Below are 140124 nucleotides of genomic sequence, written 5' to 3'. Positions count from 1 at the left end.
TAACCCGTAGGCGTGTGGCGATTGCCAGAATTCAAATTACGAACAGTGTTACCAACTAAAGTTCACGAAAATGCCAGCGACCCCGAACGGGCGGAAACTTCCGGCATTTATGGGGCGTCAGGATTGCATTCCGGTGTGGAGCCCAGCTGCAGGCAATCCTGACAGAGCCCCCCCTCCAAGGGCTACGTCCTCGGAGCCCCAACAGTACCATCAGTGGAGGCGGCGGGGCGGACGGCGGCAACCACAGGGCTCCTGCCCTGCTGTATCCTCCCCTTGGAGGACCCGGTCCCTCGGGCTGGCTCCCCGGCGTGGTCAGGCGTGGCGGCCCCGGTCCCTCGGGCTGGCTCCCCGGCGTGGTCAGGCGTGGCGGCCCCGGTCCCTCGGGCTGGCTCCCCGGCGTGGTCAGGCGTGGCGGCCCCGGTCCCTCGGGCTGGCTCCTTCTCGTCGCCCGCCAGTGCTTGGTCTTCTTGCCCCGGATCCTGACTGGCGCTGGATGTGGTGGAGGGGCAGAGTTCGATCCCTGGCTCAGGCTCTGGCCGATCAAACTCCGCCCTCAGTCTCTGCTGGAAGTCCCGAAAACTCCTGTCGGTCTCTCCCTGCTGCCAGGCAGCGTCGCTGGAGATGGTGGTGGGCGTGTGGCGTGGGGGGTGGTGGACGTCTTCTCCAGCGGGGGCGCTGGTGATGCGCTGCCGTTCAGCTGGGGAATGTCCGAGCAGAGGGAAGGCGGGTCGGCGACTGGAACTGGGAGGGCATCTTCCCTGTGAGGCAGTTCCGACAGTGCAGTTGCTGGTTGGCGACCTCCTGTCGCCCTGTTCCACCAGCTTACGCCCGCATCGCTGTCCTCCTCCTCACTGTTGTCGCACCTCTGGGACTGACGTGGGTTTCCACGGACCTCGCAACGGACGGGCACGATGGGCGGAGCCATCCCGGCACCGACTGCCCAATCGGCGTCATCCTCGTGTTGGTCCGTGTCGACCTCATACCCTCGGAAGTCACGTGGATCTTCACGGATGTCGCGACAATCTCGGACGCGCGCGCTGGGTGGAGCCATCCCGGCCCCGACTGCCCAACGAAAATCCACGTCATTGTCGCTTTCGTCATCCGTGTCCTCCCACCTGTGACTCCGAGGGTCGTCCACCCTGCGGACATCCTGGACCCAGGGTGCGATCAACTCCCAGGGACAGTACTCTGGCCATTCGGGCTTGAGGCTGCCCATCCCCTCGCTGGAGGGACGCCGCCGTTGTTGTCGCTTCTCACCCCCCTGGAAGTGACGTGGGTCCCCACGGACCTTGCGACGATCGCAGACTGGCGCGATGGGCGGAGCCCAACTCTCGTCTCCCGTGCTCTCGTCGTCGTCCGTGTCGTCCCAGTCCACGGGGAGCCTTGCCAGCAGAGCGCAGAGTTCTTGGCTCGACATGCCGAAGATCGTGGGGGTCGCATCTTCTGCGCTCGCTGCCCACGTCACTTCCTCGCTGCTGCCGACGCCAACGTCCTCGCTCCGCCCACTCACCCGCCGACGTTGTCGCTTCCGGGTTTCGCGGAGTTTCCCGGGGGTGACGTCATCACGCGGCGCCGCGTACCACGGCTTCTCGGGGAGAAAACGCTCCACCAGAACGGGCGGCGCGTCTCTCCCCTGCCGTCCGCGTTCGCCGCGCCGCGCTGCGTCCTTCGCGGCGTTTCTTCTCCTCTGTTTTTTACCTCTGCGCTTTTGGGGGGGTTCGCTGGCATTCTGTCACGTCTACGGACTTACGGGGGAAGGAAGCGCAGAGGTCTGACATACTGGGAAGGGGTCTTTATTAACAAATAAACAATAAAGAAACACAAATAAAGACTGGCGCGGTGGCCGAAAACGATTTAACTTAAATAAGGAACTAAAACTAACCCGTAGGCGTGTGGCGATTGCCAGAACTCAAATTACGAACAGTGTTACCAACTAAAGTTCACGAAAATGCCAGCGACCCCGAACGGGCGGAAACTTCCGGCATTTATGGGGCGTCAGGATTGCATTCCGGTGTGGAGCCCAGCTGCAGGCAATCCTGACATAAAAGATCGTAAACCATAGTACAGATCATTCTTGAGTCATGAAAAGGGAGGAGTTTTCCCCAACAGGAATCTCTTGCCAGTAACATTTATTGTCGGATTTCTTTTGAGTCTTCATAAATAGATAGCTACCAAAAAAAGGCTGAATATTGAGTCACATGGTATGAATGACTTTATAATATGAGAGGAACTCACATCAGAGCAAGTACCCTGTTGAAAGCATCTGACGCTGACGCGACACATGAAATTAAACCAATTAAATATTTAACTGATTAGTGAGTCAGTTTGTGTATAATACTACATGATCCAATGTAACTTGTGTATGACACAGGTCTATATATTCTATATTTCTAACTACACCCGACAATAAAAATAGAGACATGTTTTTCATGACGTTAATCTTGTTCTGCATTTAAATAATTGTTAAATCTTATTTTTGGTCAAAAATATACTATAATGTAACTAAGGGGTGAGAACCAGCAGTGTATAAATAACAGTTAGGGTGGAAAGATAGGGAACAAACATTTAATTTATCATGACTTAGAGAGTAAAATCATAGTTTGGCTATATTTGGCAATATATTTTAGTCTTATGATATGTCATCCTGCTTGTTTTCATTTTTTATTAATATTGAAAATTATGCAATCATGGATGAGAATTCTCAATTGCTTTAAAAAGTGCTTTGACAAAATGAATCTAAGATAGCCTAAGGCTTGACCTTTCTTACATAAAATAACATATACCATTTGACATATTTACAGATCACTTTGTTTAATAAATACAGAGAAAAGGAATGAAGAATAACCTTTCAGAAATTCTGGAGTAACTGTGCCCAGCATACCAATGTATTATCTGAAAGGGGAGTTTCCAGCCTTCATTTTGTGTCCATGGTTAAAAGTAGATAACTACTCAGTGACTGAGCTGTTCCGACCTCAAGGGGAAGTTCATGTCTTCTTGTACCTTCAGCAGTGGAGGGACCAGGCAGGCAGTACTGGAGGTGCAGTGCGAGGTATAATGAGGGCTGGGAGGTAGGATGGTGCTACTCCATGTTTGGCTTTGTAGGCCAGCATCAGTATTTTGAATCTGATGGCGGTGGGGCAGCTACCGGGAGCCAGTGGAGGGAGGGGTGGTGTGGGAGAATTTGGGAAGATTGAAGACCAGTCTTGCTGCTGCATTCTGTGTTAGTTGTAGAAACCAGATGGCAGTCAGAGGTAGACCAGCTAGAAGGGAGTTACAGTAATCCAGTCGTGAGATTACTAGGGACGGAACCAGTATCTGAGTGGCCTGTGTTGACAGATAAGGGTAGGATAGCAAGGTAGGGCCTGAAACTAAACTTAAAGCAGATGCATAAATACAGAAATACAAATAACACTGTTCATGAATGAAAACAAGGGTTAGTATCAAGGGGCGGGGAAGGATGAACGCAAACACATTACTCACAATCACAGGATTTAATCATAAATAATCAGAGTATGGGGATCCTCACACATGCAAAAAACATAAATACTCCATACAGGGTAAAATATGAATGACCAAAGTGGAAAAAGTACAGAAAAAATTAACTTAAGCCAAAATCATGCAAAAGAATGCAAAACTGTGAAATGTTCAATAATTCCTTTTGAAAAAATGTGCTTTTTGTTGTTTCTATAGCAATCTCTTCAGCACTGCTCTCCCATGTTGGATGTGTGCTTCAAGGGTAGGTGAACAGATGAGCACGTCATCCAGGTAGGACACCCTCTGTCCAAGCATGTCACGCAGTGTGTTGTTAAAAATCTGCTGGAGGACGGTGGGTGCACAGACCAAATGGAATGACGAGGCTCTCAAAGTGGCCATTGGGAGTGATGAAGGTAGTCTTCCACTTGTGTCCCTCTCGGGTGTGGATGACATTATAAGCGAGCGGGGGGGGGCATCGAGGGCAGTGTTGGTGAGGGGCAGAGGTGTCCGGATTTTGATTGTGATTTTATTGAGCCCACGGTAGTCGGTGCAAGGCCTTAACCCACCATCCTTCTGAGAGATGAAGAAGAACCCTGCTGCAGCCGATGAGGTGGAAGTTTGGATGGTTCTGAAGGGCCTCTGCCACGAACTGCTCCATGGCCATGTGCTCTACTTTGGCCAGTGAATAGACTTGTTACAGTAGGTTACTGTATTGATTTTTTTCTATTTTGTTTTACAGCAATGGAAAATCTGTGTTTACAATACAACACTACAGTAAATTCTAAGATCCCGGTGTTCTTGAAGGTGATCAATAGTGTCCCTTGCTTCTGACAGAAGGACAACTTATCATCTGGCATATAGCACAGTGTGTGTCTACCATGGATGCTGTTGACCTGGCTTCTAAATAGTGACCGCTGCCTATCTCAGGTGAGGTCCATGCAGGTTCCTTTGAACTTTGATCCAGCGTCATTGTGGTCCTCTGTTTTGCCTTTAGTGAGGATGAAATCTTCTTGAGCCGGCGTCTCAGGAGTTTATGGTCCCTGCTGGAGCTTCTGACAGCTTCATTTAAAGCCTGGATTGATTGCTTCATTTTTTCATGATTGCTTCATTGCATTATTTGTGGTATGAATGCCTGGTTTTAGCTCATTGACACTTGAAGTAAGGGTGCAAAACCTCTTCCTCTGCCCCTGAACAGGGGAGTTGATCACTGGTGGGGCACAATACTGCCGTTCCACTAGGGTAGGTGGCGTCCCTTCAACACTCCCAAGCTTTGGTACATCCTCCATGCTACGTTCACTGAAGAGCTTGCAGAGTTCAATACCATTTTTCACCACTAGAATGGACTAGATCACATTAGATTTTAAATATGTGTGTAAAGTTTATTTCCCCTCCTCTTCTGCTGAAAGTCTATAAACCCTTGTTTGTCTCTGATTGCCGAGCTCATCAGTCTGCAGAGTTAATTCATGGCTGAAATAATCATACATTTGGTTTCTGTCTCAGATGAGGTGTCTTTAAAGATACCAGAGACAAAGATGAAACATAAGATCAACTGATTTTGAGCAATCAGATAATTTTTTTCCACCCTTTTTCCTTTGGATGAAGGCTACATGGCTATCAATATTAACTTGTGAATGCATGTAAAGAGAAACACATATTAAACAGGAGACGTTTCATAGGAGTTACACCTCTTCTACAACCTGCAAACCTATTTCAGTTGTAGTCAGATGACAAAGTGATCATTAAATCAAGGAATTGGCAACCAACATGAAGATGTGTCCTTACAGACTAGCAGGGCTGGCCCATGGCATAGGCAAATGATAAGGGCTGCAACATCCAAGGGGGTGCAACAAACGGTGGAAGAAAAAACATTCCACTATTCTTAAAAATAGTTGGTATTAATGTGTCTTAATGTGAAAAAAACAAACCATCATGAATTTGAAATAAGTGCCTGGAACCCTGTTAAGGCCAGCAGAACAAGGCTGCAACGTTTATGTGGACCGTGCAACTCATGTGTGTAGTTGTTTTCAGTTACAGCGTTACTATTAACGCTGCATTATCTGTTCTGCTTAATCCTATACTTGATCTGATCTATTGTGGGTGTGGGCAATTTGTTGGCCAGCATCATGACAAAATACTTTATGAAGGTGACTATGTATAATCATATTTTACACAGGGAACCAACAGAATCCTGAAACAATGGTGGTTTGTGATAGGGGCAACATGCGTCGTACGAATGAGGATGGCATCATGGTAATTGGCATAATTTTTTTTCTGCATGCACGGTTTTCAATTGCCCAATTGAAGGGAGTAGGGATTCTTTGGAGTTGGGGGCCACTGACCAACTGAAGTCATATAATCAAGGTGGAGATGGTTCTCGCCCAGGGCACTAGACAGGCTAGGATCACACCTTGCCTGAAACATCAACCTGGTTGTTACAGTTACAGTTTTACAGAGCTACTTAATCATTAGTCACCCCACCCATTCGTGATACAGAAGAACACTGCTCCCCGGGCGCTTGTCATGGCTGCACACTGCTCACCAAGGGTGATGATTAAATGCAGAAGACACATTTCACTGTGTTCACCGTGTGCTGTGCTGCAGTGTTTCACAATGACAATCACTTCACTTTCACTACTTCACTTCCTGCCCTCCACCTGAATTTCGCACCTTGGCATGACGTCATGTAAAATCAACCTTAGGTTGGAAAATGACAAAGTGATAAACTAATGTGTGGCGCCATCTGGTGGGATAGCAGATCCTTACATTTCCCTATTAAAAGTGGCTCAGAATGATTGTTTGACAATATTTTTAATTATAACCAAACGTGACAATTCCCCTTTAATTGGCATGGCTCGGTGTGATAGTGTGCGCACGTATTACTCATGTAAGGTGAGTTTATTTGTGTGGCTGCTTGTGTCCCTGTGTCCACACAGTCAGCATGCCCTTAATGTATCATCAGATGATTTCGTAGGCATCAAATCACCCAGGTGTTTGTGAACTGCGGCTCCTAACACTATACGGCCCCCCTCCAGCAGTGAGACCAGCTGCTGCAAGTGGAGGCAGCAGATTGGGTCACTTACGCGGTGTGTGGGACTGATGCGGATGGCTCACTGGCTGCATTGTGCAATCTGTCTTCCCAGAAGACTGTGGGTAGGGGCACAAACCCCGGCCTCAGAAAACATGTTGGTCAGTGTGTAAGTTTGTAATTTAAACCTACGCCACCTGAATATATAACCAAATAGTGTATGAACACATAATCTGTATGGATATGCTCTACCACTATGAGCCAGTGTTCTGTGGTCCGTTGTGATGAAGATTATTGCAAATTATGGTCTTTCATATTCTTCTCACACAATCTGTTAAAAAAATTTCACTCAAAAGGAAAACGTGCAAATGCTCATTTTGACGAGAATCAGTTTTATATTAGGGACGAGGAGAATGACTTGATAGATGGGTATTTTCTCAAAAGGAGACAGCGAGCAGATTGTGTTTAATTCCCTGAGAATGAGATCTGCCCAGGCCAGCATGTTGCCAGGTCTGTGTGACAAAAAACAACACCAACATTTATTTCTTCTATAGCCCAAAATCACATTTCTTATATAGCCCAAAATCACAGTATGTCTCAATGGGCTTACTACGTGACCACTGAAAACCAGCACAATGGCCAATAAAAATAGATTCCCTTTTTCTTGAACAGTTGAGGCATGGGCTCCACTAGACTTCGAATTCTATCACCAAGGCATCAGTAGCACGTCCTTCATGTCCTGTAATTATTGGGGTGGGTGATCGGATTGAGATCAAGAGAATTTGGAGGTCATGTTTACATTTTTGCAGTGTGGCAGAGTACATAATCCTGCTGAAGGAGGACACCGCCATTCGGGAATACCGTTTACATAAAGGGGTGAACTTGGTCAGCAACAATGTTTGGGTGGATGGTTGCTGTCAATGTTACGTCAATATGAATGCTGGACTCAGGAGCTGCAGTTTTGCAGAAGCCATTCATCCAGCCATCACATTTTAGTCATATTCTCAAAGTTTCTCAAATCCTTGGCCATTGGGCATTTTCCTACTTCCAACAACAAATAACAAAAGGATCACTTGCTACTTAGCATCACGTACTTAGGTTGTCATAATGTTATGGCTTATGTGGGTGTATTTCCCACCCAAACCTGTGCACCCATATAAGATAAAGAATACCAGTTCATCCCTTCAACTAGTTAAACAAATTCTAAGATCAAAAGTAGCACAGTTTTGTCATATCTGGCAACACTGCCCTCTCCTGGCACTTATCCATTTGCGTGCGTCACGGCACGCATGCCGGAGCCACTCTGCTTATGATGCAAATAACTAAGGCCATTCAGTCCCAGGGTCCATATCATTTATGCACTTTTTCATTCTACAAACAGGATTTTTAAGATTCAACCCAGTACCCCCCAACAATGACACGCGATTCTGAGAGTGCTGACAGCCGCACGATGAATTTAAATCATGTCTCTTCTTTTAAAGAGGAGCCCATAAACGCACACGCACAAACTCATGGAAATTCAGGTTGTTTAATTACCTTGATGGGAAAAAGCACAGCGTGATTCTCCACATTAAAAAGTCTGTCATTTATTTGGCAAGTATAAGTATCTTCGTCTTCCTCTTCCTCCGCTTATCCGGGTCGCGGGGGCAGCATCCCAAGTAGGGAATCCCAGACGTCCCTCTCCCCAGCCACCTCCACCAGCTCCTCCAACAGGACCACAAGGCGTTCCCAGACTGGACTGGAGATAAGGATGACCTTAACAAAAGGCCATCCACCCCATACTCCTGGAGCGCCCCAGATAGGGTGTCCCTGGGGACATGTTCATAAGCCTACTCCAAATCCACAAAAAAACTTGTGGATTGGTTGGGCAAGCTCCCATGCCCCCTCAATCACCCTAGCAAGGGTAAAGAGTTGGTCCACAGTTCCACGGCCAGGATGACAACCACTGAAAACCATCTGAGATTCAACTATCGACCGGACCCTCCTCTCCAGTACCTTGGAGTAGACCTTTCCAGGGAGGCTGAGGAGTGTGATCCCCCTATAGTTGGAACACACCCTCTGGTCCCCCTTCTTAAAAACAAGGACCACAACCCCAGTCTGCCACTTCACCAGAAGTGCCCCAATGTCCATGCAATGTTGTAGAGACCTGTCAACCATGACAGCCCTACAACATCATAGCCATGATATACCCAGGACGGATTTCATCCACCCCTGGGGCTTCTGCACCTGAGATTGGACGGTCCATACCCAGGTATCCCAGCTCTGGTTCCTCCTCGGAATGCATGTTGGTGGGATTGAGGAGCTCATCAAAGTCTTCCTTCCACCCCCTGACTATAGCCCCATTCGACGTCAGTAGCTCCCCATCCCCACTGTAAACAGTTAGAGCGAGTTGCTGCCTTCCTCTCCTGAGGCATCAGATGGTTTGCCAGAACCTCTGTGGAGCCGATCGGTACTCTTTCTCCATGGTCTTACCTAACTCCTCCCATGCCCGAGATTTTGCCTCGGCAACTGCCACTGCTGTGCCCTGCTTGGCCATCCGATACCTGTCTGCTGCTTCTGGAGACCCACAGACCAGCCATGCCCTGTAATCCTCCTTCTTCAGCCTGACGGCTCCCCTAACCCCTGGTGCCCACCAGCGGGTACGGGGGTTACTGCCACGACTGGCACCAGCCACCTTGTGACCACTGTTAGCAACAGCCACCTCAACAATCGCAGAGCAGAACAAGGTCCATTCGGACTCAATGTTCCCCACTGCTCTCTGGATGCAGTCAAAGCTCTGCCAGAGGTGGGATTTAAAGACCATCTTGAAAGGTTCTTCTGCAAGGCATTCCCAGCAGACCCTCACTATATGTTTGGGTCTGCCAGGTCTACGTGGCATCTTCCCCTGCCATCTGATCCAACTCACCCCCAGGAGGTGATCAGTTGACAGCTCCGATCCTCTCTTCACTCGACTGTCCAAAACATATGGCCACAGGTCAGATGATACGACTACAAAGTCAATCATCGATCTGCGATCTAGGCTGCCCTTTGTACCAAGTGTACCGGTGAGCATCCTTATGTTCGAACATGATGTTCGTTATGGACAAACTGCGGCTTGCACAGAAGTCCAATAATGAAACACCACTCAAGTTCAGATCTGGCGGGCCCCTCCAGGTCATGCTGTCATTGACTACATAAGCGTTGAGGTCCCCCAGCAGGACAATGAACCCCAGGCCTGGCTCCAGGGTGGGACCCTGATAACCCTCTGGGCCTGGTACTCGGACTCTTTGTTGTTCCTTCCATTAAAGATCTTCTGAACTGTTCTTTGTCTCACCATTTACCTAAGACCAATTTGTCATGGGAGACCCTACCAGGGATACCAAGCCCCAGACAACATAGCTCCTAGGATCTTCAGGGCTCTGAAACTCCTCCGCCACGATAAGGTGACGGTTCAACTATGTTAAAAAAAGAAGATAAAAACGCCCCTTAAGTCCTTGAAATCTGTATATGAAATTTTTAGCTGTGTCTGTATTTTCATGTGTTATTAATATGTTTGTGGAGAGAGGATAACACCTGGTTGATCTGGTATATGGGGATATGTTTACAGTGAGAATTACTACAGAAAAAAAAACCTGTCATATCCTACATTTCATTTAATCGCTTGCATTGAGACGTCAAAAGATACTCTGGCAGCCGCACTAGCCTTCTTCTCTTTGTAGGGTGGCCACCCAACATCCAGCCATATAAAAAAAAACCAGAAATATGAGCAGACATATGCCGACAGCCGCGTTAAAATCCCCCTGCAACTCTCTGCCAGGTTGGTAATTGCTCTTTTTATGGTGGTAATTATTCCCTCTGAGGTGCGCACGGTTGCACAATACAATTATGCACGGGCCACGCTCTCCCAGAGGCGGGTGGAGGATTTTTGTGCGACACACCTATGTTTGCATGTCAGATGAGTGGAGAAAAATATGACAAAGCACGGCGGTGTCTTTCTCTCATCTGTAAGTAGTAAATGAGCCAACGGAAGGAATAGCAGCACCAGGAGTGACATATGACCTGTTTGGTGCACTGGGTGAACAGTCCACCAACCCTCAACAGACACAAACACACACATAAACATAATAATATTAAGAATTGTACAAGGACATATTATATTATATACAACCTGTTGTCAGAACCACGCAAAATTTAACCAGATAAACATATTCAGGGCATTGACCCATTATTTTTGCACTTCAGTATCAACACCCATCTAACCTGAGGATCATCACAATGTAAAATAACTATATACGAATAGCTTATCAATGCATTACACTCTGTGTTTAAATACTTTTTTACACAAAGACATTCTTAACCAAACTTGGCATGCAATGCATGCTGCAAACATGGGGAATAAGAGCATGCCTTGTTTATGGAAGTCTAATATGTCAAAAAGAAACGTTTATATGAGGATATTCATCTGTTAACATCAACATGTTGATTTATTAACACGTCTTTTATTATTTCATGTCATCATGTGTCAGTTTAAATATGTTCAGCTTTTTTAACGGCTTTGCCTAGCCAACATGAAGTTCGTCCACAAACTTCCCTTTCTAGTTCCTGTTATAATTTACTGATAAAATTCTGATGATGAACTGCAGCATCCATTATACACTTGTTAGCATTTTAATATCAGGCTAAATATGTCTTCTCGTCATCACTAATAACCAATAATGTCGTGTACAAACATTCATGTCAAACATTATGTGTACAATGTCTAACTGTACAAAGTGATTTATTGTTCATTTTCTACTGGTCATTTCATACAATTAGAGAAGAGAGAGAAGACATTTTTGAGAGAAGAGGATTTCTGACCCAGCGGCGAAAATGATGAGCATCAAGTATTTCACCTTTGCAGGGGATAGTGTGGCAGGAGACATCTTTACTAACGACACCAGCCAGGAACTGAACTGGTAGGTGTCCTCCTGGTCCCACCTCTCTTCTCTCAATTGGCATTTAAAGCTACGGACGCCGAAATGGCACATCCTGGGGAAATCTCATTGTGGCACCAGATCAAAGTGGCTTTAATTCCAAGGCTGAATTTCAGAAAGAGATTTCAGATACAAAATTAGTGGACCACTAAGACCAACAGTATATAAAAGCAAAAAAAAATTATTCTCCCTTACTGTCAGCGTTTAGAACAGAACTCATCTGAGATGTGCTTTCTCCCCTAGAATCGTGTGGAGATCCAGGAGGTAGAGCCGGAGGTGCTGAAAGGGATGATTCATCTACTCCAGCAAAGCACCCAACCTAGAGGACATGGCCGCCAAGCTCTTAGAAGCAGCAGACATGGTAGCTAATGCTCACACACACACTATTATCCCCAGCACACACTCACTTAGCAGGACGTCAGATGCTCTTTTTCTCTCCCCAGGTACCTCCTGGAGTGGTACCTTCTCTCTGTAGAGAATGCTGCTGAGATTCTCATCATTGGTGACCTCTACCTGACCCTGGTGCTGAATGAAGAGGCCATCAGCTTCATCAACAGTCGAGTGAAGCTTCCATAGCTGACTTACTGTGTTTTGTTTCCTAGTTTCAGAAGATAGATGTTACAACGTTATAAGCAAGATGTTTTAATAAGCAAGATGTTTAGATGTTCTTTTAGCCATTCTTCACGCATTATGAGGACTTCCAGAAAGACCATCCTAAACTCACGGGAGAGCTCTATTGCTCCATGGTTTCTGCTATAGCACAACCAGCAAAATTATTTCGTTAATTAATTCCCCTTTTTAATGTTTTAATTCATAATTAGTTTCATATTTAGTCAGCATAGTCTGAAGAGAATCACTCACAGACATGTCATCTTCACCCAGCCCTTTCTCTCTCTCAGGATTTACTGTATGGTGTGAAGGCCACATGTGAGGGTCCGGCCACATGTGAGGGTCTGCTTTTTGGAGCCACTGCATTACGCATTTTTAAACATTAGTAGTAGTAGTAGCATTGGATATCATCTTAAATAATATTTAATATATTGCTTAATAATGGTAGATTTTACCAGACCAGTTCCATAGTTCATTATCTTTTTCTACCTATAGTAACATAGTAAATCTATATTTAGAACGATTACAATGATAATTTAATTTATAGTTAATCAATTCTTATTTTAATTAGTGATTTAGTTAATAAGCAGTGACGACCAGAAGAGAATGGTTCCCTTTGTTGGTTCCTCTCAAGGTTTCTTCCTGGCTTTACTCAGGGACTTTTTCATGAATCACCGTTGCCTTGTGCTTGTTGCAACTTTAAATATTTCCAATGTACATACAGTAGTTAAAAGAGCTTTATTGAATTGATATATAAATTTCATTTTTGCCAGAAGTCACTTCATACAGCGTAGATTGTACCACTGAAGGACCTTACAATCATTGCAGTTGTACTCCAGACTGGATAGAGCTGACATAATATCATCTTCCCATATAGAAAACAATCCTGGACACACCAAGACACCACCATGGGCTAGTCTACATGCCCTGTACATGCCACATTTAACACCAAGAAGCTGGTACAAAAGCAGTTGTGGCTAAATGTGGCTACTATGCTCACATGGGAATACAGTTATTCAGATAGAATCCAGAATATAGGTCAGACGTTTCACTATTTAAAAACATCACAGAACAGTAACAATGCGTCTTTCACTTGTTTGAAACATTTGCTGCCGTCAAGTTTCAGTACATTCAGTACACCTCATTATTTTCATTTCATTATAGTTATGATTTTACAGTCTCAATCAATTCTAAAACTTCTTTTAATAATCTATCTATCTATCTATCGATCTATCGATCGATAGATAGATCAATTTTCAACCATTTGTCATGTTGTAGTCTTATGCTAAAATTATGCAAATTAACTGTTCCTCGTGAATCTACACTCAGTGACTTGTAATAACAGCACAAACAATCTTGTAGACCAACACTCAGACCATTGTTGTAGTACTTAGAAGAAGCATCTTTTGGAGCTAAAACATGAGTGTTCTTGGGAAGCTGGATTTGGGAATTTTCTGCCACTCTTCTGTGCAAGTCCTCCCCATCTCTGAACGTGTGTGTACAGACCTTTTCTGGTCTTTCCAGAGGTGTTCAGTTGGGTTTAAGTCAGGACTCTGAAGGACATTCACCGAATCAAATGTCCATTCCTGTTTAGAGGTCATCGTCATGTTGGAAGGTGAACCTTCAGCCCGGCCTGTGGTCCTGAGCAGGTCCTTTGTGGTTGTCACCGAGTGAGCCGTGACGCTCCCAGAGTACGCAGGTGGCTTTCTGCCGACATGATTACATCTTGGCTGCTTGTCACTGTTAGGGTGTCACGTCCAGGAATTTTTGGGTATGTGGGGTATACCATCACTGGGGGGGTGTTTGAAGGTTTTGGTGTAGATTGTTACTGTTTTTGTGTGTTTATCATATGCTTGTAAGTATTTTGGGGTGCGTGTTTTGTGTTTTCTGTGTTTATGGGTGGTTTATGACATTGAAGGTATTTTTTTTGTTGAGTGTTGCTTCAATCCAGGAGGAGGGACGACAGGTGGGGTCACCCTGTTTTAGGCCCAATGGGTCATCGAGCCAGGGCAGCTGAGACCGGAGAGAGACGAAAACTCATCACTGCTCAGTATTGGTGCAGGAGCAGGTTGGGTTAGCCTGCCCAAATCAATGTTTCATGTGTTGTGTTTTCTGTCATTTTTCATGTTTGACTTATTTTTAGAACATTTTTTTTCACCTGTACATATTTGCATATTTTTCTATATCACTTATGGCATGAGGAAGAGACCTTCCATTTATGGGTTATGGAGGCCATTGTGCTCCACAGCCGAACATTTTTGTAGCCTTGTCCCAATCCTCTTCAGGCAGTACCTTCAGCCTCATGGCTTAGTTTGTGCTCTTATATGCAGTGTGAGCTGTGAGACCTTTTATAAATCACGTCCAATCAATTTCTCTTAACACCGCTGGACTCCATTCAAAGCGTACAACCTTCGAAAAGATGACTGAGAGAAATGGACGTCACCTGGGTTAAAAAAGTGATATTTCAGTTTTTCATTTTTACAGAATTCAGTGTGGGTGCTGTCACATATGGGGTTTTGAGTGTAAGCACGACTGTATAGTATATTGAATGCCAATACTTTCCAGTCCATTACACCAGCATGACTTTCATTGCATTATTGATCTGTCAGTGGCTTATATCCAGAGATGACCGTGATGGGCCACGTTGTTGAAACTCAATAGCCATTCATCATATAGTCATAAAACTAACATTACTTTCTAATCCTAACAGTCAACTCAATCAGTTAGTTTTCCTGCAACTGGATGCACATTAAAGCACATCTCTCAAAAAAGGCCTCACAGTCTTAATACATTTCCTTTAGGCATGTTGGAAACAAATGTTTACAACAATGCTCAAAAATAAAATACGATACAATTAAACAAAGATATTGTGGGTTCACATCTGGTGTGAAACGCACCTTTGTTCATCACAACTTATTGTTTAAACAATGAATTAATAACAATCTATAAACCACATACAACTCTGTACAGAGATATGAGGTGACAAAGAACAAATCCTTTGTGACTTTTTTCAGATATCTGTACTAACATTTACTAAGTATGAGCCAGTGCTTCAATTTTTACTATAGTAAATGTCTTGGTGTGAAGCCATTGCAACCTTGACAAGCTTTTCATTTATCAGACAACTTTAAATGAATTTGTCTTAGGTTTAGGTTTGTACAGTGATCCATTTTACTTAAAAACACTGGTTACTAGATTACCTTTTACAGGACACAAGAACTTCACTCTTAGATGTATTTCCCTGTAAATGTTGACCCGGGGTCACTGTGCCACTTTAATTCCCGGTGGAAATTTTCACCTGTTTTACCTCAGTGTTTACATGGCAACCAGGGCAGTCATTTCCACAGATGAGTGTAATTGTGTGGAAACGGAGCAACACCCAGGCAGTGCTGAAATAACACAGCACAGGGCTGAACCGGCCCCCTGGCTGGCAGCCTTGACCCCCACAGTTGGCCATCAGAATGCAGATTGATTCTAATTGGCAAAGGCTTGCGCTGAAGTCACAGATAATTTAGTGACACTGTCGCTGAAACAGAACTAGCTACTGTGTAATAATCATCTATCAAACCTACATGCCTTTCATTTAAATAAACTAAAGGGACAAAGTTTGAAACTATACTGAAACCATTAATAACTCTAATTAACTTATTTGTAAGTAAAGTTATTTTGAGGTTGTATCAGCATATGTTGTGTGTGTGTGTGTTACGTGTGCATAACTCTGTCGGCCTGTTCTCTTTGATGGGTGATGTCATTAGTCACAGCGGCTCTCTCTCATTAGGCAGCTTCACAAAGGCCAGCCCCTCTTCGGTGGCCCATGGAGAGTGACAGGCCAATTAGAGTGCTGAACAGTGACACGGATGGAACAGTGATTACAGCTTGGAGGAGAGGTTGTCTCACGAAGACACATAAAACACATGAGGCTGTCACCAGTGCTGCGGGAAGAACTTTGCAAGTTTATTTTCGTACACAGATAACCACCGCAAAAAAACAGCAAGGGGCGGGGCAATGAAAAGCATAGACACCAGAATAATAATATACTCAATACACTCACACAAGGCTTCTTCTCAGACGGGTGTGAAAGTTGAGGTAGATATAAATCTAACATGGAGAAAAGTGAAGTGATTGTCACATGTGATACACAGCAGCACAGCACACGGTGCACATAGTGAAATTTGTCCTCTGCATTTAACCCATCACCCTGAGTGAACAGCGGGCATTCATGACAGGCGCCCAGGGAGCAGTGTGTGGGGACGGTGCTTTGCTCAGTGGCGGATCGTGATTCGAACCAGCAACCTTCTGATTACAGGTCCGCTTCCTTAACCACTAGGCCACCACTGCCCCAAGGGCATGGGCATGAACAAAGGTGTCAGGTTTTAAAGGAAAAGGGCAACCTTTTACTAGCTTGCACAGTAAATATAATGGAAATAGATAGTATATGAAGACTATATGAATTATTTGTAAGATGGGACGTCAAAGGAGCAGGGCCTTTCTACGCTTTTGTTTTGCATAGCGGCCGTCTGTAAGAAGAGATGTAGCGGAGCCATGACATTCCTGTGCCTTTGTTGTGCATGAAGATTCAACACCTCCATTTACATGTCTTTTGTCGGACGGCATTGCAACATTTGCCGGTCCTCCCCCGGGCCAAACGTGTGAGGTGTCGGCCGTCGGGACTGCCCAGTTTCTTTGTCTTCCCCAGATGGGAGGTACCGGGGGTGTGACGTCAGAAACAACAGGTTCTGATTGGTCTGTGACAGCTTCCTGTACACCTGGGGTATAAAGATCTGTTCACATATGGTGAAGGGACTTCACTTTCTTTCCAAGCTGCCTTTCCATCGAAACCGGATTTTCCCATTTTCGAGTCTGCTTTATCTTTTCATTTTTCTCATGGCTTTTCTCTCTCTCTTTACTCTTTCTTCTCATTTTTGTTTTCCCTGTAACATTGGTACCTTTTTACATACAATATTCACATGTAACTGCAATAATAATTTACCGGTGTTAATAAATTAGAAACTGTTCATTTTTTAACCTCTATTGTGCCATGCCTCTTTCTGCCAGGTAACATCAAGTTGGAGTGGTTTGAATACAGTTCTTTTGTGTGGAGGGAGAGAATTTTTTGCTCTGTTCTCCCCACTTTTTACATATTCTTCTCAGCACAGCCATAGAATCACAATGACTGGTTTTGACCTGACTGACATCACAATATGACTCACGCACACATACAGTGTTTGTTTGTGTGTGTGTGTGTGTGTGTGTGTGTGTGAATGAGAGATGGGAAAGCTTTGTATTTGTGTCAGGTTTTGGGCAGGAAATGGAGCAAAAATTGCTGCCCTCTAATGATCTTGCTGACTGCTTTTTGTGTGCTAAGATCTGCAAAATGGCTGATAAGTGAATGTATTCCACAAAGATGAAAAACAGAGAAAGTTATCTTTCTCTGTGTTTGTTAAATCTGATTAACTGACCATGAATTCAAAGGCGGAGTTGGAATCTGGATGAAATTGTACCTGATTCTACATAAAGACAAATTTTCATTATATATATATTCATATATTGGAATGGAAAGGTTGTGCATCCAGATCTTGACCTAAAATGCTTTTGCTATGTAACTTTGTGCGTGCTATGTTCTTTCGAGCTAACCGAAAAAGCTCATTTTTATCAATCAAGATGTTAAACTACTTGTAATCTAATAGCACAACATATTACTTTCCTGTTGGGAGTTTGTAACCTTTAGGGAATTGTCACGTGGGTTGGACATGGAGAGGAAGGAGGACACATACACACGATGTCACAGGACAGGGGTTTAATACATAATACACAGGACAGGGGAAACATCACCACACAATGACCTGACGGCAAACAGACCTGAACAGGATAGTTTTATACAATGATACACAGGTGATAACAATCAGGGAACATTGCACAGGACGAACATGAAACTCCGGACCTGGAGTAACCCCTGCCGGACCGGATCATGACAGGAATAGATAATAAGTACGATATGCAAAAATTACAGTGGATCTTAATAATCCCAGAACAAAGGTGTCAGTGAACCCTCGCATTCTACTTTTATAGCTGACATTATTCTGGCTCGAAGGATTTACTTTGGTGGCCTAGCAGGTTTGTCTGCTGTGCTGCAGTGTTTCACAATGACAATCACTTCACATTTACTATTTCCAGAAGAGGAACTGTGTCATTCTGTCTGGTTCATTCTGAACCTATTTCTAATCCTCCTACCTAACATCTACAGTCAAAAGTCCAGCCTCCATCTTCTCCTGTCTTTCTCTGTTTCCCTCTGTCCTGTCATGGCTGCCCACTGCTTACTAGGATGATGGGTTAAATGCAGAGGGTTACAAATTTCACTGTGTGCACCGTGTGCTGTGCTGCTGTGTATCACAAGCGGCAATCACTTCACTTTCACTTGCCACTCTGCAGAGGAGATATAATTTGCATGTTCCTAGATACGTCCGTGCATCTCTGTTGCTAGCCTCCGTTGCTAGGCCAGCAACCCCGATATCCAATAGACGTCCATTTTGAAACCATGCTGCCCAGCATCACCCACTCACTCACTGAATCATCACTCCATAACCACTGAGTCCAGACCAGGGTCGTGGCCTCCAGACCTCATCCATCACTTGGGGTTGGTGCAAAAGAACAATTCGTACACTCAGACCTACGAGGTCACCTGTCCAGAAAGTGTGCCAGGAAACACATCACTAGTCCAGATTCTCTTTTTGAATAGCAACATTTTGCTTAACTGAAGGGTTCCTGGAAATTCCACTAATGGGAATCTAGTCCTGTTTTTGGAGGACAGATAACTGTGGGATCAGGCCATACGGATGAATAGAAGCCACCACAATGTTCGCGGTGTGTTTCCCCTTTGTCGTGACATGAAAATCCACTCAGAGGCTGGGACGCAGTCACCACTCCTTTCAGGCATTTTAAGGTGAGGGCTGGAGTTAAACGACTCGCCGTCTGCCGGCGTGGTTCAGCTCGCTTCTCTTTCACGTGGGCCAACAAAAGCGAGAGAGTGAGAACGGGAGAGAGAGAAAATGAGAGACCCGCCGAGTCACTGGCCTTTCTCCACGCTCATCATTGTGTTTCAGAAGCGACGGTTCACTGCCTTTCGATAATAAAACTCTGAAAGAAAGAGGAACATCATTTTCTGCCGTCAGTTCCACCCTCTCCTCGCTGACCTCGACAAGAACGGAGGGAGAGTAAGCAGACATGGGAAATCTAAATCTCACACGGGAGTGTGGCAGATTCCAATCGAGTAAAAGGCGCATTGCACCTTGGGAAGCCTCTTCTGGCCTGAGCATTCGGGGGGAGACGAACCATCCAAACATCTGAGTAATCATTTAATAGGTGGATGCAGTTAATATATAGCAGCGCATTTACTCTCGGATAGTTATGTTTAGTCACACAACATTAGCCTGGGGGGGACGGGGGACATTGTGTGTACACAACACGTCCACTAACACAAATGGAGTGACAGGAAACCGATAGCAGCCTCATGATTCTCATGATTCACAAAGTTCACAGAGCGTACAGCCATCCCTCTCCATCTCTCTCTCCTTCTCTCGCTCTCTCTTTCTTCCTTTGCCTCGATATGTGACAAATGTGACAAACGTGACTGGCTGGGTATAGAAGAGTAGTGACAGAAAAGCCACAGAGAGGTGAGCTAGATTTGTACACTCTGCGTGTGTTAAACTGGGACAAGTGTGTGTGTGTGTGTGTGTGTGTGTGTGTGTGTGTGCGTGTGTATACGTGCGTGTGTGTGCATGAGTGTGTGTGTGTGTGTGTGTGTGTGTGCGTGCATGTGTGCATGTATGTGAGTGTGTGTGTGTGCATGTGCGTGAGTGTGCGTGTGTGTGTGTGTTTGTGTGCGTGAGTGTGTGTGTCTGCGTGTGTGTGTGTGTGCGTGAGTGTGTGTGCGTGTGTGTCTGCGTGTGTGTTTGTGTGCATGAGTGTGTGTGCGTGAGTGTGTGTGTGTCTGCGTGTGTGTTTGTGTGCGTGAGTGTGTGTGTCTGCGTGTGTGTTTGTGTGCGTGAGTGTGTGTGCATGCGTGTGTGTTTGTGTGCGTGTGTGTGCATGTGTGCGTGTGTGTGTGTGCATGTGTGTGTGTGCGTGCGTGTGCATGTGTGTGTGTGCGTGTGTGTGTGCATGGACAGCAGCCTGATAGGTGTACGAGCTGAGGAGAGAGGCCCTTAGCGCGAGCGCGTCCAGCGTTGTAATCGGTTGTGAGAAGTGCCACCGAGCTCAGCCAATCACAGCCGTTCCAGGAGACCCCACCAGCTTAGAACACTTACACCCCGTCTGCTGCACGATCACTGGAAAGAAAGGGAGAATAGAGAAGGATCATTGACAAAAGAAAAAGGGGCAAAAAGACACAGCAAGATAAAGAGTGAAGTGAGGAGAAGAAAGAGAAGAAACGAGTGTATACAGATGGGAAAATAAAATGGATTTTGTGGAGAAAGCCGGCGAGTGACCTTGAAGTATGAACAGGGGCCGAGCGCCTTTTCCTTTTAACATTTCTTTTGAATATTCCCTGTTTCTCTCTTCGCTCTCTGAACCTTGTACTCTCCGCTTTTTTTGTGTGTTCTTGTATGTCATTTACTCAAAAGCTGACGGACAGCACCCTATTTTACATCCATTATTCTGTCTGGTCAGTTTTTTCTTCCCTTCCCTCTTATATAAAAGCACAAAAGTCCCTTTTCCGCTGCCTACACATGGTACATTATCGCTAGAAACCTGTAGGCAGGAGAGGTGGAAAAGTGACAGTGGTTCTCCTGGTCCGTTCCTTCCTGCGTAACAGCCCACACACTCTGTAGGCGCAGATTATAAGTCCTACAAGGCGCTGCTCCATAATGGTTTTCTCAAGCAGGGCTTACAAGAGAAGATCTGCCATTATTACCGTGAACCCAGGACCTGCGAAGGTTTGGAGAATGTCTGAGGCAGGGGCTGTTGAGACATTCACAACTGATTCAAGGGCATAAACTTTGGGGGATTTGCAGGATTAAACAGAAACAGGAAAGGACTGCTAATTGTTACCTGTATCTTAAAATCCCAACCCAACCAGCCCTTTTTGTTGCTGTGTCATTAATTGAGTCGCCCACATTATCATTTTTTATTTTATGCTTAAGGTTATTGGTCTCACAGCCCTCACATCCTCATTCTGGACTATTTAACACCACTCCCCCACTGCGTGTTGCCAGGTATGTTTTGCACACAGCAAAATGCAAAAAAGCTCTCATAAGTATTCAGCGGCCGTGACTACTTGTAATACCTGGACTGGGCTCTACTTGATAAGCAATTGAAAAATGGGTGGGTGGTAGTAGCCTAGCGGGTTACACACAGAGTTGGGGAGTAACGGAATACATGTACCGGCGGTTACGTATTTAGAATACAAAATATGAGTAACTGTATTTCGTTACAGTTTCCGTTTCAATGAGTGATAATCAGAATACAGTTACTTTGTTGAAATAAATGATCTCGGCGTGCGCAAAAGCCATCTGCCCGTTCCAGAGCAAGCACAAGTGTGCGTAATAGTGCGCGTAACACTGCGCATAATAGTGCCAAACGTTTCCGCAAGTACAGTAGGAGTGCGAGGAATAATTCATTCATGCATTTTTATAATCATTCGATTATAGTTTCGAGTTTCGATTCTGCGTGTGTGTGTGTGTGTGTGTGTGTGTGTGTGTGTGTGTGTGTGTGTGTGTGTGTGTGTGTGTGTGTGTGTTTTTTTTTACCGGTTGCTGTGATGTGGAGTTTCACTCTTAAGTCAACAGGGAGCAGCAACGTGCTTTGGGCTGTAAAATGTGTTGCCAGATATGTGCCATCTGTCCAAGAGGCTCATCTCCTCAACGCAGAACCTTCTAATGATACCAGCACCCCTGGACATGCCTCAGTGGGAAATGAGCCAGAAGATGATGACAACAACTTCTTCAGTTTTCAGAGTCCACAGGTGACCTGTTCTACAGCGGAGGATGAGGTACAGAGGTATCTTCAAGATTCAGATAAGACATTGGCCTCATTAAATGCATATCCAGTGATCAGAGCCCTCTTCTTAAAATACAATACGACTCTGCCGCCAAGTGCTCCTGTCGAACGTCTCTTTAGCCACGGAGGACTTGTTTTCACCCCACACCGTAACCGCTTTGAACAGGTGCTCTTGCTGCATTACAACCGCCTTTACTGGAACAGATGTAGGTGGGTTGCTGAAAATATCTTGGTATTGTTCACTGATAAGGCTTGTAACCTCATTCTTTTCTAAACTTAGTGTTTGTTTTTTTGCAAGCATTAGAAAAGCAGCACCTCATACGTTTATGGTACTTGTTAGCCAATTATTGGATTTTTGGGGGGGATTTAAGTTTTTCAACCAAACAGTTCAACACTGACACCTTATATGGTTCTTGTTGCATACGTTTGTTAAATGGCCATGAAGTAATGTTGCTGGGTTGTATTAAAACATATATTGTCTTGTGTTTAAAATTATATCTGGTGGCAAGGTTAAGTGCATTTTGTCATTGTCACATCAAGTTTGAATATCTGATTTGTATTGAAGGATCTTTAGTATTTCGAAATTATTTGTGGAAAAATAATATTGACAGTAAATGCCAAAAGAGTATATTTGTAATTTTTGAGAATTGTTTTAAGTATTACCTTTTTTGTCCTAATCAGGAAGAGGGTAATTGAAAATGCTGGGTTTTTTTCCTGGTGCAAGGCTACTTTTTATTTTAACTAAGTGATGGAATATGTTGGTGACCATAACAGAAAATACTTTTCAATGGCATATTTTATGTTTGTAAAATACTCTTCCACTTTTCAGCTTTATAAATAAAGAAATGGTTAAGAAAAAACAGGGCTTTTTTATTATCTGTGATTGCTACATTCATGTAGTTGTAAAAAGCATGACAATATATTAAGTAATCCAAAGTATTCAGTATATGTTACTCACATTGAGTAACTTAACGGAATACGTTACAAAATAAATTTTGGGACATGTATTCTGTAATCTGTAGTGGAATACATTTTAAAACTAACCTTCCCAAGACTGGTAACACACTCGCCTATGAACCAGAAGACACAGGTTCAAATCTCACTTACTACCATTGTGTCCCTGAGCAAGACACTTAACCCTAAATTGCTCCAGGGGGGGGAATGTCCCTGTAACTATTGTAATACTCCCTTATTGTAAGTCGCGCTGGATAAGGGCATCTGATAAATGCTGGAAATGGAAATGTAAAAATGGAAATTTGGCAACACTGACAGCAAAATCCCGTTTATGCATGGAGTACCCCTTAATATAAGTGAACATGCACAAAATTCCACGTGAATTAATATTAATTAAGCAAAACTATGGAATTAACTGCGCTAATTTGCTGCTTTCCTCACTGCCACTTAAACTTGACTGTGTGTGAATAAATTGGGTGAATGAGTATTGGGAAAGGCCATTAGTTGCGCTCAACAGATTTCACTTGTTCCAAGAACCAGCTTCAATTTTGGTCCAGCTTGAAAACCACGTTGCCAGATCCTGATGCGGTACTCTTTTTCTACAGCACAATTATTTTAATAGTACTTAATTTGTGTTCTGTATTTTTTATGGATGGACAACTGAAAGGAAAAAGGTCTGTATTTGTAGGCTGTTGCTGGAACGACAGCCCAATGGCAATATCTACAAATGTGTAAATGTCTAAAAATCAATTGTCTGGTGGATTCTATAATCAATTCATTGTTCTGTCTGCCTTCTCATTAAATGCATTAAGTTCTTAGTAGTGTTGTCACTTTACAGTGCAGTGGTGGCCTACCGAGCAAGGACTGGACCTGAAAAGGTTGCGGGTTCAAATCCCGAACTGTCAAGGTGTCACTGAGGTCCCCTTGATCAAGGTACCGTCCCCACATGCTGCTCCCCCGGGTGCCTTTCATGGCAGACCACTGCTCCCTCGAGGAATATGTTGAGTGTAGGTGACACATTTCACTTTGTGCACCGCGTGCTGTGTTCTGGTGTGTCACATGACACCAAGATCAGCTGCCAAGGGTTACTGCCGAAGCCATCAGTGCAGGGATATCTTTTAGAAAAGAACAACAGCCAATAAAGTCATTTTAAATGTGGGCGACACCATCGCTGTGACTACATTTCTGCCTGACATGGTTTTTGTTGGACGAGGATGTGCTGTATCTTTTTCAGATGTCTAAATGTCTACAGTAGCCACCCTTCTAGACAAATAGATATGATTTTTAAGTACTCAAAATATGTTGCTAACTGGTATTTTATTATTGGTTTAGGTTGATGCTCAAGGACTGAGCCAACAAATGAACCATAAAATAATCAAATACATCTACAATAAACACAAACACACACACACACACAAAGTAATATAAAAAACAAGTGCAATGGAATGGAAGGATATACGTGTGTTCAGAGGTAATGAATGAAGTGCCATTATGAATCAGGTGAGTCACTTTAAATAGGACAAGGACAATTCAGGTCAGGTCTATAGATAATGAGATGATGCAATTCAAGGACACAATGGTAACCGGACTTTACAAAGGTCAATCTCACAGATTTGCTTAGACATAATAACCTGTAAATACTAAACACACACACACACATACACATATATATATATATTCAAACGCCACTTACTACCATCATGTCCCTGAGCAAGACACTTAACCTTGAGTGTCTCCAGGGGGGGACTGTCCCTGTAACTACTGATTGTAAGTCGCTCTGGATAAGGGCGTCTGATAAATGCCGTAGGTAGGTAGGCGCTCAAATACCAGGGCTGCATTTCCAGATATTTCCCTGAAGGTTTGAGGATTCAAGTTTTCTCATTGACTGAACATTGTTCATAACTTTTCTCGCTTAAGAAAATTGTAGCACTGCATGTTATGAAATAAAAAAAACACATAATTTCCACAACCATGTAAACAGACAGTTTCCACGCACAGAATGAGTGCCCAGTCCAGTTCACATCATATTCAAATTAAGATTTGTTTTGCCGCTCAACTACCAGATTCTTAAGAGTAATAATACAAATGACTTCAGATGCTTTTTGAAAATCAAGCCAAGGAGTACACCGGTGGGTGAAAGTAAAGCCTGTTTACACTGACAGGAAGTTCACATGCATATGAGTTTCCATGCAGGCCTTGTAACTTATATGCTCCCTCTTACCAGGTACCAGCGGTTTATCATCTGATTAACTGAGACTGGAGGCAAAGGGACAGGCTGAATCCCTGGACTCTTCCGCAATATTGCTTGATTTCGAGTCTCTCTGTGTGGGTGAGAGAAATGTGCTGGTTTGCCGGTGTCGCTGAACTGTGGAGGGAAGATAGCCTGTGGGCAAGGCTCTGGTGGGGACCTTTCAAATCCCATTGCGTCGCCTCCCTCTCCCCTCCCTAGCCCTGCTATCAGAGCAGATAACATGCTCGAGGAAAGGTTACCATGCAACCTGACATTTCTGTTGAAACTGAATAAGTCCGGACTCCTTAACTCCCCATTTGTCTCTTTTGTGCGAGTGGGCAAACAAATGGTGCGTTTGCACATGTCTGCATGTGTCCTGCTTGCACATCTGCATGAGAAGGTTGGAGCGTGAACAAGTCCCGGAGTGAGAAAGTTAAAAGGCTGATGTAATGTACAGTGTGCTACTTATTTGAGAGTGGAGTCCTTGGTGTTTTCCACGTTGAAAGTGCATTTTACAGCAGGTCTCAGCAGTGGAAAGGATAGAGATAGCGGCCTAACAGAAAACGAAATATCCTTTCGAGGGGCTATGAGTTAATTAAAAGGAGAAAAAAAGTCTTGAGCTGAATCTTCAAGAATGAAATGAGAGGAATGATAAGAACGGTGGAGCAGCACATTACAGTAAATGGATAACAGAAATAATTTTTTTAAAGTATTGGAAAAAATATGGAAATGAGAGTATGAAAGTTATCTTGTAGTCTTCAGAGTGCATGTGGATAAAGCCGATTGGGTTTAGATTCAGGGTTGATCTTCATATTTCAACTAATACATAGTAATGTGATTAGAGGGTCCACTTCTCTAGATTCCGAATTGCTTTTACTTTCTTTCTCCAACACTTCCTCATGCCTCTTGTCTTGTATTTTACATCCTTTCTATTGTCTGTGTGTGTGTGTGTGTGTGTGTGTGTATGATTGCTGGAAATAGAAAAGCCAGATAGAGACAGATATTCTAAATATTCATAGTGCTCTTGTCCATGAAATATGCAAAAATACCGAAAATTAAGCAGCAAATGCAGTCAACAAAATATGTGTAGTTACTACCAACAGAAAACCATTTTCTGTCCTCATCATCATTTGCTTTTCCAGTAAATCAGCAGTCCTTTACAAGTCATCTCTTCTGAATTCATTATCAAAAACACAATAAGAGGACAGTAACCATGGTGTCATTCCCATTCGCTTTCAATGGCACCAGGCAGCCACCACGTCACCCAGCACCCAGCTTCAGACACGAAATATTCATTTTTTTCCCCTGGCATCCAATTTATGAGCCAAATTTGCAAAGAGAGCAAAATGATTATTCAGAGTGAGTAGGAGAAAATGAAAAATGGATTAAAAAATAATTAATTACCAAACTGAAGCTAGAGTTTGAAAAAGAACCATCGGCTGGGGCTAAATGGTTTTTATCAAGCTATTTGATTTGCAATGTATTCACATGTACATTGAATGTACATTACAAAAAAAACAGTATTCAATACAAATAAGATGAAAATAGGGAGCAGTCACTATTATTAGGCTTGTCAAAAGAAACCTGTTAACCACTGCATTTAATTCATGAATATTTAATGTAATTAACACACCTGTGTTTCGTTAACTATCTGTGTGGGGTCTGACCTATGACCCTAATACAAAATTCCTCCTTCCAAAGCCAAACCGAGTCAGAGAGTGAAGGAGTTTTATTGCCAGTTCAGATGATGCATCTCTTGTGTGCGCATTTACGTTATTTTCAAATGAAAACAAATCCCATGCTTAAGCATAGAATCAGTACACATTAATCATGCTTAATTAATTGCAAAATGTGCTATTAATAATAACGTTTTTTGCATATTTTAACCATTACGTTTTTGTTTGTGTTCATATTTGTCTAGTTATTCATTTCATGTGTTTTATAAGGTAGTGTCCCTACTTAATGCACAAAACAATAACATAAATCCATTCCATTCGGTGCTACACTGTTGAGAGGACAGCGTCTTTGTGAGGAATTGATTGGCCGTTGCCAAGAGGAGATGGCTCTTTGTGAGCAATTGATTGGTCATCACTAAAAGGCGAGGCCTTCTGCTGATGATTGACTGATGGCCATCCAGGGAGAAAATTACTGTGGCAAATCAGACACTGCCATTGTGTTCCTTCAGTCAGGCCCATTGGTGTGTGTGTGTGTGTGTATGTTTGTGAGGCGAGGTCTGGGCTGCCATAGCCTCCTATTTTCTGAGTTATAATGGGCTTTGGCGGAAGGAGAGAGGCTGCCCATCGCAGGATAAGTCACATGTGACAGTCTGTCAGGTCACCTCTCATCAGGAGCATTACAGCCAAGACAGCAAATCTTGAGATCCTCATCCCCCTCCACCACACACACACACACACAACAGTCAATTGTGGCATCTCAGCTAAAGATAGCGGACATTCTGAAGTTTGTTGAGTGTTTCACTGGCCTGAACTAGAGAACGTCTGTACATACACCCTCGCACACATTCACACAAACCTACATGATCATGTGGTGATGCTGGACTACAAAGTGAGTACAATGGCATCAAAGTCATCAGCCATATGCTTGGCAGTGTCCCTTCTGAAGAAAATTTTATTAAAAAAAATATTCAGAGCAACTTACAATCAGTAGTTCCAGGGACAGTCCCCCAGGAGACACTCAAGTGTGTCTTGCTCAGGGACACAATGATAGTAATTGGGGTTTGAAACTGTGACTTTTGGTTCATAGGCGGGTGTGAAATCATGTCAAATATTTAAATCTACCATGTGATATCGTATTAGGGATAATTTAGTTATAATTTACAGTTTAAGCACTCTGGAACGATGATTTAAGTCAAATACATGCACCCTACAAATCTCCTTCAGTGAATCCACAATATCTCACACCCTTACACTGGGTGGGGTGAGTCAACAAAATGGATAGGTGGCGGTCAGGAATGGCCATATAAAATGACTGCGTCAAAAGTTGGACACGCCTATATGGAGACTAATTAAGTATGTTATATTATACTCATGAATGTATAGATGATCATTAGTATTCAGCATAGAAACTCTTTCAGGGCTGTTTGAAAACCATGCCTGTTGTCTAACAGAAATGCTGTAACCACAGCAAACATTCCCTGCTTATCTGCGTATGGATTAATAATCAATGGATCATGAATTCCGGCAGTTAAGGACTGTGATGTGGGTGGTAGTAGCCTAGTGGGAAACACCATGGTTCAAATCCCACTTACTACAATTGTGTCCCTGAGCAAGACACTTAACCCTGTGTCTCCAAGGGGGATGGGGGTGTCCCTGTAACTACTGATTGTAAGTCGCTCTGGAAAGGGGCGTCTGATAAATGCCGTAAATGATAATACATGTGAATTGACGTGTATGTAAGTGGGTGTTCACGGTCGAAATGTCCCATTTGAAGACATCCTGGATGTCTTGTAGCTGCAGATGCAGGCTGCAGTTTTTGGTCCACACTCCTCTGAAGGACACTGAGCACGACAAACCGTTCATTAGTCCGCAAAAGAGCGAGACCGCGGAGCCATACCATCTTAACCAGGCAGTGGGGGGAACAGAGCAGACGATGAGAACATGAGGGTGTAGAGGGAAGCGGGAGCGGGGCGAGGCCCACGAGAATCGATGGGGAGGGGATGGCAGACCAGAGGAACGCGACAGATAAAAGTGCAAGAGGAATTTTTCGGCTGTCCACTATCACTGCTTCCACTCGTGGCTTATCTCTCCACCGACAAGGCTGGGTCAATCCAATTGGTCCTCAAGTAGAGAGAGTGAGACATAACAGACCTAATCTCTTCGGTTAGCTTTAATTTAGGCTGGAAAACATTCCTTGTTGAAGAAGGAGAAACAGAAACAACCCAGCATACATTATCAGATGGTTTAGCTGAAAACCATGCAGGAACTCACATATCAGAAGTATTTAAGCATCTCATGATACCATATCGATGTATTGACCACGATAAAATACAGTTGATTCTGATAAACGTCATATTTTGCAGGACAGTTATCTACAATACAATCATGATATATTTGTAACAGAAGAAAATGTTTAAACTTTGCAGCTATCTGGTGTAAAATGGTGTTAAATATTAATATATCAATAAACCATATTCAGTATTTCAGTAATCTATCACCAAACTTAGAATTACAATGTCTTGCCTAATCATTATTTTTGACTCATCCCTATCCATTATCTGTTCAGTCAACTGGCAGCTGCTTTTATCTGGAAGGATGGAATTATTAGGCTCCTGGAGCAGAGAACAGGTTGGATACTGTTCAGCCAGTCTTTTAAGGCCACGGTGTAGTAACACAGTTTGCCCTTTCAGTTGGCGCATTTACTTTTACACTATGACACTGGAATTTCAATGTGGCGTCCCCATGAAGACGAGCGTGTCAAAGTGACTTTTCACAGGAACGTCGCTGCTGCCACCTTCAGTGCTTTATACGAAATTAGCACTCGTCCTTGAAGAAACCGCCCTTCCCGCTGTCCCATGCATGTACTTTTACTGCCATCTAGTGACCACAGCCACCAGAGCACAGCGCACAGACACGGCCCGAGGTAACAGCGCAGCTAAACGCATTTACAGTCAAACATATAACAATCACTGTGAATTTTGTGGAAGAAAGCGATTCGAAGGTTTAATGTTTTATACGGAATTATTGTTGAGTCTGGTTCTGGATTCACAATAAAGAATATTCATTTTTAAATGCACCAGTTGGATCCTTATCCTGTATATTCATGCATTTGTATGTTTCATAACCGAACAGCAGGTTTGGCTTTGATCGGGCCACCTCTGAATTATTTATTATATGGTATAATTATTAGTGTATCAACTGAGAATAAGTGTTTTGGTTTGAGATGAAATGGCTTCTGCACCACATGGTAAAAGTCAAGTACTTGACCGAGATTTGAATGGCTGTATAAAAGGTTCAGGCCTTTAGTCTGACCGAGCAGTCGGTCCCTGACCAGCCGGCGAAACACTGGCACTTGTAGGACAGCAGGTCGGCTGCGCTGTCCTTGAAAGGGCCAGGCTTCTCCTGGGCGACGAACAGGGGGTCGCTGGGCGTGGCTCCTGGTCTCTCGGCTCGGGGGGAGATCGTCCAGGCTGCAGGGTCGAGGTGAAGGTGGGCTCCAGACGAGGCGTCTTTCCTCTGACAGCGTCCATGGGAGGAGCACATGTTGCGGCTGCAGACCTGCGCGGCCGTGGTCACGTTCACCACGTACGGGCCCAGGGTCTTGTCTACGTAGTCCTTCACCGCTTCGCACGAAGCCTGCGAAAGGAAACACGGACGTTATTTGATAGAAGCTATAGAAACCAGTCCGTTCTTTTCTCTTCTGCACTTCTTACACACAAACACCGACGTCCTTCCGTCCACTAGGAGAGGACGTCTTCAGCTTCTGGATGTCGGCGTAGCCGTAAGAGAAACCTGCGGCGTTGGCTGTTACGGTATAAGCCGATGGCTTAAGCAGGGGAAGTGGTCGCCTGACGGGTAAGGACACGGACCCGTAATCGAAAGTTAGCCTTGGCCACCGCCAAGGTGCCACTGAGCAAAGCACCGTCCCCACACGCCGCTCCCCGGGCGCCTGTCATGGTGCCCACTGCTCACCAAGGGTGATGGGATAAAAACAGAGGACACACTTTGTTGTGTGATCGTGTCCTGAGCTGCAGCGTTTCACAACGACAGTCACTTAAAGGGTGTTTTAGAATTAAAATCATCTAGACTCTTCTCCGTCTTGGCCCTTCGGTGGTGGAATGAACTTCCCCTCGAGGTCAGAACAGCTCAGTCACTGAGCACCTTCACACGGCAGCTCAAGACCTTCCTCTTTAGAGAAGATTTAGATGAACTTGTAACATTCTTATTGTCTGACTTCTGTGTAGAAACTACAACAGAGTGAATAAAAAGATTGTATTCATAGTTGGGGTCCCAGTGAACCGGAACTGATCACTTCATCCATGGTTGTAAGTCGCTCTGGATAAGGGCGTCTGCCAAACGCCTTAAATGTAAATGTAAAATGATTAACGATTTACCTCGCCAGGCAGGATACCCCGAGGTCGGTGTACCTTAGACATGGCGTAGTTGGCATCGCCCCACAGCACCACTCCAGCAGCTCCTAACGCGGCGCTCTCCCCGATGGTGTTAATCAGCTCCTCCTGTAAAGGAGCACGGCAGGAATGCAGCTCTGTCACCGCAGCCGCGGGCCCAAACATCTCAAAACTTCATTTTCAGGTTTGAACCTGCACCGACCTCTGAGAGAAACTCCAGCGTGAAGGTGTAGACGATGCGGGCATAGGGCAGCACCGCGGGAGGCGTGGCGGTGACCTGCTCGCGAACTCTCATGGCCTCCTGCACCCTGTGCCTGGTGTAGAGGAGGACGTCCTGCTGACGGCCCCTGAGCGAAAGGTCCAAGTAGATCTGAGGGTAGAGCGCCGAGCTGGCGTTCCACAGCCACCGCAGCTGGTCGTTCCGCCGGACCTCCAGCTCGGGGCACGCCCCTGTGTAGTTGACCGAGGTTTTGCCCGGGTTGTTGTAGCAGTCGGGGAAGCCGTAGAAGCCCCACATCCCCCCGGGCCTCTTGGCGAGGGCCAGACGCAGGGTCTCCTCCATGAACGCTCGGCCCGCCTGCTCGAACCGCGCCCGGGCTTCCTTCAACACCTTCTGGGGGTTCCAGTCGGGGTGCTGGGCCCGCACCAGCGCCTCGGACCCTTGCCAGTACACGTGTTTGCTGTCCCAGTTGCGGTCCCAGAGGGGCCGCCAGCTCTCCCAGTCAATGACGGCCAGGCCCTGGAAGAGGGCGTCCGGGATGTAGTAGCTGAGGTCCTTCTCAGCAGCCCACAGGTGCTTTTGGAGGCTGGCGTTTTGGGGGACCCCGCCGTTGATGGCCACGCCCTGGGAAGTGTAGTAGGGATAGAGGCCCAAGTGGCTTTCGTAGAAGATGGTGACGTTGTCTCCCGCGAACGTCTGGTTGTCATTGACCACGATGTCGAACATGCTGAGGTCCAGGTCCACGCCATAGCGGCTTTTGCACAGATTTGTTGGCGCGTTCCAGGCGGCGAGGAAGGGGAAGTCAGAGGCCGAGGGGAACGCGGCGTCGTCCCACCTAAACGGAGAGGAACAAGCAGAAAAGACAAGAAGCAGCAGGGGCGGAGCCGCCAGGAAGTGCCCCATACCTGCAGGGGGAAGTGGGTGGATTTAATCTAAATGGAAATGAGGCGAGACGTCCAGGTCTCCTACAGAAATTCATGTCTATTATTCTACCGATATAATAAATGTGTCACAGAACAGAAATTAAATGACTGATGCGGTTTCCACACGCACCACAGCTAAGCTTCTAGTTGTGGTGCGAGATTACTATCAATATGCAAATCGAAATGATCACCACTTGAACGCAGAGCTGCAGAACTCTCCGTGACGTCAGCTGCGTATCATCTGCTACACCGAAACGCCGACGACTCACCCGTCATGCTTTTCGGCAGGTTTTCGGACCTGTCGGTGTCCTCGCAGGGCACCAGAGGACCGGCGCTCCGACGCGGAAACAACTCGTGATGCAGAAGGCGGAAGAGAATCGGCACAGAGGGGCGGAGTCTGGACTTTGGGGCGTGTACTAACGCAACACGTCCACGCCCCCGAGATACGAATTTGTGCTTTTACAAGTAAAGTGAAGTGATTGTCACTTGTGATACACAGCAGCAGAGCACACTGTGCACACAGTGAAATTTGTCCTCTGCATTTAACCCATCACCCTGAGGGGAGGGACGTTCGGGGACCCACATGTGTTGGTACATTAGTTCCAGGCAGCGTCCGTGGTCCATGTCGGTCCTGGGTCACATTAAGCTGGTCTTGTCTGTGTGCCAGTGCCATGGAGGTCAGTAGTGGGGCAACAGTACATACATTATTACCAGTGAAGTGACTATATGGTGATCTGGTTATAATGGCGCCTGGCAGTGGGGGGAAATATTGTAAGGCCCAGTGATGTATAGGTGGGGGACCGGACCACTGCCAAACTCACCACTTGTCACACTGGATAAATGGTTGAAGAATGAGCTTGATCCATGGAGGCTGGTCACTGACAGCCTGGCTCCAGATACCTTTAGAGGTCTGGTGGTGCACTACTAGGTTATAATGTTACGACTGATTATTATATCTGTTTAGAAACGTGTTAAAACTCCTTCTTTAAGTCGCCAATTTACGGAACCAAGCAAAAACAGAAATAAACGTTTTCTAACGCTGGCACCACAAAATAATTTAGAATGTTCAGACATTAAACCTAAAACAACATATGAAGTTTACATTACATTTACATTTAAGGCGTTTGGCAGACGCCCTTATCCAGAGCAACTTACAACGTGCTCTCATGTTACCATGTTACCAAGTGATCAGTTCCGGTTCACTAGGACCCCCCAACTATGAATACAATCTTATTATTCACTCTGTTGTAGATTCTATACAGAAGTCAGACAATAAGAAGGTTACAAGTTCATCTAAATCTTCTCTAAAGAGGAAGGTCTTGAGCTGCCGTTTGAAAATACTCAGTGACTGTGATGTTCTGACCTCAAGGGGAAGTACATTCCACCACCAATTATAATAAAAAATTGACATAGTGACTCATATCTTACTGTAGCTGATGGCTAATGAATCCCATCTTATTGTTTAAAAGCTATAGTTACACTGAATTAACTATAATGATTAGTTGCGGACCGCTTTTGCTGTAATTAGTGACTCTCTTTGATGTGGTTTCTCCAGGAATAGGCTTTTAAACCTTCATGCTACAAAAAGTTTAGTTCCATTCCATAAAAATCACACACTATTTTGTCATAACATTACAACAACCTTTACCTTTTTTTGTGCATTGGATTTTGAAAATGAACCAGGGACATGTTGCATGTCATTATATTTTAACGCTAAAATGAAAAATGTTTGTTAACTGTACTGCAAGCCTGTGAGAAAACTTACTGAAGGCAAACACGGCACCGCCATGACCTGAACACATTGGATATTTTTTTGAAAGAACAGACTGGAGCTTTAATGTATGCAAAAAGCACTCTGGTTTCTGCCATACAGAAAGAACACGACTGTGAACTTCATGAAAATAAAGTCCAGTGTACGGTAACAACAGTCATAGTTTCTCTCTCTGAACAGTATCAAGCTAAACACACACACACACTATGTCCTTCATAGAAAGCTAGTTCAAAAGCAAGGATTAAACAGTGAAAACGGAGTTCAAAAATAACCTTTTAATTTGGGAAGCAATTAGCGTTTCAGTGCACATATTTGAACCGTTTCATTAACTTATCCTCAAAACACATACAGGCCCACGCCCACAGTCACTCGGAAAACACACTGTGCTGAACCTGTGGGGACCGTGGAAAAAACCCACCCCGACATGACAGTCCTGGCGGCTGAAACTGGAGGGAAAATGTATGGGCGTGTTATTTGACCACCACCCTGGTCACGTAACAATCAGAAGACAACTGCGTATCTTCTGTCTGGCCTTGTTGACGCAAAAGCTGAACATAAGCTGATAAAGGGAAGGTTCTGTGACCTTATGACGGGCGCCACCGTCCGAAGTTCCCCCCCACGCACGGTGAATCAAACTTGGATAATCAATTTGCAGCTCCCCAGACGGGAAACGGTTGAGAGTATTTCGCATTAGAGGCCGACTCACCTCGCCAGCGCCCTCAGCAGGCTGAAGAAGCATATTTTTGAATAATTCTGCCTACTTGACCAGATGACCTCTGCTAACTGTAACTGCGACCAGCAGAAGCGGCAGTGTCGGCCACGCCCGCCACGCTCCCAGGGTGGGCGCGGCCCCACGTTGGTGCGCCGGGTCGCTTTGCGCACAGCCGTCGCCCAGGAACCCGCTGAAGCACTGGCACCTGAAGTCCTGCGCCCAGTCCTCGTCCCCGTCCCTCGCGCCCTCCCCCACGGCCTCCACCCTCAGGCGGCCCGCCCGGTCCGCCGCTATTCGCCGGGCGAGGGGGCTGAGGTGCAGGTAGGCGTCGGCGTCGGCGCGCCTGCGGAGGCATCGCCCGTTGGAGCCGCACAGGGCCCGGCTGCAGTGCTCGGCGGCCGTGGTCACGTTCAGCAGGTAGCGTCCCAGGGGACCCGACACGTACTGGTTCATGCTGGCGCAGCTCTCCTGAAAACACACGGCGAGAGGTGAGTGGAACGGAGGGGACCGTGGTGGGGACCGTGGTGGGGACCGGTCCGCGCGTCCTCTTACTCTGCTGGCCGCGTAGCTGTCGTCCCCCCACAGTATTACACCGGCAGCTCCCAGGGCCACGCTCTCTCCGATGGTGGCAACCAGGTCGTCCTGGAGGGATCACACATGGCATCCAGGGTTAAGTTGGCATGGAGGTGTTGACAAGTACTAGGCTAGCATTCTTCCTGAGCGCAGCTGAAAGCCCCCCCACGCAGGAAAAGGCTGCGGCTAAAGATAAGGGGTGACGCCTGGGGTTAAAGGGCATGGAACCAAAGAAGCACACGCATACATGAATCTTTTCCATGGACTTTTTCCATGAGAAAATGCTTCCATGTGACATTTAGTAATAGTCAATATTGAATACAATTAACAAGCATGTTTGTGAATGTTTTCCAGGGATTGGATGCCATGAACTACTTTCACGGAAGTGGTCCACAACTTCAAACACACACGGATCGTGGAATGTATTCTAACGTAGCCGAGTTGTAAAGTAACATCCTGCAGACCATATTACTTCAGTTTCCCCGCTGTGGCTTCCTGTCCGTTTTAAGACTTTATTGTTGAACACTGAACACATGAACACTGAAAAAACACATCTTAGGGGGTGGTACTTACACACCCGTCTAAGAACCACAAGACCACAAAGTGACAGGTTCAGACCCCACTTACTACCATCGTGTCCCTGAGTGTCTCCAGGTGGGACTGTCCCTGTAAATACTGACTGTCTGATCAATCATCTGATTATAATAAACTGGTCTTGTGTTTTATAGATTTTTTGTCAATTCTTTTATTGTTCTGTCCTTTTTTAAGTTATTGTGCTCACACAACACTTGATAAAATGAAATGAAAATAAATCATCTAGCTACAGACAGGAGACAGGTTATGCTCAGTAGAAGACATTATTTGTAGGTGGTAGTGTCCTAGTGGGTAACACACTCGCCTATGAACCAGAAGACCCAGGTTCAAATCCCACTTACTACCATTGTGTCCCTGAGCAAGACACTTAAGTGAAGTGAAGTGATTGTCACATGTGATACACAGCAGCACAGCACACGGTGCACACAGTGAAATTTGTTCTCTGTGTTTAACCCATCACCCTGAGTGAGCAGTGGGCAGCCATGACAGGCGCCCGGGGAGCAGTGTGTGGGGACGGTGCTTTGCTCAGTGGCACCTTGGCAGATCGGGATTCGAACTGATTACGGGGCCGCTTCCTTAACCGCTAGGTCACCACTGCCCCACCACTTAAAGCTGAGTGTCTCCACGGGGGGACTACTGATTGTAAATCGCACTGGATAAGGGCGTCTGATAAATGCTGTAAATGTAAATGTATTTCTAATAGCATCCATTTATGATACAAGCAGCAGCACGTTCTACAAAACCTTGTGAGGTTTGCTGCTCTGGTTATCTCTTATTTAAAAAACCCTCAACAACATCTACTGAGGGATAAAAAAAAAAACAGTTGGCCCACAATTTGAAATCTGTGTGAAACAGGAACTGAAGCAACCCTATTTATTTATTTAATCTTGAACCAGGAAGTTCCAAAGAGTTTTTACAAACGGAGTCATGAGCAAAAACGCCACGGAAAACCAGACGCGACACATGGATAAGGTAACCTTGTGAGGATACGTGCTGATCTTTTAAAAACAATTTTATATTTTAAACTTCCACACCCCTCTTTATTTGCCACTAATTCAGACAGAACAGTTTAGCACATTTTTTTTACCGCCGATCACTGCAAATGTAAGTTCACGAAAGAAGTGTTGGGTAGTTAACTGGATCTTGAAGATGAAAAACCAACTACCCGCTCCGTATGGGTGCACTTATTGCTCTCGCCCAGGGTGGTAGTAGCCTAGTGGGTAACACACTCGCCTATGAAGCAGAAGACCCAGGTTCAAACCCCACTTACTACCATATTGTCCCTGAGCAAGACACTTAACCCTGAGTGTCTCCAGGGGGGGGACTGTCCCTGTAACTACTGATTGTAAGTCGCTCTGGATAAGGGCGTCTGATAAATGCTGTAAATGTAAAACGAACTTTAATGCTGTTATTAAATTGGAGGAGCCTGACGCCAGCTCCACGTTCAGACGAGCCGGCTTTTCTCACCTCCGAGAGCACCTGCAGCTCCTTGGTGTAGGTGGGACTCGCGCAGACAAACACCGGGCGGGCCAGCCCCTCCCCGGCAGAGGCCAGGCGCATCCCCTCCTTCACGCGGTTGCGGGTGTACAGCCGGGCGAAGGGCGTGGAGCGAAGGACCGGGTCCAGGTAGATGGAGGGGAAGAGGGCGGAGCTCTCCAGCCAGAGCCACCTCAGCTGCTCGTTGCGGGCCACCTCCACGTCCGGGCAGCGGCCCGTGTAGTTCTCCAGGCTGTTGCGGTAGTTGTGGTTGTAGCAGTCGGGGAACAGGTAGAAGCCCCACAGTTGCTCGGGGCGAAGGCTCTTGGCCAGCCTCAGCGTCTCCAGCATGAGTTTGCGGCCGGACAGTTCAAACTCCTGATGAGCCACCTTAGACACTTGGTTCTGGGGCCATGTGGGGTTCTTCTGCGCCACCAGTTCTCTGGACTGGTTCCGGTACACATCTTTGGTGTCCCAGTTGCGGCTCCATAGCGGTCGCCACTCCTCCCAGTCAATGATGGCAAGTCCCATGGCATTTGGCTGAATGTAACGCTTCACCCTTTCAAGGACTTCCTCCAGATGTCGAGAGAGACTCACCGATTGGGGGAGACCATTGTTGACCAATGTGCCGTCTCTCGCAATGTGAGGGTACAGACCCAGGTCCTTATGGAAGACAGTCAGATGGGGTTTTGGGTTTTCATTAGGCGATGCCATCAGAAGGAACTGCTCTAGCTGAAGGTGAACGCCATGACGGGTGTCACAGTCCTTTGTAGGAGCGTTCCAAGCCAGGAGCAAAGGTTTGTGGGGGTAAAGCGGCCATTTTGTAGGCTTCGGGTCACCGGGACTTGCGAAGCTGGGCCACACCAATGAAAGAAGGAGCAAGCAGACTCTCCATTTGTTGGCGGGCCAGCGGGCCATGGCCGGCGCCTTGATGTCACAGCACAGACGTCAGTATCTGCTATACAACACAGGGACAGGACATCACAGCTCTTCAACAGAGACGTTGCAATGTACAGTCGAAGCATATTAGACATTGCCCAACTTATTTATGATTAAGCTGTAATGATGTTATAAAATACACAGTGTAAGTGTGCTCGCTTTCAGGAGACTTTTCACTTTAACTTCACATTGAAAGTCAAATTTGAATCCATTTGTGCTCACAATAAATCACTTTTTAGGTTCATTTTAAATCACACCCATGTCAGAGTAATGAATGATATTCTATTAGACGACTGGTGTGACAAGAGTGACATTTTTTCAAAGTAATGAGGACATTACAACATGATAAGAGTACACTAGAGCCGTATATTTTAGTACATATTCAGTAAAATCAAATGAAATACTTGTCATTAAGTGAACGATTAATTTTTCTGGGCTAATATTTTAACACATTCTGCACACACGAAAAAAGAAGGTAAATTATTTCACGTCTGGAAAGTTGGTGTAAATAACGTTATTATTATATTTGAAGTAAGTTGAGATCCTACCTCTCCCAGGAGCCCGGAGAGAGTTGAGGGGACACCGAGCGAGCCATCGCGCCGCAGGCTGGCCGGAGAGTCCGCTGCGACCCGCTCCGGCGGCGGCGGCCTGTTCCATTCGCTCCGGACGGGGGGGGGCGGACCGACCCACCCCGCGATCGCGACGCGCCTTCTGGCGAATTCTCGGGGAGAGCCGGTAAAAGTGTGGTTTGTAACGCGCAGGACGCGTGAAAGTGTTCGTGATTGCAAGTATTCGTGAGAGTTTAGGACGTGGAAAGGAAGTGTTGCTTCCTCGCGCCCCGGATCGCGGGGCTTCTAACTTTGTCCAAGAAGTTTTACTGCCAAGATTGCATAGAGCTTAATTATAGAGTGCAGATGAAAACCGCAGCTTAGATATAGAGGCTGTGGAAGGAGCAGGTTGCAGCTGGGCCATGTGCAGTTTAACTGTTGGAGGAAATAAATACATTTAAAAAATCATCTTCTATATGAATTCCACAATATATTACAATATAAATTCGGTTCTGGACTGGAGTCCTTGGATCGAGCCCTTGGGGGCTGCAAATAGCAACATATAAAGTGCAAGCTAAATACTACGACCCTCATGCACAGTGCAAGTTCGCCACCAGGGACAGGGATTGTCCCTCATGCACCAGGGCCCTGTGGGGACCGGGACAATCCCTCATGCACAATGCAAGGTGGCCACCAGGGCCCTGTGGGGACAGGGATTGTCCCTCATGCACCAGGGCCCTATGGGGAATGGGATTGTCCCTCGTGCACAATGCAATGTGGCCACCAGGGCCCAGTGGGGACAGGGATTGTCCCTGGCATATGGAGCACAAGCTGGCAGTTTTTCCCAACGAAGAAGTTGAATAGCAGGGCACTGAGTCGATCATCATGTTCTTCTTAACACATGGCTGCCCACTGCTCACCAAGGGTGATGGTTAAAAGCAGAGGACACATTTCGTTGTGTCACCGTGTGCTGTGCTGCAGCGTTTCACAATGACAATCACTTCAAATTCACTGTATCCAAGGAATGTCTTACTAGTACACAGACCAAGATGGTAGATGATGTTCTAATGATATAATTTATTTTAATCATACTTTTCATAAAAGCACAACTGATAATTCGTACGTCAAAAGCATTTTCTCCACCGGGTCTTTTTGGGGTTGCTGAGTCAGACGAACGGACGGGCAGAGCGCAAAGATTGGGGAGAATTTGGCTTCCTTCCACCCTGCATCCTGTTCAGCGTGAACCCCGGTCTTTACATCATCATTCCCTCGGTCCCGCCCTGTCCAGGAAGCTTAAACAATGTAGGGGAACTAATGGAGCACACGCCCCACACACCCTTTTATCACTACCTGTGCTTCCTACACCCCACCCCAGAAACATGAGGTCATTTTTGCATTCCTTTCCAAGTGTGCAACTTCAAAGATTGAAGAACAAATGACTTAATTAATTAATGTAATTCAAATAAACAACTTGGTAGCTGAAGCAATAAATACTTCAGAAAGTGCAAATTGTCTGTGCTTTTCCGTTGCTTAACATTAGTGGGAAAACTAAGTCATCCTCCCTACGAGAGGATGACGAACGCCTTTGAACAAGGACTGAATGCTGGACCTTCCAATTATTATTTCAGGCGGTTCTTCTGCATGATGTTATGAACCTGCTTTCTCCAACAGTCTGAAGAACTGGCTCCGCCACCATCTTGGTGCAAGAATTCCAGGCAGGGTGGCATCCTGTAAGTGCACAGATGGGGGGCTTCCTGTTCCAGAGGCGGATGGGTGTGAGCCAGAACTCCCACATCCATAAAACTTCCGGCATGGACCCCGGTGTAGACTTCAAGAGCCCAGCTCAGCCCAGCCTACCTACCACTTGTAACATCGCAACCCCTGGCTGCTACTGTCCAAGTCACCAAGCGTTTCCAGCAATGTGCTTTTAATCACTTATACTGGCATGCTGAAAATTCCGAGTGCCGCGTGATAGAAGGACAGAGAAGACGTTAACCTCTGATCTTTTAACTCTTTCAACAGAGGGGAACCCCAGACCTTTGTGCTTTACTCACATTCCAAATGTCAGCAGCCTCACTAACAGCACTTCCCAGTTGTGCTATTAGAGATTTTTCTTCAACGTTTTTTTTCGATCATATTTTAATCAAAATTTCAATGATCTTCAAAAACTATTATTGTTTGAAACTGGTCAAAATGATGTTCCTACAAAGTAAATATACATTCATACATAAAGAACCTTAATGAAGTTCTTATAAGGCATATTTATTTCAAATGAAATTGTATGCTTAAACATACCACTGTTATGTTACTGGATTTTTTTTGTTCTACAATGAAAGATAATAGTCACCGTGATCCTTAGTCGCATAGTTGATACTGAAGGAACAGCACGTCAGCGGTCTTGCCGTTAAAAATAAAAAACGAAATAATGTATACTGCAACATATAACATCAAATAAATTAATCGTTTGAATAACTTGCTTTACACATTTATGCAGACCACTCATAAACGTGGTCTGGCAAACCACTTTATTCAAGTATGTCCAACTCCATCATTTACATCAGAGGATAACTACTGTAGGCCTAGGTTCAGACCAAAGACAGAGACAGACTTTGATATGTTCATATTTCAACAAGACCATGCTGCGTTTGGTTGACAAACAGAGTGATGCAGCTAACATACCATCTCAGACTCAAAACACAGTTTTCTTCAAGGTAAGAGAAGTTCAATCTACAGTTCCTCCAGTGCATTAACCAGTATACCTGGTTCTCTACACATCCCCGCACGAAGGACAGCACTCGGCCAAATCCTTTGCTGTGCGGGTGGTCCCCCAAGCCACGTATGCCATTCTCTTGTCCTCTCAGAGGAACACGGGGGGTTAAAGTGAAATATCTGAGGATTTCTAGGACGCTCAAAGGGGAGAGTAAGAGAAGGTGGTGGAGAGAGGTGCTGCACTTGTGAGTGATCCGTCTCCCAGAACTCACTAGGCCCACGTGAGTTACATTTCACAAAGAACAACAGGGAGGTCAAAGTGCAAGCGTGGATGGTCCAGCCTCACAATTCCCTATTAAGGGCAGAGATAAGAAGAGCCAGATTTAAGATATAAAGTCAACCATTTTCCAAAGAGAAACAAAAACACACATAAACACACAATTTAAAAAATATATGCCTAAAAAGTGGTGGTGTCTTAAATTGAGGTGAGTAAGTTGGTCTTAAAAAAGCAGGGTAGAGTAATATTTGGGTGAATGTGTATTATTCCTAAACAAATGTAAACTTGCCTGAGGAATAAGGTTCTTCTGTATCCTTTTCAGCTTAGCACGCTTACGGCCATTTTTCGTCACAACAGTTTCCTCATAGAACTCATGGGCCAAGTCACCATCTTCATCATAATACAGGGAACTGTAACACAAATACACATAAAAGTTAACCAATTTCTGAGCATTCAATTAAACACAAACACAATTAAACAAAATTGGTTTAAATATTAAGCATTAAACATGCAAAGAGACTGAAAAAAAAAATCTGAAGAATGTGAATATGTACAGTGAAATACTGCCCAATCTGAACATTTTCTGGTTGCAAAATCTTGCTCAGTGCACCTTTAAAAGTTCCCTGACATGAACGTTTTTTTTTTGCTTTCACATCTTAGTCTCCTAATTATGCAGCCAGAATAGTACTTTTCAATTTACACCTGTAACGAGAAGTTTGCTTGCATTGAAACTACAGAAAATATGAGTTGAACAGAAATATGAGTCAAGTGATCTGAATGTGAAAAATTAATGTTTATTTATTTATTTATTTATTTTACAAAGGTTGAATGGTTTTCAAATACAAAACCCGTAAGAGCATATCTTAAAACTGCATTCAGGAATCCAAGCCACCGTGCAAACACAACCCTGCGAGCGCAAACTCAGACTTGCGCACACAAATCATTTTGGCACTAACTTGCCTAGCGCTGGCAGAAGAATATTTCTTGCATATCCACCAATCAGATTAATTCATTTTCTAGCCAATCACAAAGCTGCAGGTCAGGTAAACAATCAATCCTGCCAGAAAGCACCAGAGCACAACATTATGGCAAGATGGCGAGTAGTCAGAACGGGCCGGTGGTGGTCGATGGAGTTCCTGTGTTAGGGGAGGGGTGGGAAATTCTCTGGGCGGAAAAAGCATGAGAAACAGGAGGTAACTTTTCCCCTTGTTATGTCATAAAGAGAAAAATTCCAGATATGACTGTCTGAGCTGCCACTCTCTGAACAGTGAAGCAGGATTGCTAAAGCACTCTTTACACCTATCGCCATTTCTAGCCACTGCAGGACCATAGACAGGCTGGGGCAACTCGTATTAATGTTAAATCATCTCACAAAATGAGTTTTTTATGATAGGGGAACTTTAAAAAATGTACATGCAAACGACTGACAACTCACATACTTACGCATACTTAAAAAACCACATGCATTACATTTACTGCTTTATACATAAAAATAGGTGCGGTGTAGAGCCCACCTTCTCCTTGTGAAAATGAGCCTGGTGGGGCCCTTGGCCCCTCGGAGCCGTGCTACACACTGTTCATTGCCTTCACTGCCAGGGTCACCGCTGGCACCCGAGCCTGAGAAGGGCCACACGCCTTTGGCTTTGGATCCACTCCCGCCCATGTTTACAGACTAAGCATCATTGTGAGCTTTTGTTCTGGAGGTAAAAGATGCTCGGGGCATGTGTCAGTCGTTTTCTGGAACTGGGAGAAAAGTGGAAGAAAACAAGTCATAAAAGCGAAAACCACGGCGGTGGTTGTGCATGTGGCGGCTGAGGTCGGGCAGCGCCCAAAATTAGAAAATGGAACGAACATTGGCCGCTTTCTGGGCTTCTCTGGTTACGATAAAGGTCAGATGTCGAGGTTTTACACAGACGCTCGGTAGATTCAAATATATTCCGCCATTTACTTACTACGGTACAATGTCTGTTCTTCTTTTTTAAAGCGTAGGCATTACAGGGTGAAAAATAACACCGAAAACTGCAATGCCAGCAGTGCAGGAAAAGAGAATTATTAGCTCGTTAGCCGGCTAGCGCATAATTAGCATTTCCAGCACAGGCAGGCTAGCTCTGTTTACATTGCGTCCAAATCACTCGCAAAAAGCGGTTGACGCGCAACGCCGGTCCACTCACGTTTTATTCTTATCATTCCTCACCACGAATTGGTGGCTTTGTTAAGAAAAGACGTGCCGTTTTGGCGTCATTTTTTGGGAACACAGGAGCGCCCAGGCAGGTGAACTCCTTTATTCCCCCCCCCGGCTGGCTCATGAAGGTGATCTGCGCATAACGTCTGGTTAATGATGCTCCTGAGCGCTGCCGGATTGTTGGGCAACGTTAACCATGCGCAGCGAATGCGCAGACCCCGCCGTTCTCGTGTGCATGCGTTCTGCCCGATACGGCGCGCTGGTCTAAAGCTGAGCTCGTAATCTCGCTGGACCGTTTACCTCGTAAAGAAAGAGAATATACTGTTTCACACTATCAAAAATACGATCAAAGATCATGCCACTTGTAATTAATTCAGTTTTTACATTTCGCACCGCTAAGGTCATAAAAACGACACATGAACAAATGTAAATTATTTTAATGACTTGATATTCCTTGACAGAGTTTGTAATGATCACAATGAAAACAAAATCTCACTATAAGCTGGATTTCAGAAATCTGAAAATTCTGAAAAAAAAATCTGAAAAGTAAGCGTTAAATAGACTTTCTTGAACTTAAAAGCAGACTGAAAAATGTTTCATTTAAAATCCTAGAATAACGCAACGTACATGTGTTTTTAGCCCAGTTGTTAGGATATTCAGACAGCTGCCAATTCTTTATGTGTTTGATGTGAATGGATTTCCTGATATTAATGTAGGAGGAATGTTAGATTACTGGTCAAGGCACCTCTGTTTAGGGTCAACCCTTGGCATTCATAGTGCTGATGTGAAATGGTCACAGACATTTGCACATGGAAAAAAATAAAAATAAAGTGAATGATGGAGTGGATGGAAAAGACCCACATCATCACTGCAAGTCCAACTGGAAGCAGTCAGTTGTTGGTCCGGTTCCTCACACTCGCACAGACTCAAGCTCTCAGCATTGCAAGGCACATCCATTATTGTCCTCTCTCTCTGCCCAACACGCATCCTTTCACTCTAATCAGGCACAACTCATTCTCACCAGGTCTGAGGCACATCTGGCTTTGCACGTTCTCTCTACTCTCGTTCACACACTCATTCCCTCGTGGACCCTCTCATTTAAGAGAGGATGATGTTGTGGGGAAGTCGGGGTCTTCTTTGGATCCTGTAGCGGCAGGGGCCGTCTAGCGGCCACACGTCAGAAGTGCAGGACATCCCGCATTAGTAGTGAGGCGAAGTTACGGCCTCAGCCTGGTTTGGAGCTGGATAGGGCTTCCTGGATTCGCTCCCGAGCCCGAGCGTAACGCTGCAATAGCTGCTTCATGTGCTCTTCCTCCTCTCGCTTCAGGATGCGCAGGAAATTCTGGAGCTCAGGGAGGGAGAAGGCGTCCCACTGCAAGCAAACAACCCAGCAGCAGTTCTTAATTCAGCAGCTTCCTTCAAAAGCTGAAAGGAGGTTATTAAACAGTCAACATGACGATGACTATGATTAGCCTATATTCATTACACGTAAAGTGACATATGGTTGATTACAGCTGGGCACAAATCCCCGGGCGCCTGTCATGGCTGCCCGCTGCTCACTCAGGGTGATTGTTAAATGCAGAGGACAAATTTCACTGTGTGCAGTGCTGCTGTGTATCACGTGTGACAATAACTTCACTTTCAAATAATAATATTATTATTATAACACTAGCCTATCTATGTTTTTTTGAAGTGCATCTTATTTTATGCCCCTGTCAGCCACCTGCGCACCGCCCTGTTTGTTCTGTGTTTTTCCCTAGGTGACCAGCAGGGGACAGCTTTACAGGAGCAGTGCTCTAGATGCTAGCGCGGTCCGGACCATGTGATGCTGCCCGGCTCTGGCTCCTTTGTTGGGAAGTGCTGGCTCTCCTCGCTCGGGGAAGTGATCTTTTTTTTTTACAATTTCTGTGTGTATGCTTGAAAATAAATAACTGTTGAACTGACTTCCATGTCAATTCTCCTTGTTTATATTAAAGGTCCCCTATTATGAAAGTTATACTTTAGGCATCGTGAGTTCTGAAGTGGCAAGAGTGCTTTGGCCATTCTGCTTCAGCGTTCACAAACCACAATATTTGCGGCAGACAGGAAGTTGGTTCTTCAGAGTCTCGTGTGACAGAACTAAAGGAATGACCAACTTTACACCTGTCACCATTTCTAGCCACTGCAGGACCATAGACAGGCTAGGGGGAACTCGCATTAATGTTAAATAATCATACCAAGTGAAATTTTCTTTAATAATGAATCTGTCTGAAGTGCAATATGCCATTGGTTCTCTGCATGTTGTGTGAGGATAATTGAGTGTTTGTGTGTGAGTGAATTGAGACTTACGTTGACCTCGCCCGTCTCATTCTCCTTCAGCACCAGGCTGAGGACTTTCTCATTGGGTCCAGCACAGAGACGCAGCTGGAGGGGCCGCTCATCATCAGAGAGCTTGCGCAAGTACACTACAAAACAAAGATAAAATATTCTATGACATTATACAGTACATGAATGAAGAAAAATCAAGAGATTCATTTTTACCCGAAATCACAGGAAAACAGCAGTAATATCTCTTTCTTACCCTGGTCGTGCCTTTCGCTGCGCTCAAACAGGGCAAATTTGCCCGGGTTGTCCAGGACAGTGAACTTCTTCAGCAGGGCCTCGATGACCTCCCGTGCCCGGGTTCGGGAGCTGATGTGCAGGTGCTTGGCGGTGTCCTTAGGGAGGTAGAAGGAAGTGCGGCGCTTCACGGTCGTCCCAGCCGGCCGCCGCCCCGCCTGACCTTCCTTCCTGGGTGGAGGAACGGACACTGGGCGGACCAGCTTCAGGTGGACTTTGATGAAGCCAGTGTACGAGCCATCTTTGTTCTAGGCAGATCATTTAGATATTGTGGCGTAATCAGATGCAGACGATATAATGATAAACTCGTATCAGAAAACAACAACTAGTCTGTTGATATTTGTCAGATAATTTATTAAAATATTCATCTTGGTACATAATAAATGATGGTGCTGGCAGAATGAATTGTACAAATCCGATGGTCTGGGGGGTGACCTCTTTGTGTATATGTGCTCTCACCAACGCCATGAAGAGATTGCTGTTGATCTGAGCGTTGTACTCCTTCACTTTCTTCTGGATGTCTGCGGGAGAAAGCTCCTGCTTTCCCAATTCTGCCGGCTCATCCTGTGGAAAGAGTAAAGCCATCAGCTGTGGCGGCAGAGGACACACGATCTTATTTAAATATGAGCACTTACCATTCTGTAAGCAACACTGGTTAAATTAAGCTTATTAATGTAAGAATTGATGTAAGAATTAAAATACTGCAGATATGTGTCGGTATTAGGCGATATTTTTGTTATATCACAATATTATGTTTGAAGATTGAAATACTCTTACTGCAATAATGCTTTTTATTTAGTCACAGACAACGCATTTAATACGTTTTCCAAACATTTATCAAACAGATTTCTATAAATTACAAGGCAAAAATGATTCATCTGAGAGGACAAGACCGAAAATATGTCTCTTAAATTAAAATGAAATTACAAAACCCCACAGCCCACCAATGACCACCAATCAACTTCCTTTACCTCAGATGAAGCAAACCACAGAAGACAACCTCTTCTCATCAACTTGAAGTAATATTATACAGCATACAGCATGACTGTTAATAATTATTGATTAGGCAAATGCAGAATTTTCTAAAAAATGAACTTCTTGATAGTGGTAAAATAGAATCCATTACACTAACCAACTCGTAATTATGACATTAAATTTTATATATGTATATCATGAACTTTGACACAGCCACCACCATGTCAACATCCCAAAAAAAAAAAAAAAAAAACATGAAATGGAAGAACTGAAATCAGCATACAACCAAACAGGACTTTCCAGTTCCATGGTAGACTGAGCAACTGGTGGCGATTAATCACTCGCCTACTAATGAGCGGAACATTCCGGGGGAAGAGTTTCCAACAACAGCTGAGATGACAACTGAGATGACAACTGCCTGACGTCCCCATGAAGACTGTTTCTGTACGATAAAATGTGAGGGAATACATACACCTTACAGTGTGAAATATAATAATAATAATAATTAGTGTAAGAAACACGTGTATAATGATTTTATTAATAAGAATTAATAACTTAATAAGAACCTTTACAGCATGATCTAAAAATATATACAACTTTAACCTTTTTGCATACACCAACATGCACATAGTGGTGTCTTCTTTTAACTTAAATCGTATCATGGTGTCATGAAGCATGTTATGGAACCTATGTGCTTCAGAAGCCTGACTTAGCTGGTTTAATTTCAGCTATGTGTTCTTCCTCTGACTCTGCAGAATTTTCCAGCTTCCGGCTCCAACCCCCAGTCTGGGAATTCTAGCTGCTGTTGGACCCCTGTTGCATCAGCCTCCACACTCCCTACTCACTGGAGCGACCCCGGAACGCTGATGTCAACGGCGGCCAATCACAGGCCCGGATCCTCCTGGACGTGAAGGCGGGCGGCGCGTGGTAAGCTGCTTCTGCTGTCGGTCACGCCCCGGATGGCTTCAGGGACACATTCCTCACCGCAGTAGTCATCTGTTAAAAACAGTGTCGAGTTTCTCCTCCTACGTCCGCTTCTGAGGAAGAGAGGATCTCTTGTTCCGTTTCACCCCTCAGGAAAAGGGTGCCGCTCTTCGGTCAAAACTCAGGTTTTAATGCCAGAAGAAATCACACCCAAACGTTGGGAATTATTATTTCCTGGGACAAGTGATGAGTTTTATTGGCCCGGCCATAAAACTAAGCTGCCCGGCTATCATTGACCGCAGATCAATAACCAATAAGCCTAACAGCATTCCAGCTAAATAATCAATGAGCTTTTTAGACAGAGCATGTGGAAGTGGAAGGTGAACGGAACCGGTCCTGCAGGTTCTCTCGGCATAATATGCTGATGTTTCACATGCTCTGGAACGGAATCTCCTCTTTCTGATCGGGTTGGTCACTGCGGACAGAACCACCTCAATCACGTCTAGACGGTGAACGTTTTCATTTACGCCATTTATTTACTCCAGAGCGACTTACAGTCAGTGGTGACAGGGACAGTCCCCCAGGAGACACTCGCTCAGGGACACGATGGTAGCGAGTGGGGTTTGAACCTGGGTCTTCTGGTTCACTCCCACCCTCCTGTATCCGTCTAGTTGTGAATTGGTGTAGTGTAATATGAAAAAGCTGGACATTTTGAAACCTGCCCTGGAGGAGAAGTCCAACAGGATGTCCTCACTATTCACCATTGTTCTACTGGAAGGTTCACCAGAGTCAAGCCACAAGACACCGGACCACAGAGACGAGTGAAGCAGGGAAGTGAGGTTGTAGCTGTTGAAGGGTAAGAATAAACCTGCCCAGACCCCCCTCACCTTCGCCGGCTCCCTCACCGCCTGCCCCTTCTCCTTGCCGGGTTGGCGGACGAAGGACGTCCGCGCGGTGTAGTACTGCTCGAACTCCGAGTCGGAGCCTTCGTCGCTGCAGTAGCCGCTGCTGGCGGAGCTGCCCCATGTCTTCTCGAAGGACGGGGTCTGGTCGCTCATCGTTCTGTCCTGTCTCCACGCCGCTCCTCGCTCCCTGCTCGGTTCCGACAGGATGTGATTCCCACCCGGCCGTTGAGATTGGAAAGTACACAAGGCGGCCGAGCCGCGCTGTGATTGGCCGAACCGCAGCGAGAGGAAGTTCCAGCGCGGCACTACTGACGCAGGGCGACGTCCAGGTTGCCAGATCGGGTACAAATGCGCGATGTCGAAATACAGATTCAGTAATGTGTCGTATCGTGTAATAAAATGGAATCAAGGCAACACATCAGTACCACATTCTTCTGTAAACTGAACAGCACACACGCTCAGCCACATTAAACGAAAAGAATTTACCAGCACTGCCACTGCCTAAACAAATATAAATATCCCACCATCGTCTGGTTTTACTGTGAAAAAACTGCAATTTTTTACATGCCATAATTCCAACACATCAGCAAAATCCTGGAGGAACTGATTTATCACCTATAACATTATGTGTATTTAAAAAAACAAATAATGTAAATTTTGGGCTTTGTGTACTATGTGAATTTGCATTTTGCAGTATTGAGCTACTACTATCTGTGATTATGAGTCATGGTTTAAAAAGCAATGATTAAACAGTAAAATGAAGGAGTGAAATAAAATATTCCACGTTTCATGTCATAGTCAAAGAATTTAGTTAATGACATCCATCAATGTCAAATAAACAGATTAAAGGGACATACAATATATCCGACAATACTTTCAAGCGGTGAGGACCTAAATTGATTTAGAATCTGAACTCTCTGAATACACACTTACCCATTCACCCAAGCCGTAATGGAAGAACATCATTCTGTGAGTGACATTCGGTTTACAATTGCTTTTACAGTGGATCCGGAAAGTGTACATATCCCTGTTAAATGCGTTGTAAGAAATATGCTTGCAACCCAGAGTCCAAAAATATGGAGAATACAGGAAATTGCTGTCACAACCAATCCTTTCCAGAAATTCATGCAGCTCCTTCAGTATTGCTGTAGATCCCTGGGCAGCTTCCCTGTCCAGTTTTTGTCTCAAATTTATCCTTTATTTTTGGACCCTGCTAAGCAACCTGCTTTTTTGTGTGCTAAGCAACCTGTTTTTTTAATGGAATTGTACAGGTCACATTAAATGAGGATTTATTGTGCTCTTATTGTTTAGATCACAAAAACATGGAATTTTAACAGGGATGAGTAGACTTTTATAGCCACTATATGTTTCTTTTTTTTTTTATAAAAAAATGAAATGAAAATATTTCTTTTACCACATTGGTGTCTGTTTCAGTGGTGTCTTCTACAGGTACAGTCAAATGCTCCACCAAAGTCCCCCGATCCAAACTGCAATCCAGTTTTATTAGACCCCGACATCGGTAGTGACAAGTGAATTTGCAGTCTGTCAGAAGAAAAATGTAGAGATGATATATAAAATGCATCCTGAGTAAAAAATAAATGATGTACTCATGTGATACCTAGACAGAAGCTATTGTAGTTAAGAGAAAGAAACCGTTTTGTATATTGCTCGTGTGAGGGTGCTAAATTTCCCTTTGTATGCTAATGAACCTGAAGGGCTGATGGTGGCACATGATTGTTTTAAAAAGTTTTTCAAAGGGTTGTAAAGGATTTTAACATTACTTTTAATGGAAGGCCAATTAACTCAGCCACTAGGGATGCACATGACAGGCCGGGTAAATGTTGCATCAGGTAGGGCATAAAACATAAAACCAGACCAGTTGATTTGATGTGTCGACCCCTAACAGCCGAAGGAAGAAGAATTTGTTAATGGAAAGCCAACAAGTTTTTTCCCAAACTCCCTTATCCTCCATTTCCTCAACTATAACAGAATTGGTAACTGTAACGATATTACAGATTAAGTTAAGGAAGCGGCCCCATAATCAGTAGGGTGGTAGTAGCCTAGTTGGTAACACACTCGCCTATGAGTGTGTTACCCTCATAACCTAAGTTGCTCCGGGGGGACTGCAACTACTGATTGTAAATCGCTCTGGATAAGGGCTGTAAATGTAAATGTAAATGTAAATCAGAAGGTTGTCGGTTTGAATTCCAACCTGCCAATGTGCCACTGAGGTGCCACTGAGCAAAGAACCGACCCCACACGCTGCTCACCATGGGTGATGGTTAAAAGCAGAGGACACATTTCGTTGTGTCACCGTCTGCTGTGTTGTAGTGTATCACGGTAAATTAGTTGTCAAATGTTAGGACACTTGATGCTACGTGATCTATAGTATAGAAAGAGACAGAAAAATAAACTAGTGATGTGTTTAGTATTAGTGGTCTAGTGGGTAAGACACTCACCTATGAACCAGAAGTCTCCAGGGGGGGACTGTCCCTGTAACTACTGATTTTAAGTCACTCTGGATAAAGGGCGTCTGGTAAATTCCGTAAATGTAAATTTTTGGCTCGGAAGTGTATAGTTTGACCTATAAGCCTAGTAAAAAACTAAGTATAATTCAGGCATACATACATAATAAACAAGAGCCAGATATAATGGAACATAATGACTGTTTTATAATAAGGCCAGTATCTTCCGTTAAATAACAAACTAAGTAAAACCATCTGCCCCAAACATAATTCAAAGACGTAATCCATACCAGCAGCGCTAACAATGGAATTCCGAAGACTTAAGCAAAATTTGAGATGTGCACAAAGTAAAGCAAACAGCAACGGGGCGTGGGTTCCCCGGAGCATGCGTGTACGTGGGTGGGCAAGAGTGAGAAAGGAAGGAAGTACATTTGTAGACACAGGAGTGTGCTGACAGGAAACCCGCTGATCTTACAGAAAGTAACTTATGTAAATGTGTTATAGCGCTTCACCCGCCTCCTGCAGCACACACACAGTTTCCTGAAAACAAAGGGGTTGTAGAGGAAACAGACACTGTCTTGCGTGATTTCATATCAAATAGCATTTTTTTTTGCAGTTGAGAGCTTGTATTTTGTCAACTGCAGAAATGTGTAGTATTATAACAAAAAGCATAAAAAGTGTTTAATGGATTTTGTTGTATTAGAAATAAGATACTGTAATTACCTGTACATAAGTACCATTATGCTGTTGTCCACTTAAATGTTCTGTAGATAATGCAGTTTGTGTTTGGTATAGACATATCATGTCATTTAAAACACAAAGAACATTTATGCACATTATGCATAAATTTTGCACATTCTTTGACAAAACATGTATATAACAAAAAAAATGTACTTAACTAACTTTTTATTAATTGAGTTGAAATCATCACAGTCAAGTTAAAAAGTTTTGTCACCTCTGTCAGCACTCATGATGTCAACTCCATCAGATCTTACAGAGATCACCGTTTAATTTTTTTTTACGATGAATAGCATTTTTATTTTTATTTCTTAGTGTTCTCTTAAAGCTGTTGAACATTTTCAGCTAAAATTCGCATTTACTTTTGTTTTAGAAATAATTATAATAGTATGTTTTACACCAGTAATGTTCATATACATAAGTATGTTTTATCATCAGAGAAGTTATGCATTCTTGTCTGGGACAATGGTGTTTACCGATCCAGGGCACGTTTTCACCAAAGGGGAAGGACATGTCCCGTCCCAACTCTATCCATACCTATGTGGTTTGAAATGGTAGTTATAGACACTTTATAACACTCGTGGACAGCTCAGTTCTGCATGCAGCTCAGCAAGAACTATGGCATAAATAGCTCCTGTATTTTAATGATATGGGACGATCCCTGTTCCATCATTCAGAGTACTTTCAGGGCTCCCGGTTCCCAGCCATACGACTGCAAGCTTTTAGCTGTGCCCGAGGACAGCTTCAGTACAGCTATGCCCATGAAGTTCTAATTAAAGGCCATTCAAGATGGATGAATAGCTGTTTCCATGAATACTGGCCACTTCACAAAAAGCCCATTCAGTCCTGCTGGGTCTCCCAGCAGCGACAGCTAATAAATATTAAATGGGATGATCATAGCATGCTGCCTCTCAACAATACACTACATTAATTCTATATAACCACAAATACTGAATATTCATCTCAAGGTTTATAACTTGTGTGTACAACATTAATGTCCATGCGCAAATGTTTGTTGAGACTGAACCAAAGTCACAATTCAGACCTCATTTTCATGTAAAATCATACAGTTACAATCCACTCATAAATCAAATATTTAGCATTCAACAGCATTAAATACAAGGAGGACCATTATGGTTGGTCGGCGTCCCTCCACCCATCTCATCTCCGTCCCAGTAAACCAGTACCCGTTCACTGTCAGAACATATATACACACACATGTGGTTTTAGAGCTGCTTCAATGCTTTGTTCCTATTGGTCAAATTTGAAGCATATTTAACTGCCAATAATTTCATATTTATATTGATTTGGAGTGCATTTCTTTTTTCTTTTTCTGTCATTACTTTACTTTGTAATGGTAGGCACCAACTTTAAGCCTTTAGTGGTGGCTTTCGGTGGCAGGACACAGTGATCTGAAAACATCCCAATTCCATGATTTCCTGTGCACCATCATTTATAAACAAAACAAGATGAAACTAAATTTGTAACCATGAATCTTTCAAGTAATTGTAATTTAATTTAAAAACCTTTCCTTCAGCAACTGTAATGGATTACAATAAAAAAAAATGTAATTAAATTATGTAATGTTTTTACATTTAACTCGTTACTCCTCAACACCGGTCACACAATTACATGAATATGTATTAGAAAATCTCCTGATACTGTTATTAAAACCCTGACAATGTTAATTCAGAAACTGTAGAAATATAGTTAATTTTCCCCATTTATTACTATGCCTGACTGTAGCTGCAGCAGGACGTAACCAGTGTTGTCTGGCAGTGTTGTTAAAGAGAAGATTTATTATTATGATTTATGATTAGATGCAGATAAATATTCAGTAGATAAATATAAAATCTGTATTACTGATATGAACGTGAAGTGGTTGTCCTCTGCTTTTAACCATCACCCCTGGAGAGCAGTGGGCAGCCATGAAAGGGAAAGAGGAGCAGAGTGTGGGGTCGGTACTTTGCTCAGTGGCACCTTGGCGTCCGGGACTCGAACCCACAACCTCCTGATTACGGGTTTGCTTCCTTACCCGCTAGGCCTCCACTGTCATCATACTGCTACTGTCTGCGTACATGTGGGTTATACTCACTGACACAGCGCAGGCTCTGCTTGTAAAGACCCCAGATGAAGTCCCCGCACAGGTCGCACCACGTGGGCTGGGTGTGGCTACAGGGTTGGAAGTCGTGGCCTTCTCCCGCCTCCTCCACCATCCGAGGGTCCGACGTGTTCTCATCCAGCAGGCGGATGATCCGAACCCTGTTGATCAGCTCCGGGACCCTGCCGGGGCTCAGGCGCACAGCGTTGACCCTCTCCAGCCGAGGGGTCAGCGGAGGTGGCGGCAGGGTCAGCTCCTTCAGCTCGATCAGCTCGCCCACTGACATGGCTCTGGCCCCAGACCTTCACACCTTCACAGCATCTGCTGCCCCTCTCCCGAAGAAGCATGTAGCTGAGGTCACAGCCCCGGGGTGCGCACAGGAAACTGCAGCGGCTGCGTTAATACGCTGATATAACGGGTCTGTGAACCTCTGCAGCGGCGCGAAACACGAGATTGCGGGGAAAAGAGAGAGGAGTCTTCACCTGAAACGATCGGCAGGGAACTTCCAGCCCCGCCGGTCCGGGTGTGAAAAAGCGAGCGCGGAGCCAGGACACGTGACCGCGTCATCGTACCGCGGAGATCCGGCGCCGATCCTGCCGGAGGACCTGGAGAAGACCGACATAACGGTCCCGACCTCCTCCTCGGGACGCTCCAGGAAGGAGAGCCTCCAGCAGACCCCTCCCCTGCCGTCTCAGCCTCCAGTGCAACTGGAAAGCGCCACGTCTAGCACGTACGTTAAAACTGGCTATAAAATCAAGTGTAGTAGCTTATAGAACCAGAAGACCACAAATTTCCAGGTTCAGACCCCACTTTACTGCCATCGTGTCCCCGGGCAAGACACTTAACCCTGAGTGTCTCCAGGGGGGACTGTCCCCGTAACTACTGACTGAAAGGCGCTAGATGCTGTAAATGCAAATGCTTGTTCATTCACGCCATTTGCACAAAGCAGACCTTTTGCATGGTGTTGACGCTTATAACGTACAGTACAGGCCAAAAGTTTGGACACCTTCTCATTCAACGTGTTTTCTTATTTTCATGACCGTTTACGTTGGTAGATTCTCACTGAAGGCATCAAAACTATGAATGAACACATGTGGAGTTATGTACTTAACAAAAAGTGGAGACCTGACCTCCACAGTCACCGGACCTGAACCCAGTCCAGATGGTTTGGGGTGAGCTGGACCAACAAGTGCTAAACACCTCTGGGAACTCCTTCAAGACTGTTGGAGAAGCATTTCTGGTGACGACCTCTTGAAGCTCATCGAGAGAATGCCAAGAGTGTGCAAAGCAGTAACCAGAGCAAAGAAACTAGAATATAAAACATGTTTTCAGTTATTTCACCTTTTTTTTAAAGTACATAACTCCACATGTGTTCATTCATAGTTTTGATCCCTTCAGTGAGAATCTACCAATGTAAATGGTCATGAAAATAAAGAAAACACATTGAATGAGAAGGTGTGTCTAAACCTTTGGCCTGTACTGTAAGTTTTATTTTAAGGCACACATGGAGACTGTCATGCAAAGTTGACTTGAGAGACCACAGTTTCGCTCATGCAAAGAACCATTTCAGAATTGTTTAAGCGATTAAACATGTCTATAATATACAATATCTACCAAAAGTGAGTCCACCACTCACATTTTTGTACATATTTTATTGCATCACTCCTTAAGACAAGATTGAAGATATTACACATTGATACAAGGTAAAGTAGTCAGTGTACAGCTTTAAAAAGTGAGTGTTTCACCTTTGTGAGATAAGTAGTTGCATGAACACTGTATTAGACATGGGATGGATGGTTTCACTGGTTTTATTAGTTTTCCGCCACACTGGTATAACATCACAGCTGTCAAAACGCCTGTAGTTGGAAGTGAAACATTTGGTGGAAACACACTGTGCTCAGTAACGCTGGTCTTGGGTCCGTTTTTCACAAATCTAGCGGGAAAAGGAGAAGAAAAACGTTCTGAAATGCCATTCCCAGTCCAGCTGAGCACACTACTGGTCAGAGTTCAGATGGCTCCCATTGCACTGACTGTGCACTTTGACCACAGGCATTCATGTCCTTCTCCATGGCAGCCGAGTCTCCCAGGCATTCATTTCCCATCCTTCCTGAGTTTCTCTGTGGACTTGGCCACGAGCTGGCACACCACCTTATGTTTAGGCCAGTTCTTCACCTGGCACTCTCTGAGGTCACAGGAACAGAGAAGTGGGGAATATTAAACAATATTAAGTTCATTCATCCATTTAGATGCACTTTTCTCTGTGAATCTTTGCTGAAATACAGAATAGTCTCCTAATCTGGACGGGATGTAGACTTGCCTCTTGCAGTACCACTCGCTCTGGCAATGGGAACAGCGCTTTGTGGCTTCGGCTCCACAGGAAGCACACTTTGGCTTCTCAGAGATGAGATTTTCCAGGATATTTAGGTTGTATAACTGAGACAGCCTGAGTTGCAAAAAAAATTTTTTAATTACATTTTAAATGTACTTCAAATTTACATTAAAATGGCCGTGGCCTATATAGGAGCAACTCACAGATGAGCTGAGCTCCTCACCCTGTCAAATAGAGTAACTCCAGCAACCCCATGAAGAAACCTCTATTTCTGTCATAATTCATCAGGTGAGGACAGGGGCATTGACAGGTTCATTCAGAGCCTGGTATTTACACTATAATCGTCAGTGTGGTCAGCCTGTATTTGAGGTGATTGAGCGTGAACGTTGCGAATTGTCTGTGAAAATCTGTTCACTCTCGATCTTTTCCTTTGTTTGTTCAGTAGTCTGTTCCAACTTGTGAAAAGGTGCAGCGTGAGCTAAGCTGAAGTGGAAAATGGAAATTCCCCTCTTCTTTCGGTCAACTGATAACCGCACGGAGGCACTTCCCCATCTGAGAAGTGAAGTGATTGTCACTTGTGATACACAGCAGCACAGCACACGGTGCACACAGTGAAATATGTCCTCTGCATTTAACCCATCACCTGAGTGAGCAGTGGGTAGCCATGACAGGCACCTGGGGAGCAGTGTGTGGGGGTGGTGCTTTGCTCAGTGACACCTTGGCGGATCAGGATGCGAACCGGCAACCTTCTGATTACGGGGCCGCTTCCTTAACCGCTAGGCCACCACTGCCCCATGTTATCTGCTTATCCATGCAGCGACAAAGTGTGTCACAAATTGTGGTGGTGTGCAACTGGAGATGCGTATCCGTCTCACCTGCCTGCCTGTTCTCTCAGCTCGCTGTCTGAGGGGTTGAAGGTGTTCTTCACCTGATGTTTGGCAATGGCCTGCCACTTGCCTGCATTCTCCTCCATGATGCTGTTACATATTTCCGGCATCTGGTGGTAAGACGTCCAAACTGGTGAGTGAACGTCACCATGTGTGTGTACGTGTGTATTTGTGTGTGGTCCATACCTGCTCCAAGATTAGGTCCTTTTTTGGGGGGGCAGGGTCCGTAACCGCCAGGTGGCCGAGGAAGCGGCGAAGGTCCTCCAGATTGGGAAGCTGGTCAATGAGGACATCGTTTAGAAATCCTCTGAGCTGTGGAGTCAAACACAACCAGCCAACATAAAACCCTTGGACACTCCTCACCATGTTACCTGTATTTGAAAATGAATATATAAAAAAGTGAGTGATGGAGAGGGATCCGGCCTCGACAAAAGCACCGTACCCACACACTGCTCCCTGGGCGCCTGTCATGGCTGCCCACTGCCCACCAAGGGTGATGGTTGAAAGCAGAGGACACATTTCACCGTCAATGACAAGCACTTCACTTCACGTTCAAATTGTACTGTTGTAGCATTGTTGTAAAAATTTGCGGGAAACAAGTCTAAGCGAGTAAAAAGTGGTCAACCAGTGGTTTTCAGTTCAAGTCTTCGCTAACTCTTAACTCGGCATTTGAATGTATACAGCAAAGAAAGAATTTCCTTGCACAGAAATGTAAATGTTTTCCGTACACATGACAATAAACACTCTGAATGTTTAGTTCCATAATAAACTGCAGTATGTGCCTCATGCCCTTTCTCATCCATGACAATACAGTAGACTAGGATGCAGAACACAGCTGTGCAATTAAAAGTCACACAGGTTCTACTTAGGATTTGTGCATAAATGTCCATAATGTGACACCAGGGGTCACCAGCCCTGGTCCTGGAGGACACTTGTCCGGCATATTTTTGTGTTTAACTGACTCAACCTCTGAACTCGTCCTCACCCAGTTCTTGAGTTGAACGAGGTTTGCCCACTGCTCACCAAGGGTGATGGTTAAAAGCAGAGGACACGTTTCGTTGGGTCACCAATTTTAGCTATCCTTCGGTCTTTTATTAACTCGATGCAGGTCAAGAATTTGACTATTTCGAAACATAGGACCATGGGAGGTGGCTTCTGACAAAGATGTTCATAACATGTTGCCAACCGAAACAATAATGACTGCAGTAATTAACCAATCAAGGGCTCGTTTAAATCCAAGTAAATCCAGCTGTATTATTATTTTTAGGCTTATCATTTCATGGTGACATTTGTAATTTCACGTTAACTATTACCTTTCACGTTAACTATTACCACGTGAACTATTACCTATGTTGATTAATCTCTCAAGTCATTTCTACATCTTCTCTTAAAGATTAAATGAGACCCTCCTGTGTGGATATGTTCTACCTTTAAGAGCTGGTTCTTGTTGAAGTTGTTGAAATCATATTTCCCCTGGCATTCAGGCCTCAGCAGCAGGTTCAAGAGGGTGATCCACACCTGCCCATCCTGTTTGCTCATCTTCAGCTGGTCTTCAGGAGGAACCTCCCTCCACTTTCCATCCATGTACTTCTCAAGCCTGTCTACAGAGGGAGAACGCTCCTGAAACAAGAGCATCTAAAACAGGGAGAATATAGAACCTCTTCCTAAACTGATCTAATATTGGGTGGTAGTGGCCTAGCGGGTAACACACTTGCATATGAACCAGAAGATCCGGTTCAAACCCCATTTACTGTAACTATTGTCTGTGAGTCGCTGTGAATACGGTATTGTATGACCAAACCACCGTACGAACTTCACTCTCTCTTTTGCACCTCTACACAACCCCAGTGCACTTCTGCATTACACTGATGCACGACATCATGTTTTGTTACGTGCGTTATGTCGGCTCCAGGGACTGTGCTCCACCAACTGCACCAGCACGCAGGGGAGGTTATGGGTGCGCAGGAGTCTACTGAGCACGCTCAGACCCAAGCTGTGGGAGAAATAAGCATTACGACCATCACAATGTCTCAAACCCGCACAGAAACTGAGCCCAGACACTATAAACAGAGCTGAAAGTGACTGCTCCTCTGTGAATCGAATGTTAGGTTATTCTCAGCATGAGAACCCAGGGCAATAATCTAGTTCTGGCATGCTTTGTCACATTGGGTAGTGCATGACTACAATTCATGATTAGTGGTTAAGGCTACTTTATTTGTGGACTGATGCTCTGATAGATACATTTACACAGATAGAATCAAATAGTCATTATTGTTTTATACAGTGGCATTAGGATTGGGTAGAATTACCAAGCAGAAAACATTGTGCAGTTGTGTTCTGCACATATTTCTGTACAAAGCATAAGCATAGAAAATGTTTTAATGTTATTGGATTTGTCAGCTCCACTCTAGGCCCTGCTTTCCATTCATTTGCAAAGATAGAATGCAGTGTTAATATAAAACCTCTCCACGTGGTCCGTGATGTAGCGCAACACAGACAAGGCCTTAAGGGCAATCTCCAACTCCAGCTCATCCCTTTGCTTCTGAAGGCCCTGAAGGGGGAAACAGCAGAACGATGGTCAGAGTTGCTTACTGATGGAATCCTGGTACTGTTCGTCATCAGCTCCCACACGGGCCCCTTACCTGTACAGTGGTGATATCTGGGCCCGTAATGCTTTCTTCGGAAGGTTGCTGGCCGTGTGCCGTCTTCCCTATTAGAAGGGTAAGTTTACGGTGGCAGTAGTCCACCAGGTCCACAACTGCATCCTCTGCAGCTTCACAGGAGTCCTGCAAGTGAAGCCCATACGCTTGCTAGGTAAATCCAGTCAGCTCCTGTCTCAGGGGTTCATATCCTCAATTTTCTGAATTCTTAAGATCTGGATCTGATCAGACTTTCAACATCGCTAATGTACAGATGGGATGATGGAATCATTTCATGAATGCATAGATGTACTCACTTTATGATACATTATAGTCTCCAGAAGGTTCATGATTGTGGCTTCATGGTAAATCTAATTGAAAGAATGAAAAAACTGCTGTAAATTCTGTTTTGTAGAGCAGCGAGATTCGCGATGGGTAAATGTTACTGTGAAGGAACTCACCACCATGTACAAAGCAGTACTGCTCTTTGGATTGAAGTCTTGAAGTTTACAAAAAATTGAGAATATCTTCTGTTTCCAAATTTCAACAGAAATCATGCTGTGGACCAGAGTGGGAATCTGGAGGGCAAACAAGAGTTTTATTAAATACAAGAACTAAAGAAGTTGAATGAGGTCTGTAAGTGATGTGATTGTCGTTGTGAAGCACAGCACACGATGACACAACGAAATGTGTCCGCTGCTTTTAACCATCACCCTTAGTGAGCAGTGTCAGTCAAGAAATGCGCACTGAGTTTTTTTTGTTGCTCAGTGGCACCTTGGCGGATCGGGATTTGAACCGGCAACCTTTGAACCGGCAACCTAGGCCACCACTAGCCCCTTATAAATGAACAGAATAAGTACCATTCATATTTTTTATTAATCAGTGAAGCTTGGAACTTGGAACTGGAACTGCTGATAAGGTTCTAATCTACATGCAGACCCCAGAGTAATTTACAACATGAACCATGTCTGGACTGGAGTTCTGGCCAATTTGATGTCTTTTTAATGCACCATGTCTTTTTAATGCACTATATAAAAAACAAAACATGGACATTTCTAAAAGACCCGTAACTTTTGAATATAAAAACGATCTGTTACAGCCCACTGGTGTTCAGTTCTCTGACCTTTCCCAGTGAAACCAGCAGCTCCTTGACAAACTCATCCCGGTTGGAACTGGCATCCAGTACAGCTTGCATGTTGAGTTTCTCGATATGCTCATGCTGATGAAACCACCTGTACATGCCAGCACACCGGAATGATTGTTAGCATTTGCGACAAAGTCAAAATCTTTTTCAGAACAAAGATCTGAAAAAAACAAAGTAAAGAAGCAAGCCTCTGTAACAGGGAATTCATCCGTTATTTCAAACAAATGATCTTTTACCAGATAACAAGTCCATCCCTCGCTGGGTTGGATATGAATATTGTTACAACCCCGGCCCTTACTGCTCACGTGTACAAATATGAAATCTGACCCAAAGGAAGAAAGGTCTATGTGTGTCTGCTTATTGAATCTAATCAACAATTTGTCGTCATAAATCGTTTTCTGGTAACAAATGCCCATAAATTATAATAATTGTTATCTTTTTAATTAGCAATAAGCTACACTGAACTGTCAACAAATACTGCAGCAGCTAATTCAGTCAAGGGCCTTTTATTTATTTATTTCCCCCCCCCCAAATTACTAGGCCTTGCTGGGCCTACAAAGTTCACCGTATAACTGTGTGAAAGGTCGGAGAATGCAAAAGCATTGTATTGTATATATCAGAAATATATACAATAGGGGTGTTGGAAAATATCAGCATGTTTTACGTGGTGATATATCCAGGTTTTTGTATAGAAATGTAGTCCACCAGGTGGTGCTGTCGAGCGTTGTCCAGCAGAGATGAGACTCGGTCTGCGACTACAACCTCCCCTCCTGTAGATGGCGCTGTACAGCTGTTACTGCCTTGCATTTCAGGCAGAGTTAAAATCGCAAAAATGCATCTTATATTTCAGCTGTTTTTACAGTTTCAGTTAAATGTAGAATATTGCAATATTTACGTTATGACAATATATCATGATATAATCGTATCGTGACATACCTATAAACAACCTTACAGGCGGGGAAGACCAGGCACAACTGGAACACAACTACACCTTGAAACACTTGAAATAACCTGTCAGTGCAGGAATCCTTATCTCAGCACAATGCATATTAGTGTCCTCTTTGTTTAATAAAATAATCAAACGGGAGCTTTGGTTGTATTTTACCTTTGCAGAGAAATTGTTTGTCCCCAGCACTTGTTCTCGGGTTTGAAAATGTGGCCTTTTAATGGCTTTTGTTGACTGGTGTTGTGGTATTAGATTAGATTAGATTAGATTCAACTTTATTGTCATTACACATGTACAAGTACAGGGCAACGAAATGTAGTTTAGGTCTAACCAGAAGTGCAATAAGCAGCAAGTGCAGGATACAGTTCAAATAAGTTAAGTTATATATATATACATAAAGTGATATGTGCTATACATAAGGTGATATGTGCAGTACAAAGTGATATGTGCAGTACAAAGTGATATGTGCAGTGCAGTGATTATCAAGAGTGAATGGGGGGGGGCAGAGGAGTTCAGCAAGGAAACAGCTCTGGGAAAAAAGCTGTTCCTAAGTCTGCTGGTTCTTGTCCGTGGTAGCCTGAACCGTCTGCCTGAAGGCAGGAGAGAGAACAGTTCGTGGGCCGGGTGGGAGGAGTCCTTAAGAATACTGTGAGCTCGACGCAGACAGTGCTTCCTCTGGATTTCCTCAATGGATGGAAGTGGAGTCCCTGTGATGCGCTGGGCAGTTTTCACCACCCGCTGCATCGCCTTACGCTCAGCAACAGTGCAGCTTCCATACCACACTGTGAGACAGCTGGTAAGGATGCTCTCTATTGTAGAGCGGTAAAAGTTCAACAGGATGGTATTGGGTAGCTGGTTCTTTTTTAATGTTCTCAAGAAGAAGAGGCGCTGGTGAGCCTTCTTGACCAGGCTGGAGGTGTTAATGCTCCAGGACAGGTCCTCTGAGATGTGGGTCCCCAGGAACTTGAAGGATGTAACAGGCTGCACAGTCATCCCATTGATGTGGATGGGATCATGCGAGCCTCTTCTCTCCCTCCTGAAGTCCACAATGAGCTCCTTGGTCTTGGTGGTGTTTAAAAGAAGGTTATTTTCTGTGCACCAAGTGGCCAGATGCTGGACCTCCTCCCTGTAGGCAGTCTCATCGTTGTTGTCGATGAGACCTATCACCGTGGTGTCATCTGCAAACTTAATAACGGAGTTTGATCCATACATAGGTCGGCAGTCATGGGTGAAGAGGGAGTAGAGGAAGGGGCTCAGCACACAGCCCTGTGGTACACCAGTGTTGAGCGTGACAGTAGTGGAGCGGATGTGGCCTGACCTTACATGCTGTGGTCTGCTGGTCAGAAAGTCCATAATCCAGTTGCAAAGTGAGGTGTTGATGTCCAGGGCTCTAAGTTTAGAGATTAGCTTAGAGGGGATGACAGTGTTAAATGCTGAGCTGAAATCAACAAACAGCATCCGTGCATATGTGTTTTGCTTGTCCAGGTGTGTGAGTACAGAGTGCAGCGCTATGGAGACTGCATCCTCTGTGCTCCTATTGCTACGGTACGCAAACTGGTGTGGGTCCAGAGTTGGTGGGAGGAAGTCCCTCAGATGTGCCAGGACTAACCGCTCGAAGCACTTCATGATTATGGGTGTGAGTGCTACAGGGCGGTAGTCATTCAGGCATGTTGGACTAGAATGTTTCGGCACTGGTACAATGGAGGTGGATTTGAGGCATGTTGGAACAGCTGCTTGGGCGAGAGACATGTTAAAAATGTCCGTGAATACGCCAGCGAGCTGCTCTGCACATGCTCTAAGTACGCGCCCCGGGATGCCGTCTGGTCCAGCAGCCCTGCGCGCGTTTATCCGACTCAGTGCAGTGCAAACATCTGAGGAGGTGAGTATGATGGGCGAGTGGTCGGTAGATGAGGGGATCTTGACAGCAGGTTGCTTGTTGTCTCTTTCAAAGCGAGCATAAAAGTCGTTGAGCTCATTCAGAAAGAGGACATCTGTGGTTGTGGGGGCTGAGTTGCTGGGTTTATAGTCTGTAATGGCCTGAATGCCCTGCCACAAGCGTCGAGGATCAGCATTGGAGAAGTATTCCTCTAGCTTTAGTTTGTAGCAGTGCTTGGCCTTTTTGATGCCCCTCTTCAGGTTCGCCCTGGAAATGCTGTAGGCCTGTGCATCACCCGATCTGAAGGCATTGTTGCGTGCCTTCAGCAGGAGACGCACCTCCTTGTTCATCCAAGGCTTCTGATTAGGGTATGTGGTGATCTGTTTCTGAGTAGCATAGCATAGAAGCATAGAAGCAGTGAAAATGCCTCGAAAATGCCTGCATTCTATTAGCATAGAAGCAGTGAAAATGCCTCGTTTGGTGTAGTAGTAAAAACGAAAGACGTGTCTGTTCTACACGAGTAATCTGTCACCACTAATATTTTAGCATTGACGTATTGTAAATAAACCAGGTGACCGCAGGTTACTAAAAAAATAGCTGTGACAGATTACTTCGATTTTGTAATAGTTGTAGATCAGCCCAGTGAAGTAACTTAGCCCGTGTTTGCATGTGCGCACCGACCTGGCGGAGCCGACCTCCTTCAGAGGAAACTTCTCCAGAGCCTGGATGAAACCCTCCGCCTCTTGGAATAAGATCACGTTCTCCATCGACAAACTCAATTTCCGACCGAATAAAGTTGCGATCGATGCGATCAGCGCGCACGCCGTGTTGATCAACTTTGGTCGTCACGGTAACCACCGTGCGCGGGGGGTGATGGGAAACGCCTGCATAGGAACAATTTGATCTGGCTGTTTATTTGTGCCGCCACGTGGTGGCGCCGTGACCTCACACCTCAATCCGGGATATGGATGACAAGTATTGATTTATGATTGTGCAAAAGCCACATACAAAGTGAAAGTGGAGTGATTGTCAATGTGAAACACTGCAGCACAGCACACGGTGACACAACAAAATGTGTCCTCTGCTTTTAACCATCACCCTTGGTGAGCAGTTGGCAGCTATGGTAGGTGCCCGGGGAGCAGTATGTGGGGACGGTGCTTTGCTTAGTGACACCTCAATGGCACCTTGGCAGATCTGGATTCGAACCAGCAACCTTCTGATTACGGGGCGGCTTCCTTAACCACTAGGCCAAAACCACTGGCCAAAGGATAAAAGTGCTACTAAAAATGGTATCTTTAAAATGCTGTTACCAAATTCACCTGTAACAAAATACGGTTTAATAGATGATGGAAACTGAGGCAGATTTCACTGGTGGGACAAATAAAACCCATAGACAGTTTATTTATATTATTTCTCACCAACAAAACCGCACATTTGTATCTGAAACGTTCACTACATTTGCACTGAAGCCTGTGTGAATTCATGGGATCACACAGAGCTGAGAAAAGATTAGGCTTTATCGGGCATGAAGTAACAGTCGTCCTCGGTCCCCCTGTCTGAGCCGGGCCGGGCCGTCCCTGCTGCGGGAACTGCAGATCGTGCCGCTCGGCAGGGGGTTGAATCCAGCACTCGCGCCTGCTGTGGTGCCGTAGTGTCGCCGGGACCTCATTTCCAGCAGATGATGATGTTCGGGTCATTTTCAAGCCGTTCGTCCAGCTCCCTGTAGCTCATTCCTGTGGTGGTCGGCAGGGAAAGTTTGCAGTTAATTACACTCAAATGAACATGCATCGAATTCAACCAGCCCTCCAACTCACCGGTTTTGCAGCAGATCTCATCATAACTGTGGCAGCCTGTATAAAGCCGTGGTGGCCTGCTGCGCTCGTCGCGGACAACTTTTACGGGATACTTCTGCAGCCGACGAATGAGACCCTTCATCAGGCCGAATTGGATTAACTTCCTAATAGGAACACAGTGTTACTACAATCTGACACAGGCAGAAACACGTGACGTGTCTCACTTATTTCACAATGGAATTCAATTACGATTAGCCATTAGGAGGACTTGACACCTAAATAAAACGCACTGGTGCATTCGGTGTTGATTGGCCAAATCCTGATGGGAGGACTTCTCACCTCTGCTCCACAGTAGACAACTGCCTGCTTTACGGTGATTAAATGAAGACTGTTGTAAGCACATGTTTAGGTTTTCCGAGGCCTCTGACACATAAATTGTAGTTTTCACTCCATTCATTTAGACAGGGGGCGGGGTTTGTGGGGTTTGTGAGCCCAAAGTAACCCAAGTGTCCAAGGTAACTGCTACCCAAAAGGCAGGAGAGAATAAGAAGACTTGCCTCTCAGGAACATGGGTATTGTATTTAAGGCCTTTCCCTTGATTCATGTGGTTTCAATATACCTATGTAAAGTGACTACACATTTAATTCCTAGAGGTACACACACAGACACACAATGCTTCACACACCTTTCATCAACCCGCTGTAGTTGCTGTGAATACCGGGAGCAAAGGTCTCGCACCGTGGTTCCAGGGGTAAGACCGCAGTACAGCTGGAACACATCTCTGAGACTAGCCCTTTGTCCTAATTAATAAAAGATAATATATATATATATATATATATATACACACACACACACACACACACACACACACACACACACACACACACACACACACACATACACAATTCCTATATTGGCTGGAAAAATTCAAGCACATTGTCCATTTACCTGCTTTAGTCACATAATGCAGACACTCTTCCTGAATGCCCTTGTCGTCTATGAGGTTCTGGACTTTAGGTGTTGCACAATAAACATTGGAGTACTGAAGAAATGCAGAGTATAATGTGAAAAGGCTGGATTCAGATGGATTATTATCAATTCTGTACATTCATTGTTAATATTACCTGAAATATTGATACAAGGGTCACAACTTCATAATACCTGAATAAAATAAAAAATGATAATGGAAAAAACTATTAAAAATACCCCTCATCATTAACACTTTACATTTTTTCTTGTTGGAAAAAAAATATGTGCATTTACTTCAATAGAAAAAAATTGTATTTCAACCCATGTCTACTGATGCACTTTGCACTAAATTATACAAAAACAAGGACATTTTTAAAATTCCCCTAAACTTCTGAAAGGTAGTTCATTGGCCTAAACAGCAGTTAGCATCATACATATAAAACAAAATACTCACAACAAGTTCTGAACAGCTATTCGCACCAAATTCAACTCCACGTCCGCCTCAGCTGAGATCTTCTGAATGTGTCGAAAACCATCGATGTAAGGCAGGATCTATGGTACAATTTGCTGAGGTCATTCCTCAGGTCTTTTATATGCATAATCCTCCCAGTCATAAGGTGCCCTCATACCTGCTGTGTGGTTAAGTCCCACTGGGACTTGATGAAGTGATCTTTGCTCTGTGTGAAGACTGGAACATCGTACTCCTGCACAATCATAGGATCCTTCCGCAACTCGATCAGCTTCAGGTGAATTGTGTTGGACTTGTCTGCAGGAAAACAAAGAAAAGAACAAATCGAGAGTGAAATGTTACAACTGTGCCTCTGGCTGTTGATCTACCTGGAGAACAATCAGTACAAACTAACGTGTTTGTTGATGTTAAATGCCTTAGACTGAGCCACCCCCCCCCCCCAACTAGGTGTACACACACACACACACACACACACACATCACAGGAGGGACACACACCAATAGGCAGAGTGCAGGCTCCAGTGGTGTTGAGTTCTTCCAGCAGGGTGGACATGATGGGTAAGAGCTTCTGTTTGCTCTCCTCATTCGAAATGAAGCCGCTCTCTAGCTGTAGGGGTAGGTGTGGCAATTAAACAACACATATGAACATCAATATCAAGACATTGATATAAGACAAGACTATTTCAGTATATTTCATTATATGCAACTGTATTAATCCAATATGTATCATTCTATTCATGTATTATTTTTTTGTTCTGTTGTTCTACATAAATTCAGATTGATTGAATAAAAAGTAAAAAAAATGTAATAAAATCACATTGACTGAATACCTTGTAATTTAGAATAAACTTATTTATCATTGCATGAGAAGCAGTGACAAAGCCATTAATCTTAATTAAATTAATCCAAAACTACATTCATGTTCACGGCATTATCACAGTGAATCAAATGATGCCAAGGCCAATTGGTCCACCGGTCAATATTCAGCAGCACTATGATGAACCACGAGGCAACTAGACCCTCTGGGATGTGTAGACCTTCACCTCCAGTGTGGTCAGGTATCCTGACAGCTTCTTTACCAGAGGTTCCAGAGCACAGGTCTTCGTGCTGGAGTCGCACACCAGGCCAAGGTTAAAGAGCAGAGCATTGCGACTGTACTTCTTGTGCTCAATGCACACAGGGCATCCAATGAGTTTCTTATCCAGGGCCGTGCTGCACCAACCACAGCAAACATAAAACCATGTGACGTGTAGTCGTTGAGTGACAGGAAGAGCAGTCATCCCCACAAACCCCACCTGAGATGATCGCTGCAGGTATATGCAGTGGGTACAAAAGTATTCAGAGCCCCTTAAAATGTTCACTCTTTGCTATATTGCAGCAATTTGCAGAACAAAATTAAAGTTTGTTTCCTCATTAATGTACACACAGCACCCCATATTTCAGCAAATGGCTGCAATATAACAATTTAAGGGTGCCTGAATACATTCCGTACCCACTGTACACTGTGATCCCCACAAAGCAACCCCAATACAGTACAGTACAGGCCAAAAGTTTGGACACACCTTCTCATTCAATGTGTTTTCTTTATTGTCATGACCTTTTACATTGGTAGATTCTCACTGAAGGCATCAAAACTATGAATGAACACGTGGAAAAAGGCGAAATAACTGAAAACATGTTTTATATTCTAGTTTCTTTGCTCTGATTACTGCTTTGCACACTCTTGGCATTCTCTCGAAGAGTTTCAAGAGGTCGTCACCTGAAATGCTTTTCCAACAGTCTTGAAGGAGTTCCCAGAGGTGTTTAGCACTTGTTGGGGTCCAGCTCACCCCAAACCATCTGGATTGGGTTCAGGTCCGGTGACTGTGGAGGCCACGTCTCTACTTTTTGTTAAGTACATAACTCCATTCATTCATAGTTTTGATGCCTTCAGTGAGAATCTACCAATGTAAATGATCACATTGAATGAGAAGGTGTGTCCAAACTTATGGCCTGTACTGTACACTGTGATGACAGGAAAGAGCAGTGATCCCCACAACGCCACCCCGAGATCATGGCTGCGGCTACATACACTGTGATGAGCTTGTTCTGCAGCTCTGGTTTGGTGATGATGTAGACCTGCACCGTGTCGAACAGCTCCCTGGAAATATACTCTTCCGGAACCTGCGCGGCGAGGAATTCAGCTGAACAATTCGCCGCATTTATAAGCGCACAACTTTAAAACGGACCTTTACAAACAGGAAACGTTTCTGAAAAACAATGCTGTTTAGAGTCATCGTCACGCCAGCGGGCTGACATAAGTTTCCGTTTATATGCGCACCTACCTGGTATGTAATTTTTGGACCCAGCGTCGGATGAAATTCGCTGAAAAATATGCACTCAATTCGACTGTGGGCGTCCATGATTGTTTTTGTTTTGTTTGTTTGTTTGTTTCACGTCCTGTGACGTCTTCGCTACGCTGCGTCGTTGCAGCGTCCGCCTCAGAGCGAAGTGCTGCCACCTAGAGGCCAACAAACCTGTAGAAATAAAAGTCTTATTAGAACGTTTCGTGTCAATGTCGCAAAGCACAACGTTTTTTTTCAATCCGGGCACCACAGATTTGGACAGATAGTCAGATCTCTATCTTTGTCGCTTTTCCTCAGAATCTTTTTAGTGTCATTGAGCCGGTTGTGTAATTTAAGGTCGCCTGTAGGCTGGTATTGTTTTAAATCGAAGTATTAGAAGTTGTTGTTTTACGACTTAATAAGCTTCATTATTTTCAAACTGTTTTGTGATTGGACCACGGCTTTTATTTTGACATGACCCGGATGTGGTGAGCACACACGTGCATGCAGTGCTGCCGTTCAAAATAAAGGATATTTACACGGCATCCCTGTTTTATGATGTTATTTCGTCCGAACGCCATACTGCCGTTCATTTACCCGAAAAACACAGGTGTATCGCGACAGGTTAGTGCTTTGTTTCTGCATTCAGAAAGCCATTGGATGTCGTTTGGGTTTCTGTGTTTTGTGTCCTTGCTTCATACTGAAGTGAATTGTGACCTCTGACCTTTGTCCCAGACGGCTAAACAGTAAAGCAAATGCTTTGGGGTGTGATACGGATACACTCTACTGCAATGCCTACTTATGAAATGCATTTGTGGCATGCATGTGAAAAAACAGCTTTTTCTTTAGCAATATTTCTGCGCTGTCAATATTTTTGAGACCGAGAATAGAACATTTTGGTGGCCAATTAATTTTGAATCATGAGTAAAAGTAATAGTGTTCTAGGAAATGCTCAAAAGCTTTCAAAGATATGCTGGATTCTTACTAACTGGCTTTGCAAGCTGGTGAAAGCCTAATCAGTTTGGAGTGTTTTATACCTCTGTGCATTAAATTTTTTTGAGCCACCAGGTCAACCACTCGAATTTCCATAATCAGCTGTTCTTATTTCCCTCTGTAGGTGTTGACATGTGCAGCACGTGGTGTTGGAGGTTCAGGACTCACGGTGCAGCAGGCTGTGATGAAATGGCAGGAGGATTTTCAAGTTTCCGGGGTTGCTGAACCTGAGCTCTCAAGCCAGTACATTGTTGCTCATGTTCTGGGTCTGAAAACCGTAAGCCGCAGGTTTTAAAAGGATCTCATCTGTCACAAATTCCGCTCATTTTATGCTGTTGGTTTGAAAATGAAGAAGTGTTTTTTTTTTTAGTTTCAATGAAATGCTCTCTGGCTTCACAGCTGGACAGTCTTGGCAGGAGAAGCTTAGTCCAAATTCTATCTGACAGGCAAACCCAGAGGATTTGGGAGTTGTGTACTCAGCGCATTACAAGGTAACAGAGCCTTTGCTGTGACATTCTTATATTTAACTTGGTCATGTCCATTTCTTCTGATCATCCTTGAGATGGTTCTACACAGATCACAGTGGCCTTCCTAGATCTGGCCGTCCAGCCAAACCGAGCCGGCAGAGGTTGCCTAGCGGTTAAGGAAGCGGCCTTGTAATCAGAATCAGAATCAGAATCAAATCCAGATCCGCCAAGGTGACACTGAAGTGCCACTGAGTAAGCACCGTCCCCACACACTGCTCCCGGGTGCCTGTCATGGCTGCCCACTACTCACCAAGGGTGATGGTTAAAAGCAGAGGACACATTTTGTTGTGTCACCATGTGCTGCGCTGCAGTGTTATCACAGTGACAATCACTTTCAAAGGTCAACAATCACTGCAGCCCTCCAGCAGTCGGTGATTTATGAGGAAAGTCAATGCAAGCCTGCATGGAGTTTGCTAAAAACACCTGAAGGACTCCAAGATGGTGAGAATTAAGATTCTCTGGTCTGATGAGACCAAGATAGAATTTTTTGACCTTAACTGTAAGTGGTATGTGAAGTGAAGCATCATGCTGTTGGGTGTTTTGCAGCTGCAGGGACAGGACGACTGGTTGCAATCAAGGGAAAGATGAATGCAGCCAAGTACAGGGAGATCCTGGACAAAACCTCCTTCAGGACCTTAGACTGGGATGAAGGTTGACCAATTTCCCTAAGCACACAGTTAAAATAATGAATCAACTATGTGACTGTTCATGAATTGCCCAGCCAGAGTCCTGACTTAAACCCAATTGAGCATCTCTGTAGAGACCAAAAATGACTGTCCACCAGTGCTTGTTTCTGAGCAAGTGTCTCCAGGGGGGACTATCCCTGTAACTACTGAGTTGCTCTGGAAAAGGGCACCTGACAAATGCCATAAATGTCAATTTTGCTAAAGTTGTGATACAATTTTAGAAACACTAAACAGAGACACCAACCCAAAATCCAAAAGGATCTTGGGTATGGTGTGTCAAACAAGAACACTAGGTGTGAATGCCCAGAGATGTCCAAGCATCCATTTTCCATCTTTCTGTTGAAATGTGTTTGAGGGGAGTGGTTCTGATTGGAAATTATGGCTCTGTTTTGTGCCAGTGAGACAAAATCTGTGATATTTCAGTGGTTGCTATCTCTTATCTGAGGTACCCAAGGGAGTTTTTTTGTTCTTTTAGCTTCAGAGGAGCTTCTATCTTACAGTTACAAACCACTCATTATACCATTACCTTTATGTGGGTGGGATGGAACCAACAGATGGAAAATTTCAACCTCATTGTAACATGTGCCTGGACAGCCTTGAAAACTCTGGCTAATGAGACGTGAATGAACTGAGCCCGAGTTCCTCACCAAATTCCCCATAGACGCATGAAGGCCACTGGTGTGATGTTCTAATGTTTTGGGATGTTGCGGTTTCTCCTCCTCCTGCCCTGCTGGGGTTTGGATATGTGCTTGATAAGCTTCCAAGAGGACATGTGTGTCATCCAGTGATTAGCTGAACAGTCATGACATTGCCAGTCATGAATTTAGAGAAATCCGACTAATGACCTAGTCAGTCACTCGGTTCACTCTTTAGAACAATTTAGTTTTCTGAAGTTTGTAGCTGTGACCACATCCTTACGATCGTAGGTACAAAGGCTCTCTGTCCCATGATAGGGGATGACATTGTTGCCCTCTGTAAAGAACCCCCCCCCCCCCCCGACTTCAACTGTGTGCTGCCTGCATCTGATCTGATGACATAAGACATTAGATAGAATAATTATTTTACAGATTTCAGGATAACTATCAGAATACACTGCCATGTACAGGACCGTAGTTAAAAACTATGAATCCGCCCTTATCTGTCAACCCAGGCCACCCAACTACTGGTTCAGTCCTTAGTAATCTCATGACTGGATTACTGTAACTCCCTTCTAGCTGGTCTACCTCTATGTTCCATCCGACCTCTACAACTCATACAGAATGCAGCAGCACGACTGATCTTCAATCGTCCCAAGTTCTCCCACACCACCCCTCTGCTACGTTCCCTCCACTGGCTCCCAGTAGCTGCACGCATCAGGTTCAAAATACTGATGCTGCCCTACAAAGCCAAACATGGAGTAGCACCATCCTACCTCACAGCCCTTATTATACCTCGCACCGCACCTCCAGTACTGCTTGCCTGGTCCCTCCAACGCTGAAGGTAAAAGGAAGACATTCATCTAGACTCTTCTCCGTCTTGGCTCCTCGGTGGTGGAGGAACCCTCGAGGTCAGAACATCACAGTCACTGAGTAATTTCAAACTGCAGCTCAAGACCTTCCTCTTTAGAGAATATTTAGATGAACTTGTAACCTTCTTATTGTCTGACTTCTGTATAGAAACTAAAACAGAGTGAATAAAAAGATTGTATTCATAGTTGGGGGGTCCTAATGAACCGGAATTGATCACTTCATCGATGGTAACTTGTAAGCATGTTGTAAGTCGCTCTGGATAAGGGCATCTGCCAAATGCTGTAAATGTAAAAAAAACTTGAACATGACTGATTTTTGAAAATGAATATCTGCATGAATTTAGAGAGGGCCATCATGAGGAAATATGCTTCAATTGTACAACAAGGAGGAATGGCACTTATACTGGATGTAAAAAGTGTACACATCCATCTTAAAATGGCGCAATAAATTTGACAAGTTAATTGAAAACAACCCCAAATCATGATAATGCAATCTCCATTCTTCACCATGGGTGTGGCGTTTTTTTTTTGTAATGCAAAGCTTTATTTTTGCACCAGATGTTCCTTCTGAGACCTTTATAACCTTGATTTCATCAGACTATAACACATTTTCCCACATGCTTTTGGGAGACTTTTTTGGGGGGGAGGATACTTGCCAGACCTGGATGTTTTTATTTGAAACCATTTCTTTGCAACCATTCCACATTGTCCATATATGTGTAGAATATGTGAAATTATTGTTATATGTAATACTTAACCAGTACTTTCCAGAAATTCCTGCAGCTTCTTCAGTGTTGCTGTGGGTCCCTTGGTAGCCTCACTGACTATTTTTCATCTTGTCTTTTGTCCTGTATTTTCTCCACTTTTTAATGACTGCCTTCATTGTGTTTGGATGGTACAAGCCAGTGCTGTTGAAATTGTTTGGTGCACCTGACTGATACCTTTCAACAATGACATCTCTTTGATGCTTTGTGAGCGCTCTGTGAACCTTGGCTTTTGCTGCAGCCACAACGGAATAAATGTCTGAACAGCCATCTCTTTAATTGATTTCTGGTGTGTACCCAATAAGACTGAATGCTGTAATTAAATCTAAAGGTTTAAGGGTGCTGATATGTTCGTCTTTCAATTGCACAGGTTCTAGGTCACATTAAATCATTTATTGTGGTCTAATTTTTACATCACAAAATCCTGGCCTTTAAACAAGGATATGTATTACTTTTTATATCCACTTTATATAACTTCATTCTTGTCAACTGACCTGTCCTTTTAGAATGTACCATGTGGCCTTTGGAAATCCAGGACAGGGTCAACAGAAAACAACTGAGATCTACAGTAGATATGATTTGATCATGGCCATCTCAAATGTCACAGGTCTACCTCTGAGAACTGACAATAAAAATTATCAATGGAACATGAAGCATGGAACTAAAGCATTTCACTGCATATCATACCGCGTATTTTTATGTATATGACAAATAAAATTTGAATATTAAAATGGCTAAAACGGCTAAATGTTGTTGATTATGTGAACATGATCTAATATATTGATACCTGTGTAACATATTTTGTTCTTTTTGTAATGCACCCATGGCAGTTGCTCTGTGTATGTCTTGCTGCAGGAAACCTGTGCAGTATGTGATTGAGGAATGGGATTTTAGAGACCTGACTTTAAAGATGAGACCCCCAGTCTTCATACCTCGGCCTGAGACTGAGGTGTGGTCAAATAATATCAATCTTAAACAAAAATGTGACTGAAGGGAGATCCATACATGACTGTGTATTTATGTGCAATAGGAGTTGGTTAGGCTCGTGCTGGATGACCTCCAGAAGCAGGGTGTGGGAGATGGACTACGCTTCCTGGAAGTTGGCTGTGGCTCTGGAGCCATTTCCCTCAGTTTGCTGCACAGCATGCCACAGGTACAGAGCCTGAATTAATGGACCATACTTTGATGCTTATATTTACTGCACAGAATGTGAGTCTCCAGTATCAGGCCATATCCCACAATATTACTTTATATAGCTCTATTATAATGGCCTGGCAAAATGAAGCGCTGATAACACAAAAACTACAGATCCCATTATGCAGTGTGCTTCGGTGACTTTGAAGCACGGAAAAAGAATTTTGAGCTCCTTTATTCGATGTCGACGTGGTAACTGCTCCTGTACAGATTCAGCTGCAGTTTAAAGATCAACGCAATGTTTTTGTGTGTTCTCAGCGCTTCATATCGCTGGGCCATGATGATGAATCTATATGAAGGGATCTTGCAGGATGTGGGCAAGTTTGACACCCCTGCACTAAAACATCCATAAAAAAAAAACATCCACGCTCACCTTTACTGTGCAGTCTTTCAACACCTTTTGGTTGCTGGATACACTTGAGTGGAAAGATTGGAAGGACACCAGGAGAGTCTGAGCCACTAGCACTGATGCCCTGTTAATATCTGCTTTCAGACTCTTCCAACCAGGAAATAGCAATAGAATACAGCTATAAGCTATAAGTACACTTGACCTCTTTCTGTCCCTCAGCTCAGGGGTGTTGCCCTGGATCAAAGTCAAGAAGCTGTTGACCTCACCAAAGAGAATGCACACAGGTAACAAGTGCAGTGTAGCAGTTAAAGACCTTTTCGTCAATGTTGATGTGTGCAATAACATTGTGATATATATCATAGACTGGGCCTTAGTGACAGACTGGAAGTACTTCACTTGGATCTCATTAAAGGTAAAAGGACAGAAATGAAGTGTAAAGGGGGAGAAACATGGCCTTCAAAGTAGGTCTCAAACTTTTATTGTATTTCGGAATGAGGAATTGGCTTTTAATTCTGCCATTTTTTTAATGATTGTGTCTCAATATGTAAGAGGAATGGGGAAACCTCCCTGTACATGTACGATTGAGAATGATTGACAATTTCACAGAATCCAGTTTAAAAGCAGGCCACCTCTGTTCCTTGAATGTTATCTACCCTGTTAAACAACCAATTTGCGATGAAAATCCTGAATTATTGATCACCAACAGTGTTATTGAGTGCATTGTGGTGGTCTCAGGTGACTCAACATGACCAGTTTTTTTTAAACAGGCGTGAATGGGACTGTGAAGACTGTTTGTGGTCCTGTGTTTTTAAGATGAAGACCTAGTTCTGAGGAGATGTGCTCCTGTTCAGCTGTTGGTCAGCAATCCACCTTACCTGTTCACTGAGGACATGAATGCACTTGCGCCTGAAGTCTACAGGTGGCCAAGCACTACTAAACACACACACACACACACACACACTTTCACCAGACCAAAACAATTGAAATATTCTGCACAAATATGGCACAATTAATTTTGTTTTGTTGTTACATAAGCTTAGGGTGGCCTGGTGGTTAAGGAAGCAGCCCCTTAATCAGAAGGTTGCCACTGAGCAAAGCACCGTCCCCACACACTGCTCCCCGGGCGCCTGTCATGGCTGCCCACTGCTCACAAAGAGTGATGGTTGAAAGCAGTGGACACATTTCACTGTGTGCATCATGTGCTGTGCTGTGTATCACAACAACAATCACTTCACTTTCACTTCTCTTTCTACACAAAACTACAGAAAAATAATTTCCCCTACTGGCAGGTTTGAGGACCATGCTGCTCTGGACGGGGGACAGGAGGGCATGTGTGTCATAGACCAGATTTTAACTTTGGCATCAGAACTTCTATCAGAACAAGGGTAAGGATTTTTCATGTTTGGTCTGTCCCTCAGCACTGAATTCTCTTTGTACCTTCTCTGCGCACCGAACTCTGACAGGATTTAAATAGAACATCCTATCCCGCTAAGTCACATTCCCAGCAGCTCCTAATTACTTAAGCGAATTCAGAGCAGACACCAGACCTTGCTGGCCATGCTGTTTCTGCGAATTCGGTTCCAGTGCTGTTTTCCCTGATTGCAGGACTCTCTTGTAACAGGAGACATCTTTTTTTCTATTTATTTAAGCAGATTTTCCTTTGAAATAATTGATCTGAAACTCGAATGGATTCACTTGAAGAAGAATGTCCCATGATATTTTTGGAAAACTTGGAAGTCCTGGTAGGGGAGGGGAATTCCATAGTTAAATATTTAAAGTTCTGAGTAAAGAGCAATTACTGACTCATCTCTGGAGTTCACCCGAAAAGGACAGATCCCGTGTCAGTGAAGATACCATCACGATGGTATGTAAATAAGGGTAACGCCATGAAAACCAAAGAATTTCATGGAAAATAGGGTGAGCCTTGTAAATGACTTCACACTTTATGTAGTGGCACAATTTAATACATGGGAGATTATAATTTTTAAAAATAGCACTGTGATGTAGGAAAATAGATACTTGATTCTGCCCAGAGCGAATTGGAAGAAAAACCCTCTCTGCAGAATATACCAGTAAAAGATGAATATGAAAATACAAGAAAGAAATAGAAGAACTAATGGAACTGCAAGAAAGGCTTCTACTCGCAGCAGCACCAGAAGTCAGTGTCAGTTTTATACTGCATATTTTTTGTGATTAATATAATAAAGAAAAATAATAAAGAAGAATAATCCTATTGCTTTAGGTATGTCTGTATCTGTTTGGGAGAAATAATGTTTCGTGCTCGCTAATATAAATGTAAGATGTTTATTGCCATCTCACCATATACTAGTACACAGAGAGACGAGATTGTGGAGCTTCAGGGATTCACAGAAAAACACGACAAAGGACATTGTGCACCGACCCATAATATAGTGCAGGTAGAGACAAACTAGACATGCCAGGCAGACAAGTTGCAGCAATATGATACTATATCAGTTATATATTTAGTATATATAGTGTATATAATATGATAATAGTAGTAATACTGATATCATATGATAACCTGATGAATATGATAATACAGCAGCACAGTGTGAGGTGGTGAGAGATTTATTAAAGTGCATGGCGCAGTACTGTTAGGTTCTGTAGATTATGTAAGGTATGTGTTTGGGGTGATGTGGATGATTCTGGGACAGCCTGGGGGTAAAAGCTGTTCTTCAACCTCTGATGCTGCAGTATGTTCTTCTGGATGGCAGGAGTGTGAAAATGTGAGGGGTCCTGCACGATGCTGCAGGCCTTGCAGATGCCATGTTTGTGGAATGTGTCCATATAATGTGAAAAGAATGTTACTTTTTTTTATTCCCTTTTGTGTTTTGTGCTTTTAGTCACGTGTACCTAGAGGTGGAGCCTCGGCATCCCCCGATCATCCGGAACAGGCTTCAACAGAGGATTATGGGATTGGAATATGTGGTGACCCATTATGATATTTCAAACAGGTCAGGACCATACACTCATGTTCATTCATACACACTTGATATATGTGTCGGATTACGTAAACTCACTGAGCCAAATACATCGTTGCTGTTACGTCTCTCGATGCCGTTTGTAGGCCAAGATTCTGCGTTCTCCAAAGGCGTTGATCGAAGAGATTTGGACTCGGAAGGGTTAAGGGAACAGCAACTTTTACCCCACCACTAGAGACCCTAATATTCCAGAACTGACGTGGAACGTTTGATAGTGCTGCTGAGAAGCCCCGCCCCTGTGCTCAAATCTGCCGTCTTTCTGTTGTTAAGCCGTGTACATTTGGCCGTACGCCTCCCTTATCTCCTTTTGTTGTGATCGTATACTCTGCGTGTCGGTAACATGTGGATTTGGTTAATTTTGTGTGTGTGTGTGTCAGAGAGCAGTAGGCTGAAGGTAATTACTGTGGCTGGTTTTCTCGGAACTCGGGTTCTCGGTACAGTGCCCCGCTTGCGCGCGCTCCCAGGAAGCGCGGCACTGGTTCCGTGAACCACCTGGCACTCTGCCCTTACAGCACAGGCACATAAACAGTGCGTATGATAGATTCAGATTACACCTCTTTTACTACGACCCATACGAACAAAGGAAACTACTCAGTTTGCACACGCATGTTCTACAGAAATGGGGGGAACTTCGATTCTTGCACACATTCACTAATAAATTCTCTCATTAAAGCAAAACACCATATTTGCTTTTTTTTTTGGCTGTTGTAATCCTGTACCCTTGACAGAGGAAACTGGCAAATTCCAGATTTTTGCCAGGGTCTGTGTCCAGGGCCCATGTGCCCACACATTTCCAGCACATCACAAAAAAAAAAAAAAAGTATTACATTTCTAAATTAAAAATGTAAATAATTTTTGCTGCATGATGGCTACTGTTGGATTTAAATTTATCCGCCAAGGAACTGAATGTCCAGTCACAATGCTATATTTGTATTGCCCTTGTAATTGATGCCATCTATTAAAAAAAAAAAAAAAAAAGTTCAATAAACTACACTACTTTGGTCCATACACACCGGAAAATGCACGTTTTTTGGTTGTCATGATAATGTCATAAAAGTAGCAGGACTTCCAGTTATTCACGTTGTAAATTTTATTAGAAAATAAATGATTTACCATAAATATTTACAAATGTCCACATGATAGTAATAAAAAAAGAACTAAAAAAAATCTGCAAAAGTAGAAACAATTTAACTTTGTGAGGGGTATGGAAAAAAAACAAAAAAACCCAACCGTGTGTGTGTGTGTGTGTGTGTGTGTGTGTGATCGAGTGCACCCCCAGTAACATGTTGGCTGCGTGTCCTCCGGTGGCCCCAGTGCGGTCAGCTCGGGGACCGGTATTCAATCCCGCCGGTTAGGCCTAAATAAATAAATAAATAAATAAAAGCCCGTGTCCGTGGAGAAGACCCCGAATGTCGAGGCGCCTCTCCGTGCGCGTTTCCTACGTGGTGGGTAGCGGTCACAGTTGGAAGGGGTACTCCTTCAGGAAGTCCAGCAGCGGGTGAGGGAGGGGCAGCAGGGACGTGCTGCTCGTGTGCCTGTGGATGGTGAGGCGCGTGAGGTGCTGGAGGCTGGGGAACGCCTGGGCCCGGCGGAGCGGCTGCCTCAGCTTCAGCAGAACGCCGTTGTCTTGGGGGTCGGGCAGCGGCAGGACGGGCTTCTTGGCTTTGCCGCTCTCTGGTTTTGAGGCGGACTCCCCCCCTGGAATTCCGCCACTCTCCGCACCCCCAGGGACCGAGCCCACGTAGTGCTGCACCAGGCTGGGAATGTCGGGGAAAGACCGCAGTCGGGGGTGGGCCGGGGTGGTGGAATCTAGACGGAAGCGGCCGTAGCTGTACTCGATGCGCACGTTGGTGGGGCCGCGCGGCGTCCTCACTGACAGGGTTAGCATGTACAGGGGATGGCTGCTGTCCCGCACCAGAAATGTGCCATCTGGCACGTCCTGGAGCACACCATGGGCTTCACTGGCTGTGATGGCGCCCCAGTACCAACCTGAGGGGGGATGGGGAATGAAATCCGATCAGTGACCCCAGCATTCATCTTCTAATGCAAACCAAGTGAATTTATGGCACATTTAATACATTTACAGCTTTTGGCAGACGCTCTTATCCCCAGCAATTTAATATCCATTTTTAAAATGAGAACGCGCCTACCTGAGATGTCGAGGTAGCAGAAGTTGCTGATGAGAGCCCGCAGTCCAGCCGACGCGTCCCACAGCTGGGGGGGACCCAGCGGGACCCCCGGACTCGGCGCTTCTGGAAGGATTGCCCTGGGACTAGAGATTAGAACACATTTGAAATCTCTACTTCTCGGAATGAGAGACGATGAAGGCCAAACGTTGAAACCAGTGCTCTGGCATCTACATTACGCGCCAGACCCACTTCCAGAGATTACTGGTGAGAACTTTAATATGGGGAGTTTATTTTAATACCATGACTCAGTTTAATTAACTAATTTTTTATTTTTATTTTTTAAAGACAATGGTGTAAACAGACATGATTAAACATGAAGTCACGTGATCACCAGTACTTTCAAGTGAGTATTGGAAGTAATGCTGCAGGAAATACAGAATTAATAAATACGTTAAATAAAAATTAATTAAAAAAAAACTTACCCTTGAGCGCAAAGGATCATTGTGTGGAAAAGGGACGTATCCTGCGTGGAAAAGGGACGCGTCAAGTCTCCGTACGAACGCCGGAGCTAAAGTGGCGGCCGTCTCTGTCGCGGACTGTCCCGGTCTCCCGTGCCGTGGCACCCGGTCGCTGTGTCTGGAACTGTGGGGCTTTGGCTTCGTGAAGTCGCCCAAAATTCCGAGAAGCGCTTTCTCCGAATCTGTGACGACACTGGGGCGAGGCCCGGGTACCGGGGGACACGGACACACGCACACGCACACGCCCGGCGATTCCGTACGATATGCTCGATTCGCACTGTCGTCCAGGAAAGCGGCGCACGTCTCACGAACTCGTTCCCGACTCCACGCTCACGCCACGACTCAAGCCGAGTCGACATCGCGCCGCGACCTTTCCAAGTACTTTCCTGGAAAGCCGGACGTCGGCGGCCAATCAGAGGCCCGCTCCTCGGCGGCCCCGCCCACTCTCCGCGGAAACCGGCCTGTGGTTATTTGTGTCAGGTGAGCTGGCGGAATACTCGGCATCGCTCTTCGGCTATTTCCGGAAAACGCACAAAAGCTGCTCGGATTCACGCTCTTTCCGTTTTAACACCAAACAAGCAGCCCGAAGCAGAGCACGAATCCCCGCTTTCAGCCGAGATGAAGACAGAACCTGCATTTCATAACTATAAAAAGCATCCATAGAAAGTTACTACAGGAATTAGAGCAAAGGATTTAAGTTCCACGTAACACTTTCTGAGTATGAAAAAGCAGGCCAGTCAGAGCACTAGAGGATCCTGATAAAAATGTAATTAAGTAAAAGTTTCTTTACTTTGGTTTAAATTCTACTCGAGTTAAATTAAAAGTACCCATCTAAAAATCTACCTGTGTAAAAGTAAAAATGATTTTAAACTTACTTTGAGTAAAAGTTACTTTTGTATAGTTCTTTTTATTCGGTGGTATAACTATGTACAAACTGTGTTCAGACGACACACAGTTGGCCACAAAAGAACCAAATTCTGAACTGTATGGTTGTCTTTAGTTACAAATGAGCACACTGCCTGCGTATATAAGAAATGAAATAAAGCAGAATACCACAGTATTAGACTGCAAAGCTCTTGTTCAGTTTGGCCAGTGTAATGTATGGAATACACAGGCAAAGAGCATATACAGTGCATCCGGAAAGTATTCACAGCGCATCACTTTTTCCACGTTTTGTTATGTTACAGCCTTATTCCAAAATGGATGATTTTTTCCCCCTCAGAATTCTATATACAACACCCCATAATGACAATGTGAAAAAAAGTTTACATGAGGTTTTAGCAGATTTATTAAAAATAAAAAAACTGAGAAAGCTCATGTATATAAGCATTCACAGCCTTTACCACAGAGATCAAAAGTGCCTGATGATCCTTGAGATGTTTCTGCAGTTTAACTGGAGTCCACCAGTGGAAAAAACAGTTGATTTGACCTGATTTGGAAAGACACACACCGTCTATATGAGGTCCCACAGTTGACAGTTCATGTCCAAGCACAAACCAAGCATGTAGTCAAAGGAACTGACTTTCTCCCAGATACACTGTTGCTATGGTTTGACTGGCTAGGCCTTTTCTTTTTGGCTGGTAATCGGCTCTAGGACATAGCGCTTGTTTCACAGTGAGGCGCTGCTCTCCGCAGTCTGAGAAATATGTTTTAATGTTTTTTTTTCCTCAACATAGTGAAGTAAAATACTTGGGTTAAAATGTACCTGAGTAAAAGTAAAATTACCTACTTCCAAACAAATTACTCACAAAAACCGTGAGTGAATGCAATTTGTTACTTTCCACCTCTGTGTATAACACACACATTCTAGCCAAACCTTTCTAAGTGTTTCATATGGCAGTCTTTGGTGGTAAATGGTAAACACGAGTGTACATTCATGTTTAATTTTAGAGCATAGAGAAGTGGACATCTTGTAAATGTAAAATATGAAAGCTTTTATGATCTTTACCCAGCCCAAATGTTGCCCGGTCTGATAAGTCTTGATTTAAGCGGCATCGTTCAGATGGTGGTGTGGAGTTGCTGGTGTTGTCCTTGTTCAGCCGTTATCCATTTTTGGGCTGTGTTAGGCCACCTTGTCAAACTGAGGCAGTTCTGAGAACAAAAGGGGGTCCAACCTGGTACAAGATAAAGTGGCCAGTGAGCGGTAATATCAGGGGGTGCTGATGTTCCTCAATCTAGTGCTAAAAGCATCTGGGGACCAGCTGTGTGAAGTGTCATGGGGAACATGGGTGATGCAGAAGTTTATGCAGACACTATAAAACTTGCTAAAATTTCTATGCTTTTCTCCAAATAGTTAATCGTGTGTTCCATCTCTCGTGTAGAACATTGTTCTGAGGGATCCCAGTAGATTATATGGCATATTTAAAAAATATTGATCAGCTATCAATCAAAAGGGGACAGAAGTTAATGCATAGGAGGTCTCGTGGGCAGGCTGTTTTTGGGACCATGTACCATGACATTAGTAAATCAGAACTGTTTACCTGATCAGTAAGATTCATTCTTCTACATTTTTGGAAAGAATGTGCATTCAGAATGGATTCACAGTGTTGAATTTTTTTTCTCAGTTCATAATATTATTGTAATGATATCCATCAGTTTTATCCATCTTTTTAATGAAGATACTGTAGTTTGTGGAAAGCAGATCTGCTATAGCTTCCAAAGAAAACATTACATGACCTACTTTTTTTTTTTACATTTTACAAATGCACATTGTATTATTCAAGTCTCTTCAAGTAAACACCACATTCCCAGAATTGAGCTCAAGAGTTAACAAGACTGTGAAGGGGACACCCAACAACAGGGAAGAGTAAACAGATTTGTAGAAGCGAACCTGGAACTATCCGGAACTTCTGCCGAATTCAAACGACGCAGCTATGCAGAGATTCCTACAGCAATATAATCTACAATATTGGGGAATTTCTACCAGATGGTTAACACGGTAGTCAATTCAGTTAATCCAAACTAGTATTATCCTGTTTAGTTATGTTTATGTGTTGCCCTTAAATGACCAAATAAAATAACACAACATGGTGGTGTTATTAAAAAATATACATGTTTGGTTCATTGTTCATTAATAACTAAAAATATTCGAACTTTTATTCATCCACAGCAAGATGTTAAATAAAAATGTATATTTAAAGGGCATTCACACAGCACAAAGACGGAAGATTTTATTTTGGGAAGTCTTTGTCTTGTTATCCGTTACAGGTTGACAACATGAGTAAGATTCCAAAAAAGGAGGAGTTAAACCTGAGATACCAGTGCACTCCGATAGGTCTACGGTAAAAGAAACAGCACAGCTCTCTCCACAGCACAACATTAAAACGTGAATAAAACACGGGAACTAATGCCCTTCTGTGTCTCCCTCCGTTTCTAATATGTCCTCTCCCCCAAATCCCGGCTGCATTGCTCGGTGTTTCATCTTATGCCACGCAAGTCAGTCACTTGGTCTGTATGCTTCTGTCTGTAAGTGTGTGTGTGTGTGTGTGTGTGTGTGTGTAAGCTATGCACAGCAATTCATTGAACTCCTTCAGTTTGAGAAAAAGCATTACAAGATTGTTACGGATATGTTTTGTGGATGTGAATTCGTGAAAGGTGTTTAACTCAGGAATTCAACATTTCTGTAAATGTTGTAGACTGGAAAAAAAAAAAAAAGCACAAAAATGCACCAAAAAAAAAAAAACGTGAACAGAAGCAAGAGTAAAAACAACATTATAAATATCTGGAGGAATAATTTCTTCCTCTCTCCTCCTTTGTTGCCACAGTGGAACCGTCTCCACCAGGCTTCAGGTAGGGGAGCGTTGATGGTGCAGACGCAAGCCAGCGATGTGGCCAGAGGCGGCTGTTCCTCCTCGCACTGCTCCCTAGCTGTTCTCGCCATTCTCTCCTCCTCCACCTCGGATGAGGCGCTTGTTGCCCCTCTTGCCGGCTGGGCCGCGGGGTTTGGCGAAGGCCTGCTTGTGAGCGTGCTGCTTTGGGTGAACCTCCTCGTACAGAAACTCCTCTGTCAGTTCATCACCGCTGTCGATTTCCATCTGGACAGAGGAAGACTTCCTCTTTACATTTACAGTATTCGGCAGATGCTCTTATCATTGAAATCCCTCATTTGGTTCACTAGGACCCTGACTGTATTCACCATACACTCACGTCTAGGCAAAAAAGCCGCTCCGAGTAGATGGCGGAAAATATGACATTTTTTACGAGCACATTGTTCAGATGTTAGTTGCGGGGTTGACTTATATTTGGGGCAATACACTCATTTTCTTCCTGGAAAAAAAGCAGCATTCCAATACGTACGGTAAATTGCATAGTGCAAATAATTGCTTCTTTAAACATTATTGACAAGATGTTCAGACCTCTCCATGGCTACAGTAACACAACTTCAACAACTACACACAACTTTTAACACATCATAACTTTCTTTTTCTCCCTTATTACATCAATATTGTGATGTTGCAACTATAAATATATTTTTGCACCTTAAAAATGTTACGGGACACAATTAGCTATATAAAATCCCATAATATATATATATATATATATATATATATATATATATATATATATATATATATATATATATATATATATATATATATATATATATATATATATATATATATATATATATATATATATATATATATATATATATATATATATATATATATATAGGGAGTGCAGAATTATTAGGCAAATGAGTATTTTGTCCACATCATCCTCTTCATGCATGTTGTCTTACTCCAAGCTGTATAGGCTCGAAAGCCTACTACCAATTAAGCATATTAGGTGATGTGCATCTCTGTAATGAGAAGGGGTGTGGTCTAATGACATCAACACCCTATATCAGGTGTGCATAATTATTAGGCAACTTCCTTTCCTTTGGCAAAATGGGTCAAAAGAAGGACTTGATAGGCTCAGAAAAGTAAAATATAGTGAGATATCTTGCAGAGGAATGCAGCACTCTTAAAATTGCAAAGCTTCTGAAGCGTGATCACCGAACAATCAAGCATTTCATTCAAAATAGTCAACAGGGTCGCAAGAAGCGTGTGGAAAAACCAAGGCGCAAAATAACTGCCCATGAACTGAGAAAAGTCAAGCGTGCAGCTGCCAAGATGCCACTTGCCACCAGTTTGGCCATATTTCAGAGCTGCAACATCACTGGATTTCCCAAAAGCACAAAGTGTGCAATACTCAGAGACATGGCCAAGGTAAGAAAGGCTGAAAGACGACCACCACTGAACAAGACACACAAGCTGAAACATCAAGACTGGGCCAAGAAATATCTCAAGACTGATTTTTCTGTGGAGGTGGAGTACTGGTTTGGGCTGGTATCATCAAAGATGAGCTTGTGGGGCCTTTTCGGGTTGAGGATGGAGTCAAGCTCAACTCCCAGTCCTACTGCCAGTTTCTGGAAGACACCTTCTTCAAGCAGTGGTACAGGAAGAAGTCTGCATCCTTCAAGAAAAACATGCTTTTCATGCAGGACAATGTTCCATCACATGCGTCCAAGTACTCCACAGCGTGGCTGGCAAGAAAGGGTATAAAAGAAGAAAAACTAATGACATGGCCTCCTTGTTCACCTGATCTCAACCCCATTGAGAACCTGTGGTCCATCATCAAATGTGAGATATACAAGGAGGGAAAACAGTACACCTCTCTGAACAGTGTCTGGGAGGCTGTGGTTGCTGCTGCACGCAACGTTGATGGTGAACAGATCAAAACACTGACAGAATCCATGGATGGCAGGCTTTTGAGTGTCCTTGCAAAGAAAGGTGGCTATATTGGTCGCTGATTTGTTTTTGTTTTGTTTTTGAATGTCAGAAATGTATATTTGTGAATGTGGAGATGTTATATTGGTTTCACTGGTAAAAATAAATAATTGAAATGGGTATATATTTGTTTTTTGTTAAGTTGCCTAATAATTATGCACAGTAATAGTCACCTGCACACACAGATATCCCCCTAAAATAGCTAAAAATAAAAGCAAACTAAAAACTACTTCCAAAAACATTCAGCTTTGATATTAATGAGTTTTTTGGGTTCATTGAGAACATGGTTGTTGTTCAATAATAAAGTTATTCCTCAAAAATACAACTTGCCTAATAATTCTGCACTCCCTGTATATATATATATATTAGAAGTGAATTATAACAGACCTTTTTGGCAACCTCTAGGTGGTAATCTCTCTCCACCTCCTCCAGGAGTCGACTCTTGCAGCTGGAGTACAGCATCCGCTCCTTAATACTGCAGCTGTAGCCCGGCATGGAATAAATGAAAACTGAAGAAAAAAAGTAAAAAAAAAAAGAGTGAAAATTGCTTACAGTCAAATGGTAAATAACTATTATTAAATTAAATGATCACACCCACCCACAGACTCGATGTAGTCGCCTTTGTATGAGTGCTTGAAGAGGAAGAAGTGGTAGCGGGGCGTATCCGTGGGGATTCGGCGAGGAAGGTCACGCGTCTCCGTGGCGTTGGTGTGGACAAGCTCGATTGTCTCTTTCTCAGTGTCCAATCTCTGCAGCCATACATAATCTTACAATAAAAGCACGGTCGCTTGATATTTGGCAAAGTTTTATTGAATGGGAAATTCTTGATTGGGGATAAAATGTTTTTAAAAAGAGAGTTCCTTTGTATGTTGCTGTGTAATGATTATCGTTTCTGTGCGTATGAAGCACAGAGGCACTGTTTTACATGTGTACACATCTTCTGGAGGTTTGAGGCCTAAAAAAGTGCTCTGTTATGCGGTAACACCATCTAGTGGTGGGGAATTTTATTTTGTCACCGATTCAAGAACCAGTTGAATTCAATTCATAACACAACTTTTGCTGGTTTAAAGGGATCCAGGGAACACACCTTCCTTCATGTTGAAGCAAATATGATATTATATTCGTTCATTTGCACAAATTGCTCACACAAGACTATATGCGATAGAAACTTTTGACATTTGAAAGTACGTGTCTCACCAGCTGTATGTAGTTGATGTGTCTCTCTGAGAGCTGCTGCAGGGCTCGCTTGGCTGCCTGCTGCAGAGGGAAGGCTAGGCCCTGCACTGACTGAGGTTTACTCTCCACACTCATCTCAGCCTTCACCTGCAGCAGGGGACCAATGCAAAGTGTGAACCGGGGACATGCACACATCAGCAGGTGGGGACATGCATGCAGCAGAAAGGTCACACTCAGTTTAAAAAACATGTGTACACAAAGAGCTGAGGAAACACAGATGTGTATGTACACACATGCACATTCAGTTTATGCATTCTGAGAATGGAGACTACAAAGACACATTTGTCCACACACACACACACACACATACATACACTCTAACTTGATGTTTTAAATACAGGGAGTGCAGAATTATTTGGCAAATGAGTATTTTGTCCACATCATCCTCTTCATGCATGTTGTCTTACTCCAAGCTGTATAGGCTCGAAAGCCTACTACCAATTAAGCATATTAGGTGATGTGCATCTCTGTAATGAGAAGGGGTGTGGTCTAATGACATCAACACCCTATATCAGGTGTGCATAATTATTAGGCAACTTTCTTTCCTTTGGCAAAATGGGTCAAAAGAAGGACTTGACAGGCTCAGAAAAGTAAAAAATAGTGAGATATCTTGCAGAGTGATGCAGCACTCTTAAAATTGCAAAGCTTCTGAAGCGTGATCATCAAACAATCAAGCATTTCATTCAAAATAGTCAACAGGGTCGCAAGAAGCGTGTGGAAAAACCAAGGCGCAAAATAACTGCCCATGAACTGAGAAAAGTCAAGCGTGCAGCTGCCAAGATGCCACTTGCCACCAGTTTGGCCATATTTCAGAGCTGCAACATCACTGGAGTGCCCAAAAGCACAAGGTGTGCAATACTCAGAGACATGGCCAAGGTAAGAAAGGCTGAAAGACGACCACCACTGAACACACACAAGCTGAAACGTCAAGACTGGGCCAAGAAATATCTCTGATTTTTCTAAGGTTTTATGGACTGATGAAATGAGAGTGAGTCTTGATGGGCCAGATGGATGGGCCTGTGGCTGGATTGGTAAAGGCCAGAGAGCTCCAGTCCGACTCAGACGCCAGCAAGGTGGAGGTGGAGTACTGGTTTGGGCTGGTATCATCAAAGATGAGCTTGTGGGGCCTTTTCGGGTTGAGGATGGAGTCAAGCTCAACTCCCAGTCCTACTGCCAGTTTCTGGAAGGCACCTTCAAGCAGTGGTACAGGAAGAAGTCTGCATCCTTCAAGAAAAACATGATTTTCATGCAGGACAATGCTCCATCACACGCGTCCAAGTACTCCACAGCGTGGCTGGCAAGAAAGGGTATAAAAGAAGAAAAACGAATGACATGGCCTCCTTGTTCATCATCAAATGTGAGATTTACAAGGAGGGAAAACATTACACCTCTCTGAACAGTGTCTGGGAGGCTGTGGTTGCTGCTGCACGCAATGTTGATGGTGAACAGATCAAAACACTGACAGAATCCATGGATGGCAGTCTTTTGAGTGTCCTTGCAAAGAAAGATGGCTATATTGGTCGCTGATTTGTTTTTGAATGTCAGAAATGTATATTTGTGAATGTGGAGATGTTATATTGGTTTCACTGGTAAAAATAAATAATTGAAATGGGTATAAATTAGTTTTTTGTTAAGTTGCCTAATAATTATGCACAGTAATAGTCACCTGCACACACAGATATCCCCCTAAAATAGCTAAAAATAAAAACAAACTAAAAACTACTTCCAAAAACATTCAGCTTTGATTTTTTTTTTTTTGGGTTAATTGAGAACATGGTGGTTGTTCAATAATAAAGTTATTCCTCAAAAATACAACTTGCCTAATAATTCTGCACTCCCTGGAATGGTGCCTTGAATTTGAATTGAATTTCAACCATAGATTATTAGGCTGGTGAAATAAACAATTACAACCTGCCATGTTTCCATTGTATTATACATTTTATTGTTTTGCATTTATATTGTCTGATCATTCTAAGTAAAAGTGTCCTAACAGAGATGTAAGCATGGGACAGGCAAAGGGTCCTATCAACTTCTACACATGGACACGCATGCAGTGTGTTACAGAGTCACCTAGAATCGGAAAACTGGGATATTTTAAAAGCATATTTTGTTTTGTCTCGTTCACTTCTGCTATATTCTGTCTGAACCAGATGATAACAAATCCCATGACATTTGATGCTGAGGTAAAGCGTGTCCATGTATTTTCAGCAAAAACACAAGCTCTTATGCAGCAGGCTCAGTTTCTGGCATCTAGCTGAACGCAGGAGCTTGCGTGAGATCGAAGGTGCGGCCAGTTAACGTACCTGCTTTACTTTTCCCTGGGAAGGCAGGGCGAAAAATGTCAGTGGTGAGAAATGTTCACACACACACACACACACACACACACACACACACACACTGGCTGAATGAATGAATGAATGAATGACTGGGGTGGGGAGTGGTCCCTGTCTGACCTCTGTGATTTTAATCCGCTGCAGCTCCTGTTCTGCAGCCGTGAGGGGAGCAGGACCAGAGCAGGAAGACACATATCTCTGGTAGCCTTGCAGGCTGATGTCCTCCTGCGAGAACCCAAGGTCAGCAAAGTCCACAAGAACCGGGACATTCACAGAGCCATTAAAAAGCATTAAGAAGTGCATTACAGAAATTAGCTTTCAAATATCTGTACCAGCACGGTGCCAAATATTTCATCCTTAATGTGTCCACCTCCAAACTCCTTCTTTACTGTAGCACGAGTGGCAGCATAAAGCATCTTTAGCCTGACCTGCATGAAAGACCAAAAAAAGAAAATATATAAAAGATTTTTTTTCACTCATGCTTTGGTATACCTGACAATTTTTACACAAACCTCTGGTTTTAGAAGCTATGTGTTAGGATTTACTGGTAGAGATTCGACCTAATTGAAAATTGATTATTACACAATTGATCCAGCATAATGGGTCACACCTACCGCAGATTGATCTGGCGACCATGAGATGAAGATCCATTCAAAGCCCTGGGCGCTCTGGGAGTCGAGGCGGTACATGATGTAGCAGGGCTCTTGGTCGTTCAGCAGCGGCAGCAGGTAATGGTCATAGTCCCGGTCCCAGGTCTGGGACGATTCTCTGTACGCCCCCAGCACCAGCTGCTCTGAAGATCACAGGACATCTCATGTCACACAGCCATATAGTGCAGGAAAATCACAGACCAGGGTCTCCTCACACCCAAAAACAAAACCCCATCCACATTCAGAAGCTCACCTGCATTGTGGTGATTCTTACCAGAACCCACAGGGATGAAGATGCATTTTTCCCCTCCAGTTTTCTCAAGTTCAGATCTGTCACATTTGTCACGTCATGGGCATCTATCATGAAATTATTACTATCTTACACATCTATCCACTTCCACTCATGCTAGTGGATCCAAGAGATAAGCGAACGGAGACTGGGGGTCACTGCAAGGCACACACACACACACACACACACACACACACACACACACCTACTGACAATTCAGAGTCACCAATTAACCTAATGTGCATGCGGCAAGAGGAAACCTGACAAACCACCCGCCACCGTGTGACCCTTAGCGACTCAAATCCCTTCTCTACACTGCAGAGATCATTCCACACACACACACACACACACACACACACACACACACACACACGCACGTGCAAAAAACAATTATGTTCCTACGCTCTTTTATTAGTGTGTCGTTAAAATCGCTCATCTTTCACCTCTTAATCCTTTGCCCTGCATCCTCCTCGTCTTTCTCTCCCCATCTCTCTGTCAACGCTCAGCTTAAATAACATCCCTGTCTGTGACTGAGCACCCATTAACTATTCATCAGAACATCCCTCTGTCCTGTCCCATCTATAGATGTCAATTATCTCCTACTTTTTTACTTCTGCTGTCTGTCTACCGCTCAGAAATGAAATCTTAGTCTCGAAATAACCATACTGTTTACATACAGGGTGGTAGTAGCCTAGCGGGTAACACACTTTGCCTATGAACCAGAAGACCCAGGTTCAAATCCCACTTACTACCATTGTGTCCCTGAGCAAGACACTTAACCCTAAGTTACTCCAGGGGGGGACTGTCCCTGTAACTACTGATTGTAAGTCGCTCTGGATAAATGTCATCTGATAAATGCCATAATTGTAAATGTAAACATATATCTTAAGCCTGCTATGAACAGGCGTGCGAATGGACGTCTTCATACAACACACGTCAGGCCTGATGTTCACTCCAGACATCTGGAGCTGCTGTTTGTGCTAGACTGGGGTCTACTGTGCTCACATGCCGCTCTCGCGTTTGATGGACGAATCTGACGAGGATCTGATGTCCCTCCAGGAACAACATCAATACCGCTTGGGGTTAAGGGTCACGGTAGGCCTGGACAGTATCACAAGCGTGAGGATATGCGATCATGCGCTAATGAAGTGACCCTGAATAACCCTGTCCCAAGCCGTAGCACCAGTGAGAGCTGGAGGGACGACAGGAACTCTGATTTTGCAGAAGAAAGGACAAGGTCATTTATTTTTAAAGGTGGCAGCTATGACTTTGAAGAAACTCACGGTGTCCAAACGACTGCCCATCAAACACACAAACACACACGCAAGTCCTAATGCCCTTGGAGGGGGGGTTCTTCAACATCTTTTGCAGCAGTTGCTATTCTGAGCTTCCAGAACATTCCAGCTATCAGCACAGACACATAGTTTCCATCAGTCATTCTCACGCGCTCCGTCACAAAACACACACACATACACAAACAAAAACGATACACGAAGTGCAAATTTTCTCAATTACGCCCCTCAGCTTGGAATTCTGGGATCTCTGGGAACTGATACCACTGCGTCATGCTCGGAAACCCGACCCGCGTCATTGTTTACAAAGAACAGTCTGCCGCTCAGGATGCCTGACTACAGACCTGCGGTCATGTCCGGTGACGACCAATCAGACTACAGACAAGCATGTGACATCGTGTCCAGCCAATCAAAGTGCTACAGTCAGTGACACTTGCTACCCCTTCCAAATAAGTCCAGACAGCTCCAGACAAGTAAGAGATGGTTTGAGAAACTGTCTGGAAACACTTCCAAGTGAGAGTCTAAGAAAAGTACATCAGCCAAACATAGTTGAGACAACTTTGGCCAATAAAATGGCGTGTTGCCTTGAAAGACGCTGAGAAAGACAAGGGCCTACAGGTTTACCTGAAATGTAATAACGTGGATTTGTTTCATGTCGTTTAATATCTTTGGAAAATGAAGGGGTATGCGATTAGTACCAGACCTCTAATGAAACGTTCCATGGTGAACACATTGTGTTTTGAGCGGTGGGGTAGTATGGAGAGCTGGGCTCGTGCTGAGCCGGTATGAGGTCAACCCTCCAGGCGGGATGACGAGCCTAATGCCTGAATTTACTCTGTAATGGGGTCATGTCACCCGATGGAAGCATCACATTTCAGTCGACATCAAGCACTGCACAAACACACAAATGAACCCACACTCATGCCACCATGATGTACCAACAGACTTGTGAGTCATATGATGAAGAAACACCAGCTGTTTCACAATGGACGGCAGGTTAGGAAATCTGTTTATGTGCAGAACCATTCAAACGTCACGTGGCTTTTGTATGTCCTACATGACAATAAAACATCTGATGTTCAATAAAGATACCAGCAGGACTCAAATTGCTAATGACTCATTTACTAAAGCACATTTTAAAGCAAATTTCATGCTGACATGTTAAGTTGCCATAACTAATGTCCAGTTCCAGATTTTGATAAACCTTCTGAAAAGGCTAAATTAAAAACTTATTTGCTATTTATCCATTGAAATAGGATATGTACATCATATGTACATCATACTTTCACAGTGTAATTACAGTTTAATGCAGATTTCCTGATGTCTTTCACGGTGTTACCAGCCATTGAGGCCTGTCAGCCCCCATCCCTTCCTGAGGTCCCAGGAGCCTGTTGATCACTCACCGTCCCGGATCAGCACCTGGATGAGTCGGACACCGCCGCTCCTCGCCTTGGCCATGAATTCCTTCAGCTCCGCAGTCACCACCAGGACCAGAAACATGGTTGTTCAGCTTCAGTGTGCTTCCTGTCACCGCTTGTCCCGTAACCAGCTAAATGCAAAGCTCTCCTGGAGAGAGCGAACGAGGAGACACTGGGCTACACAGACACTGTCTGCTGCAGAGGAGACACCAGGATGGACTCAGGTGAAGAGAGAGACAGCAGAGGACTGCGCGCAAAAACGTGGCCGGGGGGCTCCGGCAGGCTGAACAAGGAAGAGCGTGATGATCGGAGAGTGAGAGATTTCTCTCTCAGAGCGCATGTGAGAGACTGACTGCATGTCAGGGAGAGAGAGGGGGTCCTATAACTAGGACAGGATCGTATGTGCCTGCTGAAGGAACCCGATCCCTCGTGCCCCAAATTTAGCCGCTACTGACTACAGCCTGGCCTCGGGTAACAGCACCTTACTGAGGCAGTAACATGTTAGCTTTCTTACAAAAGTTGCCTAAAAGTTTTGAGAATGACACAAATACTGTTTTTTTCCCCAATTTTTGCTGCTTCCGTATTTATTATTACTCCAGAATGTTCAGAGATCAGATGAATTGCAAATTGTCATATGTGCAAAGTACGGCGTACAGAGCACAATGAAATTCTTACTTGAAAACCCTCCCTCGCAGACAGAACATAGGACATGATACACAGAAGACATAGAAGACAAAGTGGTGCAGCAGCAATAAATAATAGTCACAGGCTAAGTTGCACAATGTGAATGTGAATAATGTAAAGTGTCAGTGCATAACGTGAAGTAAGTTGCATGCAGTAAAGAGTAAGGTGACAACGCAGTATACGTGTTCCAGTTTTACACACTGTGTGAAGAATAGATGTGTTGCACATAGAGAGAGAACCACGGTTACTGTGTGAAGCCCGATGGCACTGGGGTAGAAACTGTTCCTGAATCGTGTTGTGCGGGTGTGAATTGTCCCGAGTCTCTTGCCTGATGGCAGGAAAGTAAAAAGGGACAGTGCAGGGCGGTTTGGGTTTTTCGGGATGCTCTTAGTTTTCCTGAGACAGTGCGTGGTGTAAATGTCCGTCATTGCTGGGAGTGGTGTGCCTGCGATCCTCTGAGCTGTTTTCACCACCCTCTGCAGAGCTTTATTGTCCTATTGTACCGAGACGCAACACTCCCCATGAGGATGGACTCCACAGCGCACCTGTTAAAGCTGGTGGACACAGAGGTGGACACCCCAGCCTTCTTTTATCTGATGAGGAAGTGAAGTTGCTGGTGACCGCTGCTGTGTGTTCTGTGTGTTATCAAAAGGGTTTCTTTTGATAACACAAGTGAGAGTGTTGATGACCACAAGTCTGGAGATCATTCTGTCATGCTGATTGAGTTAGAGTAGCATACTGCATGCTTGAAAAGCATTCTTTAAAAGCACCCCCCGTAAAGGTTGGTGCTCTGTTGCGACCCAGCTCCATCACCGTTGGCAGGGGCAACCACAGGGCTCTGGTACTGCCACTGGTGGTATTCCCTGGCACCACAGGACACGGACCCGCTGGCTGGCCCCCTGATGGCGTCTGGCATGGCTGTGGCACTGGCCCTCCAGCAACCTGCACACAAGAACCAAGGCCGAACCTTCCGGGCACGTGCAGCCCATGCCCGTCCTTGTAGACGCTTTCTGCGTCTCTCCCTGTCTTAGACCGGTGGCCCCTGCCACTGGACGCCCCTTCTGCTGTCGTCAGCGTCGTGCAGGAAGGTGATCCCGGACCGCCCGCGGACTGATCACCAACCTGCAGGGCCCTACCCTCAGCCGACGTGCAGGTCCTGCTCCTGCACGCCCCTACTGTCAGTGTGGGGGCTTTGCTTGACTCAGCCCCTTTTGAGTCCGCTGGTACATTCCCACCCCCTTCAGTTGGGTGAGGAGCTGCAGGTGGTGGTGGATGTGCGTGAGAGGGTGGTGGCAACCACTGACGGCTCTACAGACATGCCCAAAGATGGTTGAGGGTGTTTGCGTGGAGCTGGAACAGGTGGCAGCTGGGAAAGGTGGTGGACATTCTCTGCAGTGGGGCGGGACGTCGTTTCGGCGCTGCTGTCCTGCTGGGGAACATCCGGTTGGAAGTGTTGTGTGTGAACAGACATATCCTCTGGCAGCACAGTTGCTGGTAGACGACTACCCATCGCCCTATCCTCCTAGCTTGCCCGTGTCGTCGTCTTCCTTCGCCTCGCTGTCAGTCTCTCTGACTCCCGTTGTGGGGGATGGCGAAGATCTCCCAATGGGTCAGGACATGCATGGTGGGAGGTGCATACCCTGCGCCATCTGCCCACCACTCAGCCTTGTTGTCGCTGCCTTCTTCTTCTGCATCGTCCCAGTTAGTGTGAGCGTTCCACTGGATGATGCAGAGGTCACGATACGTCAGGACGGGCAAGTTGAGAGGTGCACAAGCCTCCCACCATTCTGCTTCTTCATCACTGATGACATCTTCTTCTGACTCGCTCACAAACTGGCACACTTCCGAGTTTCGTTGATATCAGGGGGTTGCTGCTTTGCCACAGTGCGTCTCGCTTCAGACGGGTGACATCCATGTTGCATGGATTGGACAGCTGAGAACTGGGATAAAATCTTTTTCTCTGAAAAGCTCCTCTGAAAAGCTTTCTCTGATGAAAAAATGACTGTCTGGTGAGTGCTACCATCAGTCCTGTCTCTTGCCAACAGTAAAGCATCCTGAGATCATTAATGTGTCGTTCTGCTTCTCATCCAAGGAGGTGGGCTCACTCACAATTTAGCCTCAGAACACAGCCATGAATAAAGAATGGGACCAAAACATTCTCCAACAGCACCCTCCCAACCGTGCAAGAACAGTTTGGTGAAGAAAAATGCCTTTTCCAGCATGATGGAGCACCATGCCGTAAGGCCAAATAACTAAGTAGCTCAGGGAACAAAACGTTGAATTTTTGGGTCCATGGCCAGGAAACTTCCCCAGACCTTAATCCAACTGAGAAATCAACGGAGCAAGTAAATGTTCAATTAAATTCATTCATGCTGCACAGATAGTATGTATGCCTCGGATGACAGTGTTGGTGGCCTAAATTAGTTTTCCAGAGTGTGGATTAGGGCTACGCCCCCCTAATCCACCATGCCGCCCGATTCCACACTCAAGAAAACTCAAAGAATCCAGCTTTCCCAGGTTTGCACGAATTCTGTTTACAAACCCGGCCAGACCTTGTGTGTGTGTAGTTTGCATGCTCCCCATGTTTTGGTGCGGGTTTCCTCTTGGTTCTCCGGTTTCTTCCCAGTGTGTGAGTGGCTGGCAATGGGCTGGTGGGGACGTTTGGGGAGGTTTGGATTATCATATGACATTGCATTCATGGTCAACAGGTGTCATCTCCAACTGAGCTTTGAGAGATTTTGGACCATAAAAATATGAACAAATATAATTTAAAAGGAACTGACATAGACTGTAATAACTAAGGCTACCAAAACTTGATTTATTAATGTGATTTATTATGGTTCTATTGTTCTACTACTAGCTTTTCAATAGAGCTCTTGCTTAACTAATTAGGGTGGTAGTAGTGTCTATGAACCAGAAGACCCAGGATCAAACCCCACTTACTACCATTGTGTCCCTGAGCAAGACACTGAACCCTGAGTGTCCCCAGGGGGACTGTCCCTGTAACTACTGACTGGAAATGTAAATGACCAACATTTTTGGCTTGACTGAAATAATCAAGGCGTTGGGCGAATGATGACCCATTGCTTGATTGGACACAAATTAGGCTTGATTTTCTACAACAATGAAAGCTCCTGACATGACCACTTATTCTAAGAACATCCTGAGGTTTAGACTTCTTCATATATTGTCTGTCAATTTAGTATAAATTGACTTATTTTTCCAATAGGCACAGGAAAAAACTACATGTGACAATGAGCAAGCAAACGCTTGACCTCTATTTACTGAAAGCATGTACATAATTTAATTTCTCTCATGTTGTATTACCAGCTACAGGATTTCCTATTCATCCTTAATGATGGGTAAGAGCATGACATCACTAAAATTTAATGGTCTGTGGAGTGTTGAGGCTAATGTGTAATTTTGTGTGTGAGTGACACAATAATAAAGGTTCTCAGAATTAATAATTTGTTACAGGACCAGTGAGCCAGCACTTCCGATGCACAAGGCAATGATTTACCTGCTCCTCTGAGGTTATTGTGGCCAAACCAGCTACTTGATTTCATTTGTGGTTCAAAAATTTATTTATAATTCTACAATTACAATATATTATATTTATTAAACTACTGATAAATCAAATAACCTGAGTGATTATGTTAATCATGGATTTTGAAGATTTAAGCACACAAGACACTAATATCATTGACAAAAAGAGACAAAAGAACAAGAAATATATGTTTTACATTTTTATTCTAAACATGTTCAAATAAGCAGCAAATTGAGATCTCTCAAGTTACTGACAAAAACATATCAAAAAGTTTAAGTATATAAGTATAAAAAGAACATATCTTCTAATGAATGTATTTACAATTCACAAAGCCTCCTCCAGCATTAAACCCAAGGATGACGTTTCAGGGATCCTGTCTCTCCATGAAGACAGGGGAATGTCTCCTCACAATCTTTCAATCATCAATTGTAGGCAGCCAGAATGCCTGTTGAGAGAAAGTTACAGTAATTTATTCACAATGATAAATTCATAAGTTAACAGACAATAACCACATCATTTAATTCATTCACATGCTTTTCAGTTTAAAATCACGTCATATTCAGCTGTAACAACATTTCAAAATGCAATTGACTAGTTAGTAATAAAATTTGTGAAGGGCAATGATAATCAGTCATGGATATAGCTAATGTGCACCGCAATACAAACCAAAGTGTTCAAAGGATGATGCCGTAATGCGAATCTCACCATATTGGAACAGGCACTGGCAAAGGTCATGAATTTGGGGTTGAACTGTAGGCAGGTGACTGGGCCAGTGTGTTTTCCATCCAGGACTGCTACTTTCATTCCACTTTCAGCATTCCAGACATGGATCTTCCCATCCTCAGAGCCTTGACAACATTTAGCTAGGTTGAAGTGAGGGTTTTTGAAGGGTTAGGGGTTGGTTAAAATAATCTGGCCACAACTCACCTATCATTATAAACTGAGAGTCGGGTGTAAAGGAAGCCTCCAGGACCACACCCTTGCTGTTGTTGTAACCCTTAGCAAGATAAAATAGCATAACAATTATCATAACTGCTGTAATTACAATAACTTTTTAACGAATATGGTAAGCCGATATTTTACCCCAAAAGAGTGCAAGACAGCACCCTTAAATGCATCAAGCAGCCTTAGGGTGCCCCCATTGGTGGAGACGAGGATCAGCTTTCCATCGTTGCTGAACTTCAAGCCGGTCCACTCGCAAGCACGATCATACTGCAGTTTGAATGTGGCGAAAGGACCCTGCACACAAGAGAGGACATGGGACGTCAGTGATGTCCTCACCCCTCCAAAAACTGCATGGAAATGATTCATTTCAGGACCAAGAAACATGGACCATCTTGTGTGCCTCTTGTGGACACAGCAGGTACGCGGCTATGAATCAAACTATTGAAAAAATTTCATAAGCATCAACACATCAAGAGACCGTCCCACCTTGTCAAAAGAGCGCAAGTCGTACAGCTTGACCATTTCAGAGTTCACTCCTGCAGCAAAGATTAACCCCTCGGGGTCAAAAGAACACACTGGCTTGCCCTGCAGATGCATCAGGCCCTGAAAGCAAGAGAACATTTAAAATAAAATTTAAAAATTTCCCCGCTGTCCTATTACAAACATCTTCAAATGAAATATAATTACAAGTCACATTTGGGTGTGATCGGTCTGTTTTTCTCTCTTATCAGTCTAGTTGAGACCTTCACAATCTACATTTGAATACTCACCTGACAGTTTGGAGAGCGGAGGTCCCACAGACGAATAGTCTTGTCCAACGAGCCAGAGATGAAAGTGTCATCCACTGGTGACATGGAAAGTGCCACCACCCTATGGGGAAAATTGACATTGTTGGTATTATACACACATACTACTCTGTGGCGGTTATAGATTCCAAGATGAAGGCAATTTTGAAGAATCCAAAAATATTTAGTATTTGTCATATTGGGAGAAATTGAAGTATGTTTGATTAACAAACTGTTGCCTGTTTTCTTTTTACCTTCAGGGCTGCTTTGTTCACTATTGTTTTTCATTAAAAGCCGCTTAATGAAACGCTGATGAACATGAGTGGATAATAAAGTGTTCAGTATACATGTTCAGGACTGTCGGAAACTAATGTCTAATTTAAGGTGGTGGAGAGAAACCAAGAGTGTAAAATGCTTCCATCATAGCATAAGCTCCCTGATATGGTGAGATGCAAACCCATTAACTTTTTACTTTGTTAATTACATAACCTTGTGTGTGTTATTTCATAGTCCTGCATCGTCAGTTCTGTTCTATAATGTGAAAAATTAAAGACCCATAAGTGAGTATGTGCTTCCAAACATTTGACTGGTTATGTGTGTGTGTGTGTATGTATACATGCTAGCCTGTTTCCAGTTAGATCTTTGCACTCACCTTTTATTGTGCCCAGGGAAGTATCGAATGTACTTGTTATCATGGAGGGAGAGGTATCGTATTGTGTCTGCATTAACAAAATACCATTACAAACAAAGACAAAAGGCAAAATATCTCTGAATCACATAACCAGTGTGCCCCTTCAAAATTAGGCATGCAATGGAAGATGAGCAGCGGATCCAGGTGGGTTGTGATGGTATGGCTCCACAATGGGCAAGGCAGTGGCATGTACAGTTAGCTCCTATAAAGGGTAGAATCACAGACCCTCAAACTGTACAAACAACTACCTCAGGCCAGGGTGGGCGTGGATCGACGCGAGAGCAACAGAAACAACCAACCACTTCACTTCAGAACTCTTCACGAGTGATAGGACCTCTGTCGCTGATAGGACGGCTTGCCCATTTACGTACCATCAATTTTGTTGGAGCTGTAGACTACAGTGTTGGCAGCATGTGTGTATCTTATGAGGTCCACTCCATACTTCTTACTGTAAAGGGTACGCTTGGGTCTGGGACACAGAAAGAAAATAAAAAGGTGCGTTAAATCCAACTACTGACAACCAGTAATATTTAACACTACCTTCTGCAAAATGGGGCAATGCTAAAAAGGACACCTGGGCACCTTGCAAGACTTCTAGGTTTATAAAAATATACACGTAGATTCCCTCTCTACAATATGAGACTGATTCGCCACCCAGACACTGTTTCAGTCCCTAGTAATCTCACGACTGGATTACTGTAACTCCCTTCTAGCTGGTCTTCCTCCGAGTGCCACTACCAATAATACAGAATGCAGCTGCACCTTCCCGATCTCTCCCACACCGCCCCACTGCTACGCTCCCTCCACTGGCTCCCAGTAGCTGCCCCACTGCAATCAGACTCAAAATTCTTATGCTGGCCTACAAAACCAAACATGGGGTTTCACCATCCTACCTCACAGCCCTTATTATACCTCACACTGCACCTCCAGTACTGCCCGCCTGGTCCCTCCACCGCTGAGGGGACGAGGAAGACCTTTGTCTAGACAATCATCTATGTGGTGGAATGAACTTCCCCTCGAGGTCATGACACAGTCGTTAAGTATCTTCAAACAGCAGCTGAAGACCTTCCTCTTTAGAGAATACCAACGTTCTTATAGTCTGACTTTTATTCTAGAAAAAGCTACAGCAGAATGAATAAACTGTGTTCATGGTTTGAGTCCTAATGTACCGATTACATGATTGATTTTAACATGTCGCTCTGGATAAATGCCATAAATGTAAAGAAGGGAGGCGTGGCAGGTGAAAGGAAGCGACCACCAGCAGTACAACAATACAACCAGGTACAGTCAGAAGCTCCCAACCAGTCTCTGGACGGTGCACAACGCAGTAAATGGGCCAGATAACGAGAACAGAGCATCCGGCGAAGCTAACGACTTAGCATTTTGTCCGACCAGGGAAAAGCCCCATCACGGCGCTCATCCAGCTGTATTAAACACACGGACGGACGCGGGACCGTACACGTCCCGGCCGCCCAACAGCTACACGCGTCTCACTTTCCCTCCTGGCAGTCGTAGAGCACGATGGAGTCGTCGTCGCTGCTGGAGATCACCGTCTCCCCGTTCGAACTGAAGTCGAAGCAGTTGATCTTGTCCGAGTTCTCCCGGAACACCTTCGCGACTCTGAAGCTCCGCAGCACATTGTCCGTGAGCTTCATGGCCTTCTGTGCCTGGTCGCGGGGCGCAGGCGTCCCGGCTCCTTACACCGCAAATATATAGCAGCGAGGGGGTGGGAAAAGGCGCCGGACAACCGTATATGCGCGTATTTTAAAATATATTTCTATATTCCGCCGACGTCCCGTTTCCGCGCGTAGCGCTGCTAATGGAGGCGCCGCACCGGAACTTCCGCCTCCAGCTTTCTTCTTCTTCTTCCTCTACCCTGTTAGAACCTGCGAGTGTTCTTCGCAGCGCCCCCACCTGCCGTGCGCGTCGTGCCCCCAAAATTCCCCAGCTACGGGGAATAAAAATATTATAATAACATGGCAGAAATTCGCAAATAAACTGCGCCAAAAATGGCAAAATCACGGATATCCTTTCCTTCGCCTTATGACACATTTGAAAATGTGTCATTTTAAGAGTGCATCAACTGTACTTGGCCAATCTCTACAAAACACATCTTAAATTAATCAGAAGAGATCGAATAACTATCAGAAACATTTAGACTTTTCATAACACAATGAAAAAAAAATGGTTACCTAACATATAGGTAACAATAATAACGCTTCCATGAAATTGTATTTCTATAATTCTAACGTCTGTGCTCTTCAGTAATAAGTTAAAAGCCAATCAATGTACATATTTTTTAAATACCAGTTTAACAGTTAATGGGAATCTCCCATACAATCTGGTCAAAAGACCTCCAGTTAACAAAACCACAAAAAGGGGCAAAAAGTGATGGAAAGTATTTTTTTTATTTATCTTTTTTTCTAATGATAAAAATATAAATAATACTTTCTCCCTTAATTATCTTCCAAGAAACCATCACAAAATAAATGTTATAAAATTTTTTTTTAGAAATAATAACAGAGAATTGAAGACCCTATTAAAAGGCTAATCTAATTGGCACTTTTGGACCTTCTTATTAAACAGGCTAATATGAACAGATAAAAACAAACACGAAAACCTAATGTTATAACAACGTCCTTGTTAATGCATAGAATCCATTCACTGTGTTATGCAGTCATTTAGACTAATTAGCCTCTTATTCTGTGCATTTATCGCTATGAAGAAATGAAAAACAAGATTTTTTTTTTTTAGGTAATGTTGATGTGCTGCTAGATACAATAAACAGCGCAAATGCAAATACAATAACAAGGAATTAACACAACAGGAAATGTGGTCCGGTCTTCTTGATGAAGTCCTCCAAGCACCGTTAAGTCAAAGTTTCACCCTTTGTTACCTTCAGGAAGTGACAAATTAAATGATAATCAATATTTTAAACAAACCGGTACAAAAATTTGTAGGACAACCTGCAGTAACAGATGCAAACATGCAGTAACAAAAATATATGCAAAATATTCAAAGCCTGTGAAAAAGTAAATCTCAGGGTCAGGCAGTAATCACTGCAGAAGTCCTGGGAGATGCCACTGCTGCCTGATTTTCTTATATATAATCCCACATTCAGAGTAATAGGGTCGTATATTGGCAAGGATCTCACGATACGGATCAGGATGCTATTAGATCACGATATACTGTGATACTGAACATATTGCGATATTCTACAGTTCACTGAAAATGTCAAAACAGAGGTGATATACAAGGTGCCGTGTACAATCTGGGTGGATCAAATTATATTAGTAATTTTGGACTACAGTATCACCACGTGAAATATGGCGATATATTGCTGTATCGAAATTTTCTAAAACCCCCTACCGAGTAACAGCCTGACAGTACTTACTCTGGCCTCGATGTACTCGATTCGCCTCTCCAGGGCTGTGAGCTTCTCGTTCAGGGTGGCCAGGCGAGACCTGCATGACATGTCTTTATCGCGGAGAAACACAGAGCAAATCATCGCTAATTACACCATTGTCCATTGCATATAAACCAATACAAGCCCGTGGGCTTTATAACACCCAGAGTCCACACGAACCGGCGTGTGAACGGAGGGGTGTCGTGGTCTCCCCTCCCGGAGCAGCTAGCAGGGCGGCTAACAGCTAACGCGGAGGGTAAAACGCGCAAAACTGTACAAAAAAATCCCCAAACAGACCAAACTAAAACTCACCGAACGAATTGAGAAAATCAGCGATTTTCTTGATGCTACTCGTTATGACTTCGATGTATTCCCTGTTAGCCCAGTCCTGGTGGATTTCTCTCTGGACCGGGTCTTCCTGGCCAGCCATCTTGCTCTGTTTTCTTTTTTTTTTTTTTTTTAATATATTTAAAAACCAACAGCGCCGCCTACGGCGTGACGGCGCTACTGCGCCTCAGCAACACCCACCGGTACGCACAGACCGAGCGGCAGCCGAATTCCACTTACAGCACACAGAACGAGGGGGAGACTTTCAAATAAAACATTACAAGTCAGAGCCTAAAGCGAAGAGCAGAGTGCCTGAACTCGTTTCTATGCGTGATCACATGCAGAAATGTAGAATTCTTCTGGTACTTTACTTTACTTTACATTTATCCTCTTGCAAGGAGAAGACACCAGCAATTCTCATTCGGTTTCCATAGATTGTGAGTTACAAAACTACGAGCCCTGATAAGGCCTAACTTGAGAACTGTTAGGTGCTAGACTAATTTTTTTAGTGAGTGTGTGTGTGTGTGTGTGTTAGACTCGTTTGAAACCCTGAGTGTCTCCAGGGGGGGGACTGTCCCTGTAACTACTAATTGTAAGTCACTCTGGATAAGGGCGTCTGGTAAATGCTGTAAATGTAAATTCGACTGGGATCGGAGACCCCGTGAAGAGGGAATTTCTAGTCTCAATTCATTTTTCTGTTTATTTACATCTGCGTTTTACTTTTACTGTAAATTATGAATGCCAGCAAGAAGCATCGGTGGAAATTTTATTTGCAATAACCAGCAAACAAGCCCTTTACTCGTGGTTCACATTCAGCACCCCTCTTCTACTGATTTCAAGGGGCGCCTTCATTTAGTAAAGAGCCCTCCTTAAAATAACACAGGCAAAACAAAGCAATCATTTGAATGCATTTCTGAATATGAACAGCACTTTTTTTGGGGGTGTAGGGCGTGGGAAATGCACAAGCTCTGCTGCACCAACCAACACCTTTTTTCAACGAGAATCTTTACATTCAATTTGTATCAAACACGCCCCTCCATGTGTTTTCAAGGCGTGCCGTCATTCAGCAGAGATCCCTCGGTGTGTCGGTGTGTTCCAGGGGAAGGAAGAAGCGGCGTGATGTGGGTGGGGGGCGGACGGGCCGCTTATCAGCCCCGAACACGCGTCGGAATCAGGCGGGCTTATTTCTGTGGCCCCTTTCTCTCGAGCAGCTCGACAATGTCGGCCTCGATGTCGCTGGTGTGGAAGTGGCTGCTGTAGCGCTTGTAGGGCTCGCCACTGCTGTCGACCAGGAACTTCTCAAAGTTCCAGGAGATGTCGTTCCTGCACACGGGACTCCAGACGACGAACTTGGGGTCTGTCATGAGGGACGCGGGGTCATCGCAGGGGACGGGGAGCTTCTCCTTTAGGAACCTGAACAGAGGGTGGGCACCTTCGCCATTGACTTCAGACTTCTCCAGGAGGGTGATTTTGGGTTCAAATCCGTTTCCTGGCCGGACGTACTTTAGTGAATTCAGGATCTCATCATTGTTGCCGTTCTCCTGTTCCACAGAGAAGCAGAAAGAAACAATCGAAATAATGCAAATCCACAAACACATTTCCATCTGCATAATATCAAATAGGATCTAGTCATGCTTTACTATATTTGTAAGAAAGTGTCTCCAGTGTGTTTTATTAGTTACATACTTATTCCATGTTCTTATATGGTGTTTTTAATGCACAATCATTTTACATTACCTCGTATCGCAAAACCACAGCACAGCCAGATAATAACTCATATTATTTGCTAATATAAAACATTATATTAGAGATTAGGCGTTCACTGTACCTGATGGCCGAACTGGTTGCAGGGGATCCCCAGGACCACGAGGCCGCGTGCCGAGTGCCGTGCATGGAGCTCGTTCATCTGGGTGTAGTCCCTCGTCGTCGTGCCTCAGAGCGACGCGACATTTTCAACGAGAACCACCTTCCCCCGCAGGGAAGACAGTGGAAAGTCCTCCCCGGACAGCAGCTTCGCCGAGAGGCCGTAAAACGTGGTAGCGCCCGCGGCCATGTCTGCCTTGGCTTGACCTCGGCGACCTTATCAGGAGGGAGGATGAGCATATGTGCCTTATCCGTTCATGCAGCTAATCATACATATTAATGAATGTTACTTCATGAATATTCATTTCCATGTCTTATCTTTACTTTAAAATGACCTGATTATCCCAACTCACTCATTTGTACAGACATTCTTTTTTATCTGAAATTAATAAAGCACCTTATTAAAAATATATATACATTTCTCGACTAAACAGTGCTTATTTGCATAATCCATTAAAAATGGTATTGAATTAGTTTAGTCCATGGTCAAGGTACAAATTAATATCATTTGTAACTTTTGAGCACTAGATGGCAGTACAGATGTCCTCTCTTTCTCTCTGTCTTTCTCTGTGTTTGTGTCCAGGTATCTTTAGTGATCATTACACAGCACCCGGTGACACGACGAAATGTGTCCTCTGTATTTAACCATCACCCTTGGTGAGCAGCCATGACAGGCGCCCGGGGAGCAGTGTGTGGGGACAGCTAACTGGCACCTGAGTAGCACCTTGGTGGTTCGGGATTATGATTATTACGGGTCCGCAGTGGTGGCCTAGAGGTTAAGGAAGCGGCCCCGTAATCAGAAGGTTGCTGGTTCGAATCCCGATCCGCTAAGGTGCCCACATGCCTGACACCAAAGTGCCCACTGCTCACTAAGGGTGATGGTTAAAAGCAGAGGACACATTTAGTTGTGTCACCATGTGCTGTGCAGCAGTGTTTCACAATGACGATCACTTCACTTTCACTTTTCTTTACCCACTAGGCCACCACTGCTCTGTGGCCTGTTTGTGTAACAAACAGACACCATAACTGCTGAAGATTATAATTATAATGATGTACAATTATAAATGCATTCCAAAACATATACGATGCATGTCTGCATGGATTGGGCTTTGGGTTAATTTTTTATGAGGGCAAAAAACAGTCTTTAATGGTAGTGCAAGGTGTTATTCAAGGGACGTGAAAACAGCAATGGTTTTGGAGGGAAGGTGTATTGTATAATATTACCACTTAACCACCAATGTTTGAAGTAAATGCACAACATGATTTTACTAATAGTCCTTTTATTATTACTATTATTAATAATAGAGATTTTAAACAGGGTAGAGGATTGTTCTGCCTGAGGATGTGCAAAGAACTGTCAACTTGGTATCATTATTTTTAAATGGCTGATGAAACCCCGCACACAGGGTAATGGAGGCCTCCACCACTCAGGCGCCTTGACCTGTGCACTATCTCTGCCGTCCAGTTTCATTTCCCATTGTGTGCCGCAGGAAAATAATTGTTCTGTCCTCATTCAGCCACCGCTTGAAATGATTGTCGGTCCGCTCTGTGCTTGTTTCTGTTTTTTGAGCCTGTGTCTTGCGGTGGGATCAGCAGGGGCGGCCTTTGCTGGCTGCCTCATGGGCTCCTCAAATATTTAATCACCTGAAGTTCACAGCATACCGGGTTTGTGGTTGAAACAAAATAGATTTAATTGCACTTGAAAGGACATCCATTTAGTGTTTTCAAAGTTTGCTTCACTACACTAAAGGGCCCATTTTCAATACACCTAAAACAGTAAAAAAAGAAAAAAAAATATATATATATATATATATATATATATATATATATATATATATATATAAAATCATGTTTTATATATATATATATATAATATATATTTTTCTTTTTTTACTGTATATATACTCTATATATATATACTGTATATATATACTGTGTGTGTATATATATATATATACATATATATACACACTGTATATATATACTGTATGTGTATGTGTGTGTGTGTGTGTGTGTGTGTGTGTATATATATATATATATATATATACATAATCAACACAGACAATATATATAGATAGAATCAACACAGACAATCTGCTTCGGTCCCGGCTTAACCAAACAACAAAAAAAGGAAAAACAGCAACAGCCAACATCATGAATATTAAATGTTATTTAACAGCACTCTGCACTAACTGTACGTTTTTGAACCCGTGTGCACACCTGTCAGTGAACATGCTTGTGCCCCCCAGGTTTCTCCATGTAAGTGGTTATTAGTATACGTGAGGAGCCCCAGGACAAGACCCCAGACACCCAGAAACCCCACAGGGGTGGAGTTTATCAAAGGAGCCCAGACAGATTGAACCTGATGTGGCAGCAGAAGCTGTGTCAAGACTAAAGAGAAAGTGAAGTGATTGTCATTGTGATACACTGCAGCACAGCACACGGTGACACGGTGAAACGTGTCCTCTGCTTTTAACCATCACCCTTGGTGAGCAGTGGGCAGCCATGACAGGCTCCCAGGCAGCAGCGTGTGGGGACGGTGCTTTGCTCAGTGGTATCCTCAGTGATACCCTGTTAGATCTGGATTTGAACCTTCTGATTATGGGGGCGCTTTCCTTAACTGCTTGGCCACCACTGCCCCCGACAGTGCGGACGACTTGACCGTGTGAGCAGTTGTTAGTAGACGTAAAACCCATCCTGAACATCCTTTGGTCTGTATGGTGCATTCTATGCAGAATTTTATATTTTAGTAATGGTAGATTAGTATTTCTAGGCAAATCTGAGAGCAGAAAATTGTGGTCTGAGCCCATTTAGAATAGGAAAGGATACTGAGTCATTTATCTTGGAAAACGTCCTGGATATCAGTAACTTGGGAGTTTTTAAATTAAGGAATTCTACCACACTTGGTGGTATTTGTAATTTGAATTAATTTGACTTGAATTTCCCTTTTACTATCAATTTAACTTGATATACTAAGAATCTATTCTTGTTACCATGTTGTTCAACTAATGTATTAAAGTGAACAAACTGAATAAAGTGAAACATTTTCATTTGAATATGTGTTCCAAGTATTATATCAAATTATTTTTGTTGTAGTATGTCCATGTTCAATACTCACCTTCCTCCCCTTATTTAGAATGATGGACTATTGGACCTAAGTTGGCAGTCCCTGTGCAGTCTGCCACAGAAAATGGCAGCATAATGCTGCCAATCTCTGAGTGCTGTTTCTCCATAGCAACTTGAAATGCAGCATGGCTTGAATGACAGGTCTTGTGTTTGCCCACTGAACTTCTCTTGTTGTCACTCCTCCCCATCCCATGTTCCCAAGACTCTAATTAGGACCTGGCTGAAGCGCCCTCTTTGCATATAGCCTTGGCCAAAGTCTCCCACTCAATACGGCTAACTGCTATAATGATCCCAGCTTGTTAGTGTCCATGTCCTGCGGTGCCACCACCATTCCCAAGGTCAAAAGTCTCTGGAGCGCGATCCTCTGAAAAGAATGTGTTTTTTGAAAGGGCACAAAACCATGCTGGCTGATATCATCGCATGCTTCCATTTTCAGAGTGTTAATCGGCACTTCTTCAAATGAAGCTCTCGCTTCCCAGAGTGGAAGAAAGCAATCAGAAAATAAACAGATCTAAACACTATAGTAGATCGAGAGGAACCTATACTGTTCCTATAGCATAGGAACAGAGCGAGCACAAAAAGCATGGATACTTGTAAAGATAAGCACTAATAAAACCTTAAAAAATCTTCTAAATTAACTAGACTAATAGTAGTTAAGTGTAAAAGCAATTATAATCCAATTCATCCTTCCATAGTTAATCAATGTCAGGATTGATGGAGCCTGGAGCCCGAAGCAGGAACGTGCATGGTGAAAATGCAGGAATAATTTGGAGTTCATATGAGGGATTAAAAAATCCCATTCACAAAGCACTTCTATAATAGAATGTACAAAACTACGAAAATCATTCATAAAGTGGGTTCTTTTTCTAGAAAAGATTACCATAGCAGGGTTAATTTATTCAAGCTCTAATGCAGTGGGGTTATTTTCCCGAATGAGACCTGGTTTTGCAACATTGATTTTTTTTTGTCCGCCCTGCTCTTCCGGAAAAAATCATGGCACAAGGAAACGAAAAGGTGAGAGATGGTTTAATAGGCCACTTCTTATCAGTAGACCTCTGGGATTCTGCTTTTTCTTCAGCCAGTGGATTCTGCTGCTTCCACTGTTGTCCCTCGGTGGAACATGGACAGAGCTCCCCTCTTGGCATTGCACCATTTAGAAAGAAGAAAATAATGGTGCTTCAGTGCTTAGAGAATTCCCACACTTCACATTGGCCCAGAACGCCCTCTGCACAATCCCACCCTTCAGAATCAAGTGTTCAGCCTGTGTTTCATGTCTCTGAATGAAATTTGTATGAATTCAAATTTTTTGCATGTTTTAATATTTTTATTGGTGGCCATTTTATGATGTTTGCTATTAAAAAGAACCGGACAGGTGAGTAAAATGGCAGTGGCATCACCCCTGAATGGATGCAGATTTCTGTTTCCCCGGTAACCTAGAATATGGGTACGGCTGTAGATTTTTTTTCTCAGGGCTCACTGCTGTCGCCGAGGCCTGTGTGTCCTTTTGTGTACGCCAGCGTTGGAGCTGAAAAAGGCTGCGAGGACTGAACAGGATGAACTGAAAGGGAAAGAGCTGTTTGTTAAAGCCGCTCTACATGGCTGTTACTTGGCATGGAGTGCCGAGAGAAGATGGTGAAAAAAAGGATGGAAAGCAAACGACACCGAAACCAGGATTGGGGTGGGGCCGCCAAAAAGTGCAGCAGAAAAGGCATTTTCCCTCAGGGTCAATATATATAAAGGTGTGCAGGGTTGTTACAACTCTGTCATGATTTTCCAATTCTATAAGATAGGGTAGAAAAAATCTCCTGTTTGAAGAGGCAGAATAAAACTGGTCAAAAAAATAATCCTACTGATATGTGAGCAATATTGAGATGGGCATTTCAGACTTAATTTGATTAATATATGTATTAAATATAGCCTAGAGTTTGCAGAATAAACAAAATCAATGTTTCAGTGTATCATCGCGTACATTGCATAAAAATATTAACAGTGCATCTCTTTTTCCACATTTCCCACTCACCTTCTGCCATCCTCTCACAGACCAAGCGTCTCCGGTCCTCCTCCCCAGCTCTTCCAGTGTCCACTCCTCGTGCGACGACTTGCCCCCCCGCTCCAAGCCCGGACTCGCAAGTTGACATTGTCATTATAACGTGTGTTTGATCCTAAGCAGTGCAGATACGCGGTTTTGCATGGAGGGATGGATGGTGCATCTTTTCACCTTTTAACACCAAGCGAGACACTGGTCACCTTATCCATCGATAAGAGGCATCACATCTCTGAGGGAGAGGAAACGAGGGACGCCGAGGGCACAGAATGAACAGTTTATTAAACAAGCAGAACGAGCCCAACTGGGGAAGGGTTCTGTCACTGTCCTTTGTCTGAGAATGAAGATTGCCTGTTTTCAGTCCACTCCGTCCTGTTGCCATGAGCGGCTGCCCCTATGGGTGCAAGACTCCAACGTGCCTACACACACTCCTTGATGACGCACACAGAGATGATAATACAGGCACGTACACAGGGGACATATGGAGGGCCTCAGGATCAGTGGCGGTTCTACGGATGGGGCCACAGGGGCATTGGCCCCAGCTGAAATCTGATTGGCCCCCTGTATTGTCCTTGTGCTGTTACTCAGTTAGATGGGTGCAGTTCCAAATTGAGCCAAATTGGAATACCAAGTTTACAGAATAAAAAGATTTGAAAGATATTTTCATCCAATACACAATGGCAGTCTATGTTTTGAGGAGTCTGTTGGTAAGTCATAAATCCCTTTTAATTCAAAAGTGTCTTGTATCTTAATTCTGACAAACAGTATATTAAGAAACAAATCAAACAGTTCTAGAGGTGCTAGAAAAGCGCCAACACGCGTGAACTGGGGGCGGCCACAGTTCACCAGGATCACCAGGTTTCTGAAACAGAAGTCTAAAATACATCTTCAATAAAACGGCATATACATCAATAAGACTCTAAAAACGGTCAGGACGCCCTCGATAAAGAGGGGTTGGATAAAACCAAGTATTCAGGAGGGGAATGAGTAATAATACCAGATGATTAAACATGCTTTTATTTTTCTGGCAAATAAAATATATATATACAGATTTTCTTTATTTTCATAAATACAGAAATAAAAAAATGTATATTAACGAAAGATCTGGAACAATGATGTCATGCCACACATATGGGAGGAGGAGCAAACACACAACATCTTGATAGACAATAACTTTTAATAAATGAAAAGAACAGAGGCACAATAGCCATAAAAAGTTTATTTATGCAAAGCTTATTCATGTGCTTCTTTCTAATTTGCATTTGACAACTGGAGTGATGCTCAGCAGCAATCTACTGTATCTGAAAGTGATTGCTTTTGACATTGTGCTACACAGCACATGGTGACTCAACAAAAACCCCATAACCTGAGCAGTGAGCAGCCATGAATGGAGCAGAGTGTGGGGACGGTACCTTGATCAAGGGACTTCAGTGGCAATTTGGTGATTAGGGATTTGAACCCTCAACCAGTCCACTTCCTTAGGCCACCACTGCCCTTGGTGATTAGTGACAATCTTGGAAACGAATAACTGCCTGCCTATGTATTATGACAGTAGTTACATTTTTTTCATTTGCTAATTTTAGACATTAAAAGTGGGATGCAGAGGCATTTTGCATTTATTACACGCTCTTATCCAGTCCTTTGAACCTGTGACTGTGGTATTCTGGTTTATAGCTGAGTGGCGTATAGGTGGAGTATAGGTGAGCCACTAGACTACTGCCACCCAGAGGCTTAATACACTTCTATAACTTGTTGTATTCCTAGAAAAATTCAAGGAGCTGTTTCATGAAGTGTTTAGGTTTGGAAAAAAAGCCACGGTGATATCAGTGAGCAGTGCAAAGTAGCTTTTCAGCTATAAATTTGATGAGCTTTTGAGTCATCTTGGGGTGTGAAGTCCCAATGAGCAAAAGTGTTACACATGAATGGATTTGTAAAACTACGGAAGATTTTAAACACAAAAATCCTGTGTGAAACTGACATGGAAGTGACGTTGTTAGTGAAGGCCCGCCTTGATGAGCAGTATGACAATTTGCGAAAAATGTTTTGCAATTCAATGATTTGTTAGTGTATTTATTATTTTAAAAATTGCATCAGCACTTTGGACATTGAATTGGCATTTACAAAATGAATTTCCATTTGAATAAATGTGCAGAAAACCCATGGCAAAATGGAATACAATTCAGTGACTTGTTGCAATAAAATTCCATGCAAAATTGGTAAGGAGATGTTACTGTGTAAGCTTTTTTAATATGTTTCAACATGCTGTGAATGGAGAAATGCATACATTTTACCAAAACCAGGAATTGCATGCATGGATGTTGGCCCGTGCACACAGTATTGGACAAATACGTGGCCCCTTTATGAATATTTTGGCCCCTTACTCAGAAAAATCTGCTACTGCTCAGGATACGTGTTGAATATCTGGTCTGTGGACTCCGGATCACATAGGGCTCTAATAGGGGAGTAGAGAAGACAGAACGAGCATTGAAATTTACATCTTTCCCAAGGCTTATTATGGTCTTTAAGGTGTCTGATCGAAGAGAGACCAGAGAAGTTTAGTATGAAGAGACTGCAATCAATATTAGATGGAAATTGGTATTTATTTAAATCAGAAATCAGACAGTGAAAAAGTGTTAAATATTGTTTGTGACAAGCCTGACAGAAAAATACAGAAGTTGTATTTTTCTTTTAGGAACATATAAGGGGCAGTGGTGGCCTAGCGGTTAAGGAAGCGGCCACGTAATCAGAAGGTTGCCTGTTTGAATCCTGATCCGCCAAGGTGCCACTGAGGTGCCACTGAGCAAAGCACCGTCCCCACACACTGCTCCCCGGGCGCCTGTCATGGCTGCCCACTGCTCACTCAGGGTGATGGGTTAAATGCAGAGGACAAATTTCACTGTGTGCACTGTGTGCTGTACTGCTGTGTATCACATGTGACAATCACTTCACTTTAATTTTAATTAATAATTCCACATAGTCTTAGTTAAGTGCATTTTGGAGAGGAAGCAGGAAGCTCTTCCTCTGATATTTTACTTGTGACTGATGGCTTGAATGAGGGTTAACGCACCCTCCCATTTATCGTAAACCTCATTTATCAAAATCTCTGCCGGTGACCACCTACTCCTGTCCTGGGACACGCAGGAGATGTGCTGACTGGTGGTTTTCTGAAATCTCCCATTAGTCCTCATTTATTTGAATCCTTTAGATGCAGAGATTCTAAGTGGAGAGCCTGGCTTTGTGAACATCTGCAGCATTAATCCTAACCGTTTGTTTGCCATGGTTTGTTCATCTTCTTTGTAACTTTTTTGTCAGTTTTGTCTGTTTTTAACCGCATAGATAATTGTTTTAAATTGGTCTGTGAAACAGAGTTTTAGCAAAGGAGGAAAAGTCGTATACTGAAGTCGAAAACTGAAAATTGTAAAATAACTACACAAGTAAGATTTTGAGTGAGAAATGTTTAACAGTTTAAGCTCTTGAAAGCAATAAACCTTTGCTGGTGATAACAGTTGGAAAATGAGGGTGGTTTTCATGAAAGAGTTCCTATTTTGAACACCCACTGGCTACTTTTCATTTGCTCATGTTAATAATCAACTTTTCATGCTGGTGACGACAATACTATGCAGAGTATTCATGAAGACAAGCCATTTCTGTTCAAGCTAAATAAATACCTCTCTTGTGTTATTTCTTTCCCTCTGTCATAGACATGTTTGACTGGTAGTGCACATTAATACAATAATTCTAACTGAGAAAATATTTTTGACCAATATTGCTAGCTTACTTTACATAAGAAACACGTCCTATCCTTCATTTCCACAAGATTGCCCACATATTTAGTTTCTCCTTGCTACATGAAAGTCAGTATCATTTGACTTTATTCTTGCACTTTCCTTCAGTATATAAGATGGGAAAAAAATGTGAGGAATTTTTGTTGAAAATGTATATAAATCAAAACGGAATTATAACTTCATGGCTTATATAACAAATGTTAAACACTGTTAGAACTTAGCTAAATATATTTCAGACAGTAACATGTGAAAGATCCTTTTCATGTACTCGATTAGAGGCTTAGTAATAAAGATCCCAAAAGACCACTCATGAGACCTCTATGGACATTTTTTTATCCATCAACAACAATCAGTGCATCTACTTTGTATAATTTTTATCAGGAACAGTAACACTGTTCTGCCATTAAGCACCTTGAATTATGCATAAACCCAAGACTGCCTCCAAACATAAGATCAGCCATCAAACAGTCGATATCTTTTAATGTTGCCCACATTTCTACCCTTCACCTTGTGGTCTCAGCTTTGATAGAAATAAAACATGTTTAGGGTATAGTTTGTGATTATGGTCTCTCTCTCTCACACACACAGACGGTCCGAGAGACAGGTAATTTACTCGGGTGAGTATCCCGAGGCCATGAGTCAAACGCCAACCTACTAGTGCCGGGGCACAGAGGGTCATTAAATACACACCATGCCATGCAGGGAATGAACGGGGGAGGTTTATAAACACCAGCTTTCTGGCCGTGAAAAGAGATGGGAAGAGATTTCAAAAAGGAGCCAAAACGAGGACAGAAAGCTTGAGGTACATTGCGCGTAACTCAAAGTAGCCCGTTTCCTGGCACTTGCCCTGTGGCTGCAGGGAAAAGAAGTACTTGGCAGAGTTGTAGCTTGGGCTGTTGCCTGGGTTTAATTGTGTAGGTTTCTTGGTGCAGGTGGCTGTGTCACCGGGGGAGCGCGGTGTTGATATCAAGTTATGTGTCTGTGTGTGTCTCTGAGGTTGTTAGTGCCATCTGCCATTTCTTAGCTGGAAACTTCTCACCCTGTCTTCATGTATCTGTCATTTACTTACACGTGGTATACCGAGTCTGATTTACGGTACTCTGGAGGTGTGAAGCTACAGTAGGGGATATATGTCTCCACTACAGCTACATTTGTATCATAGTCACTGAGATGTCATCGGTGTCACACCAGGATGGTCACACCAAGTGCAAAAAAATAAAAAACGTGCAAACAGATGCCTCCCTAAATTGTGCCCTCTCCCTCTGTGCATAATTTCATTTCAAGTGCAGGTACTTCTTCATCGCTAACCTTACACAGGAATTAACTGTTTGCCTCATTTGGCCAGTTATTTTGTGCATGGATGCTTATTTCAGCCAAACGAGTGATGCCATTCTAGGCAGACCTGTCCCTTAAGGACACAGCCCAAAATAAAGGCACCGTGCCACTCATTCACAGCGTTGCACATCACATGGGCATTAATAATGCATTGTTTTTTAAATGTTAACTCTGAAAACAAAATGAATGGACTTTTGAAAGTTCTCCCAGTGTCGGGTGACACACCAGTGCATGTAAGAACGAGCTAAAAAGACTATGAAATGGTTCATAAAAAACTGTATTAAATATATATAATTGAATAAATATATAATTACTTGCTATTTTTAATTTGTGCACTGAGGAAAAGCCAGACCTCAAGATGGAAAGTGATTATTAAATGATTATTAAACAGCAATGTTGCTTTTTTTGTAGTGACAATTTGCTCATTTTACTATCACACACACACACTAACTTGACAACTGTTATAGTTGCAAGATGTTTCGTAACCTAAAACCATGCAAGACAGTATTGATCAACCTGCTGGGATGCTGTGGAGATTTCCCTCCTCAAATAATACCTTACAATGCACGTGCATAGCTTCACTGCTGACTTATGTCTGACTTATGATGGAATATTGCGTCACATGCTCCATGTTTGGGATTCGTGCCGTGCGTTCAAGCCAAAGCATTTTTGGTGGTTTCTGCATCTGCTTGGGTTCTCCTCCTTACATCACCACCATAATCCACGTACCATGATATGCAAATGAATGCAAAGCTGTTCGAGAGAGTGTCCGATGTGTCTTCCCAGATAATGAAGAAAGAGGATGAATAATGACAGATAATGAAGACATGAATTATTTGATATAGCAGTTCTGCTGGGTTCTTTCAAATAATTGCCTCTTTGTTCTGGGTTTTGGTGGGAGGCAGATAGAGCCGTCACCTCCTGACTCCAGTTTGTCTGGGTATCTGCCATGTCTCTGTAATGTCTTATTGCTCAATTTATTAGTATGACCAATGGGAACCACCACAAGTACCGAAGTGTACTTCAATCAGGCATTGCACAATACAATGTGTAAACCAATGCAACAATGAAGGATGGAACTCATCAAAGAGAAGAGGAGCATCACAACATTATTAAGAAAATAATAACACTCATAACAACTGCAGTAGGATAAATGCAATAGGATAAATATATATAAAACGTAGAAGCTGGAAGGAGTGAGAAGAGAGTGTTGGCCTGGTGTTTCTGTGCATTTTACACCAGTTGATATAGCTCTCAATAGCACATTTTAGAATATGATAAACTCATTAATTGATTAGCTTCATCTTCCAATTGCTTGCTATGCCTCAGTGGTGACATAGCAGGTAAGGAAGCGAACCTTTAATCAGGTTGCCGGTTAAAATCCCAAACTGCCAAGGTGCCACTTAGCAGAGCACCGTCCCCACACACTGCTCCCCGGGCGCCTGTCATGGCTGCCCACTGCTCACCAAGGGTGATGGTTAAATGCAGAGGACACATTTTATTGTGTCACCATGTGCTGTGCTTGTTGTGCTGCCCAATGACAATCACTTCACTTTCACTGTTATTATATGATAATATGTATAATATATTTTTACACATGATTCAGAACTGGCAGTATCAAGGTTATTTTGTCTGCTGTTCATTCCCCACTGTGACAGTTGGACACCATATTGGACCCCCAGGGAACTCTTCCTGTCCACCTAAATCAAACTCCCCCAGATTTATGTGCTGCCAGCATATGATTACAACCCTCACTGCTTAGAATCATTTTATTTTTAACAAATGCACCAATAGAGATGATGACATAATGGTGCCAAAATTCCAGACACAATTGGACACCTAGTGTGGTGACTTCCTTGCACACAGCAAACATTACCTTGGCCGTGACATCAGACACTCCTCCTGCTACCCAGAAAGTACTCTTTATGGATTTTGAATTTGACACTAAAACAAGCATTTGTCAGAAAGAACAATTTGCTCATTTAACAATTACACACGCAAACTAACTATAACAACTGTTATCGTTGTTTCGTAACCTAAAACCAAGCAAGACACCACACTGAACCCCCAGGGAACTCTTCCTGTCCACCTAAATCAAACTCCCCCAGATTTATGTGCTGCCAGCATATGATTACAACCCTCGCTGCTTAAATTCATTTTCTAGCAAATGCACCAACACTCCTTTCCTTTGCAGCCAGACTGTTGCATGGGCCACATTAAACATGCCATGTGTGTCACACACACACACACACACACACACACACACACACACACACACACACTGCCTGTCAGCCAGGCCTCAGAGAGGGTGGATGGGGATGGGAACAGAGAGGGCGTTATCTGTGGCTCCTAAAGCATCAGTCACCTGTCCTGGCATTTGATGTCTGGCTTCAGAAGATAGATCGAGCGGAGACATGTAATGAAAAAAAAATAACAGACACATCAAATACTTTTGATGTTGACAGCATTTTCCTTACAAGATGTTAATGCATTTGGCAGTTCAAGGAAATGGATCTGCTTCAGTATGAAGTGGAACATATTTATTAACAGTGAACAGTATTTATTAACAGTCAAGTATCTTTACCTTTTTATTTCAAATAAAATAAAAGTTTGAATAAAAATTTCCTACAAAAGAGACGTGCTAAGTGTTGATCTTGTTCACTATAGTAAGGATTTACATAAAAATACATGGAATAAAAATAAGCTGCTAGGTAGTTCTCTGTATCTAGAAGAAGAGAAACACATATTTGTTGGTGTGTACCATGAACTTGACTCTTAATTATGATTTCAGAAACCAATTTTTAAAATGGGTGGAGCCAGACATACTGAGTTGTCAAGGTGAAGGTTAACCAGTTAACCTTTTATCCAGAAGAATAAATGCCAGTGCTCTGCACCGGCTCCCCTCTCCCCCGCTGCTCCCAATTAAGCCCCCCAGGAGCGTCCGATTGTTATAATCAAACCCGCCTGTTTTTAGACAAAATCCTGTCACTGGCTTCCTAGTGCAGGATGGGAGCCATTTATCAGCTCAACACCAGCACATTAACATCAGAAGATTATGGGCTGTGCAGCCAGCTGACCCCTGAGCGTCTGGAGGAGCGCTCGGCACAGCTGGTCAGTCTGAAGTCTGGGAGGGGCAGAGTGTTCGCAGAGTGGTTGAAGTTGAAAAGGTCAGTGAAGGTCATCTGGATGCCTGAAAGCGGCTGGCTCGCGTGCCTGGTGCCCGGGTGTGGCCTTGGCTTGTGCCTGAGGGCAGCCGTCACGAGGCCTCTAGTGCCTCCTGTTTTTGGAGTTATGGTGACAGCCAATTGAATTCTATATTTGCCCATATAGATTTTCCTTTTTTTTCCACAGTCTACATTCATCCAAACCTTCTGTGAGAAGTGATAGATTGGTCGAAATGAAGAACAGATACAGAAGAATATATCTTATTTATAAAGAGCTTTTTATACAGCTCAGATAAAACCATTACTAATCAAAGAAATATTTTTCCTGAGCACCACTAAAAATGATCTACTCAGTCATAATTTATGCCATTCAGCAGACGCTTACAATCGCTCTGGATTGCTGTCAGGTTTGAATCTGTGACTTTGTGGTCTTAAATTAGAGCTGAAAAGAATCTACCAGAAATAATCTGAAGCTGTACCACGGCATGAACATTTCGATTTTCTTTACTCACAATGTAATTGTGAGTTTTGCGTAACGCTAGTGGGTTCAGACTTTTTCTTGAATGTGGTGATTGGGTCAGTTTCTTAAAAAGGTGCCTTTTTTTTACATTGAATAAAATAGCATAGTCCTTATACAATTCCCCTCTACCAAAAACCAAGCTCAAAAATCTCATTTGTTGTCACGATCCGGTCCGAAATGGGGTTACTCCGGTCCGGGATCCGTGAAATCATGTGAAATGTTCCCTAATTGTTCTCACCTGTGTTAATTGTATAAAGCTGCCCTGTTCGTTTCTGTTCGCCGTCAGGTCTTTAACGTTATGTTCCGTGTTCACCCATGTCAATGTCTCGGATGTCTCCCCTGTCCTGTGATTCACTATTAAACCCCTGTTTCGTGATGTCAGGTGATAGCGTCCTTCATTCCTCGTCACTCTTCATCCTGCTCTCCATTCACCTGCCTCGTCATGCCCGCATGGACGTGACATTTGTCAAATCTAAAAGAAAAAAAGTAAAAAAAAACGAATTTGTCAAAACCTTTACTCTTTAAAAAATAAAAAATAAATTTCTTCCCCAATTAGCCAAAACCAGTTGTGAATGTGACAGCAAGCAGCTGGCACCTGAAAGGTGGGAGGGCTCTCAGCAGAACCTGGTGATGGGTCACCAAGGGACAGGAGGTTCAGACGGCCACTCTCCGCGGGCGTCTGGTCAGGCCACCAGGGCTCCCCTAATGCATTCACTCCCAGACACGGAGCCCTGTGCTCAAACATGCCTTTTGTCCATCTGCCCCAGGGATCCCTGGAACATTTGCGAGGGGTAAATGTCACATTTCAATATGATTGATCGAGCCTCTTCGCGTTAATGTCATTCTGCACTGAGATATGTTAAACCGAGGGTGGGGTTTGGGTGTGGGGGTTGTTTGCATGGTAATAATAGAAAATTATCAACAGCAGAATTCTTACTGAGCTCTGTCCTGCGCTTTGGCCTAATATCTCCATTAAATAGCTCTAAATATAAATTTATTTTGCTAAGAAGACTTTGTGTATGGACATTTGACACTTTCTGATTTATTTATTGTATACTGTATTGTATTTTATGTCTAGCATGTGTGTGTGTGTGTGTTTTGTCTGCATTCCTCCCCTCTTTTTATAAAAAAAACTGATATGGTTTAGAAAACGGAGGATAAAAGATTGTTTTTAAGCGGAACTTTGTTGCCCATTCATGAAAAATGTATATGTTGTATGTTCTCATAGTTCAGCACATTATATAAAAAATCTGACATTATCTTCAGTTAGGTTAAGGTCAGAATAAATGACAGGGCTTGGATATGATCAGCTTTAACTTATTTGCAATTCATGCAACATCTACTGCAATATTTTATTTTGTCAAGAAATTGAAGTCTGTAGGATCTGCAGCTCTGCAGCATTTCGTTTTTTACTTGTAGCCTGCAGTATAATTACCGTGTTTCTGTTTACAGCATCAGAAAAAAAACCTCCAACAGTGTGTGTTTGTGTGTGTCTCTGTAAGGTTAAGAGAGGAGCATTCGTAGCATATACAGGAGGATCAGTATACACCAAGACGGGAACTGAGGTGTAAATTAAAACAAAGATTGACCTCTGAGGTGAAAATGAACTCAGTGTTGGTCAGATGGCGCTTTCCCTTCGGATGTAGTCACAGGTACAGGCCAGATTACATTTAGAAACCTCATCCAAAAACAAATCACTGTGTCATCCATACACACACACTCACACGCACACACACACATCCATCTTGTGTTCCAAGTGTCACAGGATGCCATTGGTGTGAAGGCATAAGATGAGATTTTGGGCCAGCCCAACTATGTAGGGTTATATTAGAAGCCTTGATATTTGGCTTTTCCCACCGGTTCCCACTCTAAAGCATTTCATTCTCTACCTTATTGATTTTTAATTGAAATATCATTTTACGTCTTGTTGGAAGGAATCCAGCAGTGTGAAGATAACAAAAAGAAATCCCCTGTATTAGGGAGACCTGTGGCAAAAGCAGCATTTAAAAATGATACATAAAACTTTACAATAAGTGGTTTCAGACTTTCAGTAAGTTTAACATTCCGCAATTTAGCATCAAGAATCAATTTACTCAGAATTGACAGTCCGGTTAGACAATGTTAAGTTTTACCTAACCAAACAGATCTTTGGGTACAGATCCAGGTTCCATTACATATTTTTAAATGAATCATAAGATTAAAATATTCTTGCTAATTAACTGTGTGTACAAATGATCATGAGCAAGATTTTAGAAAAGAAACACTGTTGCTAAGCAATTTGCCATCCTCCTCCTTAATTTCCACACGGCATTCCACTACCGTGCTAAAACATGCTATTTATGTAATAAGTGGGCATGTATCGAACTACATTGCATTAAAAATTCTTCAGGTTTAGGTTACGCTCTTATCCAGGGCAACTTGCATTCACTAGTTGCAGGGACATCCGTCCTCGAGCAAGGGGGAATCGGGTAGATGAGGAGTTTGGTGGATTGGTGGATTATGCTCCGTAGTGGTCCTAGCACATTTGATGCCCTGCGCAACGGTCATTATGGTATTTGTGTTTGTAAAAGATCAAAGCATTTTGATATTAAATGATAAATTACTGACCAAATTTGTTCCATGGCAGAGTGTCCATATTGGTGATGTTTGCTCCAGCAGGTCAGTAATCGGTATGTAATACCATGAAACAGAGGGTGTTGGAATTCATTGGAATGAGAGGAAGCGGCACCATTATCCTAACAGAAACCTCGGCTCAGGCTTAATAGGTTTAAGTAGATACATTTTCACAGAAATAGAATTTAAAAAAATTTTGTGTCATATACAGACCAGGCGGCTTTGGTCAAAGACAATCTATCGTCTGTACCTAAACTGCATCTGTCATGAACCGCACAAGAACGGAGGGAGGACATGTCCAGGACATAAACCTGTGACTGCATTGGTTAATAAGAATGCTTGATCAGGTGATTTTTGTTCCCTGAGCAAAGACTGATTTGAAGAAACTCATGATATCCTAAGTCCATTGGCAGACTTACAAAGGCAGAAATGTGTGTGTGTGTGTGTGTATGTGTGTGTGGGAGGGGGGTATTCAGTAAATGGTTTATTCAGTAAAGATGTCAAATGTGTCAAACCAGTCATAAAACTTTTCTTTTCTGAACAAATGCTGAGCTTCTCATACAATCTTAACGGCTTGGTACAATAGTGCACCTCCAGTAAAACTCTGTAAAATTTAATCTGTACTTTCAAAACTTTATAACTTTATATAGCTTAATGACCGTTTAAATGTATTCAAGTTGTAAATTCCCAGTAATATGCATGCAGAAACTCATAAAACTGTGTATTATAAATGCATGCATGATTCATTATGGACGTAGGCTGCATAATAAGCATCCACGGGATGAGCAGAAAAATTAAGGAGAAACCAATCTTGTGTTGCTCACAATCATGAATCACATCATCATGAACATTATGCAACATTAGGTGTCTCTGTTAACAAAGCTAGAAAAACGATAAATCATTAGACTCTCAATGTCTGATCACGACTCATCCAGCAGCCATCTTTGGCCTCTCTCCCTTATCTGGAAGATCAAAGGATCTAATCTCCATGGAAATGGGCTCAGGCTGTTACCTTGGTAACGATCTGAACCTCCTGTATCTCTGATTCCAGTTTTCTATTGTTTGTTTGTTTATTTATTATTTTTTACTTACTTTACTGTGGTGCCAGGTTCTTCTACCACATACATGGAACCTACAAAATGTGTTGCCAGCCACTTCTAATTTAACCTGTCAAATCTAGCAGGGGCTGAATATTCATCGTGCATCGTAAATGAGATACATTTTCACAACTCAATCTGGTTTTATCCAATGTTTTTTAAATTTGCTATTTACCAAGACAAGATGAAACACTGAGGCATTCCTCATATTTACATATCACAGTGCAACACTGTGAGTGTGAGCCCACAGAGTATGTTTTGATCTGAAACAGGATTGATGTGCAGACAGCCCTCCAGGATGATGCAGAGAGCTTCATCATTAGTGGTTCAATGCCTCTGTGGTGCACGGTGCCCAGTTGCTTCACCATGGGGTAGCAAACAGGCCTCAGAAGTTTGCATCACATGTGAGGTCTCTCGATTTGACAACAACCTCCATTTTATTGAAAAAGAAAAAGGGTCTGAAGGAGGAGGCGCCAAACCTTAAGTGTTAGACTGTCTGGTTGTGAATACTGCAGGCCATCAATCTTTCATTAATTTAAATCATAAATCAACAAAAGGAAATTCTAAAAAAAAATCAGAAGAGAAGAATAGAAAAATTCTTTTTTATCATTTCCTTGTGTTGATGGGTCTGCTGACCTCTAATGCTGAATGTCAACTTCGGCTCCACTGCAGCTCAGAGCATCTTATTTTCAGCCCAATCAAACGGGAGTCATGGAGCTTGTCAGGATATTTTCTGCCTTCAAATTCTGCTTTCAGGTTTGAACAGCAATTCACATTTCATCTTCTTCTGTTAACTGCTTTTTTGGGTCAGAGAATGTTATTCATTTTGCCAAAGCATTTATTGTGTAATGAAAGAAGACTATATAAAAATGTGTGTATTTGTGTTTTTAAATGGTCAAAGTCAAAATGATAAATTACTGACCACATTTGTTCCATAGCAGCAGAGTGTCCATATTGATGATGTTTGGTTCAGCAGGTCAGTAATCTTTGTAAAAATCACAGCAGATGAAGGGAAGACATTATAGAATTGCATTGACCTTGTTTATCTGACTCCATTAATTATTACAACTGTATTTAAACTCATCTGATGCTACCTGGACGTTACAAGAATGAACATTTTCTAATTTAAGTAGATTACTATTGCAGTTATGTGGAAATACTCCATGTAAAAAATGGTACCAATATTACAAAACTCAAACTAAAAACAAAGTAAAGGAGATAGAGGAAGAGAGAGAGAGAAAGCTGGGAACCAGGCTTCAGAAAGGGAGCCTGGACCTGGAGAAACAGGGGGAGAAGGAAAAGAAGAGACCACAGCCTTCAAGAGAAACTCTTTTTTACTCGCCATTTGACTCCCAGAAATGTTGCCACAGACCAATCAGATTGTCCATGAATGTTTCTGCCTTGTCCAAGCAGAACAAATAGCGGTTATTTCACCCCCAACAAGACTTTCCCGTCATGGCACCTCAGGCCATTTGCTGGCACCCTGGTGACACCTCCTGCTTGCTTGGGACCACAGCTTGCTAGAGATACAAGCGGGGGTCTTCATTAAAGATACAGCATAAAATGCCGTAGACCTGGAATTTCCCATGTTACATCGTATGCAATTTCCATGAATCAGAGGGTTTGGTGTTGGAATTGGTATGTGGCACCAGGGACATTGATGTAAAGAGGCAGAGTAAATGTATTGAGAAATTATCCTAAAACCAGATCCAGTAACATTGAGTCAGGGCTTAATACATTTTCATATTAATAGACTGAATAATTTTGTTTCATCTAGAGATCTTAAAAAAACTAATTTGGTCAAAGAAAACCTATAGTCTACACGTTGACTGCACGAGGGGGGAGGACGGAGCATGTTTTAATGAAATAACATGAAGGGACATGATGAGCCAAGATGAGGTGGAGACACAAGCGGACCAACTGAAATAATAAAAAAAGTTGAGGCTGCACAAGGGGAGGACGGTTAGTGACATGGCCTCACACCTTCAAGGTTGTGAGTTCAATTCCCTTGTGTGTGTGCGATTTAAGTCCAAAAGCATGCCCACTAATGTGAATTGGCAACTCTGAACTTGAGTGTGTGTGTGTGCACCATGGTGGGGCGCCCTTTGGTGAGACCCCAGGATGTGCTCTGGCAGCCATGACTGTGAGCCGTTTTCAGTTAAATTCAGTTAGTGAGAAAACAGGTAATGCACCATGTGTCTAAATAGTGGCAACTAGTGGCAAGCAGCCACTAAGGCAGGAAACACATGACATGACCTGGTGACAGAGATTTCCCCCTCACAAAATAAGATGTCTCTGTAGTTATTTAAGGCGCATGTCATGATTATCTTTCATTACTAAATTGTGACTAAGCAAATGGTTAAAAGTTAATGATGTTGCATTTTCATGACAGATTTGTGCAACACTAAAGTGATGAAACACAATGGCAAAATAACTTAGGTATTGTGACAAAAAACTTTATTCTGACCTTTCGTGTGTTACGCAAGGTCATTTTAATGCTGGCCTTTATCAAGTGTCCATTATCAATGTTTTTTTTCCTGCTAGGCATATTTTCTATTTGCAGTCTCTACTTCTGTTATAATACTCATGCAGCCATTCAGTAGAATACTACCGAAATACAACCAGACTATGAAACAAAGGCTGCATTAAAACAATATGCAAATCCGTCTGCAAGGTTTTTCAGGCAGTCCCCCCATGCAATTTGCAGGCAGTCAAGTGTGGGGCCAGCAGTTTTAAAAAGCTCACCAGGGTTTGGTGAAAGGACCCGAACAGCCATTTAGCTTTTGGGAATTAGGCAGATAAAGGGGGCGAAGGACTTCATTGTCTTCCTTGTCAGGACTTCTCAGCTGAGTGACTTTCAAATAGGCCTCCAGTACGGCACATTCACAGAATCACACTTGACAGGAGGATCTGTCTTCAAGGGAGAACAGACTGTCAGTTTTTATTTCCCAATCTTCTGTGACTGTCCAAATGTGTCACTTTATTTCTACCCAGACACTTTCCTGGGGCAGTGGTGGCCTGGCAGTAAAGGAAGCGGCCCCGTAATCAGAAGGTTGCTGGTTCGAATCTCGAAAAACATAAAAAAACATAAGGGGACATCTGCCAAGGTGCCACTGAGGTGCCACTGAGCAAAGCACCGTCCACACACGCTTCTCCCCGGGCGCCTGTCATGGCTGCCCACTGCTCACCAAGGGTGATGGTTAAAAGCAGATGAGATGTTACATTCACAATGACAATCACTTCACTTTCACTTAACTTTAACAGGAATTATTAGTTTCATTATGTCTTATATTATTAACTTACTTTTAAGGACTACCCTCACCAGGAAAGGATACAAGTATCCTTTAAGAAATGTATTGTACATTTTTAAAAATGAATTTATTTAATTATGTTTTTATCTTTCAATTATGAGTTATATGGATAAGTAAGTAATCGTCTTTATTTGTGCCATCGTGGATCAAGGGTTCTGGTGTCAACTTGAGGTTAACCTGTTTAACTGACGGACTTGTGCACGGCACAAACAAAACAGAATCTTACAGATTTTATTAAAATGTGACCTGACTCCCTCCTCACAAGCTCATTTACACAGGTCTCCATCTTCCATCCCACATCCTGCCTTTTTCTGCATTGCGCACAGATGAAATTATGAATCTGCCATGGCCTGTTCCATGACTCAAAATAGGTTACCATTATGTCACATTAAACTTAACTGATTTTCATTTATTCTGGATTTTGTAGAAAATTGATCTGTGAAATGCAAAAACAATATGTAATTGATCTAGAACTTCAAGAAGCTCCACTTTTTAGCTGAATAATCAGGAATGTGGGTTTAATTGGGTAAACAATGTAATGGCAGATTAAGTATCGATTTTTAATTAATTACGAAACCCCAAAGATTTGTATTTGCAGACTGCTTCTGTAAGGACCTCAAAATAATTGTGCCCAAATCAGTTAGGGAATGTTCCCAATAATCACAGTGATTGGTACATATTTTTAATTAGTAAGCAATTTGTAAAATAAAATCATGAATTTACTGTTTCAGCTGTGTAGAGGAAAGGGAGGCATGATATTATTCATATTTTAATGTTAGGACTCCATTTGAAGTAAATGCTCTATGGTAGAGTGTGCTGGCAGTTTGGCCCTCGTTTTGTGACAGATCCACCCTACGGTGATTACAGCGATGAGAGGAAGCAGGAAGCCAGAGGAGTCGTCCTGGCAAACATGGGTACCTCAGTCAGGAGAATGGACAACTGATTCATGTACATTGAGGAGACTGACATTTTGTCTAAAGACATTTTCTTAAGTGGACACAACATATAATTATCCCTTCCATTATCATGGCTCTTCGAGAGGGTGTCATCCTAGGCTTCCGATGAGACCTAAATTTACCATGTTGGGTTTATTTGCTCATATGTGATTTGTTAAGAAGTCCCTGCGCTCGGTGACTCTGCAGGCAAGGGACCTGTGGGAGAGGAAACCACTCTGACCCTCTGCCTCGGAGTCCCAGCAAAGGGTGGGAACCACACAGCCCCCAGTTTGCTCTGTTTTTTTTTTTTTTGTCATTGTTATTAGATGGTTTTGCCAGCGAAATATACATCTATATGTTGCCACTTCAGTTAATTACTTTGCATGCATTATACCGTAGATATCTGGGTAACTGAAACAATCATAACCAACAAAGCAACAAGCTCTAAACACTCTTAATTTAGCTTTTACCCATAGCCTGTGCTGCATATTCCATTTCCCGTGACCCAATGAAAACTGCCTGGGGGTAAAAACACCATGAGAACCCCATTCAATGCACATCATGCAACTGATCTGCAGTCCGTTATCCCACACAAAGCCTGCTGAATGTTCACAGATTCTAAAACACGGCAGTTTACTAAGCATGACTCATGAAATAATGGAACCATTTTTCTTTTTGCTCAGTGTCAAATTACATTTAAATGAACTTAAACGATTAAATAAAACAGAAACCCACTGCATGCATCTTTATAATGTACAGTGCATCCGGAAACTATTCACAGCGCATCACTTTTTTTCCACATTTTCTTATGTCACAGCATTTTCCCTCAGAAGTCTACACACAACACCCCATAATGACAATATGAAAAAAGTTTACTTGAGGTGTTGGCGAATTTATTAAGCATAAAGAAATGACAAAATCACATGTACATAAGCATTCACAGCCTGTGCTCAATACTTTTTGATGCACCATTGGCAGCAATCACAGCCTTTTTTGAGGCTTTTTTGAATATGATGCCATAAGCTTGGTTCGCCTAACCATGGCCAGTTATGCCCATTACTCTTTGCAGCACCTTGTGCTGCAGTGTTTCACAATCACTTAACTAAAAAAAACTAAATTAATATATATATTAACTAAAAATTAACATGGAATTATTATTTGAAATGGTCTGATCATACACAAACAAATAAATAGGCTTTACTGTGATGTGTGCTTAGGTGTCCAATGTACCAGTTATCCCACTAAAGATTCTTTGTTTATGTGTACTTTGCTGTCAGGAGGAAGGATTTATGAGTGCTCAGAGATGCATTTCTAGCGTCTACAGATCTGTAAAACTTCCTCATTCATGCTAACGACGGCTCATCCTGGATCGCCACTGATTCATTACTGACAAAATCCGACACCATGTGCTGCTGTCTGGCATCCGTCTCATCTTGCTGAGAGTCACTCACCCACATGCTCTGCTCTCTGATGTGTCTGTTAGATGAATGCTCAGTTATTGGGGCACGTGGAACATTCCTGTCTGTTGGGAACTATGAGAAGAGCCAATCACATTTTGCTGCTGAGAGCAGAGAACTGAGCTGTGCAGTGGCCTATGGTTTATGGAATGTGCTTCCCATGTACATTAATCGTTGACCTGGCGATGCTCTAGTGCGACTCAGCGTGTAGTTAAGATACACAAAGTGTATATCCCCTTCCAGCAGATAATAAATACACTATATTGTATAAAAAGTGTTGCTTTTAAACACACAAGATATTTAATGATTTCTTAACCCATAGGCTTTAATATGGAGTTGTCCCACAACTCCAGCTATAAGGAGTAGATGTGTCTGCAGCTGTTGATTGATTCAGTAGAAAAAGGACAAATGAAAGTGATGAATGATGACAGTAGATTACAGTAGGGAACTGACTCATTGGTATTAGTATGTGGATGTTGGGGTGATTATAAATTGAGCCTGTCTTATTCCTCAGAATAATCAAAATATGACACTTCTGCTCAAAGCAATCTTGACACTGACATTCTCTGAATTTAATTTGATCGGGGTTTCTTTTGAACCCTACAGCAAGATACAATGAGAAGCATCAGCATTGAGAAGTGTCATATCACTGGAACAGGTTTCAAGACAAAAAGCAGCAGAGAACAACAGAATGAAAGTCTAAATACAAGTTATATTAAAGGTTTTGACAGACAAGGTCTCACAACCAGGTAACCCTTTTTATACTCGTGTAAACGGTGTCACTTGTTTCATCTCCATATCATGAGACGCTCAGATAAAGGACGTCACTGTGACGCATTTCACATAATGGAACAACACCACAAAAAAAAAGCAAATCAATATCCAGACAGATGGCTATAGATTTTAGAAAATCTATTAAACCACACTGTACAGATGTTCAACAGTCTTATAAATGTAATACAAAAGGAATTATGCCATATGGCAAACACAATAAAATACCGCACATGTAATTATTATCACTGAAATAAATTTTATGAGAAAACAGAATCTAACCTAGATGCATTTTAATTCAGTCATGTTGTTGTATTGGAGCAAGCAGAATAGAAGACATAGAGGTAGATTAGAAATAAACTTTTTTTTGTAAACTTTTTTCAAAGCTGGATGCAGGAAAGCCACCAGCGTTGTGAAGGACTCTACACATCGGTCACATGCACTCTTCACCCTCCTACCATCCTGAAAAAGGTACCGAAGCATTCAGGCCTTCACTGCCAGACTGTGAAACAGCTTCATCCCACAGGCCATCAGACACCACTCTGGTCTGACATACTCTCTCACACACACACACACACACACACACACACACACACACACACACACTACCTCTGTTATATTGTATGATCATTTATCTGTATATCATCTATTAATGCACCGTTCCATTTTGCACAGCAGTATTTGCACTATTTTACTTTGCACATTTATTATTCATTTCACCTATTTAGCACAATCTGTCTCATTGTTGTCTACATGTTTTAGTTAAATGTTACTCTGGCACTGCCTGTGTCCCGTTTGCACTTTATGTAGCCCAGTTTGTCTGTGTCGCACACATGCACTTTATGTCAGTATGTAACTTTGTTTAGCCGTTCAAATGTTACATGCAGCACCAGGTTATTTCATTTCACTATGTCCTGTCTTACATGTATATAGCTGAAATGAGAATAAAGCCAACTTCAACTTCAAATAAACTTTGAGTGCTTTTGATGGGCGATCAAATCTATTTTATATCTACATTTTATTTCTGAAATTGTTGATCTGAGCAAAAATGATGGTATAAGGGTGTTGTCAAGATGGCTGCTGAGTGGTGAGACTTGCCAACATGAATTCTGAAAATGTTAACCATATTTTCAAAATAAATATGTTAAAAGAGTTCCTATGTTCATTTGAACCCCCTTTTAAGTTCTACATTTTGGATTTCTTCTCAGCCTTTATATTTTCCTATAAAATAAAGTCTTTTTGAAAACTCTAACATCTAAAATAAGCTGTTTACCCATCTGAACATGACAAGCTCAAAGCGGCCTTCCTTCAAGCTGTCTTAGTGACGGCTGCCAATCATTTGTCAAAAAAGTCACTCTCTGTCATGTATTTTCTGTCTGTGTGTCTCCTCATTTGTGTAAAAAAGGCCTTTGTACAGTCATGTACCTGGAATCCATACATATTTAATACAGACAGGGATTACAGATGCATTGTTTGTGCATCGGCACATTTTTTGTGAGTGGGAAGAGAAACTTGTTTGTAGCTGACAGATGGTGAGGGTGAGACAGACAGACAGAGAATGAGATCATGGGCTTCATAAGAAAAAAAAAATAAAACATGGATTTTTACTGCAGCCATTGTTTTTCCCTCTGTGGATTTATATGGATGTTAATGTTCTGATATTACATAACATGTCTGTCTTCAGATTTTTTCCTATATATCTCTACCTAACTGCTGTTCTGTGTTTATAGGGATTTCAACCCCTGGGAATCTCACAGTGGTGATCTGTATGCTCTACAGCCTGGAGAAAAGCTTTGTCTGGGGGTGTGTGGTTGGAGTTTGAAGTGAAATTTTCATTCCATTTTCTTCTGATTAGCTTTTGTGAGCCTGGAGTAAAATGGATGCAGGATGGCTTCAAGGTGGAAATGGGCAATTACAAACATGTAATTAGTTTGAGAGCCAGCGAGAGAGAAAGAGAGAGAGAGAAGAAGTGGGAGGACAGAAGGGAGAAATAAGGGAGAATGAGACATGACTTTATGAGAGCATACCACTTTATTTTCATTGAGTTGGCATACTGTAAATGTTTTTTAGAAGGTGGGAATATGTTGGTAAAGTCAGTTCATCTTTATAATGATGTGCAGTTGGCAGCACATTAAAGAGGAGAACATGCCTGAACTCTGAAGTGTTTCAAGAACCCTGGCAAAACAGAACTGAACTGAAAACAGAACAGAAATGCAGGACTGGACAAAGATGTCAGGAGTGTCACAGGAGGAGTGTCACTACGGAGGTCCCAGCCATGAGTGTCAAAGCAAAAACAGGGTTCATACCCTCAAAACACAAAAAGTTCACTGGTTCCATCATGAGCAACAGTTGAACGGTTGAACCAGCTCAAAAGTGATCACAGACGAGTCATTATAAATGTGTGGTGGCACATGGTATTATGGAGGTGATGACAATAATGGGGGCTGAGTCAGGTGAGGATAGACAGGACAGATGGGTTGAGGGTGTGACAAAGAGCGAGTTTTACTTTAAGATTTACATTTACATCTTAATCTTAAAGTAGTAGTTACAGGGACAGTCCCCCCCCGGAGCAATTTAGGGTCAAGTGTCTTGCTCAGGGACACAATGGTAGTAAGTAGGGTTTGAACCTGGGTCTTCTGGTTCACAGGCGAGTGTGTTACCCACTAGGTTACTACCCCCAAAAATACTACAGCACTTTAGCTGGAGTCTTCATCTCTTGTCAGATTAATACATTTGTATGGCACTTTTTACAATGATGCAAGGAACACTCCCTGAAAAAGGAAGAAACCTTGAGAGGAACCAAGGCTTGGCACGGGGAACCCATCCTCTTCTGGTCAGCACTCAATTACCCCGGATTGGTCATGTCAGGTCATAGATGTTGTGCAGCGTGAGTCTTTGAGGTAGTAAATGAGAAAGTTCTACACAGGTAACAACATATGACTTGAGAGATCATCCAGATGTAAAATGGGGGTTCCTGTGAGGCCAAAGATGTTTGCTCGGGGTGAAATTTACCATCCACATGTGAGTGAATGGTGCAAGACAGAAAAAAAGAAATAAGACAACAATCACGTGTAAAAAGGCATTAACTAAGGGACTACATGCTGCATACTGACTAATGCAGCATTGTTAATGGTGACGGGAGTGTTGATTAAGTTTTTAGCTAAGATTTCAACTTAAATATGAAAATATGAGAAGCTTGCTGTTGAAAAACATGATTTAATGTGATAACAATGGTATATAAAGAAAGATCTTGGGCGTGGTACAGAGTCAGACGAATCTCCAGTTAAAGGGTTTAATTAAACAAGAAGACATGCCTGCAAGTTCGCAAGATAAAAAGCCAGTTCCATCGTGATGAACCTGAGAAATGTATATTTAAAACAGAAGCTAAAACAAGCTGTAGTACACAGTTTTGTCACATTTGAGATGAGAACCACACCTCTGGCCTGAATGAATGCCAGTCACATCTGGGTGATGAATGTTGCTGGAAAGAGCTTCCTCAGTCCACACAGTTGAATTATAGCTTTCCTGTCTAATCGAAAGTGCTGGATGCATTCAGTGTCAGAAAATGTGAGATGTGTAAACAAGCGCGGAATACTCAATTTCCATTTTTCTTCATCCCTGAAAACCTCCACTGGGTGTTGCACCGTGAGTCAGACTACTTTCAGCAGCTAGTATACACAGACATTGTACATTTCAAACAATACATACAATGCATATTTCTTTAGGAATTTGAGCACAGATCTGGTACATTATGTCACAATTTAAACTCCACAAAATAGTGTAAACCATATATTGTGTGAATCCTACAGCTATAATTAATAAATTAAATAAATTAAGCGCTCCTGTTTTGTTAGTAGCCGATCTGTGATGGCTACACAAAATGCCCAACTGAACAGTCAGACTAGCATGCCCAGATCATGCAAGGGACATTCAAGCTACTCCTGCACAGAAAGTGCACTGACAGTTCATCATTCCTCTCTTTGACCGCCTGTTAATAAGTGTGTGTTTCTGGAGGCAGGGTTACTCTTCTTGGGGGTAGGCTTGACACTGCAGTATCTCACAGTCACCTGTCAGTCACACAGTGGAAGTACAAGACAATTTCTGTTTTTTTTAAATAATCTAAATATGATGTCGTACAATTATTTCATAAAAAACGTTTACCTTCTTACTAACTTACCAACATTACCAACTTACCATCACTGTATCTTGCATAAAATGCAAATTCAGGAATTACTTTTGTTAAATTTTCTACATTAAGATTAAATAAAGAATTACTTAATTACTTAAGGATAAAAATTGACAACGTCAGTAGCGGGTGTTTCCACCATTTGCCACAATGACAGCTTGACAGCGACGCCTCATGCTCCTCAACTGCCTCATGATGTTGTTCTGAGGCAATGCGCTCCACTCTTCCACAAGTGCTACATACAGTTCTGCCAGGTCACGTGGGGGTGGGGTACGATCATTCAGTTTCTGCTTCAACTGGTCCCAGACATGCTCTATGGGGTTCAGGTCAGGGGAGGCACTCCAACTTCCTGATGTCGAGCGGTGACAATTCTGCCATGATGTGGTGGAGCATTATCATCCATGAACAGAATGTCGGGGTGTGCTGGCAGAATTGGGGGATGATGACGGGTTCTTTGATGTCTCTGAGGTGACAGTGACTGGGCCATGTACAATAACCAAACTGGTGATGTCTGGCCAGACAGCTGCACCTCCCCCACCAAAGCAAACCCTGGACACCATGTTGACCTCAGTGTATCGCTCACTTCACCTTCTCCAGCAACGCTGACGCGACACTCATCAGTGAACAGGACGGTAGACCACTGCTGCATTGTCCAGGTCACATGGTCTTGTGGCCACTGCAAACATTCACGATGGTGTCTTTGTGTCAGTGGAGTCACCTGCAACGGTCGTCTGGCATTCAAGCCAAAGCGGTGGAGACGAATGGTTTGTCTGGAAACCCCTCACATCATGTAAACGGGCCTGCAGCTTTGTGGCTGTTGCATAACGATGTCTGAGTGTTTAGGTCCTGGTCATCATTGCGCTCTGTCACTCGTGCGGCTCCACTCCTGGGTCTGTCATGAATTCTGCCAGTAGTTCTGTGTCTTGAAGCAAGTCTGCTGATGACACTTTGAGACACACCAAGTTCACGAGCAACATCTGACTGCCTGCCACCGACCCAAAAGCGCGTTAATGCCAGGTGACCCTGCTCGTCTGTTAAGTGACGTTGTGTGTTCATGGCTGTTTGAATGATGAACTTAGAATTACTTACTGACAATACCAGCTTTTTATACCCACAGAATGTTGAAATTGATGCCACATTGAGAAAGGTTGTCTATTGGTATTGGCCCCAATATAAGGCACACCTGTACACAATGAGACCATTACATGAACACAAAATGAGTTGGTCATCACCCCAATACAATTGCCTTCCTATCCCAAAAATGTCTGAAGTGAAACAACCACAGTATGTATGACATCCACTAAGTCTCTCACAACATCCCTAACTTATTGTGAGTGGATGGGTAATTGGTGTAAATCCCAACTTTTTCAAGGTATGTTTTTTTGTGTGGGTTTCAGGTGAAATTCTTTATATATGAGTTTGCAAGAGTGTGTGCATAAAAAGTTCACGAGAAGGGAGTGCACTAATGGTCTCAGTGAATGAAAAGAGGCAGGAAAGGCTGCATCATTTCACACAGCCTGTGCTGTGAGGCTTACTCACACATTAAAGGCAGAATATGAGAGGGAGGCGGCTTCAGTGAGCGTGCAGATAGAGGTTCCCTATCTACAGTCTCGCACTTTGCCTGTCGACTGCTTTTCAGCAGCTTTGAACATCTCCCCTTGTACTTTAACACATGTACACACCGATCGTCCACACTATAACAGCGATAATGAGCTGCATGCTTTGTGGATAAATATAGCATTCAGTGTTCTGTCCTGTAAAATGTCCTTACTTCGTATCAGACTTATATACCAATACATGTAAATGTATATTGGACATTGGAGACATTTTTTTCTGCACTTTAAAGAAGAGAAACTACATATTATTGTTGGCATGGAATTATTTCACCCAGAACACAATCTTTAATGATGTGTTTAAAATAGGAGGAACAGGCGCTGCTTCCTCATTCTGGGTGATTTAAATCTACACCCATAAATACATGTGCGAAGTCCACATCTGGGCATGATGAGGAGCCCTCAACTATGGTCATAGTTGAGTAGAACCCGCTCTGGTCAATCAGGGCACCATAAAGAAAGAGAGGCAGCTGCTGGATGATGCGGCTGCATTAATGTTACTACATGTTCCCATGTCTCGTTTTTTGGCCCTCGTGTTCCTTTAAGATAAATCCTTTTAATCCTGATCTCCTGTGCCTGCACTTCATTCCCCCTCTGACCCTCAGTCGTGATAACAGGTGACACCTTCATTTTCACACATCTCAAACTGAATGGTCAATAAAAGCTTTTTTTCCTGCAAGAATTATCTTAACTAATCACAACAAATATTTTGGACTCTTCAAGGCTTTATTAGAAAATTTGCCCAACTTAGGAGTTTGGGGCAACACAATGTGACAAAATTAAAGAGAAGCCTGTAGTGCCAAGGCAGTCAAATGCACACGAGGGTTCGAATCACACCCAGCTGCTGCTTGGTTGGCAAGAATCCTTTATATGTTGGTTTTCTCACTCACTATCTTGTCCGGCATTGTTCTGCTTAGTTAAAATGTTATGCTGCAGTTTTTTTCAGTTTATTGTTTGTTTGTTTCAGGCCAGCAGCTTTTTTCAAATTTCGAGCGTTTGTGCCCCATCCTTCACATTCCGTGGCATGACATTGTCAGGATTGACTGCAGCTGTGCTTATCACCGGTGGCCAATCCTGACGGCGCATAAAGGCCGGACGTTTCCGCCCCTTCAGAAGGGATGGCATTTTCGTGGACTCTACACGAACTTGACTTTATGTGTTATGTTGTGAGTTCTGGCAATCGCCACACGCCTGCAGGTTTGTTTAAGTTTATTCCCCTTTATTTCCCGTTTTGGCCACCGCGCCATTCTTTATTTGTGTTTATTATTTGTTTAATAATAAAAACCCTTCCCAGCATGTCAAACCTCTGCGCTTCCTTCCCCCGTAAGTCCGTAGGCGTGACAGACATAGGCATCATAGCAGTATAACAATGGTCCCTATGGACACTGAGTAAATCTGAATTTTTACAAAATATCAGAAAAGACCCCTCACATCTCGATCATGACCTGTTCCAACTGCTGCCATCAGGCAACAGACTAAACAACAGATTCTACCCTGTTGCCATCAGGGCACTCATTGACATTTAATCCATCTTTCCACCTTCAATTCAATTTCCTTTTTCATGTGTAATAAGGTTTCTACCTCACCCTTTGATTAAAATTTTGTTTCATATTCTGTATTGTATGTGTATGATATTTTGTTTTATATTAGTAATGTCTTAGTATGTCACAGTATTTAAGTATTTAACCTCTCTTTCTCAGGGACTGCAGCAAATTTCATTGTACTTGTTACAATGACAATAAAAATATTCTGATTCTGATTTATTAAACCCGAAGGAAATTGCTTAAATTAAAAAAAAAAATTACATTTACAGCATTTATCAGATGCCCTTATCCAGAGCGACTTACAATCAGTAGTTACAGGGACAGTCCCCCTGGAGACACTCAGGGTTAAGTGTCTTGCTCAGGGACACAATGGTAGTAAGGGGGATTTGAACCCGGGTCTTCTGGTTCATAGGCGAGTGTACAATAATGTTCATAATATCAATTTTCTTTATTTTACAAAAAAAAGGTCTTTTGTGCAACAACATAACATTCTTTGTACTAATGCTGAAAGAGTAAAACAGCAAGTGAAAAGTACAGAGCATACAAAGCTCCTGGTGTGTATTGCAGATTAAAAACAGATGGGCACAGTATGGATGAGAAAAGTGCTCTTCCTTCTGTTCGTCTGAAATACAGCAGGCCTGGATTCAGGCTGCATGGAGGCTCACCCCCATTTTTTATCTGAGAAGACAGTGTGGGATGGAATGTTCAGGTTCTAATCCGTTTCTCCCCTATTGATATTCTACTGCAGGGATCAGGGTATGCTGACCAGCAGCGATTAATTGGAGGCTAATGTGCTCGTGAAATGTTTTTGCTCCTGCCGGTCGTTAAATATATATATTTTTTGCCTCACGTAATTACAAAAAGCAGTTTACCCACTTCTCTTGTTCCACTTTGCTCTAAAATCTCTCCTTTTCTTCCTGTTTTTTAACAGAGTCCACTTGTATTACAGTCTCTGGGGGGCATTTTAACAGGAAGAAACATGCAGAGCAAATTAATGGCAAATCATAAGCCTGTCAATCCAAAAAGACAGCAGCCTTTTCCAGGATGCAAACCGATCAAAGTAAGTGGGGAAAAACAAGATGGTCTATTTTTAACAAGAGAAACAAGGTTAAGGTGAATGGGAACAAAGACTAGGGATCAATTCAGAGAACAAAACAGCTAAGATCAATGAGTTTTCAACAAAATTTGGCATAGAAATATACTTGTGTATATCATTGGACATGTCTATTGTTGTCATGATTATTTCTGCATGATGCAAATAATAAGTAATAAATAAAATTAATGAAATATAATAATAACAGAATTTGTCAGCAGTCAGTTCATTTGTTTAACTTATTGTATATTGGTCCTGAATATAATATAGATGACTAAGACTTTTCAGCCACACCCT

At 43.3% G+C, this 140124-nt stretch overlaps 12 protein-coding genes across 19 annotated transcripts; 1 reads left to right on the top strand and 11 right to left on the bottom strand.

Annotated features, from left to right (window-relative positions):
• Window positions 1-29065: 29065 nt before the first annotated feature.
• On the bottom strand, window positions 29066-33584 carry hyal1 (hyaluronidase 1). 2 transcript variants are annotated; one of them, XM_028998373.1, is made up of 4 exons: window positions 32735-33584; window positions 31525-32447; window positions 31308-31430; window positions 29066-30549 (listed from the first exon to the last, which is right to left on the bottom strand). In XM_028998373.1, the coding sequence occupies exons 1-4, from the start codon at window positions 32739-32741 to the stop codon at window positions 30208-30210; spliced, it is 1395 nt and encodes a 464-aa protein (XP_028854206.1). In that variant the 5' UTR covers window positions 32742-33584; the 3' UTR covers window positions 29066-30207. The 2 variants fall into 2 exon arrangements, with proteins under 2 accessions (XP_028854206.1, XP_028854207.1); XM_028998374.1 differs by having other exon boundaries at window positions 31341-31430; window positions 32735-33582.
• Window positions 33585-34496: 912 nt separating this feature from the next.
• On the bottom strand, window positions 34497-39722 carry hyal2a (hyaluronidase 2a). Of its 2 annotated transcripts, none has more exons than XM_028999302.1 (4): window positions 39079-39722; window positions 37583-38549; window positions 35501-35590; window positions 34497-35416 (listed from the first exon to the last, which is right to left on the bottom strand). In XM_028999302.1, exons 2-4 carry the CDS (start codon window positions 38507-38509, stop codon window positions 34994-34996), a joined length of 1440 nt encoding a protein of 479 aa, XP_028855135.1. In that variant the 5' UTR covers window positions 38510-38549; window positions 39079-39722; the 3' UTR covers window positions 34497-34993. The 2 variants fall into 2 exon arrangements, with proteins under 2 accessions (XP_028855135.1, XP_028855137.1); XM_028999304.1 differs by having other exon boundaries at window positions 37583-38546.
• Window positions 39723-41589: 1867 nt separating this feature from the next.
• Window positions 41590-44379, bottom strand: tusc2a (tumor suppressor 2, mitochondrial calcium regulator a). Of its 2 annotated transcripts, none has more exons than XM_028999305.1 (4): window positions 44236-44379; window positions 43579-43807; window positions 42354-42474; window positions 41590-42139 (listed from the first exon to the last, which is right to left on the bottom strand). In XM_028999305.1, the coding sequence occupies exons 2-4, from the start codon at window positions 43725-43727 to the stop codon at window positions 42074-42076; spliced, it is 336 nt and encodes a 111-aa protein (XP_028855138.1). In that variant the 5' UTR covers window positions 43728-43807; window positions 44236-44379; the 3' UTR covers window positions 41590-42073. The 2 variants fall into 2 exon arrangements, with proteins under 2 accessions (XP_028855138.1, XP_028855139.1); XM_028999306.1 differs by having other exon boundaries at window positions 44259-44374.
• A 288-nt stretch (window positions 44380-44667) lies between these two features.
• Window positions 44668-55621, bottom strand: LOC114800614 (ras association domain-containing protein 1-like). Of its 2 annotated transcripts, XM_028998221.1 has the most exons (6): window positions 54947-55621; window positions 51063-51190; window positions 47304-47408; window positions 46807-47092; window positions 46575-46690; window positions 44668-45618 (listed from the first exon to the last, which is right to left on the bottom strand). In XM_028998221.1, exons 1-6 carry the CDS (start codon window positions 55236-55238, stop codon window positions 45472-45474), a joined length of 1074 nt encoding a protein of 357 aa, XP_028854054.1. In that variant the 5' UTR covers window positions 55239-55621; the 3' UTR covers window positions 44668-45471. The 2 variants fall into 2 exon arrangements, with proteins under 2 accessions (XP_028854054.1, XP_028854057.1); XM_028998224.1 differs by lacking the exons at window positions 51063-51190; window positions 54947-55621 and adding an exon at window positions 49631-49937.
• Window positions 55622-56595: 974 nt separating this feature from the next.
• LOC114800613 (zinc finger, MYND-type containing 10) lies at window positions 56596-65664 on the bottom strand. Of its 2 annotated transcripts, XR_003751413.1 has the most exons (13): window positions 65455-65664; window positions 61931-62039; window positions 61269-61385; window positions 61125-61178; window positions 60811-60954; window positions 60631-60719; window positions 60061-60161; window positions 59597-59769; window positions 58355-58480; window positions 58157-58278; window positions 57270-57395; window positions 56984-57134; window positions 56596-56885 (listed from the first exon to the last, which is right to left on the bottom strand). XR_003751413.1 is itself a non-coding variant. In XM_028998220.1 (12 exons), exons 1-12 carry the CDS (start codon window positions 65538-65540, stop codon window positions 57044-57046), a joined length of 1338 nt encoding a protein of 445 aa, XP_028854053.1. In that variant the 5' UTR covers window positions 65541-65664; the 3' UTR covers window positions 56596-57043. The 2 variants fall into 2 exon arrangements, 1 of the variants encoding a protein (XP_028854053.1); XM_028998220.1 differs by having other exon boundaries at window positions 56596-57134.
• Window positions 65665-66136: 472 nt separating this feature from the next.
• Window positions 66137-70487, bottom strand: nprl2 (NPR2 like, GATOR1 complex subunit). The gene is made up of 11 exons (XM_028998651.1): window positions 70328-70487; window positions 70075-70166; window positions 69047-69215; window positions 68502-68610; window positions 68165-68301; window positions 67990-68087; window positions 67691-67727; window positions 67515-67608; window positions 67252-67366; window positions 66588-66730; window positions 66137-66506 (listed from the first exon to the last, which is right to left on the bottom strand). Exons 1-11 carry the CDS (start codon window positions 70403-70405, stop codon window positions 66439-66441), a joined length of 1140 nt encoding a protein of 379 aa, XP_028854484.1. The 5' UTR covers window positions 70406-70487; the 3' UTR covers window positions 66137-66438.
• A 327-nt stretch (window positions 70488-70814) lies between these two features.
• Window positions 70815-80027, top strand: hemk1 (HemK methyltransferase family member 1). Of its 2 annotated transcripts, XM_028999571.1 has the most exons (11): window positions 70815-70951; window positions 71445-71597; window positions 71720-71811; window positions 75660-75753; window positions 75835-75957; window positions 76567-76631; window positions 76710-76759; window positions 77161-77266; window positions 77637-77732; window positions 79212-79322; window positions 79436-80027. In XM_028999571.1, the coding sequence occupies exons 1-11, from the start codon at window positions 70883-70885 to the stop codon at window positions 79464-79466; spliced, it is 990 nt and encodes a 329-aa protein (XP_028855404.1). In that variant the 5' UTR covers window positions 70815-70882; the 3' UTR covers window positions 79467-80027. The 2 variants fall into 2 exon arrangements, with proteins under 2 accessions (XP_028855404.1, XP_028855405.1); XM_028999572.1 differs by lacking the exon at window positions 70815-70951 and having other exon boundaries at window positions 71484-71597; window positions 71691-71811.
• A 408-nt stretch (window positions 80028-80435) lies between these two features.
• cisha (cytokine inducible SH2-containing protein a) lies at window positions 80436-82407 on the bottom strand. The gene is made up of 3 exons (XM_028998547.1): window positions 81961-82407; window positions 81500-81621; window positions 80436-81338 (listed from the first exon to the last, which is right to left on the bottom strand). The coding sequence occupies exons 1-3, from the start codon at window positions 81978-81980 to the stop codon at window positions 80806-80808; spliced, it is 675 nt and encodes a 224-aa protein (XP_028854380.1). The 5' UTR covers window positions 81981-82407; the 3' UTR covers window positions 80436-80805.
• A 2733-nt stretch (window positions 82408-85140) lies between these two features.
• twf2 (twinfilin actin binding protein 2) lies at window positions 85141-95338 on the bottom strand. Of its 2 annotated transcripts, XM_028997414.1 has the most exons (9): window positions 94971-95338; window positions 91951-92129; window positions 91669-91764; window positions 91457-91561; window positions 91307-91321; window positions 88965-89090; window positions 88366-88516; window positions 88155-88276; window positions 85141-86030 (listed from the first exon to the last, which is right to left on the bottom strand). In XM_028997414.1, exons 1-9 carry the CDS (start codon window positions 95065-95067, stop codon window positions 85860-85862), a joined length of 1062 nt encoding a protein of 353 aa, XP_028853247.1. In that variant the 5' UTR covers window positions 95068-95338; the 3' UTR covers window positions 85141-85859. The 2 variants fall into 2 exon arrangements, with proteins under 2 accessions (XP_028853247.1, XP_028853249.1); XM_028997416.1 differs by lacking the exon at window positions 91307-91321.
• A 4064-nt stretch (window positions 95339-99402) lies between these two features.
• Window positions 99403-103901, bottom strand: wdr82 (WD repeat domain 82). The gene is made up of 9 exons (XM_028997417.1): window positions 103132-103901; window positions 102009-102106; window positions 101599-101665; window positions 100932-101031; window positions 100648-100764; window positions 100300-100455; window positions 100144-100213; window positions 99922-100064; window positions 99403-99661 (listed from the first exon to the last, which is right to left on the bottom strand). Exons 1-9 carry the CDS (start codon window positions 103290-103292, stop codon window positions 99632-99634), a joined length of 942 nt encoding a protein of 313 aa, XP_028853250.1. The 5' UTR covers window positions 103293-103901; the 3' UTR covers window positions 99403-99631.
• A 125-nt stretch (window positions 103902-104026) lies between these two features.
• On the bottom strand, window positions 104027-105483 carry brk1 (BRICK1 subunit of SCAR/WAVE actin nucleating complex). The gene is made up of 3 exons (XM_028997419.1): window positions 105356-105483; window positions 105032-105114; window positions 104027-104533 (listed from the first exon to the last, which is right to left on the bottom strand). The coding sequence occupies exons 1-3, from the start codon at window positions 105471-105473 to the stop codon at window positions 104507-104509; spliced, it is 228 nt and encodes a 75-aa protein (XP_028853252.1). The 5' UTR covers window positions 105474-105483; the 3' UTR covers window positions 104027-104506.
• A 636-nt stretch (window positions 105484-106119) lies between these two features.
• Window positions 106120-107468, bottom strand: LOC114800266 (glutathione peroxidase 1-like). The gene is made up of 2 exons (XM_028997418.1): window positions 107199-107468; window positions 106120-106911 (listed from the first exon to the last, which is right to left on the bottom strand). The coding sequence occupies exons 1-2, from the start codon at window positions 107421-107423 to the stop codon at window positions 106552-106554; spliced, it is 585 nt and encodes a 194-aa protein (XP_028853251.1). The 5' UTR covers window positions 107424-107468; the 3' UTR covers window positions 106120-106551.
• Between the last annotated feature and the right edge of the window lie 32656 nt (window positions 107469-140124).

Source organism: Denticeps clupeoides, chromosome 12, assembly GCF_900700375.1.
Source record: "Denticeps clupeoides chromosome 12, fDenClu1.1, whole genome shotgun sequence".
NCBI lineage: Eukaryota > Metazoa > Chordata > Actinopteri > Clupeiformes > Denticipitidae > Denticeps > Denticeps clupeoides.
The sequence above is the reverse complement of the archived record's forward strand: the minus strand, read 5'-3'. Positions and strand labels throughout refer to the sequence as shown.

What these genes read in the sequence shown, in the direction of transcription:
- hyal1 (XM_028998373.1), bottom strand. An exon ending in CGCTGGAGTTTCTCTCAGAG is followed by an intron (nt 31,431 to 31,524) that starts GTCGGTGCAGGT and finishes GCTCCTTTACAG; the next exon opens with GAGGAGCTGATTAACACCAT. An exon ending in GGGGTATCCTGCCTGGCGAG is followed by an intron (nt 30,550 to 31,307) that starts GTAAATCGTTAA and finishes TTCCTTTCGCAG; the next exon opens with GCTTCGTGCGAAGCGGTGAA.
- hyal2a (XM_028999302.1), bottom strand. Translation starts at nt 38,509, where the DNA reads ATGGCCCGCTGGCCCGCCAACAAATGGAGAGTCTGCTTGCTCCTTCTT. An exon ending in AGCTGCAGGTGCTCTCGGAG is followed by an intron (nt 35,591 to 37,582) that starts GTGAGAAAAGCC and finishes TGATCCCTCCAG; the next exon opens with GACGACCTGGTTGCCACCAT. An exon ending in ACAGCTACGCGGCCAGCAGA is followed by an intron (nt 35,417 to 35,500) that starts GTAAGAGGACGC and finishes GTGTGTTTTCAG; the next exon opens with GAGAGCTGCGCCAGCATGAA.
- tusc2a (XM_028999305.1), bottom strand. Translation starts at nt 43,727, where the DNA reads ATGGGCGGGAGTGGATCCAAAGCCAAAGGCGTGTGGCCCTTCTCAGGC. An exon ending in CTCATTTTCACAAGGAGAAG is followed by an intron (nt 42,475 to 43,578) that starts GTGGGCTCTACA and finishes TTTGTGTTACAG; the next exon opens with TTCCCTGTATTATGATGAAG. An exon ending in AGAAGAACCTTATTCCTCAG is followed by an intron (nt 42,140 to 42,353) that starts GCAAGTTTACAT and finishes TGCCCTTAATAG; the next exon opens with GGAATTGTGAGGCTGGACCA.
- LOC114800614 (XM_028998221.1), bottom strand. Translation starts at nt 55,238, where the DNA reads ATGTCAGTGGGCGAGCTGATCGAGCTGAAGGAGCTGACCCTGCCGCCA. An exon ending in CTGAAACAGACACCAATGTG is followed by an intron (nt 47,409 to 51,062) that starts GTAAAAGAAATA and finishes CTCTTTCCACAG; the next exon opens with GATGAGCCGGCAGAATTGGG. An exon ending in CAGCGAAAGGCACGACCAGG is followed by an intron (nt 46,691 to 46,806) that starts GTAAGAAAGAGA and finishes TTTGTTTTGTAG; the next exon opens with TGTACTTGCGCAAGCTCTCT.
- LOC114800613 (XM_028998220.1), bottom strand. Translation starts at nt 65,540, where the DNA reads ATGGAGAACGTGATCTTATTCCAAGAGGCGGAGGGTTTCATCCAGGCT. An exon ending in TGCTGGTTTCACTGGGAAAG is followed by an intron (nt 61,386 to 61,930) that starts GTCAGAGAACTG and finishes TTTGCCCTCCAG; the next exon opens with ATTCCCACTCTGGTCCACAG. An exon ending in AGGACCTAATCTTGGAGCAG is followed by an intron (nt 58,279 to 58,354) that starts GTATGGACCACA and finishes TCTTACCACCAG; the next exon opens with ATGCCGGAAATATGTAACAG.
- nprl2 (XM_028998651.1), bottom strand. Translation starts at nt 70,405, where the DNA reads ATGGACGCCCACAGTCGAATTGAGTGCATATTTTTCAGCGAATTTCAT. An exon ending in GATACCTGACCACACTGGAG is followed by an intron (nt 68,611 to 69,046) that starts GTGAAGGTCTAC and finishes CTACCCCTACAG; the next exon opens with CTAGAGAGCGGCTTCATTTC. An exon ending in TGAGATCTGCTGCAAAACCG is followed by an intron (nt 66,507 to 66,587) that starts GTGAGTTGGAGG and finishes CGACCACCACAG; the next exon opens with GAATGAGCTACAGGGAGCTG.
- hemk1 (XM_028999571.1), top strand. Translation starts at nt 70,883, where the DNA reads ATGATGTTATTTCGTCCGAACGCCATACTGCCGTTCATTTACCCGAAA. An exon ending in TGCTGCACAGCATGCCACAG is followed by an intron (nt 75,958 to 76,566) that starts GTACAGAGCCTG and finishes TCTGTCCCTCAG; the next exon opens with CTCAGGGGTGTTGCCCTGGA. An exon ending in CATTATGATATTTCAAACAG is followed by an intron (nt 79,323 to 79,435) that starts GTCAGGACCATA and finishes TGCCGTTTGTAG; the next exon opens with GCCAAGATTCTGCGTTCTCC.
- cisha (XM_028998547.1), bottom strand. Translation starts at nt 81,980, where the DNA reads ATGATCCTTTGCGCTCAAGG. An exon ending in ATGATCCTTTGCGCTCAAGG is followed by an intron (nt 81,622 to 81,960) that starts GTAAGTTTTTTT and finishes TCTAATCTCTAG; the next exon opens with TCCCAGGGCAATCCTTCCAG. An exon ending in CTGCTACCTCGACATCTCAG is followed by an intron (nt 81,339 to 81,499) that starts GTAGGCGCGTTC and finishes ATCCCCCCTCAG; the next exon opens with GTTGGTACTGGGGCGCCATC.
- twf2 (XM_028997414.1), bottom strand. Translation starts at nt 95,067, where the DNA reads ATGTTTCTGGTCCTGGTGGTGACTGCGGAGCTGAAGGAATTCATGGCC. An exon ending in AAATATTTGGCACCGTGCTG is followed by an intron (nt 91,562 to 91,668) that starts GTACAGATATTT and finishes GGGTTCTCGCAG; the next exon opens with GAGGACATCAGCCTGCAAGG. An exon ending in ACCTAGAGGTTGCCAAAAAG is followed by an intron (nt 86,031 to 88,154) that starts GTCTGTTATAAT and finishes TCCTCTGTCCAG; the next exon opens with ATGGAAATCGACAGCGGTGA.
- wdr82 (XM_028997417.1), bottom strand. Translation starts at nt 103,292, where the DNA reads ATGAAGCTCACGGACAATGTGCTGCGGAGCTTCAGAGTCGCGAAGGTG. An exon ending in ACTTGCGCTCTTTTGACAAG is followed by an intron (nt 100,456 to 100,647) that starts GTGGGACGGTCT and finishes TCTTGTGTGCAG; the next exon opens with GGTCCTTTCGCCACATTCAA. An exon ending in CCAGTGCCTGTTCCAATATG is followed by an intron (nt 99,662 to 99,921) that starts GTGAGATTCGCA and finishes TTCTCTCAACAG; the next exon opens with GCATTCTGGCTGCCTACAAT.
- brk1 (XM_028997419.1), bottom strand. Translation starts at nt 105,473, where the DNA reads ATGGCTGGCCAGGAAGACCCGGTCCAGAGAGAAATCCACCAGGACTGG. An exon ending in TGATTTTCTCAATTCGTTCG is followed by an intron (nt 105,115 to 105,355) that starts GTGAGTTTTAGT and finishes TCCGCGATAAAG; the next exon opens with ACATGTCATGCAGGTCTCGC. An exon ending in TCGAGTACATCGAGGCCAGA is followed by an intron (nt 104,534 to 105,031) that starts GTAAGTACTGTC and finishes CACTTCCTGAAG; the next exon opens with GTAACAAAGGGTGAAACTTT.